Source organism: Vicugna pacos, chromosome 18 (genome assembly GCF_048564905.1).
Source record: "Vicugna pacos chromosome 18, VicPac4, whole genome shotgun sequence".
Classification (NCBI taxonomy): domain Eukaryota; kingdom Metazoa; phylum Chordata; class Mammalia; order Artiodactyla; family Camelidae; genus Vicugna; species Vicugna pacos.
In genome coordinates this window covers 38,857,744-38,967,629 of record NC_133004.1, presented here as the reverse complement: position 1 = coordinate 38,967,629, position 109,886 = coordinate 38,857,744, and the positions used below count along the sequence as shown (strand labels likewise).

Genomic DNA, 109,886 nt, shown 5'->3' with positions numbered 1-109,886 from the left:
CCTCAGAGGGAGCACCAGAGTCTACAGGAGAGGAAACAGACCTAAATATCTACAGAGGGACAGCCACAAAACCTAGTCTAGAAGAATCCCAGACTCCCCCCAGCCCCCGCCCAGCGATATCCCTTCCCACCCAGGGCTATCTTCCAAACTTCCAAACAAATGAGGGCTGGAGGCAAATGCTAACCTCCCTTGGCTTTACAGAGGGTGTGGCCTACGTTTGGTCACAGGAGAGGAAGGGGAGCAGGTGGTCAGCTGGGGGCTAGAAGCTTGGAATTGGTCCCCACATGTACTTTCTTTCAGCCCATGGTAGGGTCACATAGCTCCCACAACCAAATGGCAGTGCCTGGAGGGTGCTGAAATGATGATCCAGGCTGGTCACAAGCCAGCCCTTCCACCCACCACGTCCCTTGGACAGGTTCCCTCTGTCCCTGCCAAAGAGTCACCTCACGTTCCCAGGAGCCCCAGCTGCCCTCCTCCACTTACTCCCTGCTGCTCTCTGCAGGGGGTACATTCTCCCTGCCCATCTCTACCAAATTCTGGAGGTCCCACCTCAGCCTGCCCCTTCTGGAGAGAGAGCCATCCCTAAGTGGCCCTTCTGGTAATTTTGGCACAGTGAATTGTCCCTTATGTGCTTGTCTGACTTCTCCCCTGGCCTGTGGGTTCTGAGGCAGCACTGTGTCCTAGTCTCTGAACCCCCACACTGGGCACCCAGGGACTTGGGGAATGCACTGTGGGGGGCAGGGATGGGAAGCAGAGCATCCTCTCCCTTGGGGCCTCCTAGCTTCAGGGGCCCTGGCTTAAGTAGACACCTGAATTGATCCTTGCTCTGCCACCAATTCAGTGGATGACCCTGGGCAAATCTCTGTCTTACTGGGGATCTGTCTCTCTACCTATAAAATGGAGAAGTTGAATTCAGTGATTTCTCAGCATCCTGGAACTTTAACCACCCTTGATTCCAAGTCCCTGCCATGAGCACTCCAGCTCACCCTTCCATGCTCCTCTGGCCTCCTTTCCCTAGGAGAAAACCTGAGAGTTTTCTTCTGTGATTCAAGAGGCTACTCCTTGAGGGCTGTTCTCTCCCTCACTCTGTGCCCCTAGCTTTCCCCAGCCATCAGTGGCCCTCCACAAGCAGCTGCATCCCAGTTCTGCCCTCCTCGGGGCCTAATAATACCTTTGGAGGCCTGAGCACTCAAAAGATAACTCCTCCACATGCAATTCAAAACAAAACAGCACAACATTGTACAATAAATAAAAGGAAGTCCACAAATTCTGATTTCTTTCACGATGACACCTTCAATTTAAAAAATATGTATATCAATTAGTAAATTTAAAATGTTTTAATGCCCCACCTTGTTGAGGCCTTGAATGCATGCTTCATCTGCCTGTCCGTCTTCCCTCAACCTATCTGTGAGGCCATTTAAGGGACCGGGCATTCCTCATGCCACATACTGTGTCCAACACTTTTGAACCATCATCTCTAACCCTACTGAAGTAAGTGGTATTACTTCCATTTTATGGTTGAAGAATCCAGCTCAGAGAAGGAAGTATTGCTCAAGGTCCTGAGCTAAGAAAAGGCAGCACCAGGTCTGACTCAGAAGTACAGGCTCCTTCCTCCATGAGGCTGCCGCCCTTAGAGACCGAGGGCATAGCCAGCTCAGGGTGCCCTTGCTTAGATAACATTGCCGACTGTGTAAGCTAGCCCAGCTCACCCCTTTGCTCCTTTCCCATTCAGCCTCTATCACCTGGTGTTTATAACCTTTTGCTAGAGACAGGTCTTGTTCATGGCTGTGAGGTGCTAGATGAGGTCCTAATGGGTGTGACGACGTGGCTGTCCTAGGGGTCCTGCCTGACACCAAACCCTCTCTGTCTCCCAGCCTTCATTCTCAGGATTCCTCCCCCAGGCTGCCTTTCAACGTCAGGAAAGCTCACCCATCCGAGAAGTGCCACCTCCACCTCCAACATCTTCCCCGAGTTCCCACAACCCTTGTTCAGAGACAACTCTATAATTTCATTTGGCACTGCGTTCCCATGCACAAGCCTCTCTTTTCCACTAGATGGCAAATTCCCCAAAATTAAGAATCACATCTTCTCTCCTTACACCATTTTCCTCTCAAGTGCAAATGTGCAGTTGAGTATTTGTTGTATGAACGAGTTAACATTGTATTTGTCTACTAAGTGTGCTCTAACAATCCATCTATCAGCCTATCTACCCTTCCATCCACATCACACACATAGATAACATTTACTAAGTGCGTTTTATGAGTCTGTCCCAGTGCTAGGTATTTCACTTTTGCAAAAGCTAAAAAATAAAGAAAAGCAAAGATTTGACACTTTTAATATCCATAGAGATGGAAAGTAGATTAGCAGATGCCAGGGGCTGGAAACAGCTGGGTGTGTGGGAATGGAGAAAGACTACAGAGGGTACAAGGTTTCTTTTTGCAGAGATGAGAATGTTCTAGAATTAGTGGTGATGTACAACTTTGTGAATGTACTAAAAGCCACTGAAAAAGGGTAAATCTGATAATAAATATGTTATATCTCAGTAAAAAAAAAAGTAGGCACTTTTATATATTATTTCACTAACTGGTAATCCTCTCCACTGTGTGTGTTTGTGGGTGTGTTCATATTTTTATTGCCATTTTACAGAAGGGGAAACTGAGGCTCTGGGAGGGGAAGTAATTCAGAGGGTTGTTGTGAGAATTAACTATAAATAGCTAATGTTTATGGAGCCTAACCTACTCGGTCTATGGAATCTTCCTAACAGCCCTATGACTTTCAATCCATTTTGTAGACAAGGAAACAGGCTTTGCTGATGGTCACAAGGTAAAAAGAGAATGAAATTCAAACCCAGGCAATCTGATGCAAGCCTGCCCCACAAGTACCTACCTTCTCAAACCAAAAGGACTAGCAAGTGTTTGTGAGGATGTGGCGTGAACAGAACTTCACCTACTGCCACCAGTGCTGTGTGACTTGGCACAATCATTTGGGAAAACAATTTGTCAGTATCTTCCAGAGCTGAACATCCACGTACCTTATGACCCAGCAGTTCCACAGAAACATGTGCCTCTGTGTGCTGAAAGACATGTACATGTACATGGATTGAGGGCAGCATTATTCTTATTAGTTCAATATTGGAAACCACTCAAATGTTTATCGACAGGCAAACAGATTAATACATCACAGCACAGAAACACTACGGAATATTAACACAGCGATAAGACAAACACCCTACAACCAAGGCAACCATATGGACGACACTCACTGACAATATGTTCAGCAAAAGTATCTTGACACAGAAGTGTGTATGCTGTAAGGTTTCATTTATATGAAGTTCCAAAATGGCTAATATCTGGTGTTAGGAGTCAGGGCTGTGTTTAGCCTGGGGGTGACTAGAAGGGATCAAGAAGGAGCTGCTAGCATTTTGTCTTTTTATCTGGGTTCGGATCACGTGGGTGTGTTCACTGTGAATATTCACTGAGCTGGATATTTGGGATGTGTACACCTTTTCTATGTATGTTAGATTTTAAAGTTTTTTTTTAAAGCAAGACTAAGTTTGAACGTGCACATGCAAGCCTCGCTGAAGCCTGCGTTGGCTGGGGGTGGATTGGGCATCGAGGGGGAGGGGGGAGGGAGATGGTGCATCAGGCCCAGAGGAGGATTTGGCAACGGGGAGAGATGGTTGAGTGAGTTGAGGAAATAGGGGCTAGTGAGAAAGAGGAGTCTTAGCTGTGTCTCTAACTGGTGGCAAGTTAGGAAGTCATTTCCCCTATCTGGGTCTCAGTTTCTACATCTGTAAAATGGGTGAACAAACCATGAAGGAAAAATTGATAAATATGACTACATTAAAGTGAGGAAGTTGGACCAGATGACTTTTCATATCAGAAGCACCCAATAGTTCTATCAAAAAATATGGGTCTCATCCTATGAGGAATGAAAAAAAATCATTCCCCTTTGCAAGAAGCACACCTCCTGCTTATAGACTTTCTGCTTCTATATTTATGTTTGCTGATACTACATGTAAAAGCTATATTGTTTGTACATGTTTAAATTGTGAAAATACCAAGTCAAACAAAATCCCACGTAGACTTCCTCTGATTTGGATTGAGAACCACTTGTCTTTGTGCTCTGAGATTCTCTGTGTGTGAGAGTGGAGGAGAAGGGAAAGGAGGAGGAGAGGCAGAGGAGGAAGCACAACAGAGTAAAAATCAAGTGCTTACCCAGATATCTGCCCACCCGTCCATTCATCTACCCGTGCTTGTATCTGTGCACCTAGTCATTTATCTAATTGTCCAGCCATCCCCTAAGTCAGACTGTCCACCTACCAATCCACTCATATGTCTGTCTATCCATTCATAATCTGTCAGTCTGTCCATCCATCCATCCATCCATCCATCCATTCATCCATCCAGCTCCTACCAGTCAATCTGTCTATAGCTGTCCATTTGTTCTTCCATCTATACATCTACTGAAGCTTCCATCTCTTTATCCACCCTCCTACCCAAATACCTACTCATCTGCACATCCAGCAGACATATTAACTGCCTGATGGTATCAGGCCCTCTGCTAAGCCAGGGGTGGGTGAATGGGGGTGATTCTCAGATACTTATAACCTGCCTCCTGCCTCCAAGCAGCTCAGCATGGGAGAATGAGGCACGCCCATCAGCCACTCAGAGATGGGCAGAAACAGTGCCCAGGGCCACAGAAGTTCAGTGGAGGGAGGGCTGACTCGAAGCCTAGTGGTCAGGGAAGGCTCTCTAGAAGAGGAGGTGCTTGAGGTGGGTCACAAAGGACAAAGCAAGAATCAGACATGCCGAGAAGGGAGGAGGAGTTGTGGGAGGGAACAGCAGGGGCAAAGGCAGAGGCTGGGGAACCAGAGTGGCAAGTCATTCAGCTAAGTGAGAGCACGAGCCAGCAGCCCACACAGAACTGTGCTCCCGGCAGCCACCTCCTGGCCTTGCCCCTGATCTGACTCCAGTGGGCACTGAGGCATCTACACCAGTGCCACTCAAAGCGTGCCCCATGGGCCTCTGCCAGGTCCTGGATCTCCTTACTAGTCTGTGATAAGAGAAATACATAAATTGTGACTATTTAGAAACATTTATATCAATTTAATAGAGTAATCTGGTATCTGTTGAATGTAATAATAGAAAGCTAGGTTTTTAATTTGTCTGTTTTTTTCAATTTAATTTTTCTAGTAATTTGTTTTTTATTGTATTTTGCATGCTTATACATCCATGGCAGATTGAAAATAAAAATGGGCCCTTTGCCCACTTAAATGGGCTGCAGGTGGTTAGAGAGCACTGATAGACAGCACAACTTACACTCATGTACATTTGCCAGAGTGGCCTCAAGTTCATTATCTCATTTTCCTGAGAGCAGGGCAAGGCAAGGACTAATGTCCCTGTCTTATAGCATGATTGGCTCGGATGCTTACAGATGGTAGGTGGCAGGGCTGAGATTTGAACCCAGGGCTGACACCACATCAGACAGCCTCCCATGAGCTCCTGCTCCCGGTAGGCTGAGCTGGGGTGCTGCCCAAGAGAGGAAGAAGGAGGACCTGGAGGAAGAAGCAGACAGGTGAGAGCAGACAGGTTGCAGGGTGTCAGTGGGTGCTCAGGGCACTGAGGGTGGACAGGAAGACTTCCAAGGAGAGCAGCTCGAGGGTCAGCCTGGGCTTCCCCATGTGGTCCCAGAAAAACCAGGCCAGGCCCTGGGATCTCTGGGAGTATGTGGAGGGGCTAGTTCCAGGCCCAGCAACTTCAGTGCCTCTCCATCTCCTTCCCTCCTCTTCTCCCTCTGTACCCACCCTCCCCATCAGCCAGCCTGTGAGCTCCTCGAGGCCAGGGCCTCGGCTCGCCCCTCTGTGTGCCCAAAGCCCAAAGTTTAGCCAACAAAATTGGTCTCTGCCTGGCCCTCAGCAGGAACCGGAGCACTTTCATAGAACAACAGGGATTATGATTATCACCTATAAAGGAACAGGCTCAGAGAAGTTACTTGCTTAAGATCACAAGGCTCTAATTCCTGACCCTGTACTTCTTGACAAGTATGGTTAAATAGTAGAGAGGAGAGGGAAGCCATTCCCATGGGGCTTGCAGTCCATGGTGGAGCAGGGAGCAGTGGGTGGTGAGCAGGGCCAGCCGGGGCCGGGGTGGGGGAACAGTGGCATGTGGCATGACCCAGCAGGGTTATCTGCCCAGAAACTTTTCCAGCACTGAGACTTCTTCCTGGGTATCCTGAGAACCACATCACAGACCAGGAAGAGGCAGGAATGACACGGACCAGGTCACAGGCCATTTTCCTATTCTGTTGGTGGACAAGTAACATGGACTATTATTTTTGCAGGATCATTTGGCAAATTCTATTACAAATAATTTGGCAAAATGTTGGTACTATTTAATCTACCATGTTCAGTTGCGGGAATTTGTCCTATAAAAATATTTCTATAAGTGTGCAAAGATGTACAAGGATGTTCCTTGCAGCGCTGTTATAATAAACAGGAAAATGGTTGAATAAATTTTGATAAATCCCTACAGTGGAATACGGTGGAGCTGTTAACAGCTTCATCTGTAAAATGGGGATAGTAATAGGACTCTGTCTCTCACAGTTTTTATGAAGATTAAGTGAATTAATACCTGCAAGGCACTTCCATAGTAAATGCTAGCGGTCATTATCATTATAGGTGTAGAAACAGAGAAAAATAACTAAGATGCAATACTGATTAAAAAAGAAAGTTATAAAACAATATGTGAAGTGTGATGCCATTTGAATATATTAGTAATAGTAAACATTCAAATATGAAAAATGAAGAAAAGTCTGGACATATAGGAACCAAACCGTAACACTGATGGTCTTTGCCGGAGTGGATAACAGAGACATTTGTTTTGTAAATTTCTATAAATTTTAAAGTTGGGTAATACCTGTATATTGCTTTTGAAACCAGGGGAAAAATCCTCCAAAAAGTAAAGAAAATAATAGGAGACAGTGGGGTAGATGTTGGCGCAGGAACCTCCTCCTCTCTTCTTGAAAACCCCAAAGTCCAGAGATCAGAGCTGCCCAAACAACAGGAAAGGCTCTTTGTTTGGCCAACCAGACACTGGGTGAGGTGGAGGTATAGCCTCCCACTCCGGCTCATCTGACACTCATTCCCATTCTGCAGGGCCCAAGGACCCCATGGGGACACCTTCTCTTGAGGGCACAAGGCCCAGGAGGCTGGCTCATCAGGGACCCACGGATCAACTCAGGCAAGTCATTTGCCCTTCCTGGGTCTCAGCTGCCATCCCTGTAACACAGGCAGAAGCAGCCCAGCCTCTTGGTATGTCATGGACTGTCAGGGGAGCAGAACGTGCTACTGTCATCACAGCAGAGCAAGAGATAGGGGTCAGCCTGGAACTGGTGTTTCACCAAGATGAGCCACTATGCCAAGAGTCTGTCCATCTGTAAAAATGCCAATGGCCACTATTAACCAGGGAACAGTTTTTACTCACAACACTTCTAACACCAAATGTATAATGTCTACACCAACACCAGCTGGATGTGCTCCAATTCAATCCAGTTCTGACACTGACTCCCTGGAGTTAGCAACAGATCCCACAAGCTAAGGGCTCAGTCCCACAGGACTGCCCCCACTTCAGACCCCAATCCGTCACAATTACAGGTTGCCACCTGTACTTCTGAGAGACTGGTTATAAATCGGGGGATCCCGTGACCCTTTGCTTAGGTTCCATAATTTGTGAGAAAGGCTCACAGAACTCAGAAATCTCTTGACTTACATTTTCCAGTTTATCATAAAGCAGACAGTTCAGACCAGAAATTGACACAACATTGTAAACTGACTATACTGCAATAAAAATATATATATATACAAAAAAGAAAAAAAGATTTTTAAGGCCATTCAACTCTCCCTGGGTGAGAGGCCCAACTGTTTCTTTCCCAAGGCCCAAAACTTCAGAGTTTATTTCTTCCCACAAACAGTCAGAGACCAAGCCAGATGAGCAGGAGGGACCCTTTGCAGAGACTCCACTTTTTCCCAAGGAAGAGCCACAAACCAGGGTGGGAGAGTTACGTGCCATTTGGTTTGGAAAGGGAGGCAGAGCCACAAGGCTGTTCCTGTGCTCTGGCTAAATTGGCTACATTTCTTTCAAATCTGGGGATCCATGAAATGAGACTTTTTCATAAATGAAGGAGACAACTCAGGAAAGCCAAGTGGAAGAGGTACACAGGGAAAGGTATGGGGCCGGGAGTGCACGGAGCTCTGTGCCCTCTGCTGATACGCCACTCTCCCAGCACCTGGATGTGTTCACCAATCCAGAAGCTCTCCCAACCCCTTCATTTGGGTTTTTTTGGGGGGGGTGTTAATTACATTTATTTATTGTTAGAGGAGGTACTGGGGATTGAACCCAGGACCTCATGCATGCTAAGCATGTACTCTACCACTGAGCTATACCCTCCCCCCTCATTTAGGGGTTTTTATGGAGGTTTCATTACATACGTACGTACGGACTGATTAAGTCTTTAGCCCTTGGTGATTGAACTCAGTCTCCAGCCCCTTCCCCCTTCCCAGAGATGAGGATGAGGCTGAGAGTTCCAACCTTCCAATCAAGCCTTGATCTTCCTAGTGATCTGCTCAAAACTGCCTAGGGGCCACCAGTCATCTCATTAGCATACAAAGACACTTATCACCCTGGAAATTCCATGGGCTTCAGGAGCTGTGTGCTAGGAACTGGAGACAAAAACTAAATATTTCCCATTGTATCACAACCAGGCATCCCAGTGGCCTGCCAGGACCTGAACATTGGTTGTCCTGTCTAATCAGTCCACTCAATTACCTGTCACACAGGGCTGATGGTCCCCAGATTACAGAGCACACCTAGCTCAGAGAGTTGTGTGTGTTTGTGTCTCACACACAGTAAACATATTAGAGAGAGTAGGACGGTCATTCTGGGTCACACAGTTAATGAGTAGTGTAGCCTGGATTTGAACTCAGCTGTGTCCGATGGTAGAGCCCAAGAGTGTCCTTTCACCACCAGGCTGCTCGGAGGAACTGAAGGCTGACCTGACCTCCGTCAAATGTCGTGTGTCAGGTGAGCCCACCCGAGACCGAGCTGCAGCGCAGGCACTAGAGTGGAAGGGGTGACCGGCACATAGTAGGTGTTTTGTGAACACTTGGCTGAGTCAACAAAGGACCGGTAAATCCATCTTCCTACACTCTCCAGGATGGGATGTGAGGATTAGGGTCTTGCCAATTGCTCAAAACTCGTATCCACTACCTAGAAGTGTGTAAGTCAGCAATGGCAACAGGCCTCGTGCTTCTCAGAGGGAAGCTGGGGCCTGGTGTGCCTCAGGGGCTGCCTCCGACCACGGACCACTGGCTCATCATGTCAGCGACCAAGGCAGGTCTCCTGCCTCTCAGCTCTGGGCCGGAGAGGCAGAACAAGGAGCACTGTGTAAGTCTATCCATTCTACAGAGGAGGAATCAGAGGGCTAGAAAGCAAGTACGCCCGGCAGTGCAGCCTCCTTTGTGCCTAGATGGCCTTCTGGCCACTCACTGGATCAAGGCGGGGTCTGGGCGTGGCTGCCCAGAGTCAGTCCCAGGAGAGTAGAATGGGGGGTGCCTTGGAAGGGTGGATTGATTGTTAAGACCAAGGTCCCCAGGTCCCTCAGACCCCTGCCTCCCTGGGGAATGCCAGGGTCAGAAAATGTCCAGGCCTTCAAGGGCTCCCTGGCAAAGAGGCTTGAAATTTGGTACTCAAACCTGGCCCTGTTTTGTGACTTTGGGCTCCCCTCTGAGTGTGACCCCCAAACAAGGAGGGAATGGTATAATAGGCTTTGAGCATTGGTCTTCTCATCTTTACAATGGGCATGGTGACATGAGGGCGTTCTATTTACCCTACAAGGTTGTTGTGAGGATTCAGTGAAATACGTGGCTGACAGCCAGGGATCTGCACATGACAAAGGTGGGTTTCCTTCTTCCTCCCCCTCTGCCTCTCCCACCTTTGCCCTTTCTCCCTTCCTTCCTTCCTAGCCAACACCTCTGGGTCTTGCATTAGAGAAAGAACCAGGTACTGCAGGACACAGGTATGAGGGGACAACTGCCACCAGGGACTTGGGGATGAAAAAAGCCTTCTCAAAGCAGCTGTGGGCAGGTCACAGTCAGCTCTGTCCGGGGAGCTCTGGGAGTCAAATCAGCTGTGGTCCCACACCCCATCAGGGCATCAGGCTCCTGGATTGACATGGAAAGAGGGTCCCAGGGAGGCACATTTTTCTTGCTCAGAGTCAAAAGGCTAGTGGGAGTCCCCAAGACTGGGGAGGCCCAGGGATTCAGGGCAGAACTGCTATCTGTCCACCCACCCACCAGCTGACCTCCATATCTCCAGGCTAGCCAGGTGGGTGTCACCTAATTTACCAGTGCCAGACCCTGCCCTGGGAATGTTCTGTTCCTTCCTGCCCTTGTCAGGGTCCCCTACACAAGGTCAGCTTAGCCCATCTCAAAAAAGAAAGACAAACGTGAGCTGTCTTGCCCCTGTATCTCAGGAGCAGGAAAGACAGGTGGCGAAGTAGATGAGGTGAGCACAGGCCAAGAGGACAGCCATGAGCACCATGAATACTCTCCTCTTGTGCTGCTCCCCGGATGCAGGGCACACACTCGCTCACAGCTGCTGCCCGAGTCCGGGAGAGCCTGCTTAGACCCGAGTTACAGATGAGCAGAGTGAGGCCGGAAGAGGACAGGTCACTTGGGGGCGAGTCAGAGGCAGCAGTGGGAAGAGAAACCAGAGCTTTGGAATCAGGCTGCCTGGGTTTGAATCACAGCCCTGCTATTTTCAGGCTGGGTGACCTTGAGCCAGTGCCTTGACTTTTCTGGGCCTCTCTTTCCTCATCTGTAAAGGAGAGAGACTATCCTTTCCATCTCAGGTTATCAGGAAGAAGGAAACAGTGACAGAAAAGTGCCTGGCACACAGTAGGTGCACAGCAAATTTCAGCTCCTCCTCACACTCCCAACTCCCCTGAGCCTGAGGGAGCCCCTCTCTCCTCCCTACTCTGCTTCACATTCGAGTCCAAACCCCTTCTTCAGTCCTGACCAGGGAGCGAGAATTGGGCTAATGAGGGCCTCTCCCAGCCCGACAGCTCCAACACAGGTCTCAGCCTACCTTTGCCCACCACAGGGTCAAGGGCAGCCTCAGAGGGAGGCCCCTGGGAGGGGAGTATAAGTGTCAGGTGGGTGAGGTTGTGGGAGCCTCCAAAGCTTGGCCCCTCCCGCTTCCGCTCCACTCAGTAGTTTGTCAAAGCTCATTATCATCCACCTCAATTTACAAATGTCACCTGCACCAGTACCAGATGACTTCATTCATAGGATTCCAAGACCTCAGGTGGGGCCCTGACCCCAGCTCTCTGCAGCCGTCTCAGCCGGGCCCAGATTGAGTCCTGATCCCAGCCTGAGCCCCAGACAGGATTCCAAACAGAGCCTAGGCCTGAGGTAGATTGTGTAAGGGAGCTGGAGGGGCACAGTCAGAAGGATCTTCCTCTCTAGAGAGGGAAAATTCTGCTTGCCACAGCTCACAGCTCCTTGGCTGGAATCTCTCTCCTCCTCCTCCTGAGGCTGATAAGCTGAGCCTCCCTGGGGTGGTGCTCAGGTTCCCAGGCCTGAAGTTCCCAGGCCCCTCTTCTGAGCCTTCCCCTGGATCTGGGGGCCTGGGCAGAAGCTGGCCAGATACTGAGAGAACTTGGGCAAGATGGAGGCAGAGGCCACATCCCTGGCCTCACCTGCCATCTGTTTCAGCTGACCCTGGAACATCATCCCCTTTGTGAAGGACCAGAGGGACCTAGTTTAGAGGGGCCACTCTGTCCTCCAAAGCATCCTGGTGTCCCAGTTTATTCTGTCCCTGTCTCCATACCAGTGACCCAGGTAGAAACCTCCCCATGTCACAAAGGGAGAGCTAAGCCCAGAGAAAGGAAGTAATGTGCTCAAGGTCACATAGCCAGACACAGACAAGAGTCCAAAGCTCCTAATCCCAGCCCAGGCCTGATTCTGGCTTCCTGGCCCCCCAGGGTGGACCCAGGAGAGCCAAGGTGGGGGCAGGCTGGCTTGGAGCCAGCAGGGATCCCTGGCCTCCCTGAGCCGGACCAGTGCAAGTGCCCTTCACCACTTCTCTAGCGCCTGCCTGTTGGCTAGAAGCCTGGTGGCTGGAGTCCACATCTGGCTTCTCCTTGCCCAGCCAAGAGGAGCCTGGGTCCTTGCCCCGATCCCATGGCCCACCTGGAACCAGCCTCTCTCCTGGGACCCACACATGTCGCGGGGAGTGGAAGACAATAGGGAGGAAGGTCCTCCCTTTTGGCTCCCTGGGCCTACAGTCAGCCCCATGGAGAGGCCCCTGGACCAAGATTCCATCCTAGCCCAGCCCGTGGGACCCAGGAGGCAGTGGGAACCTGTGGGCCTCGCGCCTCCTGGAAGGGCAGGCAAGATGAGCTCTTCTTGGATTCTTGATCCTGAGCCCTTTCTGGGATATGCGCTTGCCTTCTCCCCACCCCTTATCCACCCCGCAGCTGAGCCTGAGGGATAGGAGCGGGTACACAGGAGTATTAATCCCTTCAGCCCAGCAGAGCCATGGAAGAACCCCTCCCCATTTGACAGGTGGAGAGACTGAGGTCCAGCGTGGAGAGGCTCTGACTCCCCTCGGGCTAAGCACCTGCCCCCACCTGATCCGCTCCACGTCCCTTACCTGGATTCCGCGCGATCTGCGATCTGCTGGTGGGGTGGCGCCCAGCCAGGGCCACGGGGTCTCCCCGGGCGGCGTTCGGGGACGCACGCGGGATGCTCCCAAGCCGCGGCGGCTCTCGGCGTCTTCTCTCCTCCGGCGGCAGAGGGCTCTGTGCGCTGCGCTGGCCGCCCGGCTTTTAGCAGCGGGTGCGGACGGCCACGGGCACTGCCCCGCCCCCGCCCTCTCGCCCGCTCGGGGTGTCCTTTGCCCCTTGATCCGGTGCCTCATTCTCTCCTTAGCACGTGGGTGGCAGCCGCTCACCCAGCTGGCGGCCTGTGGGGCAGCCATGGTCCGGGCCATGTCTGCCAATCCCTGTCTGGGACCCGCTCGTGCCCGCTCACCTTTAACCCCCCTCTCCGCAGAGGCTTGGTGCCCGGCTCCCAAATCTCGGGCTGGGTTGGAGAAGGGAGGAGCCATAGGTGTGGGGCCAGGCTCAGGTGGGCAGAGAAGCAGAGCCTGGGACGGCCTCGGTTACTCCCTGAGCCCTCGCCCCTCTTCGAACCTCATCCTCGCCCGAGTTACCTCTCTCTTGAGTTCCCATCCGGCTAACCGAACCCCATTCATTCCCTGGGCGCCAGCTCCATTGGGTGCCCAGCCCTGAGTCCCCTGCTGCCTCTGAGCCTCGCTCCCTGATTTCCTATCGCCCTCACTGACCCCCTCCCTGAGCATTCTCCCCTGCTCACACCCTCTACCTCTTACTGAGCCCTCCTCATTCACAGACTCTACCCTCCCTGAGCTCTGGTTTCCTCCTGGAACCTCCTTCAGACCTCCTTTCTCTCCCCTGAGCCTCCTCCCTCTCCCAGAACCACTCCCCAAATCTGCACTCTCATCCTTGAGCCTCTGTCCCTGTCCCTGAACCCCACCACTTTCCTGAAACCCCCTTCCACACCCCTTATGCCCCCTAGAGCCCACTGACCTCCCCTCATGTGATCTCCATTCTGGGGCCTCGTGGTCCTCCCGACTCTTACATTCATTCCACAAACACCCAGAGCACCCGCAGGGTAGCAGCAGGGAGAGGACAGGGATAGGCCAGCGATGGCCCTGGGGTGGGCATCTTGAGGAGGGGAGCAGATGAGGACACTTCTGCTCCTGCCAAACCCCTCGTACTCTGGGAGTGTCCTGGTGGGTCAGCTTGGCCTTGCTTGGCCCACTCTTCTCTCTATTCCATGGCCTTCATGTCCCATGGTCTCTCACTGTTGGGCCACAGTCCTGCTACCTTGGACAGACACCCATTCATGGTCAGAACCAGGATCCACGGAATGAGATCAGAGACAGTGTGTCTGCATGTGTGCACATGTATGTGGGTATGTGTGAGTGTTTGTAAGGGGAGTGGGGCTTGAGCCAGAGCAGGGGCGGTCACTGACTGACTCTGCAACCAGACAAGGTACTTACTCCATCTCCCAGGGTACTCACTCCATCTCAGTTTTTTTTATACATAGGATTGCCAGAGTTAGCAAATAAAAATTCAGAAGGCCCAGTTAAATTTGAATTTTAGATAAACAATGAATATTTTGTAAGCATAAGTATGTCTCATGCAATATTTGGGGCATACTTATACTAAAGGATTATTCATAATGTTTATCTAAAATTCAGATTTAACCGAGTATCCTGGATTTACCCTACCCATATGTAAAACATGGTTAGGCAGGGAAGTTTGGACAAGATCTTGTCTCTCCAGGGCCCCTCTTAGCTGTAGTTACACCTGTGACAAACCTCAGGTTGACCTGGAAGTGGCCTGGAGGTGGTTACATCCCTTGAAGAATCAAGGAAGAGCAAGGTGAAGATGAGAAGCAGGGTGAAGGAGATGGCTGTGGTCATAGTTTCTTCACATCAGAGAAAGGCAGAGGCAAGAAATTCCTTGAGGCAATCCAATCCTGGAAGGCTTCCTGAAGGAGGAAGATATTTCATCGTTACTTTGATGCTGAGAAAGAAGAGAGGTGACCTAGATGGCCTCTGGTGGATGGCTCCTCCTTCCTTAATGGAAACTGGGGAGGCATGGGGGTCTCCTCATTTACAGGAGTATCCTGAAGATCAGTAGAAAGTACCTTCCCCATTACATGAAGATTCTTGAGAGTGAAGACAGGGTCCCATTTCAACAACAAATCACTACCACTTCTAGCTAACAGTTGCCAAGCACTGACCTCTTGCCAGGGTCCTACCTTCACTTCATAAAGCCCTTTATATGGGTTAATTTATTGAATTCCTTTAACAATCAAATGGGGTGGGTGTTTTCGCCTCATTTTATGAATGAGGAAACAGAGGCACAGAGAGGTTGAATAATTTGTCTGAGGTTCGTACAGGTGGACTTTGAGCCCAGGTGTCTTAGCCCTGCACCTACAATTTAATAGATCTTGCACTGGGGTCTGGGACTGGAAAAATGACATAAATGCTATCCCTGCTCCGAGGGGATCTCTAGTCTAGCAAAGGGGAGCTGAGTGAGTCTTTAAGGACTCTGGTACAGATCAGACTGGGATCAGGGCTAGGGCAGAGTGTGTCACGAAGGAAGGACTGATTCTGCCTGTGGAAGGTAAGAAGGATGGGACAGTTGTTCAACAGCTTTAGGATAAGGCATTGCAAGGAAGTGCATTCTGGGTAGAGGGACATCTTAGGCAGAAGCAGGAGAGGTGTAGAGATGCAGCATGAGTTGGGGGATTAGTCTGGCTTGACTGGACGGGGATCTATAAGTCGAGTATGAGATGGGGAAAAGGAAAAAGGGAGAGAATCATGGAGGAAACCAGACATTAGAAAGAAACGTAGACTCCCTGTGGGAGATGACAGGGAGCCATAAAAGAGTGAAAACTGTGAAAAATGCAACAGCCTGGATGAATATTAAAAGAATTATTCTGAGTGAAAGAAGCCAAACAAACAAAACAATAGTATACACTGTATGATTCCATTTATATGAAATTCTAGAAAATGCAGTGTAACCTGTAGTGACAGAGAGCAGATCAAGGTTATCTGGGGAAGGGGTTGAGGGGTGTGGAAGGGATTACGAAAGAACATAAAGGAGCTTTGGGGGTGATGGCTATGTTCATTTGCCGTGATTTTGGTGATGTTTTGAGAGGCATATACCTATGTCAGAGTTCATCAAACTGTAAACTTTAAACACGTGCAGTGTATTGTGCATCAATTATACCTCAATAAAGTTATTTTTTAAAAAGCAAGAGAGTGATAATCCCTAAATTCAGGGGTGTGGTTACCTTGGGTGTGGGCAGGTAAGGTAGGAACACTCAGATGTAAGGTATCAGTGAGGTTCCAGTTCTGGGATTGGGTGGTAGATTCACTGGTGCTCATTATAAATTAATAAATCCACAAATAACTGAAATAAAAGCATGTTACATATGTACCAAGGATGAGAGTATATCTGAGAAAATAAGAACTCAGATTAATCTATTCTGTTTACCTGAGGTCCAGATATTAAAAGGAGGGTGTATGTGTGTGCTAGGCAACTGGATATCTACATGCAAAAGTACAAAGTTGGATCCCTACCTCACATCATAACAAAAATCAACTCAAAATGGATCAATGACCTAAATGGAAGAGTTAAAACTATAAAACCCTTAGAAGAAAACATAAAGGTAAATCTTCATAATCTTGAGTTTAAAATGGTTTCTTAACTATGATGCTGAAGCAAAAGCAACAAAAGAAAAAATAAATTGGACTTGATCAAACTTTTCATAAAACTTCCGTGCATCGAAGGACTCTGTCAAGAAAGTGAAAAGACAACCTGCAGACTGGGAGACAATGTATCTGATAAAGCACTAGTTTTCAGAGTGTATAAAGAACTCTTACAACTCAATGATAAAGAAGCAAATACTCAGTCAAAGGCTTTGAGTAGACACATCCCCAAAGTCGATATAAAAATAACCAATAACACATGAAAAGATGGTCAACATCATTAGTCGCCAGAGAAATGCAAATCAAAATCGTGAGATACCACTTCATGTCCATTAGGAGAGTTATAATAAAAAAGCTAGACAATAACAAGTGTTGGTGAAGAAACTGGAACCTTCATACATTGCTAGTATGAGTGTTAAGATGGGGCCGCTGCTTTGGAAAACAGTCTGGCCTTTCCTCAAAAAGATTAAATATGAAATTATGACATATACCCATTCAACAGTATATAACCAAGAGAAAAAACCACATCACATAAAGATTTGCATATGAATGTTCATTGCATTATTCATAATAGTCAAAAAAGAAAAAATAAACAATCCTGATGTTCACCAACTGATAAATGGATCAACAAATTGTGGTATATACAGACAATGGACTGTTATTTGGCTATACGAAGATTCAATAGATATACAGTGGAAAATTATTCCACCTTAAAAAGGAAGGAAATTCTGACACATGCTACAACATGGATGAACCTTGGACATTATGCTCAGTGAAATGAACAAGTCACAAAAGGACACGTATTGTATGATTCTACCTATGAGTTACCTAGAGTAGTCAAATTCATAGACACAGAAAGCAGGATGATGGGTGCCAGGAGCTGGGGTGAGGGGGGAATGGAGAGTTATTGACAGAAAGTAGATTAGTGGCCTGGGGCTGAGGGTTGGGGTGGGATATGGGGAAATGAGGAGTCACTGCTACTAGGTACAGAGTTTTTGGGGGGGTAATAAAAATGTTCTAAAAATTGTGCCAATAGATGCACAACCCGGTGAATATACCCCAAACCACTGAATTGTACAATTTAAATCGCTGAATTATATGGCATGTGAATTATATCTCAATAATGCTGTCTTTTTAAGAGGTTGGCAATTGAATCTTTAGGGAATAATGAATTTAAAGACTGAAGCAGAGAGCAGAACCATGAAGATGAAGTGTTGCCTTTGCCCAATCAGCGCCTGGAAGTTGCTGGCATAGTAGGTGCTCTGTAAATTAAAACCAAGGGATTGTTTCTAGAAAGAGGAACCTCCCCCGAAAAAAGAAAGAGGAACCCATTGCAGCTGCTGTTTTTCGAGCACCAACTAAGTGCCAGGGATTGTGCTAGACACATATTAAGCCACCTAATCCTTCAACTACCCATTTTACAGATGATATAATTGAGACCCAGGGAATAAAGGAATTTGCTCTTGGTTATGTAGGAAGTGGCAGAGAATGTGACCCAGGTCTGTCTGACTTCAAGCTAGGGTCTAAAAATAGACTCTAAAATTATTAATTTTTTATAAAAGTTTTCAGACTTACTCAAAAGTATGAAGAATAATGCAGTGTACCTTCATTTAGCTTAGAAACTGAACTATCCCTTGGTGACACTGACAGTTAGTGACCCTCTGTCTCCCTCCTGATTCCACCTGCCTTCTGCCAGACATCCATGCTGCTGAGTTTGGTGTTTACTGTTTCCATACTTCTACTTTGTACATATCTCCAAGCAATATGAAGTAGAGTACTGCATGTTTCTAAACTTTACATAGTCATATATTGAATGCACCCTTCTGAGGCTGCCTTTTTGCACTGTGTTGTTTGTGAAATTCATCCAAATTGACACGTGTAGCTGTAATTTGCTGATTTCTATTGCTGTATAGTATGAAGGGTTCCACTGTATGAAGGTTCACCAGTTCCTTTACCATTCTCCTGGGGTTGGACACTTGGGTTGTCTCCAGTTTTTTTGTTATTATAAGAAGAGCTACTGTGAACATTCCCATTCTTGTCTCCTAGTCCATGAGATCAAACATTCCTAGGTATTTGTATTGGTTTCCTATTGCTTCTGTAACAAATTACAAAATTAGGGCCTTAAAACACCACCAATTTATTATCATACAATTCTGGATGTCAGGAGTCTGAAATGGGTTTCACTTGGCTGAAATCAAGATACTGGCAGGGTCATGCTCCCTCCAGAGTCTCTAGGGGAGACTCCATTTCCTTGCCTTTTCTGGCTGCTAGAGGCTGTCTGCATTCTTTGGCTCATGGCTTCTTCCTCTACCTTCAAAGCCAGCAACAAGGTGTCTTCAAATTTCTTTCTGACTCTGACCCTCTAATCCCTTTGTCACCACTCCTTCTCTGATTCTGACCCTCCTGCCTCCCCCTTATAAGGATCATTGTGATTACATTGGGCCTGCCTGGATGATCCAGAATAATCTCTCCATCTTGAGACCGTTGACTTAATCACACCTGCAAAGTTCCTTTCACCATGGAAGGTAATATATTCACAGGTTCCAGGGGTTAGGATGTGGTGCAGAGAATATCCAAAGAGATGGGGCAGAAAGTGGCATAAGCTTCTCCATGTAATGGCAGTGGAGTCACCTACTGAGGGGGCAGAAGTGGGTCTGGGGGTCCAAGGAGTGTGGAGAAGTTTCATCGGACTGTTACGGGGCATTCCACATAGGACATCCTGGACTGAACAAAGGTGGATTGGTGATGAAGAGGGGACAAGCTGAGGCAGGAGCTTCTACCAGATCTCCCCAGCGCTTCTTAGAGTGAAGAAGGCCTGTTGCCCAGAGGGGCCAAAGGAGGGTCAGACAGGGGGAGTGTCTAGGAGACCCCTGGAAACTTAGTGTCCAGAGGATGCAGAGCAGAACCAGGGAGGTCATAGCCAGGAAACTGGGAAGTGTGGAAGGGATCTTGATAATACTCAGGACCATGATGGAGGGACAGCAGGGACTCTGGGGCACACAGTGCAGCCTGGGGATGAAGAAAGGGCATCCTGGAGGTGGTGATGTTCCAGCTGAATCTTGAAAGGGAAAATTAAATTTCAGTAACCATAAAAATGTGGAAGAAGCATTGCCTTCACAGTCTGTCACCAAGCCTGACTGACTCCATCGGTTTTGTCTTTCTCTCAGACATCTTCACCATGCCTCCTGTGCTCTGGTTGGATGGAGGGGGGCCTTGTTGGGCTCTTTCAGCCCCTACGCCTTGGCTTATGGACTTCTCTTTGGTTTCTCTATTTTCTCCTTCAACTTTAGAACTCCTATTCATCCCTCAAAACCCAGCTCCAATATCACCTCCTCTGGTGAGCCTTTCTGATTGCCCTGGTGTCACCTCTGTGCTTTCTTAGTAGTGTGGTGAAGTGGAAAAAGCTTATTCACTACTGTTTGATTTTAGACAAGTGACAATCTCTGCGTGTCTGTTTCCTGACAATGGCACTGGCCAACCCTAGTTGTGAAAATAAAGTACATGACATTCTCAGGCATCACATGGGACTCACAAAGGAAGACATCGAGCAGTGATACCCACCATTCTGTTTTGTACTAAAGTAAGCTGAGAGAGAATGTGACTCTGCCTTCATCCATGAGCTCCCCAAGAGCAGAGACAATGCTCCCACAGGGCCCAGTCCAGTGCCCAGCAGGGAGGCATCATGTGCTCCATGGATATAGGAAGAACTGAGACTGTCTGTCGTTTACCTGTAATGTGACTTTGGGGAGGTGACATCATCTCTGTGAAATCTTTCCTCATCTCTAAAATAACTCATATTGGGTATCCACTTAACTACAGGTAAGGGACATTCACTATCAGTATTCCTCACATTGTGTATCATCACCCCATTTTATAGAGGGGAAAACCGAGGCCGGGGGGAAGAGAATGATTTGTCCAAGTTAGCAGCTGGGCAGGAGCTCTTGGCTCACGGCCAAATTCAGAAAATTGTGTTAATTCAAGGGGTAAATGTGAAACAGCCTTGCAAACTGTAGACGCCTGCGGTGGGAGAGTCAACGCCTGGGGGCGTGGTGAATGAATGATGGCCGGGAGAGAGGGAGCGGAGAAAGGCGGCTGTCCAAATCCCGACGGTAGAAGGATGGGTTTGCCAGGCGACCGCGGGTGCGGGAGGCGCGGCGCCACGCGGCTCTTCCAAGGAGAGAAGGGGTGCGGCCCGCCCCCTCCCCGCCCCACCCCCAGCCTCCGCGCCGCGGCCCCTTTAAGAGGGGGCGGGGCGCCCCCTGGCGGCGGAGCGGCGCGCGCGGCCGGAGTCGGAGCCCGAGCCGGATCCCGGAGCCGGAGCGGAGCGGAGCGGAGCCGGGGAGGAGCGGGCCGAGCGGGCCGAGCCAGCAGCCGAGCTGGGGGCGCGGGCGGGCGGCATGTACCGGGCCCGGGCGGCGCGGGCGGGGCCGGAGCCCGGCAGCCCAGGGCGCTTTGGGATCCTCAGCACCGGGCAGCTCCGGGACCTGCTTCAGGATGAGCCCAAGCTGGACCGGATCGTGCGGCTCAGCAGGAAGGTAGCGCGGGGGGCGCAGGCGGGGGGCGCGGGGGACGGGCCGCGGCCTGCCGGACCTGCCGACCGACTGACGGGCCTCACCGGCCGAGCCTCGGGGCCGCCGGAGCCTGGCACGTACGAGTGGGCCCAGCGGAGCCGCCCCCGGGGGAGGGGGCGCCCGGAGCCGGCCTGGGGCGGGTGGGGCGCCGGAGACCCAGGGAGGCGCCTGTGCACCCCCGGGATGGCCGCGAGGCGTGTCCTACAGCGGATGCTCCAGGGAGGTGTGTTCGGGAGGCAGGGGCCGGCTGTGTTGTGGGGGGCCCTGGCTCGCACACCCACGTTCTGTAGGGCCAGAAAGGGGAGGCGCCTTCCACAGGAAAACTAGGGGCCTGTTTGACACCTGGGGGGACCGTTGGGAGGGTGTCCGTATTCTCTGGGTGCAAGAGGGGTCTTTGTGTCTTCCGTTGGGTAGGGGTACTGAAAGCTGAGGTGTGTATTCCATAGGCCACCATAAGAGAAAGTTGTATATTTCACAGGAGATAGGCCCGGGCTGGCTGTCTGTACAGGGGCAGAAAGGGAAAGTGTACATTGGAGGGAGGCAGACAGGAGGGGCATGTGCATCCTATAGGGGACAGATGGAGGGTAGTGCGTTCTCCAGGGGCAGAGAGGGAAGGCTTGGCCCTCCTAGTAACAGAAGGAAAGAGCATTCTCCAGGGCCAGGAAAGAAAGGGGTCTGCTTTCTGCAAGAGAAGGAAAGCTGGTAGCAGGTGCTAGGGGATCGGGGAGGAAAAGGGGGTGTGTATTCCTTGGGGTGTGGGGATTCCACTGGAGAGCAGAGGAGGGTGTGTGAGGGAGGAGAGGGGGCTGGAGGGGGTGCTATGCAGGGACAGGGTGAAGACATCACTCCGGAGAGTAAGAGCGGAGGGTGGGAGTGTTTTCAGCACAAACACCTGAGGAGGAAGCAGACAAAGGCCTGGAATGAGAGGGAAGCTGCCCATGCATGGAAAATGGGACAGAGGAGGGAGGGGGACTCCTTGGGGACCTGAGCAGACATATTAATTGAAAAATTAAAAATTAACTAACATTTGTAGAGGCCTTCATAGTTTTCCGCACTTAAGTCTCACAACCAGTCTGTAAGATAGACGTTTTTTAGCTCACTTTGTGGAAGAGGAAACTGAGGCAAAGCACAGTCCGGGCTCAGTCCCTCCACCTGTTGGCTCTCTATCTTGAGATTGGGGTGCCTTCAGCTTGGCCCATGGGCCCAGGGTGGCAGTAGGTGGCCATGGTCAGACTCCCTGAATGGGCCTCTTGGCTCTTCCCTGCCGGCAGTTCCAGGGCCTGCAGCTGGAGCGCGAGGCGTGCCTGGCCTCCAACTACGCGCTAGCCAAGGAGAACCTGGCATTGCGGCCCCGCCTGGAGATGGGCCGTGCTGCACTGGCCATCAAGTACCAGGAGCTTCGGGAGGTGGCCGAGAGCTGTGCGGACAAGCTGCAGCGACTGGGTGAGGGGACAGCAGGACAACTGCCTGGGGTGGGGGGCAGTTGGCCATCTGGCTGGTTGGCCTTGGGAAGTGCCCTGCTCTGAAGGGTGGGACTTGGACAGATCAATTTCCCGGGCAAGTTTGAGGGGTGCTACTCTGGGAGAACTCCAGAGGTGGGGAAGTGAGCAGTCAGTAAGTAGAGCTGGGTTAGAGAGGCCAGAGGGGGACCCTGGGAGAAGGGGTCCAATTCCCAGGGGCCTGTGGTGCTCTAGGAGTCACAGCCCCTGCTTCCTCTTTTGCACGAGGACTGGGGGGAGGCGCACAAACTGATCCTGTGGGCCATTGTTCAGGTGAGGAAACTGAGGCTGAAGGGAATTGTAGAATCACACAGAGGGTCATTGAAAGAGTCAGGATGGGGCCCTAGGGCTCTCGCCTGTCTGTCCTGGGCAACAGGCCCTGAGTGCAGGGGCTATTCACACTGTCCCTCTGTGGCCCTCAGAGGAGAGCATGCACCGCTGGAGCCCCCACTGTGCGCTGGGTTGGCTGCAGGCTGAGCTGGAAGAAGCTGAGCAGGAGGCTGAGGTGAGAGGAGGGGCAGCTGGGCCTGGGGACAGGGAGGGCCCTGTCCTCTCATCCCCCACCCCTTAATTCTTAACACTGCAGGCTTGAGAGTCCCTCTCTTCCAGGAAGCCTGCCCTGAGTGCCTGGCCCCCAGAAGGGCCCGCTGCATTGCTATCTGCCCTGGACACAGGGCTCGCCATCCTCACCTGTGACTTTTTCCCCGGCTCCCTGTGAACGTCTCAGGGCAGCTTAGGCGAGGTCTACGGAGGAGCTGGGACAGACGTTTCAGTGCTGGGTTGGGACCACAGTGCTCAGTGAGTTGGAGGAGGTGGAGCAGGAGGGGCCCAGGCCTCGATGAGAAACACCTAAATCTACATCAAGTGTGTACCCATCTCTGATCTCGCCTCTTCTCTGACCTAGCAGGTCTGGTGACAGTAAGGAAATCAAGGCTTGAGAGTAGAGGACATTTGTCTACAAGTCAGAGGCAGACCCAGGCAGGAACTCTGGTGCCAGTCCCCAAGCTGTGGGGTGGTTGGCATTGGAAGGGATTCAGGGTGGGAATTCAGGGTAGGAGGGAGAGAGGACCAGATCTCAGCCTTTGGTCATGTCCCTCCCAAACTGTCCCTTCTCTCCTGTCCCAGGAGCAGATGGAGCAGCTGCTGCTGGGGGAACAGAGCCTGGAGGCTTTTCTGCCTGCCTTCCAACGAGGCCGTGCCCTGGCCCACCTGAGGCGGACCCAGGCCGAGAAGCTGCAGGAGCTGCTGCGACGTCGGGAGCGGTCTGGTCAGCCAGCCCCCACTGCTGCTGCGGATCCCCCCAAATCCTTCCCCGCTGCAGCTGTCCTGCCCACCGGGGCCGCCCGGGGGCCACCAGCAGTGCCCCGGAGCCTGCCCCCCTTGGACTCCCGCCCAGTGCCCCCACTGAAGGGCTCCCCCGGGTGCCCCCTAGGCCCAGCCCCTCTGCTGAGCCCTAGGCCCTCGCAGCCAGAGCCCCCTCACCGGTAGGATCCAGGGTATGGCCCCCCAATGGGGGGCCCAGACAAACTTGATGCGTGGCTCCTCCTCCTCCTCCCCCACTGCCTGGGTGGGGGGAGGGGCAGGCCCCTCTCCCTGGCCCTAGGCAGGCCCTGGCCCTGGAGGCTGAGCTGGGGAGGAGGGTCACCTGGAAGATGCCCAGAGAGAGGGCCCCAGGTGGGGTGGGCAGAGTATTATGCCTCTGGTGCTGAGGAAACTCTGCCTATTTTTCTCCCCGGCTGGGGCCTCCTGGGTGATGGGCCAGCCCCAGTGAAAGAACTGTACTCACGGGGGCCTGAGAAGATGCCCGCTTCCTTCAAGGGGCCCTGCCTAGGGGCGCTGTGGCCCCCTGCCACTCCACTGGGCTCACACAATGCCAAGGCCGACAGGAGTGTTTTCCATCATGTCCTGAGCCTACCTTTCACCCAGTTCTGGGGTCCACCACCTAGGAGCCAGGTGGTCAGACTCCAAGTGCGGGGACAGGAGCACCATGGCCCTGGGGCTACTACCTGCCCCACTCATGCTCCGGACTCTGGGGCAAGGTAGGCCCAGAACTTCTGACCTGCACAGGTGAGAGTGGGCCATCCCCCGGAAAGACCATTCTGTATTTTTCTGTCCCCGTCTCCTTAGAATGGAACCTTTTTGAGGGCAGGTCCTTGTCTTTGTATGTTCTGTCCCCAGCCCCGCCTCCCAGGGGCCGTCAATAAATGTGATGATGAAGATGATGATGCTGCTCGCCTCCTCTCTGCTCCCTCCACCAGCTACTCTGCTGTTGCAGCCTCCGCATCTCAGCTCTGGCACTTCCTGCTCTTGAGATGCCCTCCCTTCCTCTCTGCCCATCCAAAGCCCAGCTGTCCTTCAGGTCCAGCACTGCTCCTGCCTCTTCCATGAAGTCTTCTCTGATTACCAACCCGTGGGAGTCTTTCCTAACTCTTAACTTCCCAGTACTTCTGGCCAGAAGCTCACTCTGTTCCCCTGTAGTTCTCCAATTGCCTCACCTGTATGCACCTTCTTTTCCAGGGTCGCCCGTAATCCCAGTCAGGATAATACCTGCTCCTTCTCTGGCCTGCCAAATGACCACCCCCACTGAGTGATGGAGGGGGTTCTGTAGGGCTGAAGGTTATCTGTCTTCAGCTCGGGTAAACACTAGGTGGCCAGCTTGGCTGATGATTGTGGGCCAAGAAGATGGGAGAGCAGGAACGTGTCTTGGATCAGCTTAGGTCAAGTCTAATGAGACGAAGTTTGGCAGGAAGGCACGGAAGGTCCTGCAAATAAGAGGAGACAGTCAGAGTCACAGAGAAGCTAATGTGATCTTGGTCCATGTTAATAGGGATATAATCATCTAGAAAGAGGCAAGTTCTGGGTTGGCTCTACTTTTTACTGAAGTTTTAAACTCTAAGAGGGACCCCAAAACAGCACCTTGAATAATGATGAGAACGAGGATTGGGACTAAGTCCCGTGAGGAACAATTGAGGGATCTATTTGGGATATGTGTGCGTCATGTTTAGCCTTCAGTCCTAAAGGACTGTTTCACGTAGAGCCAGAGGTCAATCAAGACCAATGGGTGGAAACCATAGGTTTTGGCTCAGTATGAGGCTCTTGAGTCATGGCTGCTACTGGAGGTAGATGGTCTCCATTTCTAAAGATGTGTGACCAATACCTGAGTGACTGCTTAATGGGATCTTCAGAAATTTAGGCAATAGTTAGACTGGCACATTTGAGCTTTTGACAGCCCCACAAGCCCAGTCAGATTCACCCCTAGCAGGGGCAAAGCACTGATCAAGCCCACTTGGGGACCTCCATCCCTCATTGGCCTTGGTTTTCCTACTCCTCACTGCTAGCACTTGAGCTGCTGGAGCTGAGGGGCGCTGGAGATGACACAAGATGCCTGCCTGAGATGACAGAAGACTGAAAAGCTCAGGAAGACCTGCATTCTCAGCACAGCCTCGGGCAAGCCGGGCCCCTCTTGCCCTGGCCTCCCCTTCCTGGTCCATACCTCAAGGGAGTCTTTCATTTGTAACAAAAAGGAGGAAAGGGGCTAAGGGTGGGCATGTCTGAGCTCCCTCCACTATTGTGAATTGGGGCACAGCCTCTAGAAGGCAGAGGCTAATGTCCACGGTCTGGTTCAGCCTCCCCTTCCCAGGGCAGGTAAGAAGAGAAGGAATGACCCACACAAGGGAGGAGCTGGGAAGAGAGGAGAATGTTACCATGGGAACCAGATAGGGTCCATCAAAAGGCCTTCCACACCCCTCACCTTCCTCTAGGAGCTCAGGCTCAGTTTTAGAGGAGACAGGGAGTACAGCCCCCCTAGTATTCAGCTCCAGCGTGAAAAAGACCAAAGACCTGAGGCAGGTGGGTATAGGTACCACCAGAGTGAAATGGGCCTTTCTCTGGGCCATGGGAAAGACTTAGGGTTGGATGGTTAATAAACTTTATTAACCCCTCTGCTTGAAGTTACATGGAATGTTCTGGAAAGTTCCAGGCAGCCTGGGCTCTCTCTTCTGCCTGGACACTTCTGGAACTTTCTATTTCCAAGTTCTGGGGCCCTAGGGAATGTTCTGGGTGGTAATCCTCTGTGAGAGAGGATAAACTTGAGGGTCTATGCCACAGGTTCCATGAGAAAGATACTATTATAGACCACCAGTGCTTTTACAAACCAAAAGCAAAATATTCCCCAAATAAAATTCCCACTCCTTTTTGATAATAACAAGGAGTTCTTGCCCTTCAAGAGTCTGTGATGTGGACCTCCTTATTTGGAAATCACTAGCTTCTGTGTATTTTCCTAAGCTTCCCACCTTGTTTTCCAAATATGAAACATAATAACAATAAATGTACCTTTTTTTTTTTTTTTTGGCTAATCAAGGCTTACTGAGTTAAGCAGGCCTGCACCAGAGTGAGCTCAAACCTTTTATCACTGAATCGTGTGGTCAGTGCAAAGCCATGGCTAAGAAGCTGCCTCTGACCCCCAAGACTAAAGAGAATTTAATGGTTTATAAGAGACCAAGTCTGACTAGCTGCAGGTTTATCCCAATTTATACAAGGATTTTACACAAGAGATTGATTGCAGGGATTGGTGTTACTGTACTGAAGGACCTCCGACTGTCTGGGAACTTGCCACCACTGTAGACCTCTCAAAAGATCCTTCTTGTCCCACAATGAAAATAAGATCAACACTGCCTCCCTGTGTAAAGTGTGAGCTCTTATAATAACATAGGTGGTAACCTAGGGATGTGCAAACTCAAAGGCGTGTAGAGGCCAGGAAGGTCAGGGTGCAAAGAAATCCACCCTCCCACATCTTCCTGGAAATGCAAGGTCCCCTTTCTTTTTTTCCCTCTTGCTAGACATAGGATAGAGAGAGAGATTTCTCTAAGAGCAAACCAGTACAACTGTGTGCATCAAGGCCTCTGACACGGCCCCTCTGCTGCTGGGAGTGCAGCAGGCTGGGGTGCAAGGTTCTACCTAAAGGCAGACCTTACACCTCCTGGCAGTCACGCAGGTAGGGGAGAAAGCTGAACGGTGGCACATTTTCCCGTTTTTTGAGAAGTCAGAAATCTAGATTTCCAGGCAAAGTCTCCCAAGTTTTGAAAGTTGGCTGAAGTGATTTTAAGACATTGTGCCCTCCACAGCCACACACTGCGAGCAGGTTGGCTGTGGCCTTGAACCGGGAGTCTCGGTCTGTTCTTGGTCCTCCTGTAACAGGCCTCCTTTTGTCTAGCGGCAGTCCCCTCCCAGGGTGGAGGGTGTGACCGTTGATGGGGCCGAGGCCGGCTGGGAGGGCCAACCCACCTCAAGACTAACGCCAGGGCCCCAGGCTTGAACAGCCTTAGGAGATAGTGGGGACATGGCTAGGTCCACAGTGCCACTATGACCTCATGACAGATGGTGAAGGTGAGCTCTCTGCACTGGCTTCTTGGGGTTGGGAGCACTGAGCATTCCCAGCACATGCAAGTTCACGAGGTCCAGACTCAGGTCTCTCATCCTAAAATACTAACAGAGATAGAGCCTCCACAGCTTTGCCTTGGCCACCAGGGCTCCCAGCCTGGCCTGAGAGCCAAGCCGCTGAGGGTAGGTGGGCGGGCCTTCTGCAATCCTGCTCAGTGTGTGACCTTATCACAGGGCTGAGGAACGAGAGGGCAAAGGCCAGGAGTGAGCCTACTTTTCTAGTGCGCTGAATTCCAGCGAGTGGACTGAAGCAGCACTGCCACTTACCAGCTGTCCCTTCTCTCAGCCTCTCTGCATGGGATCTGGTGACCTTCCAGCAAACCCAAAGGACAGAGACAAGGACCCCCCATAGACACCACCCACCATTTCCTCAAAAGTGGGTGTGGTGGCCACTCAGGCTCCACCCTTGGTGTCTCAGCTTCAGGTGGCTATAAGGGATGGAGATAAATATTCTGTCCATATTGACCAACGGACAGCTCACTGGTCTAAGGTAGGCTATTCTTACTCAGCGTGGCTCATGCTGAGACCATTACAGAGGGCAAGTTGCACCCAGTGAACGAAACACCAGAACCTCGGAAGGAACCAAGGGATCTTACTCCCTCAGCACTAGGATGTGTAAAGAATGTTTTTACCCAGCAAAAAATAAAGGATAATGGAGGGAAAAGCAGTTTGGCTCAGGAGGAATAAGTCCTGATCAAGCAAAGACAGTATCACAATAGCCTAGACATGTATATCTTTGAGTCCTGCTGTCCTGTCTCCCCATTTAGGATCTGTGCACACTGCTCACTCAGCCTCGTACTGTACCTGCACCCCCATACCCACCTCAGTGAGCACGGCCTGGGCAAGCTGGGCCCCTCTGGTCCGTCTCCTTTCCTAGGTCCAAACTTCTAGTTTTGTATTTGTTTGTGACCAAAGGTGAAAAGGGACTGAAGCTGACCATGTCTCAACCTTCCTTCACTGTCAGGAACTGGAGAGAGCCCCTAAAAGGCAGGGGCTCACGTCCAAGGCCTGGTTCAGCCTCTCCTCCCCAGGAAAGGTAAGAAGTTGAGAAAAGAATGAGTTAGGACAATCACAGGGGGGTCAGGAGGGGAGAAATGATGTAGGAGCTAGTTGTGTGTTTATGTCAGGGGTAGGGGGTGGTGTCCTTCAAAAAGCCTCCCATATATCTCCTTTTCCACGCAAAGCCCAGACTCAAGTTTCAGGGATGGTAGGGAGTGGATTCTCTTAAGAGTTCAGCTCTGGGCTAAAAAAACCAGAGGCAGGCAGGATGGCACTAAAAAGAGAGTGGGCCTAGTTCTAGGCCCAAGGAAAGGCTTAGAGTTGGATGGTTAATATTTTATTGACTACCCTGTTTGGAGTTGCATGGAATGTTCCAGAGGTTTCACAGAGTCTGGACCCCACCGCCCCAAACATTCAGGAGCTTTCCATCTACCTCTACGTTCTGGGGCCCCAGGGAATGTTCTTGGCTGTGATCTTCACCAGGAGGAAACAAAACGAGAGGTCTACGGCAAGGAGCCTGTGAGAAAGGCCCCAGATATCACAGACCATTAGTGCTTTTACAAAACCCAAAAGAACTCCAACCCCATTTGACAGAAACTCAGATAGAATCTTGCCCCAAGGACACTCTGTTATGCCCCAACTCCTTGGCTGAGAATCACTAGCCTCTGTACATTTTACTAAGTTTCACTTCCTGTAGTTTGTGTTTTGTAAAGAACAGACTTTCCCACTTGTTTTCCAAATATGAAACATAATAACATTAATGTTCTTTTTAAAAGTACATGTGCCCTTCCCCCCAAACCAAGGCTCATGGAGCCCAGCAGGTCTGAACCAGAGTGGGCTTAAATCTTTACTACTGAGTCATATGGTCACTGCAAAGTCATGACCAAGAGCTTGCTCCCAACTTTCAAGGCTAGAGAAAACTGAAGGCTTTCCAAGAGACCAAGTTGAACTAGCTGTGGGTTTATCCCGATTTATACAAGGATTTCACACACAAGATTGAGTGCAGGAATTAGTATTAATATAGCAAAGCACCTCTGTCTTTGTTTAGAACCTAGACTTAGGCCCTCACCCCTGTGGTAGATCTCCAGCAAAGGTTTCCTGATCCCAGCTTTACACTCAACCCCAGGGCATAAACACTCGAGTACCTACACAGCTAACCCACACCCCACATGCTGAGATTTGGGGTTAAGACAGCTGGATTACCACAGCTCTAGCCAACTGATGACCGACTGCTTAGCAGCAATTTGGAATAGAGGGAAGGAAAAAAACCTCAGCCAGCTCTGAATAAGTAAGTTTCCGCCATGTGCCTCCTGTCCCTCAGTAGTCCTGTCTCCTCCAAAGTCCCCCAATTCCCACAGCCTCAAGCAGCCACGTTTCAAGGACTTGGCTTGTAAGGCCTGTGATAAGCACTGCAAGCAAAACAGGAGGACAGGCCACATTTAGGCAACTCAAACTGCCAGTTTGTTGCTCTATTTCTGGGATGGGATGAGCTGCAGTTAGTGATGGGTTCAGCTGCTCAACAGATGACCAAGTGACAGGCACACTGTCCCAAGGATAAACCTGACTCTACTGGCATTGTGTTTTAATCTCCAAGCCCATTAGAACACATGTAATTAAGTGTGACAGGCCTCAAGAAAGCAAATGATTTGCTCCTCTGCCGAAATGCCCAGAGTAACTTCTCCAAGGTCATACAGTAGATAAGCATGGGCACAGGAATGCTGATTCCTGTGCCCCATGACCTTACTTTCCCACTCTCATCAACAGAAGGGGGAGTGGGATCTGGGGCTGACCACCACAGAAGGGCAAGGTTTCCACAGATCACATCCTTACACTACATCAGATCTCACCTGTGGCTTGGGGAACTCACAGAAAGACAGTTTCATACAACCCCAGAATCTTTCTTTTGGCAGCCAACAATTGGTCACATTGCACATTTCAAGGTTAGAGAGGAGCCCCACGCTACAAACGTGGGGCAGGCAGAAGCAGGTAAGTCTTGCTCAGGGGCTTACAAGAAAGCCAGAGCAAGTGTCCTGGAAGTTAATAACCTCTGGAAGCACGCACCCCCAGGGCTCCAGGAAACCCTTTCCTCTCGGGCTTTCGGGACTCTTCACTGGGGGCCTCTTTCTCGGGCATCAAGTCTCCTTTTCCGGGCCAGAGGGGTACGGATGTGCAGGTCAACGGCTAAGCTGGCCAGGTGGGGAAGAGGACGGGGAGAGCAGGTCTTTCGGACCCCAGCAGAGGTAGACAACGGAAGGCAAAGTGTTCAAGATGACAGGAAAGGCCATTTTCTTGGGGGGCTGGCTGGGGGCTGCTCCCCTGCCCTCTACTCTCCGATTAAAAACGAAAGCCCATGATGACGAAGATTATGAGCAGAACGAAGATGAAAGACGTGTCTCGGGTCTCGTCCCAATGTAAGCCCTTCTTGGCCCGATCCTCCTGCTGCTTGCGAAGGGCCTCTCGTCGGGCCCTCAGGCGCCGTTCGCGCTCCAGCTGCTCGCCGTAATGAGCCTGGTAGAAGGCGTCAAAGTCGAACATGGGGCGGTTGCCACCCGGCGAGGCCTGACCGCGGCCCTGGGTCCGAGAGGCGGGCGGCGGGGTGCGGGGAGAGTCGGGGTCGGCGGCGGGTGTCTTGGAAGGTCGGACGCCAGGGCCGCGCAGGTCCTCGTCGCTGAGCAAGCCGCGGTCATACTTGCGACGCAGAGTGGCACTGCCCAGCACCACGTAGGCCTGGGAGATGCGCGTGAAGCGCTCGGCAGCCTCGGCGCTCCCCGAGTTGCGGTCCGGGTGGTAGAGGAAGCTCTGCCGGTAGTATGCCGCCTTGATTTGCGCCTGGGTGGCCGTAGAGGGGACGCCAAGCAGCTCATAGAGCGCCGTGCGAGAGTACGGCCCGTCGCTCCGGGAATAAGAACTTGCTTCCAGGCCCAGACCCAATCCTAGGTTTTGAGGAAATCTCCGGGCCTGCCACAACCTCCACAGAAACAGCCGCGGCCACCTCAGATCGCTCCGGGCCGCCATCTTGAATGAAGCCGGCAGGCGGTGCAAGATGAACTGGCCAATGGGAGGCGTGCGTTGTTCGCAGCCCGTCGGCCCTGTAGCCAATTGAGTAAAAGAGAAGGCGGGGAGAGTGGGTGGAGCATGCGTATTACGAGGCGGGCGCCCGGCCGATGACATAAAAGGCGGGCTCGAGGAGCCGCTCGCGGCGTTTGTGCTGCTGCGGCGTGGGTATGGCGTCTCGTGGGCGGAGACCGGAGCACAGCGGGCCCCCGGAGCTGGTGAGGCCTGTGGTCCACGGGCACCCGTCTCTTCTCTCCTAGGGTCTCCGCATCTTGATTCCTCCTCCGACTCTCCTTGTTTTTTTCTCGTTTCTACAGTTTTACGACAAGAATGAAGCCCGGAAATACGTGCGCAAGTAAGGGGATACTGGATATTGCGGGGCGTCTGGGGGTTGGGAACCGGCAAGTTGCTCTGACTGAGGGGGCCTTGCTTGGAAGGCACGCAGAATTTGAGAGTGGGGAAAGGAAGAGACCTGCGTTGTTCCCATTTTTTAATACTGGCAGAATCAACTTTAAACTTCCGAATTCTCTTGGTCTCTAACCTTAGCATCAGAATGGGAGTGAGCATATCTACTTTCTCTAATGTGACAGTTTAAGCGTGCGTTAAAATAGGTAGGAGGCAGTGGATACGTGTAAGGGGTCAGTGCTGTTGACGAGAAGGAAATAATATTCATAGAATGCTTACTGTGTGCCCCGTTTACATTATCTCAGTAAATCCTCAGAACAGCTGTTGATATAGTATCTGGTTTTCACAGAATAATTTGTATGATTACAAAGTCATTTACCAGGTAAGGGCTGGAGCAGGGGCTTCCAAACCTATTGTTTCCAATACAGTGCTTTGTAGAAAGTTCTTCAGGTAACTTTTCTCCTTTTTTGTTCAAATTAGAGTCTAGGACAGAGAGAGTCAGCAGAAATCTCTGGCCAGTTACCATTATGTACAAATAAAAGCTTTTTTCCTCCAGCTGCAGAGCCCTGTGTTGGGCATTTTTGAGAACTATTAGGTGCGGTTCTTTTCCTTGTTCTTGGGAAAGCCAAATATACTCTAGACTACTTCTTTTCAATGTGGTAACCAATGGCTATTAGCCATCTATTGAAAACATGTTTAGTCTGAATTACTTAGTATGAAGAAAATGTACAATATTTTATTGACCGTTTTTTGTGTTGATTTTGTTTTGAAATTATATTTGGAGCATACTGTGTTAAATAAAATTTAATATTGACTACATTGGGTTTAGTTAACTTTACGTATTAATTTCTTTTTAACTGTGGCCTCTAGAATGTCCTCTGTAGCTTGCATTATGTTTCTTGTGGACAACAGTCCTATAGATTTTTCTTGTGCCTTGTTGACCCTTCTATAAGAGAGTTAACTATGGTGGATAATGCTCTAGAAAACATGTTCTACAACATCGAAGCCTGATCGTGTTGAAAATACCCAATAATTGGTCGTTAGATAAATGATTGTGCTCTTTTTACTTTAGCTTTGCAGCTGGTACAGTTTTACAACAACAAAAAGTGTTTTATTACATGGACTTTTGGGATCAGTTATAAATAGCTGTAGGTGAGTTTGTTGGCTGGTAGAGTACCTTGAGATGATTGTTCCTTTTTCTCTTTTTTTTTTTTTTTGGCCTGGGTGAGGTTTCAGCCCAGAATTCCTTTTACCACTTGCTTGTGTTTCTGTCTCCCTAGCTCACGGATGATTGATGTTCAAACCAAAATGGCTGGGCGAGCATTGGAGCTCCTTTATCTGCCTGTGGATCAGCCTTGTTACCTGTTGGATATTGGGTGAGATCTGGGGGCCCATAGTCCAGGTGGTGGGATGTTTTTGTTTCTCACACTATTAGAGCCCCTGTTTGAATGTGTCTTTCAGCTGCGGTTCTGGGCTGAGTGGAGATTACCTCTCGGATGAGGGGCACTACTGGGTGGGCATTGATATCAGCCCTGCCATGCTGGGTAAGTTTATCCTGTTAAGCACTGGGGTGCACTAACCTCCATGAATATGGGGCAATGATGCAAATCATGGTTCCCTTACCTCCTCTTCTCTGATGTAGATGCTGCCTTGGACAGAGAAACGGAAGGAGACTTGCTTCTGGGGGACATGGGTCAGGGCATCCCCTTCAAACCAGGCTCCTTTGATGGTTGTATCAGGTAAGAGTCTTCATGCCCTGCTTTTAGTCCTACAGGCCAGTGCTTCCCAGATCTGGCTATGCAGCAGTGTCACAAAGGATACTGAAAAACACACATCTCCCAAGATTTTCAGATTTATAAGGTCAGAGCAATGCCCCCAAATATGCATTTTTAAATGTATTTCAAAGCTACTCCTGTAATTGTCTTGCACTGCCAGGTTTAGGCACCATGGTATAGATTTCTCTCTGTGTGTGTGTGTGTGTGTGTGTGTGTGTGTGTGTGTTTGGGGTGGGGGAGGGGTGGTCTTCTGAACTCTAGGAGCCATTTTATGGGTCCTAGCAGACATTTTGTGGGTCCCAGGAACCATTTTATGGGTCCCAGGAGACATTTTGTGGGTCCCAGGAGCCATCTTGTTGACTTTTCTTCAAAGAACTTTGTAGTGGAGAGTGGCCCTGACTGCTCCAGTCTCTTCAGTGACTTAGGAGTCCTTTCTGAGGTGTCAGGGTCAAGTTTTGAATGTGTACGTAGTACTTTGATAATGGATTTTAGAACATTGAAATTATCATTGGAAACATGAAATTCTTTGTCTTCTGTTCTAAATTCTGTTCAGTGTTTGGTTTAGTGTTTTGTTGACTGGGTGGAGGTAGGTAGGGACTAGGGAGGAAGTCACAGTTTAATCGTTACCTGAGGAGAGACCTCCTGTGATCATAGAGCTGTAGGGTTACATAGTAGGGATCTGGGTGAGGAGTACAAATTTGGATTTGAGGATTTTCTCCTAGGGTAAGGGATTAGCTTACATCTGGGAACAAGATTAGGGAGAAAAAAAAACATTTAAAAGATAGTCATTGCTCTTCAATAATGATCAGGTGGGATGTTCTAAGCTGCAGAAAATCAAAGGCCAGGAATATGGCTTTGTATGTTTAGGTAGTAGGTAGTCATTGTTAGTTAGCTTTTAAGGAGAGGTGGTATGGCAAGCCTTTTTTATTGAACATTTGTTACATGCAAGAATAGCCGCTTGAGGTTTTAATTTAAATCTAGGGATCGTGGAGACACTTAGCAGGTACAATTGAAGGAAGTGATCTGGGAAGAGTGAATGACTTTAAGTCCTGTGAAGCGTATTTCTCTTGGTTAGAGGAAGGGAGTGAAGGGATAGATGGCAGAGACCTTGACCTGCTGAGCAGTTCTAAACGTGAGATGTGTGTAGAAACAAGATTAAGGAAGTGTTTCTTTGAACTGACTGCGAGGAAGTTCACACTCACCTTCTGTAGACCCTGTTTGTGCAGTGTTACAAAACAGTGACCTGGGGTAGAGGATGGCTCCATGCTATAATGCTTAGCATGCCAAAGGTCCTGGCTTCAATCCCCAGTACTTGTATTAAAATATATATGATGAATGTAATCACCCCTCCCCCCAAAAGAAAAAAATATAATCAAAATAGTGACCTAGAGTGGAGTTGCACATGCCAGCAGTGTGGACGGGAAGGTTCCACCTGGAGATGGAGGCTGTGTGGTGGTAGTGTGAGGAGGCAGGGAGGAGCCATGTGTATCACTCCCCTTCCTGACTTAGGTGCCTTCCTTTTTCAGCATTTCGGCTGTACAGTGGCTCTGTAATGCTAACAAGAAGTCTGACATTCCTGCCAAGCGGCTGTACTGCTTTTTTTCTTCTCTTTATTCTGTTCTGGTGAGTATGAGATATCCTCCACCCTGGGTCTGGCTACTTGTCCCTCCCTTGCCCTGGAGGTATCATGATGAAGGAGAGGCGTCCCATGGGAATGTCGTTCAGATGGGACCACAGAGGATGGCAGGACCTTACTGTGGTTACTTCTGTCTGTCCCAGCCCCTCAGCCTATAAGTAGAAAGCTCAGTGGGTTGACACTCTCTAATGAAACACAAGACACTGATGTCAGAATCTGAGACTGATCACAACTCCTATGTCCACTGTGCTGAATTTTAATCAGAAGCTGGTTTGAGGGCTTGGACTCCACAGAGTGAGGACAGGGACATGTCTAGGCCACACAGGGGACACCTTCCAGAGTGTTCACATCCTCTGGCTCCCACTTTGCCCTCCCCTCACTGCTGATTCTCAGGTGGGAGCAGTGTGTTTTATTTACCACTGTGAGAGCTTTCATTGATCTTGTCTTTATAACTGATGGTCTTGATTTGTTGTTTACTCACATTAGTTGATAGTTTGAGATTCTAAGCTCTAAAAATGAGTTCCTTGACTCTTTCGTTTTTTTTGGAGGTCCAGGTGTTTCTTGGTCTCCTTAGTCTCCTCACCTGACCCCTGGCTTTCTTAGGGTGGGTTGTCCCTGCAGATGGCTGGCTGGTCTTGTGCATTAGGTGGTTTCTCTCCTCCTCAGCCCCTGTGGTTAACCTGAAGTTTTGAGGGGTTTCTCTCTGCTGATATGCTCTTTCCCCAGACATTTAATAGCAGCTCCGTACTACATTCAGGTCTCTGCTCAAGCATCCTTCAGAGAGAGGCCTTCTTTGAACCAAAAGTAAATTTGATAGTTTCTGACATGCACCATCCTTCGTCCTAACTTGTTTTTCTGTTTGGCACTTAATCACCACTGTTGATATAGCTGTCTCCCCTCACTTTGGTTAACTCTTTGTTGATGGTTGTATCCCTGGCCCTGACCTTGCACATGCTGAGAACTCCATAAGCATTTCATGACTAAGGAAAGGAGGAGTGTCTGGGTCCGGACCCCGTGGGATACCTGTAAGACAGTGGTGCTTCTGTTGCAGGTCCGGGGAGCCAGAGCTGTCCTGCAGCTGTACCCTGAGAACTCAGAGCAGGTGAGCCCTTTGGCCTGCTGCGGGGGCGGGGGAGCAGGACAGGTCACCTGTTCCGCTCCTCTCTCCCCGGCCCCCCTGCTGTTGGGAAGTGACAGAACAAGGAATCTTACGCTGATTGGTGGGAAAGGAGGGAGTGGGCTCCTGAGGTTGGTCACTGTGGGCCCCGCTGGCATGTTTTATGACCCGATGTCCTAAGGAAGAGGGATACCGGGCCCAGGGAGAGGATGTTTGTCTTCTCTTGACAGATAAACTATGTACTATTAATTTCCATAAGCAAAGAAGGAAATGGGGATGGGGGAGAGTTCTGTGGAGTGTGGTGCATGAGGAATGAGAGGGTAGGAGGTTCCGACTCTGAAAGTCAGCTGACGAGCTGTCCCTGACTAATAACATGAATGAGTCTGCCTCCCAGTTGGTGGCCATCCATTTCCTGAGATTTGAGTGGGGTGGTGCGTCCCTGACTAGAAAGTAAGAATTAAGGGAATTGCTTGTTCTGTGGTCCCCAGGGGAGGTGTCTGCCATGGCTGATTCTGCACCTTGTCTGCATGGCTTTTGGGGACTCAGAATTAGGAACAGTCTGATAGGGAAGACCTTCAGTTCTCCCAGGGGAGGTCCATCCTGGGGCCAGACTGGCTTCTTAAGGGGAGTGGAGGGGAACCTGCTGCTCCCCCAGCCACCCTGCCTGACTCCCTGGCCTTCTTTCCCCAGTTGGAGCTGATCACAACCCAGGCCACCAAGGCTGGCTTCACTGGTGGTGTGGTGGTGGACTACCCCAACAGCGCCAAAGCCAAGAAGTGAGTGCTGGGGGCCAGGGCACTGCCTGCGCTGCAGGAGAGAGGGTGGCGGCGTGGACCTCACAGGCCACTAATGAGTGGACCAGAGCAGTGCTGACTGGGGTCACCAGGGCCCTGGCAGGCAAGAGGCCTCGCTGTGTCTGTGCCTGTTTATGAGTGGGAGGGTGAGAACTGATCTCGTCCTGTGAGGCTGTCTGAGCCCAGCGCTCACTCTGCTTTCTTGTTTCAGGTTCTACCTCTGTTTGTTTTCTGGACCTACGACCTTTATACCAAAGGTGAGGGGCCCTAAGCTTGTAGGCCATGTCTTTTGGGTTCTCTTCTTGTGGGGTTTGGCCAAGTACCTGTTGGAAGGGCTCAGGCCTGGGTACCTAAGCCTCCTGGGGTGGGTGGGTGGGTTGAGAGATCTCCAAGGTGATCTAAGAGCACTTTGGCTCCTACAGGGCCTGGATGAAGATGAGGAAGAGGAGGCCAGGGAGTCCACGTTCACGACTGAGAGGTAATGCTGTTCAGCCCTGCTTAAGGTGCAGGCGGTCCCTAAGGTGGTCCCTAAGGTGGCCAGACTCCTCCATTTCTCTGCTTTCACCGTGTCTCAGGGTCTGACATGGCAGTGACACCAAGGTGGAAGTAGAGCTGGAGAACCCTTTGGGACTGTGCCTGTACCTGCCTGCGGCTGAGTGACTGTGGGCAGCCTTCCTCTCTGCCCTCTTGCCATGTTTAGCAGGCTGTCTCCTCCTCCCAAAGGCTGCTTCCTCCACCCCCATCCTGGACCCCATCCCTTCGTGGCTCGTGTGGCTCCCTTTTCTCTCCTGCATCCTCATCTCTACTGTCCTGAGTCACTCCCATCAGCACACAAACGTGCTGCACAATTTTTCCTGTCTTCAAAAAGATCTTCCTTAGCCCCATAATAGCTTCTGACTGCCGCCCTGTTTACCAGCCTCTCTTCATAACAGATCTCCTGGAACTCGCCTCCCCTGCCGTTCTCCCTGTCCCTTCTCTGGCTCATGCTTCTGTCTAATCAGAAATTGCTCTTGTCAAGGCCACCACCAACCTGTCTTGCCAAATCCACGGTCACTTCTCCTTCAGTCTCCTCTGACCTCACTGTAACTTGGTAGTAGATGACGCAGCCCATCACTCCCTTAACTCTTTCCTCCCCTCAGCCTCCTTCCCCCGGCCTGGTTTCCTGTTAACCTCACCGGCTGTTCTTTCTCGGTCCACCCTTTGGCCCAGCCTGGACCCCTTCTCTCTCTGTGCTGCCTTAAACACCACGTTTAGACGAACTCCCAGGCTTGCATCCTTGGTCTCAGCCCCACCTCTGATTTCCAAACCACCTCGGCCCCTAAACGTCTGTGCCTGAACTACTCACTGGTTTTTGAAACAAGACAGAGCTCTTGGTTTTCACCCCTGAACTTCCTTCTTTATGTCTTACGTTCTCAGCCCTTCCCTCCTCCTCATGTCTCACATCCAGACAGTCCATCCCTTTTCCCCACTCCCACCTGCTCTGCTCACCACCGCCCTTGCCTGGATTACTGAAAGCTGCCTCACTTTGTCTCCCTACTTCTGTCTGCCTTTTTGAATCCATTTTCTGTGCAGCAAGGCTGTGCCTTTTTCTTTTTCTTTTACTTTTAAAAAAGTAGATCGTATCTTGTTACCATTTCTCTGTTCAGTATCTTCAGTTGAGTTCTTACCTTTATTTTCCCTAACACCTTTCACTGCTCTAAATCATAAATACTTGTTTACTTGGGTATTATTTCTATCCCCAACTAGAATTAAAACTTGGTGGGAACTTGTATTATATCCCTGACACCAGAAGAGTGTCTTGTAAGCAAAAGGTATTCAGTGTTTGTTGAAGAACAATTGATTATACAGTAGCGAAGGAGGTTATTTCTTAGTTCTGATTGATAGGAGCGAAATGTTTTCAGACTTCTAGGACATTTAAGAGGCAAGAGGGGCAGACGATGGATGAATTTGGAAATCCCACGAATGGTGAAAATCATGAGTGTGGCCCTTCTGTCCACCACGGGTTGGTGCCCTCTGGCCCTCTGGGGTCCTCTCCCTTACCTTCCCCAGCCCATTCCCCACAGGGACTTGGGGGCCTCTCCCAGATGTTTCTGCTCTAAGGTGCCCATCACTTGCTCACAGGGAGTGGTCCCACCTGCTGCTCCATGGGGAAGGTACAAGTGACTCCCTCCGTCCATCTTAGGCTCCCTCTTGTCCTCATACTGGTGCCTACAGATGACATGTCCTAACTGTAAACTTAGGTAAGTCATGGGACCTGAGCATCCATTTCTCATCTGTTTAAAGGTGGAGGGACATGCCACCCGCCTGGGCAGTGCTAGGGCAGGTTTGTACGGGACTCAGCACAGTGCCGTCCAGGCTCCTCCTGTGGAAGTCCTCCGAGTTGAGCGGGGAGGAGGCTGGTGTCTGTTGTTGGGCTTATCAGGGGCTTCTCCCGGTATTGTCACATTCAGGCCGCTTCTTATAAATGCATAGGTAAATAAGAAAACATTGTTGAAACCTTTATCTAATTTATTTCTTGCTCTTTTTTTTTTTTTTTTGCACCAACTTCGCTTAATCTATGTATTCCTTAATCCTTGCCACTTGGCCTCGTCCCCTCTGGCACTTGTGTGGACACTTCCCTCTTGGCACCTGTGGTCTGGCCACCCTCCATCCTCACTGCTCTCTGTCTCCGCTGATGCCTCTTTTCCCATCGTCCCTTTTGCAGCTCACATCTTGCCCCGTTCAACCTCACTACCTCGCTGCTTGTCCTTCCTTAGAGACTCCTGGGGATGATTCCTGCATCTCCAGCTGCTGCCTCCTGCTTTGCACCTGGCACATCAGGCTCCTGCTCCCTAATTATGGGCCTTCAACTTTCTTTCATGAACTGCTGTCTCCGTACACCCTAAAGTCTAGATCACGTTGTGTCATTCCTTGGGTATAAAGCATCACTGCGTCCCTACTGCTCACTGGAGGGAGAACACATTCCTTGCTGGTGGTTGCACTTCCATGAACTGGCCTAGCCAAGTGAGATTCTGAGATTTCTTTTTTTAAATCTGACTTTCATTACTATGTTAGAACGGATGAGAAGTAGCAGCAAAGAGGGTCTGTCATGCAGTCCAGCTTTCACTAGTCCTCAGGCAAGGAGGAAAGTGTGCAGGAGAATTACTCCATCATCAGCAGACCCTCGGAGTCTCACTTGGACCCACCGCCTCCTTAGATCTATGAATCCAAGCATCAGACTCCTCTGCTGACCTTCCCCTTCAGTCCTTCCCAGTGCCTCATTTTCATATACTGCTTCTGGTCTGGAATGCTGCCCTACCTTCTACATTAAGAAATACCAGCTTATCTCCGTGGCCCTCTTGTTTTTCCCAGAATCTGCTTTTCCTGTTTCTGTCACTCCTTTAGCAGCTGCTGGCCTCTCTGCACTCACTTTGCCTAGTGCAGGTGGTCTCTGCCACAGCCCAGCCACGGGCTCTTGAAGGGCGGGGCTGATTCATACCCCCATAGAACGTCCACGGGCCGTGTGTGCAGGTGCCTGGGAAATGGTTACTCACATGACAAGCAGCCTCCATGGTGTGTTATGCTGGAAACAGTTTGATTCCAACTGTCAGGTGGGGATGTGGTCTGAGGGCCCAGACTCCCCCTGCTCTCAGGGCCTCTCTCCCGTGGAGCTGTGGGGGTCTCTTTTCTCCTCAGTCAGGACCGGAGGCCAAGATCAGCCCTTGAGGATCATCGTCAGGGCTGCCACGAGCCAGGCAGCCTTGTTTTCCTACCTCAGACATTTGTACTTGCTGGGAGCCCCAGCCTGTTTGTACCAGGCTCACTGACCCCACAACCAGGCTAGGTTCTTAAGTGGCAACAGTGGGCCTGGGGCCTCTGGCTTTCCTTGGATGCTGCCAGGCTCTTGTGAGCTGATCCTGGCCTGAGTGGCCCCCAAAGTAGCTCCGCCCCTGCCTGCACCACTGGCAAATGTGCACTTCAGTGGTCGCCTACCGCAAGGCTGCCTGCTGTCGAGGGGGCCCTCCACGTCCTGCCTCCTTCTACACAACTGCTCTGGCCCCTGTGATCCCACCAGAAAGGGGTGTCCAGAATGGGGGCTTCTGTTGTGGAAGGGGCATCTGAGAGAAGCTCACCATGTTTCCCTGCCTGGGTTAACCTGAGTGTCAGCCAGGCCACTCCGTCCCCCAGTTCATAGCCGTGTCTCCTGCGCAGGGTCCCATGTAGGATGCTGAGACGGGGGCTGGTGAGGAAGAGCCGAGGGTGGGTGCTGGAGAAGAAGGCGCGGCGCCGGCGGCAGGGCAAGTGAGTATGGGCTCGGGGGCGGGCTGCGGGCTGGGGGGCAGCCACCCAGTGGTCCCGTGGGTTCTTCGTTCTTTTTCCTGAAACAGCCCTGTTCTTTCTGCCCTGTTAATTCTTTGCACAGGGAGGTCCGACCCGACACTCAGTACACCGGCCGCAGGCGCAGGCCCCGCTTCTGAGCAGGCAGCTGTGCCCAAGGGGACAGTGCAGGGACTGCACAGTCATGAGCTGTGCCACCCAGCGCAGGCACTGGCCTTGGAAGAGTTTTCTGTATTGACGTGCCTACTTTATCTGCTGACAAAAATAGTGTTTTAGAAAAGTTCTACAAAGTTTTAAAGTTCAAATATTTTCTTCACTAAAAGTTCTGAGAGCGTCTTATTTTGTTCTAAAAGCAGTAAGCCACTTTCTGTGGAACTCTGGCATTTTCTAGCTCTGTGATCCTCAATAAATTTCTGAAGTTCCTCTATTCGTGGGGGCTTGATTCCTATGTACAAATAAGGTTTAAAGAATTTAAATGTATGAAAACATTCTTTTAACCTGCAGGGAACACAAGTAGATTAAGTTAGGGCTGCTGATATGATACTACATGTAACTTGGGTGTAACTGTTACACAACACTAGGCGAACTTGGGAAGGATGAGCAGGATGAAATTATCGATGGTACCCATTGGCCTGTGGCCTCTGCCCAGTCTCTGGTTTCCTTTTGGTTGGAAGGCACCCAGCCCCTGGGCTGGGCTGACCCCTGGCCCTGAGCTGTATCATCAGCTGCTGCCCAGCCCAGCACTTGGTTGCCTCTGGAGCCTTTCTTTTGTCCAGTCCCTGGTGGTTAGAAGGGCAGGTCCTGCACTGCGATGTATCTAGCAGGCTGATGGGGGGATCCAGTGGTGACTTGTGACTTCTGGGAAAAGTGGGAAGAGAGGGTAGATCTGGGCCCACGGTACAGAACAGGCATTGGATGTTAAGCGGGGGCCGAGAGACATTCAGGCTAGGGTGGCGGGGCCGGAGCATCTAAAGTTGAAGGCTGAGGGAGGAGGCTGGGATCCTTGGCCTCAGAGCCCCTTAATGCCATACACATTCACCTCCAGTTCTAAGGCTGTGACACTGACAGTAAGAAACGTAGAGCAGAAGCATGGTACAGATACAAATGTTTATTCTACATAAAAATTTCACAAAATGGGCAGCTGGTTGTACCAAGACCTTTGGTGAAGGGGGGGAAGAGTCGTGGTTCAAGAAGGCAACACGGACAGTGGTGACAGTCACTGGGCAGGAGCAAAGCCGAAGGAAGGTGGGGCACAGACCTGGCCCCGTCCCCTACTGCATGCGCTCGCAGGCACACTCATTGCCTGTCAACGAGGAAGAGGAGGGGTCTTGGGTAGGGGCGCGTTTCAGACTTGAGAAGTCCCGAGGTGGTGAGGAGGAGGGAGGCGCCCCTCCCTGGCTGGCTGCTGAATACTGCATCCAAGACACCTGACACCCACGTGGCATATCAACGGGGGACAGCAAGGGCAGGACGCGATTGCAGGCCTGAAGTGACACTGACTTCTCGGAGCACAAGAGAGCAGGGACCACTGTCCCAAACATGCAACACACAATGGCTTGAGGACCCAACTAAGGCCTGCTGGGGAGAGCGGCCTGGGTTGAGGGCTTCGCCAGCACAGAAGCCTGGCTGGGCTGCTCTGCCTCCCTAGCTCCAAGGGTGGCTGGAGACCAGGCACCAGCCAGCCTCTTCCAGAATGTTACCTGGGGTCAGGCATAGCCCAAAGGGATTGCTCCTGGGGCTGCAGGAATGTGGGAAGGGAGGCTGAGGTAGCCGAAGACCGCTGGACTCTGCCCCAAGGTAGGGGAAAAAGCCTGGTCTTGACATGGCCAGTAACTACCTGGCCAGGGCACCCTGAGCCTCCCTGGCAGTGATCAGCTGTTAGAAGCTTAGAGCTGGGCTGTCTCTCAGGGCCACCCCTCCCCTAACCTGAAAAGCAGCACCATGTGGCTAGCTGGTCCCCACCCCTCGGGGCTGGGCTTATGGGGACAGCTGGAGAGGATAGAGGACAGGGCGGATGGGCTGGTGAGCAGGAGGTAAGGTTGGGGTCCAGAGAGCCTTGATCCCAGCAGAGGGCAGACCCCAGGCTAGAATGGAATTACTGAAGGCAGGGGAAAGGGGGCATGGCTAACTACCCCAGGCAGCCCTGCCTATAAAGGGGAGGTGGCCTGGGCCAGGGCCTGAGTCTGTCCCTTGCTGGCCCATCCCTACCCAGTGGGCTGTTTCCCAGCCTGGCTCCCCTCTGCCTCTTCTGTACAGACGCACACTGTCACAAAGATCATGCACATGACGGCTCAGGGCAGGGTGGGAACAGGGGGCCCTGTGGCAGAGAAGGGAACAGTCTAAGGTGGGGAGGAGGGGGCTCTGAGCCAGAAGGTGGCAGCAGCCAGGGGACCTCCTTGGGGTGGACCATCCAGGGTGGAGTGGTTTCTATCCGAAGATGCCCCCAAAGGTGGAGGCGATGACAATGCCCAGGACCACACAGCAGATGATGATCATGATCTTCTTCTGCACAAGGAGGCAAAGAGAGGCCTCAGAGGGGTGGGGGAGAAGCCAGGACAGAGGCTGAGCCTCTGCACAGAGCTTTGAGGGGTGTGGAGCCACTGGGGAGGGGGCTGTGATGAGGGTGGAAGGCTGGAGTCTTAGGGATTGAATGAGGGAGGAAGTGATGGCCTGGAAACGTGTCTGGGTGGGGTTTTAACAGCACTGAAGGCCTGGGAGAGTTGGGTGAAGGCAGAATGGGGAGGGATTTGTGAGGGTCCAGGAGGCTCTGGGTTGGCAGGGATGTGGGTTCAAGCTGAGTTGGGGTTACTGACCCGGCGAGCCTTGCTCTGGTACTTGACGGCCTTCTTGGTGTCAGACACGGCCCTCTCGACGTAGTCCACTGAATGTTCCACGTTGTATTCAATCCTGTCAATCATCTCCCCCTGCAGGGCCGGGGGCACCTGAGCTCCAGAGGGCCCCCCTAAGGGCTTGGACGGGGCTCGGGGCAGGATTTCGGGAAAGCATCCTGAGGTTAGAGAAGAGGGGGTGTGAGGAGGATGGGGTATAGCTTCTCACCTGTGCCCTTCATGCCAGACACCCCAGCAGCTCCCTGAAATGCAGCCATCCTGGGGTGGGAACAGCATGCAGTCTCAGCCAAGGGGGCAGGGACCATGCAGAGGATGCTCAGCTGGGGCCCTGACCCAGGTGTCCGGTGTCGGACAGAGGACAGTGCGAGGCAGAGGCAGGCAGGGCAGGAGTGGCTGGGCTGGAGTCTGGCCCCAGTGATGATGGTGAGCCCCCCCACTCCATCCTCCCCAGGCATAAAGGTTCCATCCAGCTCCCACAGACTTTGGTCTTCAACCTTTGAGACCCCTGTCCCCGCCCAGTCCCACAGTCCTCGTGGGTCCTACGACCTGGTCCCACGCAGCCCCCAGAAGCCACTCAACCGTGACGCTGCCCAGGACTCCCAGCGTTGATAGCGGACCACCCTCTCCAAGCCCACTGCTCACACTGGCGTCCGTATTACTGTGTTCTCTCGCCTCGATGGAAGCAGTAGCCTTCTCACAGCCTCCCCGCGTCCAAATTCTTGTCATGCCACTCCCACACTTAAGACCTTCCAATTCAGAAGAGACTCCGGACACCAGCACCGCCTATCGAGACCCCCATCTCCCACTGTGCTCCAGCCGCCCACACCTCCTCTCCTTTCTTCCAATAAGTCAGGCTCTTGCTGGTCCCAGGACCGTGATGCTGCTGGTCCCTCTGCCTGGGCCAGCTCTTCACTTTTCCTGGGTAGTCTTTGGAGCTCAAATGCCACCTCCTCATAGAGGCCTTCCTGACCACCCCATCCAAAGTGGCCACTGCAGTGACTGTGTTATTCCAAGTGTGGCCGTGGACTAGTAGCACTGACGTCACCCTGCAGGTTGTAAGACATGCAAATTCACAAGCCTCCACCCTGACCTACGAATCTCTGGGTATGGGGACTAGAAGAGGGGAACTTAGACAAGTCCTCCAACTGGCTCTTAGGCACTTTCAAGTGTGAGAACCACTGCTCTGTCACACTGCCTCCTCCTAACATCTGAGCACCTGGCACAGCTGGAGAATATTCCATTCATCATTTACTGATGCTGCCCTTTTGCCCAACAGACATTAGTTAGCTCTAGGAAGCAGGGCCTCAGCTGTCCTGGTTACAGCTGTACCTCCAGCTCCTAGAAAAGTGCCAGTCCACATGACACACAGCTGGTGAACAAGACAGGACAAGGCTGGGTGAAGGTGGGTGGGGCCATGCGGGGCCTGGGGTCCTGGAGGGCCAAGCAGAGCCATGCAGAAAGAATCCTTCAGGTGGACAGGACCCTGGAGGCAGTTTCAGCAGTGCGTGGTTAGTTACCTGAAGACTCAGTCCCTCCCGGGCAGGGCAGCATGGCGGGCAGAAAGGGGAGGGGTTAGTGCAGCCTTGGGTGCTGCTGGGGGCTGAGGGGAGGGCAGCGGGGCCCTGGGCACTCACCTGGCTCTCTACAAGCATGGCCATGTCCATGAACATGTCGTGCAGCTCCCGGATGCTGTTCTCCAGCTTGATGATCTCACTGTGGCGCGTCTCAATCTCGCTCAGGGCCTGCTTCGAGATGCTGGAGTCCATGATGATCTAGGGGGTGGGAGTGATGGGCTGGGACCCAGAGACCTGCTGAAGGGGGCAGGGGTGGGGCCCAGAACCAGGACAGCAAGAAGCCAAGGGTGGAGGCAGCTGGGATGGGCAGTGGCCTGAGCAGAATGCTCCTTCCTTAGCTGCAGCCTTTCCCTCACTTTCTGATCAGCTCTTATCAGCTTTACCAAACTTCTCTGAGACCCAATTTCCTACCTGTAACACGGGGCTGATAACACTCCCCACTGTGCTTATGCAAAGTAACTGTGGAGTGGCAGTTATCACCAGTGACTTAGGAGCCCAAGATGACTGCCCTGAGGACCCAGTCCTTGAAAGACCTTTCTGCCCCTCCCCTCTCTCCTCCTGAAACCACATCCCCAAGCCGCCTCCCCCACCTGCATGCCACCTCCTTCAGGAAGCCCCCTTGCCCGGCAGAGTATGGAGCTTCAGTTGAATGTACAGACAGCCAAGGGCACCGTGTCCTCCAGGAGGGGTAAAAGGTCCTGAGGATGGTGGAAGGAGCCCCTTGCTGGTGGCAAATGAGCAGGAGTAGCGAGGAAGCAGGAGATGGGTCTTAATTCCACCTTTGCCACCAACATGTGACCTCTCCCTGGTCCCTTCTCCTCTCTGGGTCTCGGCCTTCTCTTTAAAACCTGCCTCAGCCAGGAGGGTGTAGTTCAGGAGTAGAGTAACCTGCTTAGCATGCACAAGGTCCTGGGTTCAATCCCCAGTACCTCCATTAAAAATGAATCAATCAATCAATAAACCTAATTACCTCCCCCCAAATAAATAAATAAGACAATAAAACATTAGAAAAAAATTTAAAATAAATAAAACCTGCCTTACAGGTGTCTGTGTCCAAATACTGCCCAGATCCAACCTTTTGCACACACACCAGGGTCCCCGGTGGGAGCTGTCACGGAGGGAGGGGTCCACACTCACCCCAGAGGCAAAGATGGCTGGGTTCCCACTCTCCAGCATGTCTTCCAGCTCCTCACTGGTCGTTGTCCGGCCGGCTGCGAGCAGGGGTCACACTGAGCGAGGCCCTCCAATGGGTGGTCGGCAGAGGCCCGGCCCCGCCCCTCACCATTGGCCCCGCCCCTCACCCCAGCCCCACCCCCTCAGCTTACTGATCTCCAGCTGCCTCTGGATACGGCCCTTGCAGCGCTCTCGGTAGTCCGACTGCGTGGCGTTGTACTCGGACATCACCTCCACAAACTTCCGGGACAGGGTGGAGTGCTGGGGCCCGAGATGGGGGTGCAGGTGTGAGGCCCAGCCCACCACGTGCCCGGCTACCTGCCCCAGAGCCCCGCCCACACCTGTGTCTTTCGGATCCTCAGGTCGGCGGATGATCGGTTCAGGCCTTCCTCCTGCTCAATGCTCTGCTCGATGCCTGGGGGAACAGTCAGCTGCTAACTACCTGTCTCCATGCACTGCTGCCCCACCACTCACCCAGGATCTGGTTCAGGACCTCCCCTGGGGGCCTGTGTTGTCTGTTGAGTGGGGTCACACAGGAAGCAGCAGAGGAAGAGGGAGCGCCAGGCACCGATGGAGGAGCCAGCGAGGGAGGTGTGTGCACATACGCACACCCGCACCCACCACGCTGTGTGTGTGTGTGTGTGTGAGAACACCTACTAGGCCTGGTGGCTCAGGTCCACTCTGTCTCTGTCCTGCTCAGAGGCTGTGCACCTAACAAGGGGCCGTGCCCAGGAAGGGCAGGGCCAGGTGGCCACAACCACGGGGCACGGGACCCCTAGACCTGTGCATTCCAGGGAAGGCATGACTGTGTTTCCACAGTGCATGGGGGCTCACACATGGGACCAGGCAGTGCTGGTCACTCCTTTAACCCTCTATAGCTGAAGTGGGGGACAGTGCCCAGAGTGGAACACTCCCTGGACAAAGCCTCAGGCATCTGTCCTGAGGTCCAGTCCAGAGCTGGCACACCCAGGCCTTGCCAGGTAGCTGCTGAGTGAGTGGCACATGATGGCACCTCAAAAAGGAAAGCGAGACCCAGTGTACCCCTCAGTCAGTGAAACCCTATGGGCTGTGTGGGGGAGGCGGGCCTGGGGTGCCCCCCCAACCCCTGACAAGGCCTGGAGCCCAGACTCACTCTTCAACTTGGAGCGAACTTTGTTTGCTGTCTTCTTTATGTCAGACATGAGTTCCTCCAGCTCCTCCTTTGTCTCTGCGGAGGTAGAAGGGGTTCGGGGTACACCCTGGGTCTCCCTTCTTCCCTTGACTAAGGCTCTGCCTGCCCCGCTGCAATCCTGGGCTGGGGCCACACCAGCTGCAGCCTCACCCCGTCTTGTGCTGCCTTCCAAGGAGCCTCCCTTCCTCCTTCGCTGGCTCCCCCCACCCCCTGCAGATAACAGATGGGTCTAAATTTAAGGCAGAAATAATTGTGGAGCAGCTGGCGATGCTGGAGCTGGCACTGGGGGACATTTACTTGTCTGAGTCCAAGGTGGGGGTGTGGGCTCACCTAGCACTACCTGGTGGCTCAGGAAGGTAAGCATCCAGCCCATGGGCGGACGGGGCCAGGGGCAAAAGAGGCAGAAGCCAGCTCCCCCATCAAGCACCCTGGGCAGGGCAGACCTTGTTCTACTCACAAAGCCCCCCCCCCAGGTGCTGAGCTCAGTGAAGGCCAACTGCTGAGTGTCCAGCAGGTGGATGGGGACTGGAGACACCTGGCCTGGGTAAGAGCTTCAAAGAGGTGGGCCCCTGGGGTGCAGTCGGCTCTGGAGGGCATAGGCAGCTGAGCCCATGAGAGGGTGAAGTTGGGGGAGGGCTATCTCTATAGCTGGCAGAGGCATTGGGGGTGCCCAGCTTGCCCCACTCCCTGCAAGGGGTGGCTGGCAAAGTGGGACAAGGTGGTCACTTCCCTCTGGGGTGCTGGGTGGAGCCCAGCCTCAGGTACCCCCCAGGACTCCACCCCCTGGAAAAACCAGGACTGAGCTCCTGGCTGCAGCCCTTCTTGTCTACCCTTTGCTTGTTTCTGGGTCTAGGGCTTCTCCCACAGGGGAATCGGAGGGGCATTTACAGTGTCTAACAGGCGGGGGCCACATTCCAAGTGAAACAAGAGTTTGGTGGAACAGGGGGCTTCCAGGAGCGGGGGAGGCGCCTCATTTGCAGGAACAAAGGAAAACTCGGTTACCAGCTGCTCTGACGTCTCAGCCTCTTTTGCTCAGGCCCAAAATAGCCCAGCCTGGATGGCAGCCCCCAGAGGAGGCAGAGCAACCCTTGGCCCAGGAAAGCCCCCCACTCACTGCCAAGTTCCTTCGTGATGCCTTGTCAACTCTGCTCGGCCTCTGCCCTAGAAATCTTAATGGGGAGCCCCTTCTCCTTGGGGATGCCTGTTACTTAGCCCACATCAACGACCATCAGCTGGGGCCTGACTGCTCAGCTCACAGGTGGCGATTCCAATCTGGTCACTAGTGATGTATGATGAAGGTGGCACAAGGGAGCCAAGGCTTGGGGGACCTGGGCAGCTCTGTTGCTCCCCGCCTGCCCCACCTTCCAGCAGGTGACAGGCCAGCTCCCAGCTCTTTACAGTCCTGCCCCACAGTCAGCCCCCTTCTGAGCCTCACCAGGAGTGACCTGCCAGGGACACAGGCTGACCCAGATACACATGGGCACACAGACAAACCACGTCAGACAAACCTCTAGGAAGAGGGGCAAAGGGTGGTGACATGGTGACTACACTGGGCCTGCGCCCTACTCTGGGTGGGCCCTCTCTCCTTCCCACCTCTTCCTGGGACAGTCTCTCCAGCTCCCAGCTGACCCATTTTGCCTTCCAAGGGCCTAGCACTGGGCTTGGTTGGTGTGACACTGGCCTCAGGTTCAAGTACACTTTGGGGCCGTGGAGAGATTTATTCTGGGCACTCGTGGATGCCAGTGGGCAGGGGGCTGAGGGGCCATAGATAGGGAGGCAGTGCTGAAGCTGAGAATGAAATCAAGCCCTGGGTGCCTGGGTGGTGGGCTGTGGGCCTCCGGCCCTCTCCCATGAACACCTGGGCAGCAGCCAGGCCTCCCCCATGCTTTGACACCTTCCAAAGGAGCTGGAGAAGGGAGAGAAGAGAGCACACAGCGAGAATGGGCAGGCAGTGCACACACCCAATCTATTGAGTCCAGGCGGCTGGTCTGGGCCTCGTCCCATCAGTGCCTCCCTGGGGTTGAGGGTGAGCCCCCTATAGAGAAGGGGATCACGGGCCTGCACACTGTCAGCCTGGCCTGTGTGAGCGTAGTAATCAACACCTCCACAGGCACTGTGACAGCCAGGTCAGAGGCACCCGTCTGGGGACAGAGTGAAACACAGACATACACAGGCTCCCTGTGCAGAGGGGGAGGTGACTTCCTGGAGCCCTGAGAATGCCCAGCTCTGGGGTACCAGTGGCCAAGTGCCAGGGCTGCCAGCTTTTTCCGGAAACTCTGCCTGCATGGCCGGCTTGCCCTCCCACAGCGCTGATGCCTCAGAGCTGCCATCTGCTCCCCTGGGAGGTGAGGGAAGGGAGGGGCCGGGCTGAGAGGCCTCCTATTGATCACAGGCAGCTCCCTCCTTCCTCCCCTCCCTCCCAGAATCCCAGGGATGCAGCCAGCCCCATTGCCAGCTGACCAGGGGAGGGTGGGGCTGGCTGCCTGACCCGACCCCTCCCACCAGGCATCCAGCGGGTGATACTAGGCACTGACCACCCCACACCACTGGCCGGGTGAGGCCTGGGTCAGCTGTGTTTCCTGAGGCTTCCCGTGGAGTCCTTCCCAATCCGGCTAGGCCCAGGTGCCCCTCCCCACATCAGTGCCTTCCCAGAGGCCAGTGGGGCCCCTCACACCTACACACTCACTCTCGTCAGGATTGGGGGAGGCCAGGATGGCGCTGTGCTTCCGCTTCACCTCCTCCACGTTATCTGAGATCTTGTCAATGAAGCCACGGATCTCCTCCACCTGTGGATCAAGGCCAGGTGGTCAGCAGGTGGAAATCCTGCAGGGATGGGGCTTCTCGGGCCCAGGGCTTGCCCAGAGTAGGGCTGGAGGTCAGGGCTGAAGACCAGGCTGGGCCAGGCTTCAGGGGATAGGTGTGAGGTGGGGGGTGGAGGGGGTGGGCATTGCTCCAAGGATCCTTCTAGACTGGCATAGGGGTGGGGAGGAGTGGGCAGTCCCAAACTTTGCTCCCCTCTGAGCCTCTGTCTATTTACCCTCAAAATGGGCTCATTAATTGGTACCTCTGAGCTGCTGAGGCAGGCGCAGGTGTGTAAGAGCCCTGGGCTTGGCTCAGAGGTGACACGTGGCCACCCCAGGTCTGCTGGTGTTTGGGGAGAGGCAGGTGTGCTGTTCCCACCTGTTCAAAGAACTCATCCATGAAGCGGTCTCGGTCCACGGTGACAGTGACATCATCATCATCATCGCTGTCCTTAGCCTACACAGAGATGTGCACTCATGAGTGGACCTGTGGTGGGACCACTGGATCCCACTGCAGCTAGGACCCCACACTGCCCGGCATCCAGCAGGCTCATGGGCTGTAGCTCCAGGGCCCGACCATCCTCCTCCATTCCCTTGGCAGCTCCCAGCCACAGTGAGACCCGGAGGATCGCTGGGGACCTGGCATGATTATGGAGAGAGGCCTTGACTGTCAAGTTGGTTATAGGGCCAAGTGTCCACTTCCACGTCAGGGGCTCCTTCCCCTGCTCAGCTGCCTCCCATCCCCCACAAGACTGGGGTCCTCCCAGCATACCCCTCACCCTAGGGTGCTGCTGGGGAGGCCCTGCCACGGGCTAGGCATGCAAACCTCAGGAATTGGTTCCCCAGCCACTGGCCCCAACTCATAGACCTTGCCTGAGACAGGCTGCCTGGAGTTCCCAAGCTCCCTTTCTGAGGAGGGGCATGTAGGGGGAGGCCTGGGGTCTGTCCCGGACCTGCGCACCACCAGCACCTCCCTGCCAAAAAGGTAGGATGGCTCAGACATGAGTCATCCCCACAGCACCCAGGCAGGCCTGAGAGCAGCTGCTTGTGGGGGTCCTGGGATCTCCCGGCCTTGCTCCCTCAGACCACTTGGGGACTTCTCTCTCCTTGTCAGTCTTGACACTGACCTTGATTCTCTTTCCTTCCAGGCTCAGAGTTGGGTCTGGAAGGCATAAGAGGCCAGTCGTGTTGCCACTTGGCTCAGGGCCTGCCTTAGGCCTCAGACACAGGTGTAGGCCCGCCCTGGGGCCTCAGGAGCAGCCATACAAAAGCTAGTCCACCACGGGGTGAGGGTAATTATACCTCTGACTTCCCAGCATGTCGGCAGTGCTCATTACTATCCGCCCCACACCTGGAGTTGGCCAGGGTTGGCCAACTCAGCTGGCAAGACCAAGGTCCCTCTCCCCAGTCAAGGCCAGGATACTTGAGACAGGACGGTCACCCCTCAGACTGAGGTTCTCTGGCTCCGTCATTACTCCTCACTTCTCAGCGCCCCACAGGGCGGAGCCACTGGTCCTCAACTCGATGCTCTCTCACAGGGATGGAGGTGGCGGAGATTGAGGGGATGGGGAGGCTGAAGCACCAGGCAGACTGGCCCCCAGCCCCGGGTTCTGGGCCCAGCACAGACACCAATGGGCTGAGGGACTTCCCCTCTGGGTCTGTTGGCTCCTCTCTGAAATGGGGACAGTGATGCCTTGCTGCGGGGTGGGGAGGTGCTGAGAACCCAGCATGTTCTGTAAAGGGCTGTGGCCCTGGGGCTCCCAGGGTCCCATTACCCCACCAAAGTGGGACCAAGAGAGGGGGATGGTGGGGAGCTTTCTGGAGGCGGCCCCTCTCATCAAGAGATCACACCTCCTCCCCCAGCAGCTAAAATAAATCCTCGCTCCCACAAGTGCCTGTGGCAGCCGCCAGGTGGTCCCCCTCCCCCCCAACCAAGCCCACCCAGAGCCACAGAGAATCTAGGAGCCATTTCTACCCTTTCAGACCAGGCCAGGCCCAGGAGCCGAGCCAGAGGAGCACTCCCTGGGGGAAGTGAGGCAAGGTGCAGCCAGGTGGAGCCCAGGTCCCATTCCCCAACAGCCTGCCAGGTTCGGAAGTGGCTCTCCCTGCAACACCTCCTCACCCCAGCATTCAGCATCCTGGCTTCTCTGTTCTGGTGAAGGATCGGGGTGGATGGGAAGAGGCAGGAGAATTTTCCAGCTTCCTTCCCAGAAAGAGTAATGACCAGCTAGAGCCAAAGACAAAGTCACCAGAGACGAGAGTCACAGCCAGAGACCCCAGGGCTCCTGCCTGCCTCGGGGCCTCAGCCTGCACATCTGGGAAACGGACTTATCTTCTCCAAGTGTCCAGCTAGCTCTGACCTGCTGCCTGTGCAGCATCCCCAGAGGACTGATGGCTGGACTCAGGTAGTTTCTGCAAAAGAATGGTGGCAGGAGAGATGCCATACTCCCCTCCATGCTCTCTGTCTAGGAGGGTAGAGGTGGAGAAAAAGGAGACTTGGCGTCAGGGTCAGACTGGGGCACCTAGGTTGGGGTCCACCTGGGAGGTGGCATTCGTATTGGTCCCAAGGCCAACTGTAGGGTTTAGAGCCTGACCTCACAGCCTTGCACAAGCCAGCTGTGGCTGCAAGCAAAACCTGGAGGGGATGCTCTAAGGGGACCCTTCCTTTCCAAGTCCTACTACTTCTTCCTCCTCAGGACTTTTCACCCTCATCCCTCCTCTTCATCTAACTGCCCCAGCCTGAAATCGCTTCCCATTACAGCCCACCTTTAACCATCTCTCTGCCCCTACAAGCTACCCACTATCCTCCTTGCTGTCCCCTCTGCCTGCAGGGCTGATTCCATGAAACTGACATTCCCCTCATCCTTAGATGCCACCTCCTTTGGAAGCCTTCCTCTGTTCCCCTGGGTTGGTATCTCACTCCTCTTGTTCCCCATACCCTATTCACATCCCTACTTAGGAGCCACAGCCATAGACCCTCAAGTCATAAGGCCACACTGGCCACAGCTTCTAGCCTCAGCTTTCACACCTCCCATGATGGAGAGCTCACTAGCTTCCCCAGCAACTCTGCCTATCTGGGACAGTCCCAATTGTTAGGAAGTCCTTCCCTTTCCAGTGGTTTTGCCCCAAGCCATAAATAACCTGTTGATGCCCTCTCGCGGGGCTGGCCCTGCCGGAGATCTGAAGGTAGCATCCACATCCTCCCTGGGTTTTTATTCTCAAGTTGACCACTCCCTCCCTTTCAGATTCTTCCCAGGGGCCCTAAAGTGCAGCCCCCGCACCAGACTTGTCCTATGCGGCCTCTTTCCCCAGCAGTACAGGATGCTGCTGACTGTGGTCTGAGCAGTGCCAAAGAACTGATCTATCACCTCCCTCTTTCTATATGTTAATGCAGCCAGAAATCACAGAAATGATCATATAGCACTTCTTGCCAAAGAAAGGCCCAAGCCTCCCTTTCCCCATGCTGTCCACTTAGCTGGATTTTGGGCTCAAGTGAAGGATCCTTTTCCTGTTTCATTTCTTCATTTGTTCTTATCCTTGTTCTAGTTTGTGAGAGTCTGATGCCCCATGCAACCTCATTTACATCTAGGCCAGAGCCCTGAATGATTAGGGCCCCAGTGCTTGGGAATCCAGCAATCCTCTCTAAGTGGCAACCACAGCTCTGGAAAAGAGAGCTAGATGACAGATGGTGACTTGGGAGGCTTCAGCATGGAGGTGGCCGCTAGAGTCATGGGGCAGTTGCAAGCTCAAAGGCTCAAATGTCTTCTGGACAAACCCACCCATACAACGGGCACCCTGCCTGCCCCCTGGCCAAAACTAAGTTCCATCTCTCTCTCCTGAGCCCCCTCCTCTGAACCCCCCCCCCCGCTCAGAACCCCCATTCTTATGAGTCTGCCCAGGGGGCAGCCATACTCCTCCTTCTCCTTTCACATCCAACCAACATCCAATTTGTCCTGTTTTTAATTCATCCTTTAGTTGCTCTCAACCCTGGTCCAGCACCAGAGTCCCTTGGGGGATTAAAAAAACAAAAACATAAACAAAACACAGCTTTCAGAACAAATGAGAATCTATGGCGGTGGGGTTGGTGAGGTTAAATTTTTTCAAGGACCCCCAGGATTGAGAATCATTGGTCTGGTCTGCCTCCTCCCTGGCCACTGGCTGTCTCGGCTATGGCCTCATCACCTCCAGCCTGAGATATCAGGGAAGAGAATCTAGCGGGGCGGGAGTGAGTGTTGCCCCCACCACAGAGACCTGTTGAAACAGGGGAGAAAAGATCCCACTAGCACTGCCGGGCGTGCAGCCTTGGTGGTCTCTCCAAGCAGAGGCTCCAAGATTCCAGGATACCTGCCTGGAAACCAGAGTGATTCCTCCCAGAGGAAGCCTCCAGGCCCATCCCCGGGGGATGGCAGCAGGCCAGCCGGCAGGGTTGATTCATTCCTGCTGGAGCAGGAGTTGCTGTTGTCTGCCTTGAAGGCTATTTTTTCTCCCCTTCTTCTTTTCAATGACTAATCAAAGCCAATACACTAGAGCAGAGAGGCCCAGAGCTGAGTCAGGGATGTGTGAGAGGCCAAGCTGGGTCTCCAGGAAGAGAGGGCTCTCCAGTCTGCTCCTTCCCTCGTTTCTGCTCCTTCCCTCGTTCCTGCTCCTGCACACTTCCCCCTCCAACAGATCCCTGCGCTCAGCCGGTCCATCCCTTAGCAGGGCCCCAGAGCAGCTCAGGGAAGCAGCTTCAGGGCGTGAGAAGAGGCTGGGGCCCTGCCTCCCTCCAGGCACTGTCTGACCTTGGATAAATTCCTGGCCCTTTTTGGATCTCAGTTTTCTACTTTGTAAAATTGGAGGTTGGACTAAATAGTCCCTGAATGCCATCTGTACCTCAGATGATCGTGTGCCCAAATCCACTGTTTCCTTTGGGAAATCCCAAGGAGGTGTTGGGAAGGAAGGAGGGGGTCCCTACCCTGGGTCTATCCTTACATCCCCATTTCTTCTGCTCTGCAGGGCGAAGCTGGCTGGCACCACTGTACAGATGAAAAGAGCATGGAGAGGGTATGGCATGAACCTGCCTGCTGTTGCCCCAGGCCTGCCAATCTCTCCCCAGCAGTGAGTGAGAAGACTGGAACTGGTCGGCAGAGTGGGGCACTGGACAGCCCCACCCAGGCCTGCCCTGGGGCGCTGGGCCCCGCTGTAGAACAGGTGTCAGGCCCGCCCGCCATTCTCTCTCGGTTGGGCATCCCAATCCCTCTGCCTTTACTCACACTGGTCCCTCCTTTTGGGCCACTCCCCCTCCTCCCATTCAAACCCACTCCTCCTCCTGGGCCACCCCAAGTCCTTTTCTTCCAGGAAGGCTCATTCCTGGGTCTGGCTGCCCCACTCTCCCTCCTCTCTCTGCCCTCTGCCGCAGGCCCCATGTGTCCCACATGGCCCAGCATGTAGATAAACTCCGTTCTGGGCTCATGGAGGGGTGGGTCAGCTCTGAGAAAACCAGAGAGGCCTCTGAATTGAAGGAAGGAGGCAGATGCAGGCCAGGCAGGGCTGCCTGTCACCGTCCCCAAAGTCTCCCCAGTTGTGTGACTCTGGTCACAGAAGTCTTTACCCCTCTTAGGCCTCCAGGTGCCTTTCCGATCTCTAAGAGCTTTCAAGAGCATTGAGGGCTCCACACTGGCCCCCAATGACCCCTTCATTCTCCCTCTGCACAGAAGGATCCGTCCCATGAGAGACCAGGGCTGGAGAAGGATGGAGAGCTGGGTTAGGCCTGCAGCGCTGAGGAAACGCGCCAGCTCCTTCCCCAAGTGTGACTTTTATAAATAAGCTCTCTTCGCCTTCCTTCCAAATGTGGTGGCGTTAGTTGGGTGGGAAAGGAGGAGGAGGCAGGAGGAAGGAGAGAGGGAGGGAGGGAAGAAGGGTTGGGAGTGGTGCAAATCCCTGTCCCAAGCACCACCCTCAGTCCAGCCCAGCTAGAACTGGCCTCAGTTCCTGGGGATTCTGGCTCCTGGGGTTTAAGGTCTCCCCCAAATTTGGAGACAGAGTCAGGAGACCTGTGACTGCCCCTCTTGCCCTGAGAAGCTGGGTTCTAGGTTCTCCTACCTCCACTTCATAGATGGGAATCTATGCAGCCCAGAGGGAGACTCGTGGGAATGGCAGCCCCCAAGACTAACCATTCCACCCCACTCGATGAGGGATCCTGCCAGCCGACCAAGGCTGCTAGAAACCTGCGATGGGCAGGGCCACTCAGCAATGAGTACAGTAGCCTTGCATGGGTGCCGGATGCCTGGCGTCAGGGATGGGTGTCTGGAGAGGAAGCCTCAGTTTATTTTCAGAGAACCCAGGCCTCACCCTCCAAGGATTGCTCTGGCTACTGTGTGCGTGTGTGCGCATGTGTGTGTGTCAGTGTTAGGCGGGGGATCACGGAGACACACACCAGAGCAAAAGACCTGGATTCAAACTCCCTACAGCCCAAGCTCTCTTAGGCCCTACATCTCAGCCAGGTCTGACTCTTTTGAGGACTAGGCAAAGCCCCTTTCTACCATCGTATTTGGTCTACAAGGCCAGCCACCTCTCTCTCGTGCCTGCTTCCTCTTCAGCAGAGGGGATGAAGTTGATGAACCAAAGGCCCTGTCAGATATAAAGGACCGTGTTCCCCCGACCACCTGGTTCCCACATACACACTCATCTGATCCACCAAGCACCCAAACACCGGCAAATACACCACACAGCCATTCATCGCCAAGATAACAACACTCTTTCTGACTCAACCAAGCACAGGAAACTTGAGGGCAACCACAAGGGCTGGGGGGGGAAGTGTTTAGACACCATATACAACATGAGGGACCATCTTCTTCCTTTGAAACCTTGTGGGATTTACCCGGGGGGGCTGGGCACTCAGCCAGGAATAAAACAGGTCTGACGGGAGAGCAAGGGCTGGTAGCCAGAGCAAGGGGGAGATGGAGACAAGAGAGCACAGGTCCCAGCCCCACGCTGCCCAGGAGACAAGACTGGTATAACTGGGGAGACTCAGGCACAAATGCAGGGAGCCTATGGACAGAGAAGACAAACCATTAGATCAAAAGCCCAAAGGACACTTGAAATTTTCCATATAAGGGGACCTAGGTCTCTGGCTCCAAGCTGGGCAGCAAGGGGAGGGTTCTGGGGAAACACTGAGCTACAGCCTCCCCAGAGATCAGCAAACGGGGCCTGCCAGCAGGGTGGTCAGCCAGGGGATCAGAGGAGGCTCAACCTAAGTCTAGAGTCCTGATGCCCCTTGCCCACAGGCAGACTTCACTTTCTTCACTGCCCCCCACAGCCCTCCAGGACTGTCACCCCTAAGAGCAGAGGTGTCAACATCCTGGTAAATGGCAGAGGCCAGGGGACGGGGACCTTTTTGATGAGGAGCAGGCGGCAGGGGTCTTTGTCATGACTGGGAGAGGGTGGGCTCTGACTCAAAACCTTTGCGCATCCTTCTTCTCCCCCAACTCAAACCCCGCCCCACAAGCCACACCCCAGGGGTTTCAGAAACATAGGTGGAAAAATAGGTTCAGGTCCGAGTCAGGCTAGGGAACCCAGGAACGGCTTGGAAACGCCGGCCCGGGCTGCCCGGAAGCCAGGAAGGTGGACTGGGATCAGGTCTAACCCCTCCTGGACCAGGGCGGGCAGCAGATGCCCATCGCCACCACCAGCTGGGGAGCCACAGGTGATGGGAGCCACAGGTGACAGGAGGTGATGGGGACGGCACAGCGCCCGCTGGAGAAGCCGGCCCCACCCGACCGCCCAGTTTCCGCAGCGCGCCCCGCAGCGGGGCTCTGGGCAGGGGACCGCCCCCGGCCCCTTCCCCCGGGTCCCGCCGTCTGTCTGTACTACAGAGGGAGCAGGACGGTCAGTGAGAAGGCACAGAGAGGGGAATGAGACTGGACCCGCTTCGCGGGGCGGGAGAGACGCCAGGTTTCTGTCCCGCCACCGAAATCCAATAATACTCCGACCCCCCAAAACAAGGGGGCGCCGAAAAGTTTGTCCAGGACCCCAGGCTCCAGCCGCCAGCCCGCGGGCCATCGAAGCCGAGCTCAGGCGAGCCCGTGACCCCGAGTAGATCCGAGGGGCGGGACCTGGAGGGGGGTCGCGGTTCCCGGCTCGGCACCGCTCCCTCCCACCCTGGCCGGGGACGCAGAGACTGCCGCCCGGGTGGCCCCGGGAGCCGGGCGGGGAGCGGCCGGTATGCTGGGCACAGGCGGCGAGCGGCGGCGGGCAGAGGCCGGACTCACCGTGCGGAGCTCCTGGGTTCGGTCCTTCATGCTCCCGGGAGTGGCAGCGGCGCCGGCTGCAGCCCTGTGAGCCCCGCATGCGCGGCGGCCGCCCCGCGGCTGCGCAGCGCCAGCTCGGCCCCGCCCCGGCCCCCGGGACCCCGGCCCAGCCCCCAGTCCGGCCCCGCCCCGCCCTGGCAGGTCCCGGCCTAGAGTCCTGAGTCTGGGACTCCCGCTCCCCGCTCCCACCTCAATCAGGTTCTCTGGAAGGGTCTCAGCCCTGGAACCTCGTCCCCTTCTGTTCTCGATGCCGCATGATCCCTGCCTCGGGTCGAGCCCCAGAGCCCCTTCCCTGTTCCAACTCTCCCTTGACTCAGCTCTCAGTATCCTTCCTTCCGGACCCTGGATCTTCACCCAGGGCCCCTCACACCCCCAGGGATTTGCTAGAGGTTAGACCCTCCGTCCTTGACTTTATTGCCTTGGAACCTCCAGCATCCCCCTCCAAAAAACTGCCTCTTGCCAAAAAACTCCAGAGTTTCAGCCTCTGAACCTCTACCCTTCCTGCCTTCCCCCGACATCTCATCCAGACCTAGGCTCTGGCCCTCTTTGCCCAGGATTTCTCAGTTCACAGTCTGATGCTGGGTGGCCACCCCCCCCCACCTTTTTCTCAGTTTCCACTCTCAACAGGATGCAGGAACCCCTCTATCTTTGGAGAAGGAGATCTAAGTTATAGCCCATCTCCTTCCCCTTTCCCTGCATTTCCAACCCTATGTCCCAGCCCCAGGCCTGAGATTCTATTTCCTATCTAGAAGCTGGGGGCAGCTAAGCCCGGCCCAGCTCCTCTAACACTAGTGGAAGACCTTCGCACTTCTGTAGTGAGGTGGTGGGTGGAGGCTAGTCAGTAGCAGATGCTCCTTTTCTGGTTCCTGCCAGCATCTTGTTGAGCAGTAGCCACAAACACCGCCCAGCTGTCCCCTCTGTGCCCTGATCCAGACGCTCTTGACCTCAGCCAAGCACTCCCCCTTCCCTTTCCCAGGGCTTCCAAGGTGTTGCTCTGGAGCTGGGCCAGCTCCCTGCTGCCCAGTGTGTCCGGGCCTGGCACTGCTCCCAGACTGTGGGTAGAGGTTAGCTGGCTAGCAGACAGGCTGGAGATGCTGTTCCAGCCATACCTCCTTCCCTGGAAAGTCTGGCCCAAGACTGGCTGGGATGTAGCCTGGCATGAGAGACAGCCACATCCCTTCCACTTGTCCAGACCTCAACCCTGAGCGTCCCAGACAGCAAGCGTTGGTGGTGCCCCATTTGACAGATGCGAAACCAGGACTCATCTGCTAGAGACTTGCCCAGAGTTACAGGGAACAGGTGACAGGGAAGGTGCTGTCTGACTCCCAGTCCAGAGTACTTCAACATGTGCAGGGTGACTCAGTGGGGTGAGTCATGGGTGCAGCCCCAGAGCCCAGTGTCTGGCCCTGTGAGGAGAGTGCAGGAAGGGGAGACACCCGCTCCTGCCCTCACAGAGTCCTCGAGTTATGTTAAGCATCACTTATTGAGATGTATATTAAATGGTAGCGTGAAAAATGAATAAAGAATGAATGTGTGTCCTTCACCTTAAACTCTACCCTTCTGATTCAGGTCTTACTCTCATTCATTCATCAAACATTACCTAGGAATGCATGTTCTAGGGCCACTGTTCTGCACTTAAAGTGCTCCTGGTGTGGTGGGAGAGGCAGATATGATTTTAATGTGGGAGGCATCCACTGGGGTCGGGGTGGGGAGCATCTGGAGACCCTTAGGAGCCTGCTGTGGTGCTCAGGTGTGGGGGAGAGCATGGGTGAGAGATGAGGCCAGTGAGGGAGGCCTTGAATGTTAAACTTTATTGTGCAGACAAGGGGGAGGCAATCGAGGGTCCCTTAATCAAAAAGTATTAACTGCTTATCTACTACGTGCTGACAGTTCTAGATATTGGAGATGTGGCAGAAAACCAGACAGACAAAAGTCCTCGCCCTCCTGGAGTCCACGTTCTAGTAAAGGAAAGAGACGATAGCCAGCCAGACAGACATATGTAACTGATAATATGTCATGGAGAAGAGAAAATCAGGTACAAGGGCTAGAGGGACGGGTTTGAAGCAGGATTCCAGTTTTAAATCATATGGTCAAGGAGGGTCTTGGTGAGAAGGTAGCATTTGAGTAAATATCTGTAGGAAGTGAGGGAGTGAGCCATGTATGTCTCTGGCGGAAGAGCATTCTGGGCAGAGGAAACTTCAAGTGCAATGACCATAAGCAGAGAGTGCACCTAGCGTATCAGAGAGATGGCAAGGAGGTGAGGATGCCTGGAGCATGCTCGGTGGGGATGAGCTCCAAGTAGGTGATGTCAAAGGAGTTGATGGAGGGGCCTTGTAAGTAACTCTGTGTCCCTTGGCTTTGACTCTGATGGGGATGGGAGCCCCTAGAGTGTTTTGAGCAGAGGAGGGACATGATCCATCTTGGACTTTAGCAGGACTGCTTTGATTGCTGGATGGAGGACAGACTGAAGGGGACACAGGAGGAAGCAGGGACATATTTAGGAAGTGATTGTGATCACACAGGTGGCTGGGACAAAGGTGATGGCAGTGGTGGTGATGAGAAGTGGTCATATCCTGGATACATTTTAAAGGTAGAGCCAACTTAGAGAAAGAGATGTCAAGGACACCTGGAGTCAAGTTTTTTTGCCCTGAACACTAGCAAAGATAGTGGTGCCTTTTGCAAAAGTTGAGAAGAGGGAGTGGGGGTATAGCTCAGTGGCAGAGCATGTGCTTAGCATGCTCAAGGTCCTAGGTTCAAACCCCAGTCCCTCCGTTGAAAAAAAAAAAGTGGAGGAAGAACAGGAGGAGGAGAGCAGGTGGACCTCTTAAGTTTGGGTTGCCCATTGGACATCCCACTGGGGAGGGCAAGTAGTCCATTGCCTGTATGAATCTGGAATTCATAGGAGAGGTCCAGGCTGGAAGCTGCCACATAGATGGCTTTAAAAACAAGGAAAGAGCCCCATCTGTAGCAGCATGGAGGGTAGCTGGGAGGCTGCTGTGGTGTCCAGGAGAGAGACTGGAACTGTGTGAACATGAGCAGGACCCATCTGACTGGAGAGGAAGGTTAAGGGCATTCAAGGGATTTAGTTAACATGACTACACTTTATTTCAATTGTGAAAAGAATATGTTTGTTGTAAAACATTAAACTAGAAGCTACAGGCCCTGGACTGACCATGTGCAGATAAGAGCAGAAGTGGCCCCTAGAGGAGGAGCAGATAGGAGTGCAGGGGAGGGATTTGACCAGGGTGGGTAGCATTTAAGGTGTCTTCCCCCACTGACATCCAGGGGAGACATGAAAATGGTCAATGAGGAGTTAATGTAGCACAGGGGCTGGAGACTTGGGAGACAGGAGGAATCTGGCCTGGGGTGGAGATGGAAGTTGTGGGCCACAGTCCAGGGAGCGTGTGCATCTGTGTGTGAGTGTCTATGTGTTTATGTCCATGTCTATGGAAGAAAAAACAAGAGCTGAAGGTGAAACTGACAGGTGAGGGATGGTCAGAGATGGAGGAGCCAGAACCATGGCAGAAACTAAAATAGAAACTGCTGTACAGGATGCCATGGGTACCCAAGCTGCCAACTTCCTGGGATCAGTGAGCACTTCACAGAGGTGGGCATTTGAATTGGGGTTTAAAGGATGAGTAGGAGGTGGCCAGGTGGAGAATGGGGAAAGAACATTCTGGGCCAAGGGTGTGAACAAGGACATGGACAGTGAGAGAGAGGGACGTATTCCCTGTGGGAACCAGGCAGTCCCCACAACACCCGTCACTCAGACCTCATTCTTTAACGTGGATAATTGATGGAGATTCAGTCCAGACCTATGCTTTGTAAAGCCCTGTCCCTACTGTCATCAAATGGGCATCTCTGTGCCTCAGTAGTGGTATTCTCCCATTCTCCTCACCAATTGTTCAGGGCTGTCAGGTTTCCCTGTTTCCTTTGGGAGGGAGGAATCCTGATACCCAAAAGTGGCTTTCCATGTCCTTTGTGATCTGGCCCTGCCTCGCTTCTTGGAGGCCACCTTCCTTCCCACCTTGTGAGCAGTCATAATGCCTGCTTATACCCTCTTCTCAGGCCTGTGCACTTGCCTCGAGCCCGCTCCTCTCTGTTTTCTTCCTCCTTCCCATGCACCTGACCAATAACTTCTAGTCCTTCCCTCCCAGACATCACATCCTCCAAGAATTTGTCCCTGACCACCCAAGAACGATCTCTGTGTGGTCCCGCAAACACCTGTATTTATCCCCATTGTAGCACTTAGTGGATGCAGTCTGTGTTAGTTGTCTGTTCCCTCATTAGATGGGGACACCCAAAGGGAAGGAAAAAGATCATGTTCTTGTTGACTCCCCAAGTCTGGCACAGAGTGTTTGTGGAGTGAGCGATAAAAACTTGCAGCTTGAATGAGCTGGGTTCCTATAAAGGAGCACTGAGGGTCAGGCTGGACGTCTGGGAGCTCCCTAGGCCGGGTTTGGAGTTTCCATCCCACAGGCTGGGAGGGTGAGCTGGGGCCTTTGGAGCCCTGATATTGGAATCTGCTGCCACCTACTGGGCAAGGCCGGTGTTGCTGCACCCATGCCACGCTGCTGAGCACGGGTGTGACCAGGTTGGAACGGTGGCAGTCACCACTTGTCCTCCAGAAGCTCTCGGGCTGGTGGGAGAGACACCTTGACAGTGTGAAGGCAGTGATGGGGAAGTACAGGGGCTGTAGGGGTCTGAAGGAGGAAGAGGAGGCAGCTGGTGTAGGATTCAAGGACAGAATTGTCCCTCGGGCAGAGGTGAGGGGGGTGCAGAGCAGGAGGGGGCACCTGACCCAGGCTCCACAGCTGGGGAGTGTGTGTGTGTGTGTGTGTGTGTGTGTGTTATCGATGTCCCCTCGTTGTTGTTTTTTCTGTTGCTTTCTGGCAGGCTTACTCCCAGTTTCTCCTTTCCTGGGAAGTCTGGCCCTGGCACATTATTGTATAAAGCGCAGGCCGTGACCCTGTTAGGAAGGCTCTCCAGTAGTTCCATTTCACAAATGACGACGAAGAGGCTCAGAGAGGGAAACATAAACAAGGTATTGAGGTTGCGTGACATGATTTGTGAGCCATCCAGCCCTGCAAATCCAAGCTGTTTTGAACACAGGGCCCAGCCCTGCCCTTCCAGCAGCTCTCCCTCCCCCTTCCAGCCTTCCCAGCCCACCATCAACCTGTAACCATCTTTCAGCTCAATCCTCCAGGATGGGCTCAGCCATCCTGGAGGCAGCAGGAGAGGAGGGAGATACAGGCAGTAGGCAGCTGGGGAAAGAGCCTCACTGCTCACAGTGTGATATCTGAAGTAGGACTTTGTGATGGAATTGACTATATGCCTGAATATATTGCCCTCCTTTTCCCAATGAGGATTTAAAAAAGAAATCTGGCCCAATATTCTAATTTAAACATTTAGGGATGCAGATGAAATAAGCGACTCTCTAGTTATTATATTTAGTTAAAACATTTAAAATTTAAATCGCATATTTTTAAGAGTAACTTTATTTCAAAACAATTCTTTTCCACTCTCATAGTATGTGAAGGTTTATTCAAACACTTCACTTGCATTTCTGCCTCTCATGGTCATATGTCAGGTGTCATCCCTAGCATCTCCTTTGAGTTCCCTAAAACAGTTTTCTTGAATATGTCATCTTCACCTGTGCTTGGAAATACAGAGCTTTTTGAATCCATGAATGATGCTGTTGCTGGCAATATTATTCCAAGTCATGAGAATGCAAGATTAATATTTGTGATCTCCCTAGGGTAGCACAGAATCATATAAAATAGCAATTTCCTAGTCTTTTCTTATTCTCTTCCCCTGCTTTCTTTTTCTTCGCAGCACTTCCTACCATCTGGTATACACATTTGCTTATTGTCTATCTGCCTTCCCTAGAATGTGATCTTCGGAGGTCAGGGAACTTTGTCTGTCTTCCTGTTTATGTCCATCACCTGGAAACATGCCCAGAGCATAGTAGGTGCTCAGTAAGTACCAGTGGAATGAATGAGTGAATGAATGAATGAATGAATATAAAGCTGTTAGAAATATTTGATAGCCCAGTGGCAGCCAGGGCCATGCATGCAGATGGCATTGGAGTCAAGGTGGGAAGGCAGTCCTGCAGGACCTGAGCCCATGTAAGGAGGGTATCTAAGTCAGGAGGGAGCCCATTGTTTTGGGGGATCAGCCACACACAGGGAGACTGAACAAATTATGAAATATATTGAAGGCAATTGGGGACAAGAAGGTAAAAACTTTGCAAACGGGGAAACTAGGATGAACTCTGTGCCACTGGACTTGAACTTAAGGTCTGAATGGAAACTATTTTTCAATATATGGAAATTGTATTAGGGTTTTCCAGAGAACCAGAACCAATAGGATAAATATAGAGAAAGAGACGTATTATGAGGAATTGACTCATGTAATTATGGAGGCTGAGAAGTCTCACAATCTGCTGTCTGCAAGCTGGAGGCTTGGAAAGCAGGGTGGTAGAGTCCCAGACTGAGACAGAAGGCCTGAGAACCAGGGAGCGCTGATGGTGCAGGCACCAGTTCAAGGGCAAAAGAAGACCAAGATCCCAGCTCAGCAGTCAGGAGGAGAAAATTCAATTTTTCCTCTGCCTTTTTGTTCAATTCGGGCCCTCAGTGGATTGGTTGATGCCTCCCCTCATATCGGGGAGGGCCACCGGCTTTATTCAGTACAGAGTCCGGTGCTAATCTCTTCTGGAAACACCCTCCCAGACATACCAGAAGTCACGTTTAACCAGGTATCTGGGCATTCCCTGACCCAGCCAAGTTGACATATAAAATTAACCAGCACACAGATAAAGGAATAAACATAGGTATAGATGTGTAAGTTTATGTGTGTGTATAAATGTGTGTCCACTGAGTGGGCCTGGGCATAGAGGCTACCCTAATTGCATTGAGCACAGCTAACACCCAGATCGTGGTTCCCAAATACTACTCTCCACCAGAAAGAAACAGGCATTCTTGCTGAAATGGCTACTTCCAGGACTGGGGCAGGGAATAACATGACGAACTTGGACTATCTGGTTGAACTAGAGAGAACGGAGGTGTCCAAAGAATGATAGAACACATCAAAATGACAAGAGATCAGCAAGGGGCATGCACTGACCAAATCTGGGACAATGTGAGCATCAAAATAAATGACAGGAATGAGTTACAATCTATTAAACAAAACAGGAAATCACAAGTCCACTGGATGTAAATAAGTAAATCAATAAATAAATGGGATGAAAAAAAACCCTCTTCCTTACAGTAGGCCAGTTAATAAGTGTAGAAGAAACGATGAAATTAGAAAATCACCATTTGCAAGCCATTGTATTAATAATTAATTCAGGCAAGAAACATCAATGGATGCTGACTGTGGGTGAGAGTGGGATGAAGATGTTCCATAGTCTTACAGTACTTCCCTCCCCCAATACTTATTAATCACGATCAACTGGTAACATTAAAACCACCAGTCATTGTTCCGAACGATATTGGATACAAGAACACAGCATCGCCCTCTCTTCTCTTCTCCGCCATCCTATGTGCGCTTGAGTTTGGTCCTCGCCATGTCTTCTCACAAGACTTTCAATACCAAGCGATTCCTGGCCAAGAAACAAAAGCAGAATCGTCCCATTCCCCAGTGGATTCAAATGAAAACTGGTAATAAAATCAGGTACAACTCCAAGAGGAGACACTGGAGAAGAACCAAGCTGGGGCTATAAGGAGCTGCACATGAGGTGGCACACATATTTACGCTTTCTCAAGGTCATCTGCATCATACCAGATTACTCTGAAGACAGTGCTGTTGCCTGAACAGCTGGATACGTTTGGGAATATGGAGCTTATCTGCATGGCATTGTCTGTGCTCTGTTGCTTTTGCTCAGTAATAAATACGTGAGACCTTTTGTTGAAAAAAAGAAAAAAGAACATAGCATCGTTTTTGTGATATTTCTGCCCAAAATGTATAACAGTGGTCTAATCGTGAGGAAGGAAGAGACAAAGCCAAATTGAAGGATGGCCTACAAAATAACTTCCCTACAACCTTCAAAAATGTCGAGGTCAATATTCAAAGAAAGGCTGCAAATTGTTCTATTTTTTAATTTTTAAAAAAATTTTGGGAGGGAGGTAATTAAGTTTACTTATTTATTTCAATGGCAGTACTGGGGATTGAACCCACGACCTTTTTGCATGCTAAGCAGGGGCTCTACCACTGACCTATACTCTCTCCCAAATTGTTCTAGACTGAGGGAGACCAGAGAGATGTGACAACCGGGTACAATGTTTGATACCATACTAAATTTTTTTTTTTACCCTAAAAGCTAATTTTTTCTGGACATTGAAGAGCAGTTTGAAATTGTTTCAAAGTAAAAAGTTAAAAGAAATGCCCAGCAGGAGTGTTAGCCCTTCTGGCTGACTCCTCCTGGCCCGCGGTACAAGCTCCTGTGGATCCCCGTGACCAGGTGTGATGGGCCTCCTTTGCGCTCCCACTGCCCTGGACTCCCTGGCACCCTTTTCTGATTTTCTCTCTGCTTCATGCTAGCCGCGGGAGCCCTGAGGGCAGGGGTCCTGTCTGGATCACTGCACAGAGCAGCTTCCCAAAACACTCTGAATGAATCTCTTCAACTTGGTGCCTGGGTTACGGCTCAACCCCACCTCTTCACCTGGGGTTCAACTGAAGAAATTGTGTCGTCTGGCTATTGGAGGTACATGTGGCTGAGTGGGACACTTGGCCAATCAGGAGTCATGTCTACAGGGAGCTTCCTGGGGGGTCTTGGAGGAAGTATGTACTGTTTAGAGTGGGGTTGAGGGCCTAATCCCCAATATGTAACCTTGCTGAAAAGGCCCCTCAACAGGGAGGGGCCACGTCTGATGTCACTGGTGTGTGCTGATCACACTGAGGGAGGTGTGGGATGAAATTCCGAGACCACACCCCCTGCCCCAACCCCTCAGCACAGCAGACCCACCCATGCTCAAGGATCAGAATGTTGGGAATTTTGAAGGAGTAATGAGCAATGTTGTGGAATATTGGAGGACACTGCTAGGGAAGATGGACATTTAAGAGGTTACAAGGAATTTGCCAGGAACGGTTAAACTTTTTTCCTTCCGATTTCTGCTGAGCTAAGGTCACAGTTATGGCGGATGATGACATTAAAGTTTCCAAGGTGCCAACTCTTCAGGATGGAGGATGGGGGACTTCTGTCTCTCAGCATTGAAGCCTTCCTGGCTGTCACTCCTTTCTTATCTCCTGATGTGAGTAGAACGCCCCCTTGGGGTGAGAGACATGCATGACTGGGCAAGGATGGGGCTGAGGAAGCTCTGGGTTCCAGGTTGCAGGAGGGAGGCAGAGGCAGGGTCAGGCTGCCCAGGGTGGGGCCTAACAGGGAGTGCCTTGCCAGGAAGGGAGGGCAAAGGGCCATGTCCTCTGACTGCCCCACCCACTAACAAGAGTCCGTCAGCAGGCTACCCTCTCAGTCTGGGGCCCTCGAGAGGTAAGTATCCTGCTGAACCGACCTCATCTCTTTCCTTGGGATTGGGCGAGTCATCTTTCCTCCTTGGGGTCCGAACATCCTGCCCCTCTGCTTATCCCTAGGCGGGAAGAGACCTACTCTCCCCTGCTTTACCTTAAGAGGCTGACACTGGGGCACTGGGGAGGCAGGTAAGAACATCTCAGAACCTTCCCCTCCTGACATCAGCCAGGGTGAAAGGGCCAAGCAGGGCACTTCATCCAGGCAAACCCCAAATCACCACTCCCTCCTTGGTCTCACTACAACAGAGCCCAGAATCCTAAGTGGCTGGAGCACTGGGGGACACCCAGACAGAACTCTCCCTGGACCAAGTCCTCCGAGAGCGGGATGAAGCCATTGCCAAGTGAGAGGCAGCTGCTTGTGGGGGCTGGGAGGGCAGTGGGTGACTCACTCCCAAGGCTCTGTCCTGCCAGGAGGGGAAGGGGGCACACCAGTCATTCCTGGAAGGAAAGCCACAAAACACCCACCTGGTCACAAGGCGGGGACTGTGGACACACTTGTCCACCCCCAGTGCCCAGAGCCGATCTGTAGGGCCTGAGCCTCATGCTGCTCTCTCTGCCCCCTCAGGAAACAGGCCGTGGAGGCTGAGCTGGATACATGCAAAGCCAAGCTGCGAGCTGTGGAGGCCCAGCTGCTGGAAGTCCTGGAGGAGAAACTGAGACTGAGGCAGGAAGTGGAGGCCTGGGAGGTAGGGTGGGAATGCCAGCCGGGCCCAGGGGGGCAGGGGCAGACGGGCACAGGCCTGGCTCCTGAACCTGCTCTCCTGCCCCCAGGAGGACATGCAGCAGCTGGTGAGGCAGCGAGTTGAGATTCAGCTGCAGAGAGAGTCCAGGGGTGCTCTGGGAGCCCCTGTGGACCCCAGAACTGCCAGGACCCCCTGGGTCCAATTCTCCCTGGGTCGGTGGGGACGTTGGCGGTGAGAAAGCTTGACTCAAGACCTTGGAAGGAGTGTTTTATTCATTAAAGCTTGAGGTCTCACCACTTCTGCATCCTTGTGCTCTCTCAGTGCTGGCTTCAGACCTTCTGTGCAGAAACAAGGAGTGGGCCGCAGGGCCTTGAAGCCTGGAGTTTAGTGTCCCTTCTGGTCAGCAACCCTTAGGCCAGGAAGCCTCGGACTGCAGCGACGAAGTCCTGCGGGCGGTCACTGTGCACCCAGTGGCTGGCGTTAGGCACAGTCTGCATCTGGGCCCGAGGGAAGAGCCGCCTAATCTCAGGGTGGTGGCTGGGACTGTCCACCGAAGAGGCCGCAGAGAAGGGGTGAAAGTAGGAAGACGGGGAGAGGAGGAGAGAAATAGAGGCAGAGCAGGGAGAGATGGAGAGCCTTGTGAGTCCACATGCCCAGCGATGCTTCTGGGTTCCCAGGCACCCCCTGCCCACACCCAGGCCCTCCCTGAGGCAGACTTCCCAGGCTGGGGGCTGGATAAGTCAGGCATGCCCCTCCCACCACCCAGCCTGGCTTACAGCACGAATTTAGAGTTTCCACCAAGGAGGAAGAGGGCTGGTCCCGAGTAAGATTCTTGTCGTGCTGGGAAGTCCATGATCTTGTCTATGTGCTGGGCCAAGGCATCCAGGTTCACCCTCCACACGAAGCGCCCGTCCACCTCCACCAGGTTGGTGAGCAGTAACTGCCGTATGCTTACGCTCTGTGGGGGTCCAGCAGGTGGGGGCTCCCTGTGAGGCCTGGGGCTGCCACTCCTCCTTTGACAGGTCCCAGCCCATAACACCATACAGGGGATTGCGCTTGGGTGCGTTACCTGGATAACAGAGCTGAGCTTCTCATCGGCCAGTTTTCGGGCCCTGGAGAGGGATGCCTCATCTGGGATGTCCATGGCTCTCAAGGCTGCTATGTAGTTTGGAAAGTTCGAGCTAGATGTGCTCTCCAATGGGCTGATGTCTACAACAATCAGGCGATCCACCAACTCCGGCTGTGGGAGAGAATCAGACTGGGGACCTTAGGATAGGCACAGTGGGTCTTGGGCATAGGACCCTGAACTTGGCCATCCAAGGCTCGTTGGGAGTCCCAGGTTGCCTACTGGGCACTCAAGGTCTACAAGGGATGGGAGGAAGCCCTGGATAGGGATGGCTCACCCTCTGTAGTGCCAGCAGCATGGCTGTCCTGCCTCCCATGCTATGGCCAACGAGGACACAGGACCCTAGGCCGAGCTGGGGTAGGAGGTCCTGCATATCCTGGCTCATGGCCTCGTAGCTCATGTCTGGGCTGTGGGGGCTGTCACCATGGTTCCGAGCATCCACTATCAGCACCTGAGGAGTGGGTGAGAGGGGATCAGTGCTGGCATTCACATTCTGGGCATAGCCAAAAGTCTAGCAGACCTGCAGGCTGAGGGAGGTGGAAAGCCTGTGGGGAGATCCAAAAGGGGAAAAAAGGGCCCAGATGGTGAGATGGACTAGTTCTCAGACCTCGGAGGCCCCTATGAAGAACCTGGAGCCAATTCTGCCAGAAGGCCCAAGGAGTGTGACCACATCTCTGAAGGTCTGGCCTAGCTGGATGACAACCAGAGAGAAGGTAGATGCCAAGAACTTCCAACAGCTGGAGCACAGAAGGATGGGCTGCTGTAAGAGGTGGTAAGCTTCCATCACCCCTGGTGAACAAGCAGGGTGTGGCTCTCTTAGAGGGGAGGGTGTTGACACTTAGGCATTGGACAGCAAAGCCTAGCTCAGGATGGAGCAGGCAAAGATCTGTAACACGAATGAAGGGCTGGATGGGTGAAAGCAGGAGGGAATGAATGGGTTCCATCTAGGGCCCGGGTCTGCCCTGTGGCCTGCATCCTCAGAAGGTCAACCTCTTCTTTCATTTCTGCTCAGCGAGACCTGCCGCTCCCAGAGGACAGAGAAGCTGACCCCGCCCTGGCCTCCTCCAGGGCCCTGCCCACCCAGGCTCCACCGCCCTCGGGGCCCCGCCTCTCCTGCAAGCTCACCTTCCGGCTAGTCTGCTGGGCCAAGGAATTTGCAACGGAGTTGAAGTTGTTTTTGCTGCCGAAGAGCCCATGCAGTAAGACAAGAGGTGGTCTGGCTGCCTCCCCGTCCAGAAGCTTGTAGGAAAGTCGCACCGGTCTGGCGGAAGGAGCAAGGATAGGGGAACGGTTTGAGGCCACCTGGGGAAGTGGTTTGCAGAACAACCTGCGAGGGGGCGGGCCCAAGCGAAGGAAGTGGAGCCAACAGGGCCAGAGTGAAGGGGGAGGAGGGAAGGACGGCCTCCTACCGAGCGCCCTTGACTGACCTCGGTTCAGCGCTGCTTTGGCTGCTGCTGGGTGCGACTGGCACACTGGAGAAGCTGGGAGTGGAGGGGCCAAGCCGCCTACGGAGGAGCCTCCAGGCGCGGGTCCAGCAGAGCATGTCTGGAATCTGCTACCCGACACACACCTCTTGCTTCCACGACTCGTGTCTCCGCTCAGAGCCCCGCCCAGTTCCGACTTGAGCTCCGCCCTCTCCTCGCCCCCAATCGCGAACGCCCCTCCTTCGCTCACTTTTCCTTACGTAATCCCAGAGAACCGTCTGTGCCCCGCCCAGCTCCGCCCCTTGCGCAAGTACGTATTCCCTGCAGGCACCGCGCCCACAGGCGAAAGCACCACCCCTGGCCACGCCCCGAGCGGAGCCACCCAATAGCATTGCTAAACTTCGCCTGGCCCCTTTCCGCTCAGTATCTTTGTAGGGAGTCTGAGCCTGGGATTTGAGAATCCGGTTCCAGGCACTGGTGACGCCCTGGGTTTGGGGCGTGAACCCTGGGCGGCCGTGGGGAAGATCCTTCGCAAGCCGAGGACGCCTTGCCTGGGCCTGCTCCTCCGCCCTTAGGCGCCGCCTTGGTTGGGTGCCGTACTTTGCCCCCTGGCGGGCGCGGGCGAGACACACCAGGAGTGGCTCCTGCTTGGCGCCCGCTTTGAGGCGCCGCACTCCACAGCCTGGGCTCAGGCAGGACGGACAGAGCACTTACCAATCCTGAAGTGGACTTAAAAGAGCTAGGAGGGACTCTAGAGGTCATCTCCAAGCCCCCCGCCACCCCCCCCCCCGCTCTTTACAGATGGGGAAACTGAGGCAAATTACTTTCACAAAATCAGAACAGGAACCTCTGGTCTGCGAGTCAAGGTGGGAGGACAAGTGTTTGTGCTAGAGGGGGGCATTTGCTGCACTGAGCTAGAATGTTTCAGGTCTGCTCACCCTCGCCCCCCACCCCACCATTTACCAGCAGAGAAATAAACAATCCTCCCACCCCCTCAGTGCATCCTACAGGGAAGTCACCTCCGTTTGGAACCCTGACCGGCTACCATCTCCTCTCCCCAGCCTTGGGTAGTAGTGGCAGTGGCAACATTGGAGTCTCAGCTGGGTTCACTGCAGTCCAGCCTTCAGCAGTTACAGGAGTAGCTGCTTTTTCTACAGCATTCTTCTGCTCAAAAACCTTCAGGGACTTACTATCCTTAAAGTTGAGAGTTAAAACTTTGCAGCGTTCACTGAAAAAAATGCACAACCTAAAAGTTGAGAGTTATGTTTTACCCAGCAGACTTTCCAAGGACTTCAAGCCTGGGAGACAGCCTCTCAGATGGCAATAGCGACTGCTCTGAAGAGGTAGGGGAGGAGCTGGGATATATAGAAGTTTTTGCAACAAAGACCAGGTAGTCAGAACATCAAAAGATTACTGTTAATTAAAGAAAATCGGGGGGAGGGTATAGCCGAGTGATAAAGCATGTGCCTAGCATGCACAAGGTCCTGGGTTCAGTCCACAGTACCTCCATCAAAATAAATAAATACCTAATTACCTCTTCCCAAAACAAAAAAATTTTTTTTTAATTATAGAAAAGCAGATATCTCAAGTTAAGGAACTTAGTGCTTTTCTATGTATGGAAAGATGCAAAAGTCTGGCCTCACTGAAATCGTTCCTTTGATACGCACCTTAGCCGTCTAGGGCCAGTAACCTGTGCTTCCCATCCTGAGTTTCCTCAGGGTGGCTGCAACGGCTGATGGGGGAAACAGCCTTTGTTTACTGGTATGGCAGGTGGCATTCTTAGTCCACAACAGCATCGCAAGCTTCTCCCAGTCTGATCCCTCAGAAGAGCAGGCCTTTCCACACATGCTTCTCATTCTCTCACTACCAGGCACCCTGAGGCCTACACTGCACACCTCCCTTTAGGTCTTTACCCCCATCACTTCCTGCTGGGATGCTGTGTCCATCACATCTTGACGTCTTGGGCAGCCAGTTGCCCCAGTCCTTCACATCTTTTAAGGTCCAGGATAACTACTACCTCTTCCTCAAGCCTTCCCAGATTTCCTCAGTTGAAACTAATATCTTCCACCGGTGTTCTCAAAGCATTTGTCAGACTCTACTGTACAAGTATTACGGAATTGGCCTTCTATGTGTCCACCATAGGCTGGGAGCTCCTGAGGGGCCTCCCGAGGTCATGTTTTGTTTGTCTAGTGCAAAGTATAACAGTAATTTTACTGAATTACTCATGGAGAGATTCAGGCACTGGGTGTAGGTTCAGTTGGTGGCTGGGTCAGTGTCCCCTCCAGGAGGTGACACCTGGGCTAGCCAGGGTTACACTGGTTTCTCCCCCACCTCCTTAGGACAGGCCTGATGGAGTCAGTAGAGTAGAATGCATCCTAACTCCGTGGCCTAACAAATGCCTTGCTTGATGAAATAACCCCCATCTTGAGTCAGCCTAGTAATGAGTGGGTATTTTGTTCTAACCTGAGGAGGGCTTTGAGGTCACTGGGGACTCTAAACACACCAGGTGGTGTGATCATTTGTTGCCAGCATAGTCATTATGCGAGTGATGAGAGCATCTGAGCCCTGGATGGGGGCTGGTCCAAGGCCGGAGAGGGGTTCTTGGAGAAAATCCTGCAGGATGTTTTTCTAGAATTGGTGGATGAAGGGGAAAGGTCTGACGTCATGTTGGTGATTCAGAAGAGTAGCATTTCAAGGATGGTTTCAAATGGACCCCTACCCCCACCCCAGCCTACCGTCTAACTGGGTAACCTGAGCCTGCCCACAACTCTTGATCATCTGCCCCCCAGCCAGAGCTCTGGGTCTAGGAGCAGAAGCAACCTGGAGACATTCCTGTGTCTTAGGCCCCAGCCATGTCGCGTGGTTGGTTAGGGCCTGGCTGGCTGGCAAGCAGAAAAACCAGTCGTCTTGAGGTTTTCATTTCAACACTCCAGAAAAATCGGTGGGGCCAGGAGAGGGATTGTTGCTACCTCGGAAGGACTCTGGTGATTTGTGCTGGGGAGGGGTCAACCTGGCGGCCCGACCAGCCCTTCCAGCTTGTTAGGAACAGGCCAGTGGACTCCCTGTTTGTTGGTGAGGGTCTCCCATCCTCCCACCAGGGAGGTGTCAAGCTCCTGATATGCTGAGGTTGACGTAGGGGGAGAAATAGGGTGCAGAATGAGAACGCTCTACCTCGGCAATCTCCACTTCCGCATCCCTGTTCCCAGCAGTCCGACCTCCCGGTGAAGTGGGAGGGTCTTAGTATTCTCATTTTATTGCTGAGAAAATGGAGACGCGGGAGGGGAAGGAACCCAGCTCCAACCATGCAGTGAGCGAATGGCCCAGCCTGAAGTCCTCCCCGGGCTGTGTGACTCCTAGTGCAGTGCTCCGAGTATTTCGTCACCGCCTCTTTGGCAGGGGACGGAGAGCCGAAGGGGTGCGGCCTGCGCGGCAGCTACACTGCACCCTGGTGGCGGCGGTGTTGAATGGGTTAAGGCAGGGAGGCGGCGGGGGTGGGGGTGGGGGTGTTCCTTAACCGCACCTGGCCCAGTATCGGTCACGTGGCTGGGGTTTCACCTGCCCCGCTGAGCAGGGACAATCAAGCTGCTTGTTCCGCGATTGGTCACCATAGTGACGGGAGTGCGCCTGCGGAGGTCACCGGGGCAAATTCCTACCCGCCGGCCGGGTGGGGCAGGGATGCCAGTCAGGCTGGGGTCGCCAGGGCTCCAGGAAGACCTCTTGAGGTTTCCCTTGGGGTTGTCCCCAAGGGGCCCCATGTGACAGCCATCCAGCCTCCTCTCCCTCTGCCCCCGACCCAACCCAGCTTCTCTTTTCCCAGATTTTGAACCTGAGTTTATTCAACTGCCAAGACTTTCTTATGCATTATCTTGTTTAATCCGCACAGCAGTCTGTTTCGCGCTGGAGTAGTAGTAATCCCCTGTGCCTCTCCCAGACTCAGGGAGCACTTTGAGAAATTTTGCTCCTTCCTTCCTTCATTCAGCAATCAACATTCTTGCAGCCTCATGCCTTTCTAGACACAGGCCCCTTTCTAGAGATAGCTAGTGAACAAAACAACAAATGAACCGCACAACAGTGAATTCTGTGGAGTATTTATTTTCTTCAGAGCAGGCTGGAGAGGCTCCCGGGGACCACGTGTAGAAGACAGACTACATGTGATCATGCTATAGCTCTGATGTCAAGAACATCTCTGGGGACCTGTCTGCCACCTCCAGGCCTTACACATACCACCACCCTCCAAGCTTCCCACCAGGTCCACAGATCCTCCATATCCTGCTTTCATCCACTCACTTCTCTGCTCCAGAACCCCCAGGCCCTGCTAACTCTTGTCAACATTTTTTCTACCTCCAGACTCATTTGCATAGTCCCTGTACCCCCAGTAACAGCCTCATCACACGCACAGACTCTTAAAGTAGGTGGGGTGAGGACACCTCCTCTTTTGGGGTGGAGGGAGTTTGTGTATTTTGAAACCCAGTGACCTCCACTCCTCTTGAGAAATAGCAGCTGGCAGGATACACACCAGCCTCCTCTGCCTGCATTTCAGAGCCTTCGTGTACAGAGCACCTACTATGTGCTAGGCACTAGGAATGTAAGGGTGAACCACAGACCTGACAGTGTGGTGGGGAAGATACGATGGATGGATGATCACACACCCAGTAAATTTGCTAAAGAAAGCGAAAGCATAAAGCAGAGGAATCTGACTGGCCCTGGGGTCAGGTAAGGCGGCTCTGCAGAAGTGATGCTTGAATGGAGATCTGAATGATGAGTAGGAGTCAGCCAGGTGAAGGAGTTACATTGGAAGGTGATGTTCCAGAAGCGGGGACACTGCGCAATGGCGAAGCCATCCCATTTCTCAAGGCAGGATCAGGAGTCATTCCTAACGCCTCCTTCCCTACCTCCTCCACCCCAATCCAGTCCCTCACCTAGTTCTCTTGATTTTTATCTCCCACATGGTGCTGATACTCAGCTACCTCTGCCCATCTCTACAGCCCCATCACTCCCTCCATCACCACCTCACTGGACTTTCATTTCCCTGCATCATAGTCAGCATGATCTTTTCCAAACATACATTTTTCTGTTCATCTAGTTTGTTCCTTTCTACATTTTCCTATTTTTCTGCTCTGGTTCTGTGCTCAGTGCTCTGGTGGATGCACGTGGCAGACCAAAGAGTAGAAAAGCAGGTTTATGTGTTTGAAAAGCTGAAGCCCAGAGGGAAAGAGGTTGCCTCAGGAGAGATAAGTGTCTTGGCTGAGAATGGGAAGGGGATCTGCCACTACTTCTTGGCAAGTTCTCCTGAAAGGAATGGCCCATGAATTTACTAGGCAGGCAGGACCACTGGCAGTTTGCAAAATCATCCCCAGCTCTGAGCCCAAAGCAGTCACGATGCAAACCACAGGACCAAATGGGCCAAGGAGACAGGATGGTGGTGTCTCCGCAGTGATCACTGTTGCCTGAGGGCTGGATACTGTCCAGCCTCACCCTCCTCCTAGCCTCTTCCCTCATCTTCACCCCTCCCCCTGACCTCCAGCAAATTTGGCCCTACTGAATATCCTGGAATTGTGGTTCAACCTCAGGAGGACTTAAGTTCAACCTATTTCCAATTGCCTCAGCAGAATGGAACATCAAGGAAATAATGTTATTGTATGGCTCATTTTATGGATTGACTTTCATAATTGCCACAGTGCCATATACAGCAGAGTTTCTTTATAAATCAATAATCCAGTAATTCATTCGGCAAACATTTATTAAATACCTGCTGATGCCAAGTATGAATTTTAGAGCCAGGGATATGGCAATGAGATGGCCTTCTTCCTCAAGGAATACCAAAAGCCCAAACTGAAAAACTCCCCACTACTCTCAAGTCGGGAAGACAAGTCATAAACAAATAAACAAATAAATATATAAGTACAAATTGTGATAAGTTCAGTGAGAAGGGTGATATGTTCGATAACTGAGGTGGAAGATTTTGAGTAGAGTGGTAAAGAAAGGTCCCAGGTATGGTGAAATCTGAAGGATAAGAAGAAGGTAATCATATAAACACCAGGGGGAAAAGTGTTTTAGGTAGAAAGAATAGCATGTACAAAGGTCCTGAGGTGCACAAGACCATCCTTTGTAAGAGGAACAGAGGGGAAGGCAGAGGAAGCTGGAGCAGAGAAAGCAAGGGGAGGAAGGCATATAGGAAGTGGGCTGAGGCTGGTCCATGCAGGGATGTGGTAAGGGATTTATTTGGTCTTTATCAAAGAGAAATGAGATCTAGTAAGAATTTAAGCGAGGAGAGACATGATTTACACTTTAAAAGGACTATTTGGCTGCACAGAAGGTGGAGAGGGACAGATTAGCGGGGAAGTGGAGAAGAGGAAAGAAAGTCAGCTAGGAAGGTATTGTAATTGTCCAGTTGAGGCAAAATGGTAACTTTTGACGGGGAGGTGGCTGTGGAGGTAGGGAGAAGTAGATAGATTTAAGAAATATTTTGAGTTAGAATCAATAGGATTTGATGAAGAATTAGATGGGTAGAGAGTAAGATGGTGGTGAGGAAAAGGAAGAAATCAAGGGCAACTCCCAGGTTTCTGGATTGATCACATGGGTGGGTTGTGCCATTTCCAGAGATAAGGAAGGCTGGAGAGGAACTCTCTCCCCACACCCCCTTACAGGTACAAGTGGTGGGGAGAATCTAGACTTCCACTTGGCATGTTAAGTTTGAGATGCCCATGAGCTCTCATGATAGTTAACATTTAGTGAGTGCTTGACATTAACTCATTTACTCATAAAGACTATGAGAGGGTACATACATTATTGAATTCCTCCTTTAGTGGCTGAGCAAACTGAGCCACAGAGAGGCTAACTAATTGCCCACGATCACAAAGCTTGGAAGCTGCAGGGCCAGGATCCAATCCCAAGTGGTTGGACTCCAGGGGCCATGCTATTAGCCACTGCCCCCCACTGTCTTTGTGGCATCCAAGGTGGCAGCTGGGTGCATGAGTGCGGAGCTCGGAGGAGAGGTCCGGAGTTGAGGATGTTAAAGTCCTGGGAATAGGAGAGACACTCAAAAGCGACAACAGCACATTGGAGGAAGAGAAGAGGGCCCAAGACAGAGGACCCTTGGAGTCAAGTAGAAGAGGGTGGCTGGAAGGGAGCTGGAGGAAGTATGTAAAGAGGGAGGAGGAAGGCAGGTGAGGGTGGTATCACAAAGAGCAGGACAAGTGAGAGTTCTGAGGAGGAGAGAGCAATCACCTCTGTAGATAAAGTTGCTGAGAGCATGAGTAAGTTCCAGATGAAAATGACCGTTGGCCATGGCAACCTGGAGGCCACCTTGCCGGGAGTAGCTTGGAGTGGAGAAGGAGTTGGGGCAGGAACAGATGGGAGAGGCTGATTGACACATGGGCAGGGAGGAAGCAAAATCAGATGTGAGAGAACTCTTGAGGTAAGCAGAGAATTGGGGTGGCATCTGTTTGGAGATATGAAGTCAAGGAAACTTTTTTTTTTTAATGGAAGGTATTCAAATATGCTTATATGTTGATGTGAAGGCTATAGTAGAGTGGGTGGCGTTTGATAATGCAAGATAAAGAAGGTATTTCAGGGGGAGATTTTTCTATGTCAATACAGATCTACTTTAAAAAAAGCTTTTTATTATGAAAAATGTTAAACATTTATGAAGGGAAATAGAATCACCATCACCCATTACCCAGCTTCAACAATTATTAACTCAAGGCCAATCTTATTTCATCTATACTCCATGTATCTCTTCTCTCACCTCTGCATTATTTTGAAGTAAATCTCAGGCATCATACCATTTCACCTGTAAATATTTCAATATGTTTCTCTAAAAGCTAAGGGCTTTTTTTTTTTTTTAACACAAACCACCATATCATTTACAAAGTTTAAAAAGTAATAATTCCTTAATATTATCAACTCTCCACTCAGTGTTCACTTTTCTAATTGTCTCACAAATGTTATAAACTTTAATAGTTTGAAAAGGAACCAATTAAGGCCCACAACTGTTATTGGTGATATGTTTCTTCTTTTTTGATCTATAGGTCTCTACATCTCTTTTTTTTTTTTCCTGAATTTCTGTTGTTGTTGTCAAAGAACTCATTTATTGTCCTATAGAGTTCTCCACATCTGAATTTTGCTGACTGTATTCTGTGCATATGTGTTCCTCTCTCCTTTGTGTGTCCTGTAAATTGAGATTGGATCTAGAAGACTGATCAGTTTCAGATTTTATTTATTTATTATTTTAATTTTTGCTCTTCTGCAAATCTATGTCACAAAAGACATTGTACTTGATCCCTCTTTTACGGCAGCCAAGTTGTACTGATGAGGACACCCTCTGGCTGGAAACCCCAAGTCAAATCGGCTTGACCAATGCAAAAAGCTGTATCTCCCACGACCAGAGATCTAGAGGAACTCGAGAGTCCCAGGGAGAAGACAGTTACTGGATAGAAAATGTTTCCACGGCTCCAGGTTCCTCCTCTCCAGATTGATGGCCTCATAATTGGCTGCATCCTCAGGCTCATTGTCTTTGGGGTTCAGGTTGGCAATAGAATTCCAGTTGTCACTACCTGACAGGACAACATCCAGGGGAAGACAGGGTGCTCTCTTAGGAATGTGAAGCCTAGCTCTGCTGCCCAGCAACAGACCTTCCCTCCTGTCTCATTGGCTGGAACTGTCACATGCTCACTCTGGACCAATCACCACGGAGAGAAAGAGACCAACCATGTATGATTGACTTCGTCTAATCAGGAGTTACCACTGGAGCAGGGGTGGGGTCTATTCCAGTGATTTATAGCTGCATAAAACGAATCTCTCATATCCTTGCACACTGAGTATTTCTGAACAATGCTACCTAGGAGTGAAATTGCTGGGTCTCAGACTATTTTATATTTATAAGGGACTTTGTTTTTTAATAGAACTGGTCAAGTTGCTCTCTAAAAATTGGTTGTTTTATAAATATATACTTCCCCAATAGGGGAGAAGGAAAACAAGAGGTGGAGGAATGCAATGGTTAACAGCTGGGTTCTAGCAGACCAGACTGCCTGGGTTCAAAGCCTAGCGCCTCTATGTAATATCCATGATAGCTTTGGGCAAATAGTATAACACATCTGTACCTCGGTTTTCCTATCTATAAAGTGGGGATGATGATGATGATGATGCCACTATTTAGTCAAGATTTGCACTTAAAAAGTGTTAGCTATTATATTCTCTCATATGGGGTATCATCGAAATGCTGGTTATTGTCCCCAAATCCATTCTCTGCTCTTCTCTGTGCCTCAGGGAGGCTCACTTTTGCAGACTGCATTAGCCTTCCTTCTGACTTCTGAGGGTGAGAAAAGACAGTTGCTGGGTCATTTATTTCTCCTGCTGATCCCTGGTTTGCTGTGGCTATGGCTACTATCGGGTAATCCTTTTTCCTATGGTTCTATCTTTCAACCCGGCTCCTGTAACTCAGTTTCCTCCCATTGCTTCTTCAGGCTCTGGCGTGGTAATGGCCCCGCATTGTTAGTTTCTTGATACCTCAGTATCCTTTACTGAATCCCCTAACTCTACCCATACCTCTCTGTACATAGTTCCTCCAATTGATTAAGTCTGTCCTATTTTTTTGGCTTAAAAATTTTTTTTTAAGATTTGTAAACTTAGTCAAGCCCCACATCTCTGCAGTTGTTGTTTTTGTAATTTTTTTTTTAAAGGGACTGAGATGATCCTTTTTTTTTATTTTACTTTTTCGGGGGGAGGCAGTTTCTGGGGGCTTTATTTATTTAATTATATGGAAGTACTGGGAATTGAACCCAGGACCTCTTGCATGCTAAGCATGCACTCTACCACTACTATACCCTTCCCTTCCCACCCCCCCAATAAAGTCTCTTTAAAATCCAGCATGCTGTCTGCTTCCTGCCAGGCCCTTGGTGATATACTCATTCTTAAAGTTTGCTACTCTGAAAGGGAAACAAATTTTGTTTCATCTAGAGAATTTAAAGAAATATCGCTTAGTAGGGAAGTTATGCATCCTTTCATATGTTTGTTAGCATAAACAGTTCTTTTATAATTGTTTCTTCTCCTTTGCTAATTATTCTGTTGGATTGCTATGCTTTCTCTTGTTGATTTGCAAGAACTCTTTTTATATTAGGTATATTAGCCATTTTTCTGTTACATATGATGCAAACGTTTTCTCCCTGTTTCTTGCTTGTCTTTGACATTTATTTTTTCCCCCTTCTATACAAAATTTTTTTTATTGTGGTAAAAACACATAAAATTTACCATCTTAATCATGGAGTATGGTTCAGTAATTTTAAATATATTCACGTTGTTTTGAAACACATATCCAGAACTTTTTCATCTTGCAATCTGAACCTTAAACCTATTAAACAACAACTTCCTTTTTCCTCCTCTCCACGCCCCTGGTAGCTATCATTCTACTTTCTGTCTCTATGAATTTGACTACTTTATGTACCTCATATAAGTGGAATAATACTGTATTTGCCTTTTTGTGGCTGAATTATTTCAATTAGTATATATCCTCAAGGCTCAACCATACTGTAGCATGTGTCGGAATTTTCTTCCTTTTTAAACCTGAATACTACTTCATTTTATATATGTATATGTATATATGCCACATTTTGCTTATTCATTCATGTCGCTGAGAATTTGCTTTGCTTCCACCTCTTGGCTATTGTGAATAGTACTATGAACATGGATGTGCAAATATCTCTTTGAGACCCTGCCTTCAGTTGTTTTGGATATATATATATACCCCGAGTTGAATTGTTGGATCATATGGTAGCTCTGTTTTTATTTTTATCCCCATAATGTTTTCTGTAGCAGCTCTACCATTCTACATTCCCACTAACAGTCCACAAAGGTTCTAGTTTCTCCATATCTTTGTCAACAGTTATTATTTTTCTGTTTGTTTTGCTTGATAGTTGCCATCCATCCTACTGAGTGTGAAGTGGTATATCATTGTGGTTTTGATTTGCATTTCCCTGATGATGAGTGATGTTGAGCATCTTTTCATGTGTTTATTGGCTATTCATGTATCTTTTTTGGAGAAACATCTATTCAAGACCTTTACCCATGTTTGAATCAGATTTCTGTTTGTTTGTTTTTGAGTTTTAGGATTCTCCATATATTCTGGGTATTAATCATTTATCAGATCTATGATCTACAAACATATTCCAAAACCATTCCATGGGTTGCCATTTCCTTCTGTCTATGGTGTTCTCTGATGTACAAAATTTAAAATTTTCATCAAGTCCAATTTGTCTATATTTTCCTTCTGTTGCTTATGCCTTTGATGTCATATCCAAGAGACTGTTGCCAAATCCAGTCTTGTGAAGATTTTGCCTTACTTTCTTCTAAGAGTTTTGTTGTTTTGCCTCTTATGTTGAGGCCTTTGATCCAGGTTGAGTCAGTTCTTGTATATAGTGTTAGGCAAAGGTCCAGCTTCGTTCTTTTGCGTTTGGATATGCAGTTGAAAAGAGTGTTGTTTCCTCATTGAGTGTTCTTGGCATCCTTGTTGAAAATCATTTGACCATTTTTGTGAGCATTTATTTCTGTTCTTTATTTTATTCCATTGGTCTGTTGTCCGTCTTTATGCTAGTACCACATTGTTTTGATTACTGTAGCTTTGTAATATTTTGAAATCCTAAAGTGTGGATCCTCCAACTCTATTCTTTTTAGCTATTCAGTTTCCTTGAGATTCGATATGAAGTTCAGGATGAATTTTTCTTTTCTTTTAAAACATTTTTTGAAATTATTATTTTATTTTATTATTTTTTAAAGGAGGTACTAGGGATTGAACCCAGGACCTCGTGCATACTAAGTTTACGTGCTACCACTAATGTACCCTCCCCACAGGATGAATTTTTCTATTTCTTGGGAAAAAAAAGACATTGGGATTTTTAACAAGGATTGCAATAAACGTGCAGATCACTTTGGGACATCTGAGCAATTTTAAGTCTTGCAATCCATCAACATGGGATGTCTTTCCATCAATTTGTGTTTAATTTCTTTCAGTACTGTTGTAACTTTCAGTGTATAAGTCATTCACTTCCGTGTTTAGGCTTTATTTCTAAGAATTTTATTCAGTTTGATGCTGTTGTAAATGGAACTGTTCTCTTAATTTCCTTTTCAGATTGTTCATTTACCCTGTATTTCTCATACACTCAAATCTGATCATCTTTTCTTTTATTTCTTTTGGGGTTGGTGTCTTGTTTAGGGAGGTTTTCCTCATTTTGATCTTATAAAAATACTGCCTGCATTGTATTCTATTTCTTTCACAGTTTTTGTTTTGTTTTGTTGTGTTGCGTTGTGTTGCGTTGCGTTAGACCTTTAATCCATCTGGATTCCCAATGAATTGCCAATTCCCTAGTGATGATTAGGACGTGGACAGAAGGCAAGGGACAGAGTAGGCTGAGGGTATGAAGAGGGAGCCTTGAGGCTGATAGAAAGATGGTGGTAGCCTGGTTTGAGTCAGGGCAGTGCAAGTGGAGAAGAAGAGAGGCATAGAGAAATAATGACAAGGTTGACAGGTAACTGACAGGCTGGTATTTGACAGGAGGTGGTGGGGCCTGGAGCCGAGCCTCATCAGTTTGTGAGCCTTGGTGGCCTCACTGTGTTTTGTCTACCCTGCAGGGTTCAAGGACATCAAACAGAGCGGGACAACATTGCCTTTCTTACAGAGGAGAGCAAGAGATGGCCAGCGACTCACCCAAGGTCCCTCTGTGAGCACCAGAGTCAATGCTGTCTCTCTCTTTACCTGCCTGCAGGGCATACTTGTCTTGGCAAGGGTGACCTTTAATGGAGCCTGGCAGGAAGGGAGGAGGAAGGTACTGTCTGTTCTTCCAGGCCTGCCACAGACCTTGAGGGAGCCATAATAAATGCTGTATTTGTTTGATAAAGCACTTGGCTTTTGGTCTCTGTAGGAGGAAGAGCCAGAACAGGTGTGGCAAGACCCAGGTGGCCTGCAGTACGACAGTGGGAGGTGGGGTGGGACAGAGCCCCAGGGACTGGCAGGGGGCTCCGGGGGCTGTGGATTTTGAAGAACTCCAAGGACTTCCTCACAACCCAGCCATCTCGCTTATGTTCCCAGATTCCTGCCTGACTGCATATACCAAAATGTTAACAATACCAACTCATGCTAATTGAGGTCCTACTGTGTGTCTAGCCTTGTACCAAGTGCTTTTCGTGCATGCAGACATGCCTTCATTCCACAAATGGGTGCTGGCCTTCACTGGGTGCTGCAGTAAGAGAGAAGCTCGGGACAGTGCCCCGACCTTGGGAGATGACCTTCTGCAGGGGACGTCTTTCAAGAAACAGAACAACAACACAGTGTATTATGTGCAGTGATGAGATGGAACTAGACTGCATGTGAATCCAGAGGATGACTGAGCTAATCTTCAGCATAGCCCAGTGTTATTATTATCCCCATTATGTGGATGAGGAAACTGAGGCTCAGAGAGTGAACTGCCCTGCTTACCTGGTCAGTTTGTTTCCGACTAACTTTCTTCTTCAGGGAATGAGAAGGATTAAAATGAGGATGGAAAAGACAAGTTAGAGGGGGCCTTGTGGATTATCTGGTCCAACCCCCATGTTGAAATGATGGGAAAACTGAAATCCAGAAGGGGAAGGGCATTGCTCAGAGTCACACAGGAAACAGAGTAAATCTAGAAACCAGCTGATTCCTAGTTCAGTCACACCAAATGTCTTTCTTTTCTCTGATAATTTACCAGGACTCCTCACATAGGACCCTCTTCAGCTTGTATTCTGTATGCTGCAAACTCTACCCACTCTGTTTAGACTCTAGACTCCAGAAAGAATAAGAGGTTGAGTTAGGACAGCTCCTGAAGCCAGGCAAGGACGTGTGTGTGTGTGTGTGTGTGTGTGTGTGTGTGTGTGTTTGTGTGTGTCAGGGTGGGGGGTACAGGATGGGGTAGGACACCTCACTACCCACCAGGGGAACCCAGGAGAGCCCCCTGCTTGGGGAAAGACCCGGGAATCAAGGGAGGGTCTGAGGCCCATGAGCCCTTTCCACCCCACTTGAGGATCTGATCGGATCTGTGTGCCTTCTCTGCCGCCTCCCTCTGCTTGGGGATGCTGGGATGGGCTACAGCGGGCCCTGGCTCTCTGCATCTCTGCCGCAGTGTGGCTGGAGGCACTGTGTCCAGGCTGCCCTCATGAAGCCAGGGGTCAGTGAATAACCTTGCTCCTGCTTGCAGGGCTCTCTTGGACAAAGAAGCCACCCGGTGCCGTCAGTTCTGGCTTGGCCCAACCTGGGTCCCTGGGTCTTCTGGAGAGACTGTGGGGGTGGGTGAAGGCAATTGCAACCCCTTGTTCCTCTTCCTACACTCCCACATCCCATCCCAGACAGGTCTAGAGGATATTTCTCCTCAGTTCCCTCCCTCTCTACTGCTAAGCCCTCTCTGAGCCTTCCCCTCAGTGAGCCCCCTCCCCTACACTGATCCCATTCTGTGAGTCCCCTCCCCTCATTGGTGCTTCCCACTAAGCTCCCTTCCTCTGATCACCCCCTCCCAGAGCCCCTTCCCTTTTTCTGAGCCCCACCCCTCTCTGAGCCCACATCCTTTCCCTACAGCTCTCCCTGAGATCCATCTCCATCAGCCTCCCTTACCTTCATATTCTGGTCCTGCTCCCTGTTTCCCCCAGGCTAGAAGGCTGGTTCCCAAAGGGGACTGGGTTGGAGAGAAACAGCAACCCCAAGTCCTTTCCTGGAATCCCGCAGAGAATGAATGACCTAAAGCCAGGGTGCGCTTACTGTTCCTAGTAACCTACTATCTCTTCCTCCGATCATCAAGGGGCACAACAGGTCCATTGTTCCTTAACTAGAGGAGAATTTGCGGGGAGCATCCTACTGAAATCTTGCTGCCCTTGGGGCTTTTTGCTTGAGCTTTGTTGCAGGCCAAGAAGTTTCGGGTACAATAACTTCAAATAATTTCAAGCCTCCACAACCCCAAATACTTGTCCTGTGACCCTTCTCCTGCAAGTTGCTCACCTGGCCTGGGTTCCCTTCATGAGCAAAGCCCTTGGACAAATGGTCTCCATGTCTTGCTTCTGCTTATCTCCCACGCACTTTTCCGTCCACAGCATCTGCCCCTACGCCTCTTGCTCAGGCCACCAGTGACCACCTTGCTGCTTTCAATCCTCAGGCCTCTTCTTGCCTGACCACTTCTGCAACTTCAGATGCCATGGCCAATGCCTGCCTTCTTGAAACTCTTTTTTCTTTTGGTTTCTAGACTGACCTCATCCACTTCCCTGGTTTCGGTTACCATCTGTATGCTAACAACAGTCAGGTTTACTCCTCCTGAGTTCCAGATTTCTACGCCCTGTCACTTCCTGGATGTCTCTGCCTGGAGGTCCCACAGGCTTGCCAAACTCCATGCACTCACCACCCAACCCATCATCTTTCCCCAGCCACTTGGTCCTATTTTGGTAAATGGCACCACCATCCAATCAGTGACCTAGGGTGGAAAATTGGGGTGATCCCACTTCTCTCTGCTCCTTCACTCTGCATATCTAAATGGTTCTCAAGCCCTGCTCATCTTGTCTGCTTTACAGCCTCCGCCAGTCCCTGCCCCCCTGCCCCACTGTCCTTGCCTCATTTCTGGTCTGCATCATATCCTCTAAGATGGTCTCCCACCTTCACCCCCCTCCTTGAATCTCAGCTCTGCGGGGGCTGCTGGAGAGGTTATTTTAGAGTGTAGATCTGACCAGGTACATCCCTTCCATGACTCCCACAACATCAGAGTAAGGCCCAAAGTCCCTAATTCTGCACAGAAGTCTCTTCTTGTGTGAGGACTTGTCCTCCTCTGGGCACAGGGCCCCATTGCCTCCTCCCTCACCTTGCTATCCATCCAGCCAGGTGGATCCCTCTTTCCCACTGCCTGAACCTCCTGTCTCTTCTCCAAGACACAGGTGCTTCCAAAACCTTGTTTGCCTTAGGCATTAGTGTCACCAGAGAGTTCTGAGTCACCCCCCCTCCCTCCCTGGAGGGTTTCAGAAAGAAAATGAGGCCCCTCTCTCATCTCTCCTCCTGGTGGGAAGATTCCACCCAGCTTCCTTTTGGTGGTATGTTTTACCGAAACAATAGATCTTTTTGTTCTCCTTTCCCAAATATGAATTCATAGCACTGAATGTGCTCTTTCACACGCCACAGGGGAGATTCAGGTGTACAGGAGCACTGTGGAGGCCCCTTGCTCCAGGAACAAAGTGAACCGGCACAGCCTTGAGAAGAGGGTCCTTGACACTCTCGTCCCACCTCCCCCCATGCCCGGAAGTGCTCATGCCCACCCTGCTAGCCTGGGCCTTCACCGTCTCAATCCCCAGTGAACAGGCCAAACGACCATCTAGCTAGTGAGCACCAAGCTCAGTTTACAAACCCGCTTTCTGGGATACAGAACCTCTGTCCCTCTCTAATCTTATCCCCCGCAGCAGGAGAGCAGAATCCAGCCAAGGTCAACTCTGCGAGGGGCGCTCTGCAGGGAGGTGTAGGCCTGTCGGCACGCAGGACAAGGAGGCGCCGCAACTGCAAAACGAAAGGCTTTTATTGAAAAATATCAAGTGGCCCTTTTCAAGACAGCAGGTCCCTGCCCAGCACGGGCTTTGAGGCCGCAGCCCGTTGGGGCGGGCAAGTAGCGGCAGTCACCCCAGCCCCGCGCTCCAGAGGGGTGAGGTTTCATTGTCTCTACAGTCCCGCTCCCCAGCCCGAGGAGGGGTGGCAGCTGGGGAAGGAGGCACTGGGCAGGCCCTCCCAGTCCAGCGAGAGAGCTGCCTGATGTCTGGTATCCGCTGCAAGGCTGCACGCAGGACTGGTGGGCGCGCCAGTTCGTGGGGGTGGTGGGAGTGCCCCCTCAGACGTAGTCCTTGCGGTCGTAGGCCGTGCCGGTGCCGGTGACCGTGCCCAGCCCGGTGGAGCGCGGCGCGGAGTAGAGGACCTTGGCCGGCGCGTACTTATTCTCGCGCGGCGGGCACGAACAGCAGAGCAGCGCGCCCCCCAGCAGCTGCAGCGCCGCGGCTGCCCAGCCCACGTACAGGCCCGAGCCCATCTCCCGCTTCTGCGCCTCCGGCACCAAGGGGTTGTAGAAGTCCCGGATGATGGTGTTGGCGGACCAGGACACTGGCACCAGGGTGAGCAAGGCGGCCAAGAGGAAGAGCACGCCGGCCACGATGGTGATCTTGGCCTTGGCTGTATCGTCCTGCACACAGTTAGTGCACTGGGCGCCCACGAGCGCCACAAGGAGCCCGAAGGCGGCCAGCAGGATGGCGACGACGATGAGAGCGCGGGCCGCCTGAAGGTCCTGTGGCAGCGCCAGCAGCGAATCGTACACCTTGCACTGCATCTGGCCCGTGCTCTGCACCACACAGTTCATCCACAGGCCCTCCCAGGTGATCTGTGCCGTGATGATGCTGCTACCGATGAAGGCTGTCACGCGCCACATGGGCAGCGCGCAGCACACGATGGTGCTCAGCCAGCCCATGACGGCCAGCGAGGTGCCCGCGATCTCCAGGCCCATGGACATGGCTGCCGCGCCAAAGCCGGCTCTGCCGGACGGCTCCGAGTGCGGGACGACGTCGGGCCGCTGGGGCCTGGGCCGGAGATGCGGAGCGCCAACGGATGGACGCCCCGATGGACGGACGGATGGATACACAGACGGCGCGCGCGCTAGCGGCTCCGCTCTGCGCGCTTGCTCAGCGGCTGCGCCTGCACCTGCCTGTGGCTTTGTGGGCGGGCGGCGGCGACTGGGCTGGCCCTGGGTTGGGGCCGGTTAGTCTTCGATCCAGGCTCTGCGCTCCGGCAGGGGCGGGAGGGGCGGAGCCGCGCTCTCCCTGGCCTAGGGACAGTGACGTGGCCCCTTTTCCCACCTTCACGGAGCGCCCTGGGAGGACGGACTTGGCCTGGAGTGGCGCACGGCGCAGGGGTAGGGGGTGCCAAGTAGGGCGTGGCTGGGCCCTGCGCCCCCGCCCCTCGCTCTTGGTTCCCCACTGCTCGGGAACGAATTCTCCGGGGGGGGGGGATGGGGTGAAAAGCGCAACCTGCTTGACACGCCCCTACCCTACACCCGGCATTTTCAGAGCCGTTTGCGTGGGGAAGGGGGCGCTGCCAGCTGCCTGGGGTTCACGGGGAATGGAAGGGCCCAGTGTGGGTGTGGCTGTGGCTGTGGCTGTTTTCCGGAGTGGGAGGCTACCCCAGGAGCTGCACACCTGCTCTGCCGTCCCTCCGGCCTCTGAGGCAGCGCTCCCCGCGCACGATCCCGGCCTGATCTGGGCCCATGAGGTTGCCATTCCCGGACTTACGGGCTCAGAAGCCAGGGACCAGCCGCAAAAGCTCCCAGGAGACACCCCTGAGCTAGTGCTGAACTCAGACCTTGGATCCGTTTAGCTGAGCTGCTCTCCTTTCCCAGAACCCCACTTCAGTTGAGTCCCCTTTCTTCACGGAGCCCTGGTCCTCCCTCCCGCTGAGCCAGGAGGAGTCGATGCTGGGATCCATCTTAATGAACTGGTGGTGAAAGATTTGATCCAGGCAAAAGTGGGAAGTCAGAGACATTACCTGCAATGGCCTTGTTCCCACACCTGGGCTATCCCTCACCCTGCTTAGAGCCCTTCAGAGTTGGCCTTGGAGGTTCTGTCCCCCACCCGTCTTGCTTTCCCTGTCTCCACCGCTTGGATCCTCCAGTGTGCTCCCACCTCAGGGCCCCTGTGCTTGTGGTATCCTCTGCGTGGGACATTTTAGATACCAAATGGCTCACTCCTTCCACCACATTTCAGGTTTTTGCTCCCAGCCAGGCTTTCCTTGACCATATTATTTAAAGTCGCAGCTACTCATGCACAATGCCCTGTCATCTTTTCATATTTTACGTTCTTTTCAGCATTTAACAATGCTGAAAACAACAACTCTATATTTTTCTTTCTTACTTCTTATTCTCTCTCTGCTCTAGTATGTCAGCTCTATTGGGACATCCAGAATGTCCCCAAACAGGCAAGGATTTCTGCCAATCTTGTTCACTGTGGGATCTCCAGTGCTTAGAACCATGCTGGGTCTTCAAGAGAAAGTTGGTCTAGTGACTTAAATGGAGGAAAGACATCACTTTCTTGCATTCCTGCAGCCTTGCCTGCCTGCAGCCTTCCTGCTGGCATAAATGACTGATAGTGGGACAGGTTACCTGAATCAGAGGGCTTTGGAATCTAGTAAGAACCTAGGGCACTTCCAGGTGAGATGAGAAACCTCATCAGGCCGAGCCTCGGGGGTTTTCTGGTTTGTCCCACATCTCTCAAATCACAAGAATGTAGCCTGTGTCTTCCTGTGTCCAAGCCCTGGGGTGAGGTAAACTGGGCCAGAGGCCCATAGAAACCAGGATCCTACTTCTTGCAGGGGCAAAGGTCTTGGGCTGGGCTTGCTGGGGCTGGGCTGGGCAGGGCTGGGAGTGCCCGGCCAGAGAGCCCAGCTGGCTCTGGGTGGGGGCTTCCCTGGAGGAAGTTCTTGAAGCCCAGGTCCATTCAGTGGACCTCTGGTTGTGGTTTCCTGTTTAGTGGGGTGGCTTTGGGTCAGAAGAGAGGCAGAACACCCTGGCGGTGTGGCTGAGATTAGGGTGGGGGCCTGAGGTTTTTGGCCAGAGAGTGGGCTTCCCGCTCGTTGTGCTGTGAGCTGTGTCTCTTGCTACGTGCAAGGCTGAGGAAAGTCACATCCCCTCTCTGAACCTCAGCTTCCTCCTCTACGAAGTGAGGAAACTGATGTCCACATGACCCACCTTATAGGGCTGTGATGAGAATGGAGGCAATGTAGGTGTCTGGCAGACCAAAAAGCAACCAGGGCCAGATAAACCAGTGGGCAGAGAAATTGCGTGGAGAGGTGTGGGCTTTAGTGGGACCAACCTGAATTTGAGTCTAGCTCTACTCTCACCAATCAGGGGACCTTGAGCAAGTCCTTCCCCACCTGGAGCCTCAATTTCCTCATCCATGAGGAGGGGTTTGTTCTGAGTTGCTTGGGTTAGGAAGGCAGGTAAGAAGAGTTGCCTTGTTCCTGATCTGAGCAAGGCAGACCTGCTGGGCAGGGCTGTGAGGAGATGAGGCCAGCAGGACAGAAAGCTTCATGCCCAGAGGCCAAACTTCAGGGACGCAGAAGTAAGACTTTGGCTCCGGGCAGATAGCTTCAATCAGCTTTTTGCTTAGTATCTACCATGGTTCTTACGACTCAATAATAAAAAGACAAATAACCCAATTAAAAAATGGTCAAAGGCTCTAAACAGACCTTCAGAATAGACAAGGAAGATATACAAATGGCCAAGGTGCACATGAATATAAATATCCAACACCATTACTCATTAAGGAAATGCAAGTCAAAACCATAAAGAGATACCACCTCACACCTACAAGGATGGCTAGAATCAAAAAGACAATAAAAAGTGTTGCTGAGGATATGGAGCTATTGGAACCCTCCCGCAGTGCTTTACAATGCATTATAAAAAGTTGCAGCTGCTTTTCAAAACAGTCTGGCAGTTCTTCAAAATGTAGAGTTACCATATGGCCGAGCAATTCGGTATTTACCTAAGAGAAATGAAAACATATGTTCACACACGAAACTTGGAGGAGGTGGTGGGTATAGCTCAGTGGCAGAGCACACGCTTGGCATGCACGAGGTCCTGGGTTCAGTCCCTAGTGCCTCCATCCAGGGGGAACAATTTGTACACAAATATTCATAGCAATATTATTCCTAATAGCCCCAAAGTGGAAACATCTTAAATGTGAGTTGATGAATGAATAAACAAGAAGGAGTGTATCTATACAATGGAATATTATTCAGCTGTAGAAAGGAATAATGTTCTGATATGTGCTACAACGTGGATGAACCTTGAAGACATTATGATAAGTGAGAGATACCAGTTTTAAAGGATGACATAGTTCATGATTTCATTCATAGAAACTATCCAGAGTAGGAAAATCTGTAGAGATAGAAAGTAGATCAGTGGTTGCCATAGGCTGGAGTGGGGGTGTTGGGAGGAAATGGGGACTGACTGCTAATAGGTACAAGGTTTCTTTTGAGGGTGATGAAAATGTTCTACAATTGATTGTGCTGATGGTTGCAAAGCTCTGTGAATATACTACAAAACCACTGAATAATGCAGTTTAAATGAGTGAGTTGTACGGTATGTAAATTATATCAATAAAGCTGTTAAAATAAAAACCACTACGGTGGTCAGGGCCTGCAGTGTGTGTCTATGTGATGTGTGTGCGCCCCAGAGGGTGGGAATGAGACTGGGATGAAAATGTCTTTGAATGGGGAGTGCAGTGGGGGGAGTAGAAGGAGGGTGAGGCTCAGGGGCTCTAGGCACAATGCCTGTTATCTCCCCCCCAACCCATTTCTGAGCCTCTGGTCCAGAAACAGCAGCATGACCCAAGGTGGGACTGATGCTCTAGGAGTGGACCCCTCCAGTGAGTACTGACTGACCACAGGAAGAGGCGTTCTGAAGCTGTCTTGGTCTCAGAGAGAGCTTCCTGTTGGTGGAGGTTGGGCAGGAGCGGGTGGAGTAGAATTTGGCTGGTGGAGTGATTATGTATGTTTAAGGTGAATTGTGTGTATGTGTGTGACTCCAAGGAGCAAAAGGCTAGAAAAAGAGGAACTGGGAACTGGGAACTGGGAGAAGAGTTCCTATAGCTAGGAGATTATTCTGTTCCCCATCTCCCACCCAGTGTCCAACCCCTAAGAAGTAGCCACCAGGACCCCAGGGCCTGCTTCTCTGCTACTGCTGCCATGGCATCCTCCTTTCTCCCAATCCAGCATATTCTGCCCATCCCTCCCCTCTCCCCAGTTGGCAGTCTCTACTATAATCTTGCAATCTCAGGATCAGACGTGAAAGTTGCATGCAGAAGTGAAGAGGGGAAGAGTCCAAACCTGAGACGTTTTGGGGCCGCAGATGCTCTGGCTGGGGACAAACCCTATGGAGCCCATCTATGCATAATGTGGTTGCAGATTCCTCGGGGGAAGTGTTACCCTTTAACCAGCTGCTGTATCTGGGTGTCAGTGTAGTGGAAAGTGTGTCTGAGGGTGTGCAGTATTTGTGTGTGATGTGTCCAGATGTGTGAGGATGAAAAATAAACAGTAATGACTATGCATATCACTAAATGTCTGTTGTAAATGTTGTCAATTTCATTCGATCACAGAGCTAAACTAAATTCCCAGGGCTTGGCTAAGGATTGCACACTGCAGCCTGGGGACAGATTTCAGCCTGCAGAGGTTTGTTTGACATGAACAAAGTTTTTCTAAAAACTGAATTAGGATGCGTCTAGGTGGGGAATGTATATTCCACACCTATCATCTTTTTTTGTTTATTTTAATGAAAATTTTTATTTTGAGATCATTGTAAATTCACATATAATTGTAAAAAACAATACTGAGAGATTCACATACAAGTGGAAACAGCAACACAGAGACATCCTGAACCCTCTATCTGGTTTTCCCAATAGGAACATCTTGCAAGATTATAATACAATATCACAACAAGGATATTAAGGTGGGTGGGATACAGAGCATTTCCATCATCACAAGGATTCCTCATGTTGCTCTTTAACAGCTGCTTCTCTCCTAACCCAACCCCTCCTTGTCCCTGGCAACCACTAATCTGTTGTCTATTTCTATAATTTTGTCATTTCAAGAATGTTATAGAAATGGAATTGTACATTATACAACGTTTTGGCATTGATTTGGCTCACTTAGCATGATTCTCTGGAGATTTATCCAGGATTGTTATGTGTATCAATAGCTTGTTTCTTCTTATTGTTGAGTGATATTCTGCTGATATGGGTATAAACATTTTGTTGAGGGACATCTGGATTGTTTCCGATTTATTACAAATAAAGCTGCTGTAAACAATATACAGGTTTTTGTGAGAACATGTCTTCATTTCTGTGGGATAAATGCCTAGGGGTTCAATTTCTGGGTTGTATGGTAATTGTATGTTTAGCTTTTTAAGAAATTGCCAAATTGTTTTCTGGAGTTGCTGTACTAGTTCCATTCCCACAAGCAATGCATGAGTGATCCAGTCACTCTGCATCTTCACCAGGATGTGGTATTGTCACACTATTTCACTTTAGTCGTTCTGATAGGTGAGTAGAGGAATCTCATTACGGTTTTGAGATGCATTTCATTAATGACTAATGATGTTAAACATCTTTGCATCTGCTTATTTGCCATCTGTATATCTTTGCTAAAATGTCTCTTCATGTTTTCTCCCAAGTTCTAACTGGATTGCTTGCTTTTTCTTTAGTTTTACTATTGAGTTTTGAGAGCTCTTTATCCTAGATAGTAATCCTTTGTTGAATGTGTGGTTTGTAAATATTTCTCCCACTCTATAGCTTGTCTTTTCATCCTCTTCATAGGGTCTTTCACAGAGCAAAAGTTTTATTTTTATATGTTTTACTTATTTATCTTGTACGCTGTAACCTTGCTAAACTCACTTACTCTAGGAGTGTTTTTTGTAGATTTCTTTGAATTTTCTACAAGTCAGTTATGTCATCTACCAAGAGAGACAGATATATTCTTTTCTTTCTGATCTGTATACTTTCTTTTACCTTTTTCTTTTTCTTCCCTTATTGCACTGGCTAGAACTTCTAGCACTAGTTGAGTAATAATGGTGAGAGCAGCCATCCTTGCTTTGTTGCCAATCTTAGGGTGGAAGCATTCAGTCTTTTAACCACTGAGTAAAATGTTAGCTGTACGTTTTTTGAAGATGTTGTTAATCAAGTTGAGGAAGTTCCCCTCCATTTCCACTTTTTCTGAGAATTAAAAAAAAAATCATGAATGGCTGTTGAATTTTCTCAATTGCTTTTCCTGCATCAGTTGAAATGATTATGCGATTTTCTTCTTTAACTTGTTCATGTGGTGGGTTATGTTGATTGAATTTTGAATATTGAGCTAGTCTTGCATGCCTGGAATAAACACCAGTTGTCATGATGTAGAATTCTTTTTATATATTGCTGAATTCTATTTGCTAATATTTTGTGAAAGATTTCTGAGTGTATATTCATGAGAGATGTTGGTCTGAAGTTTTCTATTTTTGTACTGTTTTTGTCTGTTTTAGTATCAGGGTGATACTAAAGAGAATCAGTTGGGAAATGCTCCCTTCTCTTCTGTTTTCTGGAAAAGATTGTGTAGAAATCATATTAATTCTTATTCTAAATTTTTAAAATTTATTCAAAACTTAGTAGATGTGATGGTTAATTTTATGTGTCAACTTGACTGGGCTAAGGGATGGCCAGATAGCGGTAAAAAAATATTCCTGGATGGGTCTATGAGGGTGTTTGTGGAAGCGATTAGCATTTGATTCAGAAGACTGAGTAAAGAGATCCCTCACCAATGTGGGCGGGCAATATCCAATCCTTTGGATGCCTGAATGGAACAAAAATGCGAAGGAAGGGCAAATTCCCTCTCTCTCTCCTTGAGCTGGGATGTCTATCTTTTCCTGCCCTTGGACATTGGCACTCTTGGGTCTCAGACTTTGGACTTGTACTGGATTATACCATTAGCTTTCCTGGTTCTCCAGCTTGCAGATAGCAAGTTGTGGGACTTAGCCCCTATAACTGCATGAGCCAATTCCTTTAATAAATCCCCTCTTATGTATATCTATATATATTCTATTAGTTCTGTTTCTCTTGAGAACCTGGACTAATGTGGTAGAATTCCCCAGTGAAAACTGAGCCTGGGATTACTTTCCGGGATTTTTAAAATGATAAATACTCAGTACTTATGGGGCTATTTAAATTATGTTTCATTTTGGATGAACTGTTGTAGTTGTGTTTTTTTTGAGAAAACTAGAACATTTCATCTAAGTTGTTGAATTTATGTGTGTAGTTATTTATAATATTCATTATTAACCCTTTGATATCTGTAGAGTCTGTATGATAGCTCCTGTTTCATTTTATTGGTAGTTGTGTCTTCTGTCTCTTTTTTTCTTGTTTTGGGTCAGTCTTTGTCATTTTGACCAGTTTTTCTCCCCCCAAAGAACAAGCCCTTCGTTTCATTGATCTTCTCAATTTTCAGTTTCATTGATTTCTTCTCTTCTGTATTATTTCCTTCGTTCTACTTGCTTTGGATTTATTTTCTCCCGTTTTTCTAAATTCTTGATGTGGGGGCTTAGATGATTGATTTGGGACTTTTCATAATGTATGAATTTAGTGCTATAAATTTCTCTCTCCTTACTGTTTTATCTATGTCCTACAATTTTGATATATTTTCATTTTTACCTAGTTCAATGCATTTAAAAAATTTCCCTTGACCTATGGCTTCCTTTTGAGCTATTGGAACAAGAAGTGTGTTGTTTAGTTTCCAAGTGTTTGGAGATTTTCCCTGTTGTCATTCTGTTATTTTTTTTAATTTAAATTTAAATTTTTTATTGAAGTATAGTCAGTTTACAATGTTGTGTCAATTTCTGGTGTACAGCATAAAGTTTCAGTAATACATATACATATTTCCTTTCTATATTCTTTTTCATTATAGGTGTCTACAAGATATTGAATATAGTTGCTTGTGCTATACAGTCTAAAATTGTTGTTTATCTGTTTTACATACAGTAGTTAGTGTCTGCAAATCTCAAACTCCCATTTTATCCCTTCCCACCCCAAAATATAGAACGTTTCACGAATTTGCGGGTCATCCTGTGCAGAGGTCATGCTAATCTTCTCTGTATCGTTCCAATTTTAGTAATATGTGCTGCCGAAGCCAGCATTGTTACTGATTTCTAACTTGATTCCATGTGGTCAGAGAGTGCACCATAAGCTTTCAGTTTTTAAAACTCGGTTGAGGTGTTTTTGGTCCAGGATGTGGTCTACCTAGGCTCTTGAAAAGAACATGTGTTCTGCTATTTTTGAGTGGAATAGTCTATGAATGTTGATTAGATCCTGTTGGTTGATGGTGTCGTTGAGTTCTATACCTTTACTATATTCTGTCCGGTTGTTCCAATAATTATTGAAAGAGGACAGTTGAAGGTTGAAGTCTCCAACTATAATTGTGGTTTTGTCCATTTGTCCTTTCATTTATATTGGCTTTTGCTTCACAATTTGCACCTCTGTTGTTTGATGATGCATACACATTTAGGACCACGATAGTCTTCTTGGTAGATTGACCCTTTTATCATCACATAATGTCCCTCTCTGTCTCCAGTAGTTTTCTTTGCTCTGAAGTCTAGTTTATCTCATATTAATACAGTCACTTCTACTTTCCTTTGATTAATGTTTTCATGCTATGTCTTTTCCCATTTACCCTGCCTATATCATTTTACTTGAAATGAGTTTCTGGTAGACAGCATAGAGTTGGGTCATGTTCTTAAGCCCATTGTGATACTTTATTTTAATTGGTGTATAGGCATGCCTTATTTTATTGCACTTCACAGATACTGTGTTTTTTTTAAGTCGAAGGTTTTTGGTAACCTTGCAGGGAGCAAATCTATTGGTGCCATTTTTCCAACAGCATATGTTCAGTTGGTGTCTCTGTGTTACATTCTGGTAATTCTTGAAATATTTCAAACTTTTCATTATTATTGTGCTTGTTATGGCGATCTGTGATCAGTGATCTTTGAAGTTACTATTGCAAAAAGATTATGACTCATGAGGCTCATGATGGTTAGCCATTTTTAGCACTGAAGTTTCTGTGTGTGTGTGTATATATATATATTTTATTGACGTATAGTCAGTTTACAATGTTGTGTCAGTTTCTGGTGTACAGCACACTGCCCTGAAGTATTTTTAAATAAGGTATATACATTGGTTTTTACACATAATGCTATTGTACAATCAGTTGACTAAGATATGGTGTAAACATAACTTTCATATGCACAGGGAAACCAAAAAATATGTGTGACTCACTTTATTGTGATATTCATTTTATTAGGGGGACCTGGAACTGAAACTGCAGTATCGCTGAGGTGTGCCATGTGTAGACTATTTACACTTACATTCAATGTAATTATCAATATGTTAAGGCTTAGTCTGATATTTTATTTTTTGTTTGATGTTGGTTCTCTCTGTTTTTTTTGTTTTCCTGTTTTCTTTTTTCTGCCATCCTGTGGATTACTTGAATAGTTTTGAAATCTATTTTGGTTTACCTATAGTATTTTTGAGTGTATCATTTTGCATAGCATTTTTTAGTGATTGTTCTGGATATTGAATTATATATATATATATAACTTATCACAGTCTATTATGTGTCATTTTACCTGTTCAAGAGAAGTATAGAAACCTTATCTCTCCTTATGTCCCTTTACCCTCTTCCACTTATAATATAATTGTCTTAAACATTTCCCCTCTATATGTTTTGAACCATATCAGACAGTGCTGTAAGTTTTGCTTCAACTGTCAAACACAATGTGTGAGTTTAGAAAAGTCAAGAAGAGAGGAAAACTTTTTGTATTATGTTTATATAAATAAGTAAATAAATAAAGGCATATATATGTATTTTTTATTTAGTTTGGCTATTATTTAGTAAAGTATGAAATCAGTGTCTATTTATATAGGAAAGTCAAAATGGAAAAGCACATTAGAAAAATTATAATCCCCCCCCATTCAAAGATACCAATAATGACACCTGGTTGTACAATTTTCCAGACCATTTTCTCGTCACGTCTGTTCAAAAGTGGTATCCAGGAGAATGCAAACTTACGACTGTAGGGACTTTGTCTTTATTTTTAGCAGTAGCATGGTGCTTAGCAGAGAGCAAGCACTCAGTAGATACTTGTCAAGTGAATAAATGAGTGAGTCCTGTTGTACTAGTGTGTTATAACATATAGTAATTAAAATTTTCTTAATTAAAAAAGTTTTTGTATTTTTATCCTGGTAAAATACATATAACATAAAATTTACCATCTCAACTATTTTCAAGTGTACAGTTCAGTGGTATTAAGTACATTCATATTGTTGTGCAACCATCATTACCATCCTTCCCCAGAGCTATTTTCATCTCATAAAACTGAAATTCTGCCTCCATTAAACACTAACCCCTCACTTCTCTTTTCCTCCAGCCCCTGGCAACCGCTCATCTACTTTCTGCCTCTAGGATTGTGATGACTCTAAGCACTTCATATAAGTAGAATTATAGAGTATTTGTCTTTTTCTATTTGCTCTTTTATTGCCTATGCTTTTGGTGTCATATCTAAGAAATCATTGCTAAATCCAATGTTGTGAAGCATTTTCCCTGTGTTTTCTTCTAAGAGTTCTATACATTTAAGCCTTGTGTTTAGGCCCTTGATCCATTTTGAGTTAATCTTTTTGTATGGCATTCAGGTAAGAGTCCAACTTCATTCTTTTGCATGTGGATATCCAGTTTCCTCAACACCATTTGTTGAAAAGAATGCCCTTTCTCCACTGAGTGTTCTTGGCACCATGTTGAAAATAATATTAACATACAGGTGAGAGTTTATCTCTAGGCTCAATTCTGTTCCATTGGTCTATTCGTCCATCTTTTATTTTTTATATTTATTTAAGTAGAGTCAGTTTACAATGTTGTGTTAATTTCTGGTGTACAGCATAGTGATTCAGTTACACATATAAGTTTATGTATACATACATATATTCCTTTCTGTATTTGTCCATCTTTATACCACAGTGTTTTGATTACTGTAGCTTTGTTATGAATTTTGAAATCAAGAAGTTTGAGTCCTCAAATTGTTCTTTTTTTCAAAACTATGTTGCCTATTTGTGAATAAACCATACTTTTGCTTACCATATTTTTCTTTTCTGATGTTCTGTTTCCTTTTTAAAAAAACTATCTCCTTCCTGTTTAGAGAACTTCTTTTTGTCACCCTTTTAGGGTAGGTCTGCTTGTGACAAATTCTCTTAATTTTCCTTCACCTGAGAATGTCTTGATTTTTTTCCTTCATTCCTGAAGTATATTTTCACTGAGTATGGGATTCTGGGTTCTTCCTTCTGGCCTCCATGGTTTCTGATGAGAACTTTGCTGCCATTCTAATTGTTTTCTCTTACAGGTAAAGTATTGTTTTCCTTTTGCTGCTTTTAAGATTTTTTCCCCTTCAGTCTTGTGTTTTCTGAAGTTTAATTATATTTCTTGGGGTGCATCTCTTTGAGTTAATCCTGTTTGAGATTTGCTTAAATCCTTATATCTGTAGATTTATGTCTGTCTCCAAAATCAGGAAAATTTCAGCCATTATTTCTTCAGGTACTTTTCCAGTTCTGCCTTCTTTCTCTTCTCCTTCTGGGATTCTGATGACACAGATGTTAGATCCTTTGTTACAGCCCCTCAGATACCAGAAGCTGTGCGTGCGTGCGTGCGTGTGTGTGTGGTGTGTTTCCAGTCTGCTTTCTCTCTGTTGTTTAGGTTGGGTAATTTATTTTACCTTCCAGTTCACTGATTCTTTCTTCTGTCCCTTTTCTTTTGCTCTTGAGCCCATCCACTAAGCTTTTTATTTCAGTTATTGTATTTTTTCAGTTCTAAGCTTTCCATTTGGTTTTTTTATCTTCTATTTCTTTGCAGAAGTTTTCTATTTTCACCTATTTCAAGAGCATTCATAATTGCACAAATCATGTTTATCACGGCTGGTTTAAATTGACCTTTGTCAGGGAATTCTGACATCTTCAGCATCTTGGTGTTAACATCTATTGATTGTCTTTTTTTCATTCAGGTGAGATCTTTCTCCTTCTTAGTATGATGAATGACTTTCAGCTGAATCTTGGGCATTTTTGGATTATGTTTCTGGAGCCTGGATTGTATTTAAACCTTCTGTTTTTGCTGTTTTATTCTGATGTTGCAGGAGAAGGAGGAGGAGTTTCTTATATAGCCAGGTAGAAGGAGAAGCACAGGGTGTGTATATGTCCATGAATGACTGAAAAATTGTGCTGAACACTGGAATTTGACACAACATTGTAAAATGATTATAAATCAATAAAATAAAAAAAAGAAAAAAAAAAGAAGGAGAAGCACAGGTTCCCCACTTGGCCTTGATTGACTCTTAGGGCAAGGGAGGAAGGTGGCTCTTGGCTACTGCTGGAGAGGGTTGGGGGCTCTGGCTCCCCACAGAGTGTCCACTGACAGCACAGTAGAGGTAACCTCCTTGGACACAACCCAGTGGGAAGTGGGTGTGGTGTCTTTTTACTCTCTGGTGGACATAGATGGCTAGATGTAGAAGGCCCCCACTGACACTGCAGGGGGTGCAGGCTGTGATAGCACCTCGTGGGGGGGCGGTATTGGGGTGCTTCATTACACCCTCTGGAAGGTGGAAGGCCAGGTTCCCCACTGGCCTTTGTGGTGTGGAAATGGGGAGGGGGGCACAGTTTTTTCTCTGGTGTTTGTCTGTGTAAAGTGGTTATTGTCCATAAAGTTTTGCCTTTCTGGGCGGCCCCTTTCCTAGTCCTTTGACTAGAGAAAGCAGGCTTCTGGGGGGTTTTTTTGGTCTTTGCCCAGTGGTGTCTCCCAGTTGCTTACTTCATCAGTTCCACGTCTGGGACACATGAGAGAAAAAGGAAACCCAGGGCACTGGCACAAAAACAGATGCCTAGATCAATGGAACAGAATGGAGAGCGCAGACGTGAACCCGCACTTACGTGGGCAATTAATCTAGGACAAATGAGGCAAGAACATACAATGTGGAAAAGACAGCCTCCTTCAATAAATGGTGCTGGGAAGACTGGACAGCTACATACAAAAGAATCAAACTGGACTACTCTCTCACACCACGCACAAAAAGAAATTCAAAATCGATTAAAGACTTAAATGTAAGACCTGAAACCATGAGCCTTCTAGAAGAAAACAGAGGCAGTAAACTCTTTGACATAGATCTCAATAATTTTTTTGATATGTTTCCTCAGGCAAGGGGAACAAAAGCAAAAGTAAACAAATGGGACTACATCAAACTAAAAAGCTTTTGCACATAGAGGGTAACTCCACAAAATGAAAGGGCTGCCAGTGAAAGGCTGCCAAGGAATATTTGCAAACAGTCTATCTATAAAGGGTTAACGTCCAAAATATACAAAGAACTCTTACAACCCAACATCAAAAAAACAAAACCAAAAACAAGTGAATCGAAAAATGGGCAGAGGATCTGAACACACATTTTTCTAAAGAAGACATGCAGATGGCCAACAGGCATATGAAAAGATGTTCAACATCACTAATCATCAGGGAAATGCAACTCAAAACTACAATGCGTTTCATCTCACATCTGTCAGAATGGCTATTATTAAAAGACAGCAAGTAACAAGTGTTGGTGAAGATGTGGAGAAAAGGGAACCCTCATGCACTGGTAGCTGGAATGTAAATCGGTTCAGCCGCTATGGAAAACAGTATGGCGTTTCCTCAAAAAATTCAAAATAGAGCCATTATATGATCCAGCAATTCCACTACTGGGTATTTATCCGTGGAAAACAAAAACACTAATTAGAAAAGGTACATGCACCCTTATGTTCATTGTAGCCTTATTTACAATAGCAAAGATGGGGAAGGAACCTAAATGCCCATCCATAGACGAATGGATAAAGAAGATATGGTATTAGCTATTAAAAAGAAATCTTGCCATTTGCGTCAGCATGGATGGACCTAGAGGGTATTATGCTAAGTGAAGTAAGTCAGACAGAGAAAAACAAATAGTGTATGATCTCACATATATGTGGAATCTAAAAAACAAACCAAATGAACAAACAACAGAACAGAAACCGAGTTATAAATACAGAGAACAACAGAAGGTTGCCAGACGGGAAGGGGGGGGAGAAAAGAAATAGGTGAGGGAGATTATGGGTACAAACTTCTAGTTGCAAAATAAATGAGTCATGGGTATGAAATGTACAGTGTGGGGAATATAGTCAATAACTATGTAATATCTTTGTAGGGTGACATATCGTAACTAGGCTTCTTATGGTGATCATTTTGAAATGTGTAGTGCTATTGAATCGCTATGTCGTGTAACAGGAACTAACACAGTGTTGTAGGTCAATTATATTTCAAAAACAAACAAACTCACAGAAAAAGAGATCAGATTGGTTGTTACTGGAGGCAGGGGGTGGGGCAGGGGGAACTGGAGGAAGGCAGTTAAAAGGTACAAACTTCCAGTTATGAGATGCATAAGTACTAGGGATGTAATGTACAACATGATAAATACAATTAACACAGCTTATGTTATATACGAAAGTTAAGAGAGTAAATCCTAAGAGTTCTTATCACAAGGAAAAATTTTCTGTTTCTTTAATTTTGTATCTGTGTGAGATGATGGATGCTCACTAAACTTACTGTTGATAATCATTTCATGATGTGTGTAGGTGAAATCATTATGCTGTACACCTTAAACTTATACAGTGCACTTACCAGTAATATCTCAATAAAACTGGAAGGAGCCTAGAGGCAGCCAGCAGGACGGTTAACAATGGTGAGGGCATCGTACGTCCTTGAGTCCAGAGGTCCCTAACTAGTCTGCCTTCCCTCCACCTTCCCATCTTCTCATGCTTGCTTACCTGTAAAGTCCAGGGTTTTAGTTGTACTTGGCAGAAGGAAAAGGGACATGTATGGCGACTTCATCTTCCCGGAAGTGGAAGGGCTCACCTGTTGACTTCCACCCGGCTCTGTGTACACAGTTTCATTACCTGCTTGGCTCCTGTAACCACTTGAGTTGGAGACCCCCTGGCTTAGACTTTATAGTTCAGTGTTTTGGCCCTGGGTCCCCTACTGGCAACCAAAGAGAGAAAAAGAAAAAGGAAAAGAAAAAAACCCAAGGGGAGCTCAAGTGGGATAGGCTGGGGTGGAGGGCACTGAAGGAGAGAGAGGGATGTGAGCCCTCGGCCTCCAGCCCCTGCATGGTCCTGTGTCCTCGCCTCACTGCCTCCCCTCCAGGGAACGGAGGGTAATGGACTCTGTTAACTACTAAGTTTATTTAAACCTTGGGGACCTTATCATATCTTCATTCAAACAGCACAGAGTTAAACAAAGCAGCTTTTGAGGCCCAAGGAAAGAGTAGTTGATCTAAGATAGAGCTGTATCAGAGGTTACTCAACCCTTACTGCCTCCCGCCTTATCACTGACAGAGGCCACATTCCCTGGCCAGGGCAGTCCTGTGGCACTCTGTGCCCTGACTCTGAGCTCCAACCCAAAGGAAAGTCTTGCTGCTGAAGGAGGAGGAAGGCCACGCAGGGCTTTCTCTCACCAAGACCAACTCTGGTGCCCACTGGCCACAAAAGAGCACCAATCCTGAATCCAATATGGCACCGTCCTTCCTTAGGGGCCAACCAACCTGATGTGACCCCCATCACTACAGATTTCTTCTGTTGTGAAGACATCACCAATTTGTCCACACGTCGATAGATGCTTATTTGGGATTTGGATTTGTTTTTAAATACCTATCAGGCTTCTGCCAGTACCACCATCCAGGAACTTACTCGTGCCTCATACACTGTTCTGGTGAATATTAAAATATTGCATCTGATCTAGAAGCTGCCTTACAGCAAAAGAGGTAGGGGGTGATGTCCTGGGAGTTCTGCTCTTATCGTGAACCCACCATTTAGAAGCATCTGGCCTTGCAGAGGGGTGAAACAACCCTTTGAAGACAGCTGTGGCTCCACCTGGAGACAACAGCATGGGAGCCTGGGCTGCCATCTTGCAAATGCTCTTACACCGTGTGCTGTTTCTCCTGTAGGCAGAACACATGTTCATTTAGACTTCCTCCTCCCCTGCTCTGCTAAAGAGGATTCAAGAATTGCACCAGGTTCTCCCCAACCCTGCCTCCCATCTTACTGATCAGAAGGAGGAAGAGCTGCTTGCTGGGGGAAAGGCAATGTAGAGACACATATTAAGTGTTGAGGTGGGCAGGGGAGGAACAGAGCTCTTCAGACTGGAAGCGGAAGAGAGGTTTTGGGGGCAGCTTCTGGAAGGTCTGCTTAGGACCAGTTGTGGGGTGTAAAGAAAGGAGAGTAAAGGTTCCCACAGGTGTTGTGTAGACCACATATTTCAGTAACTTTGATATCTTTCAAAGGCAAGGGTTGGGTAGGGGGTTCCTATGTACTTCTAGATCATACTTTGTGAATATGATGCCCAACCTCGGCTGCATTAGGCCTCCAGGGTCTCTGTTATTTGAGAATCCAGGAGCTAAAGGGCAAAAATGGGGGTGTCATCACCCTGAGATATACCCAATGCCCCACTCTCAAGAATTTTGTATCCTGAACTCTGCCAGAGGAGAAGCGCTCTCCTGGGGGCCTTGTATGATAACAGGCCCACTGTGCTGGAGGGGGGGGGGCCTCCTGGCCAGTTTGGGTGCCTTATGCTCCTATGAGAACAGGTAAAAGGGGATCCTACAATGGTTGAGATGATTGACTCTGATCACGGAGGGTAAACCAAGTCACTGTTACCAGAGGGGAAAACAGGCTATTTGCGTATAGCTCAGACCCTCCTGGGTACCTGCACTCTGCCATCACAGTGATAAATACTCACAGAAGACCGCTGCCACCCCCAGGCAGGGCCACCAAGGGCTGGTCGTCTCTGTGGGAGAAGAGCACTAGCCCAGCTGAGAGGCCACCAAAGCCGAACTATGTGCATTGAAGGAAGGGAAGGCACAACCTGGATCAGTGGCAGAAACAGAATGGCAGCCCATCCTTTTGCCGCTAGATTGTAAAATTGCCCTCTTGCCTCTGAACATCTTTTTAAAATTATGAACTATTTGAAACACACAGGAAAGTATAAAGAATAATAAGAAGAAACACCCATGGGAACCTACCACTGAGATTTCGCAAGTCAATACGTTCTGCTGACGGCCCTTTAAGATCCTTCCCCAGCCCACTCCCTTCTCTTCTTCCTCGCAGTGACACTATCCTGAAATTGACACACCGTTTCCTATTCACGGTTGTAGTTTTGCTATTTAGCTATACGTCCATTCACAACACACGGAACTATCTTGTACATTCAACATTCTTCCATGGATGGTCTTCTACTGTACATCTCATTCTGCACTTGGCTTCGGCCAGTGATGTTATGTTTTCAGAAGGTGTCCATGTTTATACAAGAAGCTCTAGTTCATTCACCGTAACTGCTGTGCAGTATTCCATCCTGTGAGTATGCCGCAGTTGATACCCAGTCTCCTCTTGATGAGCATTGGGTTACTTCCAGCTGTTTTGCTATTACAAGAAGATGTGACTTACATCCTTGTAAATGACTCCAGATGCAAATGAGTGAGAGTTTCTCTAGAAGTGGCATTGCTGCCTCATAGGGTATATGTATCTCTCACCCTAACCAGGTATTGCCAAACAATTCTCTGAAACTGTACTAGTAAACACTCCCTCCAGCAGGCTAGAGAGTTCCTATTGCTACACATCTCTGCCAATACTTGGTAGCATCAGACTTTTTGTCTTTTGTCTTTCTGTGGGTGTCAAGTGGCATCTCATTATTGTTTTAATTTGCATTTCTCTGATTATTAGTGACACTGAGCATCTTTCCACCTGTTCATTGTTAATCTCGATGTTCTCTCCTATGAGCTACTTACTGGTAGTGTTTGCCTGGTTTTCTGTCGGGATGTTTGTCCTTCTCTTACTGATTCATAGAATTTCTTTACATGTCCTCAGTACCAATCATTTGTTGGTTATATGGGTTGCCAATATTTTTTCCCAGACTACAGCTTATCTTTTACCATTTTTAGGTCTTTTGCCGTGAAGTGTCTTTTTGAGGCATAAAATACATTCACTGAGTTCCTTAAAATGGACAAATCTTAAAGGTATAGCTTGACGAAATTTTTACATTTGTACACATAATGTAACTGCCACCCAAATCAAGATATAAAGCATTTATATAATCCCAGAAGCTTTTCTGGTGTCCCGTCCCTGTCCCTCTCCCCAGAGGTGGCCACTTTCTAACTTCTGTCACCATTGATTACTTTTGCTTGTTTTTGACCTTTATGTAAGTGGCATTACAGTGTGTACTCATCTGTATATGATTTAACTCAATACAATGTGTGTGACATCCATTCATGTTGTTATGTGTGTCAGTAGTTGATTCTTACTCAGTATTCAATTGCGTCACAATTCATATCCCTTCTTCTCTTGATGAGCATTTGAATTGTTTCTTTTTTTGGTTTGTTTTGCTTCTTCTTTTTTTTTTTACATTTTTTATTGATTCATAATCATTTTACAGTGTTGTGTCAAATTCCAGTGTTCAGCACAATTTTTCAGTCATTCATGGACATATACACACTCATTGTCACATTTTTTTCTCTGTGATTTATCATAACATTTTGTGTATATTTCCCTGTGCTATACAGTGTAATCTTGTTTATCTATTCTACAATTTTGAAATCCCAGTCTATCCCTTCCCACCCTCTACCCCGCCCCGCCCCCCCACCCCGGTAACCACAAGTCTGTATTCTCTGTCCATGAGTCTATTTCTGTCCTGTATTTATGCTTTGTTTTTGTTTGTTTGTTTGTTTTTGTTTTTTAGATTCCACATATGAGCGATCTCATATGGTATTTTTCTTTCTCTTTCTGGCTTACTTCACTTAGAATGACATTTTCTAGGAGCATCCATGTTGCTGCAAATGGCATTATGTTGTCGGTTTTTATGGCTGAGTAGTATTCCATTGTATAAATATACCACATCTTCTTTATCCAGTCACCTGTTGATGGACATTTAGGTTGTTTCCATGTTTTGGCTATTGTAAATAGTGCTGCTATGAACATTGGGGTGCAGGTGTCATCCTGAAGTAGATTTCCTTCTGGGTACAAGCCCAGGAGTGGGATTCCTGGGTCATATGGTAAGTCTATTCCTAGTCTTTTGAGGAATCTCCACACTGTTTTCCATAGTGGCTGCACCAAACTGCATTCCCACCAGCAGTGTAGGAGGGTTCCCCTTTCTCCACAGCCTCTCCAGCATTTGTCATTTTTGGATTTTTGAATGACGGCCATTCTGGTGTGAGGTGATACCTCATTGTAGTTTTGATTTGCATTTCTCTGATAATTAGTGATATTGAACATTTTTTTCATGTGTTTTTTGATCATTTGTATGTCTTCTTTGGAGAATTGCTTGTTTAGGTCTTCTGCCCATTTTTGGATTGGGTTGTTTATTTTTTCCTTATTGAGTCGTATGAGCTGCTTATATATTTTGGAGATCAAGCCTTTGTCGGTTTCACTTGCAAAAATTTTCTCCCATTCCGTAGGTTTTCTTCTTGTTTTATTTCTGGTTTCCTTTGCTCTGCAGAAGCTTGTAAGTTTCATTAGGTCCCATTTGTTTATTCTTGCTTTTATTTCTTCTAGGAGAAAATTTTTGAAATGTATGTCAGATAATGTTTTGCCTATGTTTTCCTCTAGGAGGTTTATTGTATCTTGTCTTATGTTTAAGTC

At 50.0% G+C, this 109,886-nt stretch overlaps 7 protein-coding genes, 1 long non-coding RNA gene and 2 other non-coding genes across 16 annotated transcripts; 5 read left to right on the top strand and 5 right to left on the bottom strand.

The window, feature by feature from the left end:
• The first annotated feature begins 20,637 nt into the window (after positions 1–20,637).
• On the top strand, positions 20,638–24,662 carry VPS37D (VPS37D subunit of ESCRT-I). Of its 2 annotated transcripts, XM_072943113.1 has the most exons (4): positions 20,638–20,905; positions 22,213–22,384; positions 22,863–22,945; positions 23,566–24,662. In XM_072943113.1, the coding sequence occupies exons 1-4, from the start codon at positions 20,768–20,770 to the stop codon at positions 23,926–23,928; spliced, it is 756 nt and encodes a 251-aa protein (XP_072799214.1). In that variant the 5' UTR covers positions 20,638–20,767; the 3' UTR covers positions 23,929–24,662. The 2 variants fall into 2 exon arrangements, with proteins under 2 accessions (XP_072799214.1, XP_072799215.1); XM_072943114.1 differs by lacking the exon at positions 22,863–22,945 and having other exon boundaries at positions 20,679–20,905.
• Positions 24,663–29,199: 4,537 nt separating this feature from the next.
• Positions 29,200–31,934, bottom strand: DNAJC30 (DnaJ heat shock protein family (Hsp40) member C30). The gene has a single exon (XM_006201458.4). The coding sequence runs from the start codon at positions 31,891–31,893 to the stop codon at positions 31,213–31,215; it is 681 nt and encodes a 226-aa protein (XP_006201520.1). The 5' UTR covers positions 31,894–31,934; the 3' UTR covers positions 29,200–31,212.
• A 94-nt stretch (positions 31,935–32,028) lies between these two features.
• On the top strand, positions 32,029–42,403 carry BUD23 (BUD23 rRNA methyltransferase and ribosome maturation factor). The gene is made up of 12 exons (XM_006201374.4): positions 32,029–32,150; positions 32,250–32,287; positions 33,618–33,713; positions 33,799–33,881; positions 33,980–34,076; positions 35,639–35,735; positions 36,800–36,850; positions 37,556–37,641; positions 37,871–37,916; positions 38,082–38,137; positions 41,851–41,940; positions 42,062–42,403. Exons 1-12 carry the CDS (start codon positions 32,103–32,105, stop codon positions 42,114–42,116), a joined length of 843 nt encoding a protein of 280 aa, XP_006201436.1. The 5' UTR covers positions 32,029–32,102; the 3' UTR covers positions 42,117–42,403.
• On the top strand, positions 41,292–41,422 carry LOC116284268 (small Cajal body-specific RNA 20). The gene has a single exon (XR_004194033.1).
• A 661-nt stretch (positions 42,404–43,064) lies between the features above and the next one.
• Positions 43,065–59,910, bottom strand: STX1A (syntaxin 1A). Of its 5 annotated transcripts, none has more exons than XM_072943109.1 (10): positions 59,794–59,910; positions 51,924–52,001; positions 51,430–51,529; positions 48,705–48,779; positions 47,914–47,987; positions 47,725–47,833; positions 47,537–47,610; positions 46,460–46,597; positions 44,790–44,900; positions 43,065–44,481 (listed from the first exon to the last, which is right to left on the bottom strand). In XM_072943109.1, the coding sequence occupies exons 1-10, from the start codon at positions 59,821–59,823 to the stop codon at positions 44,404–44,406; spliced, it is 867 nt and encodes a 288-aa protein (XP_072799210.1). In that variant the 5' UTR covers positions 59,824–59,910; the 3' UTR covers positions 43,065–44,403. The 5 variants fall into 5 exon arrangements, 4 of the variants coding, with proteins under 4 accessions (XP_072799210.1, XP_072799211.1, XP_072799212.1 ...); XR_012061258.1 differs by lacking the exons at positions 43,065–44,481; positions 44,790–44,900 and adding exons at positions 44,942–44,983; positions 45,468–45,871; XM_072943110.1 differs by lacking the exon at positions 43,065–44,481 and having other exon boundaries at positions 44,806–44,983.
• A 7,489-nt stretch (positions 59,911–67,399) lies between these two features.
• On the top strand, positions 67,400–69,996 carry LOC107033286 (large ribosomal subunit protein eL39-like). The gene is made up of 2 exons (XM_072943107.1): positions 67,400–69,701; positions 69,926–69,996. Exon 1 carries the CDS (start codon positions 67,400–67,402, stop codon positions 67,553–67,555), a length of 156 nt encoding a protein of 51 aa, XP_072799208.1. The 3' UTR covers positions 67,556–69,701; positions 69,926–69,996.
• On the bottom strand, positions 69,879–72,813 carry ABHD11 (abhydrolase domain containing 11). 2 transcript variants are annotated; one of them, XR_012061257.1, is made up of 7 exons: positions 72,597–72,813; positions 72,295–72,430; positions 71,447–71,620; positions 71,113–71,283; positions 70,820–71,001; positions 70,338–70,586; positions 69,879–70,001 (listed from the first exon to the last, which is right to left on the bottom strand). XR_012061257.1 is itself a non-coding variant. In XM_006201372.4 (6 exons), exons 1-6 carry the CDS (start codon positions 72,710–72,712, stop codon positions 70,454–70,456), a joined length of 912 nt encoding a protein of 303 aa, XP_006201434.1. In that variant the 5' UTR covers positions 72,713–72,813; the 3' UTR covers positions 70,298–70,453. The 2 variants fall into 2 exon arrangements, 1 of the variants encoding a protein (XP_006201434.1); XM_006201372.4 differs by lacking the exon at positions 69,879–70,001 and having other exon boundaries at positions 70,298–70,586.
• A 3,467-nt stretch (positions 72,814–76,280) lies between these two features.
• On the top strand, positions 76,281–80,965 carry LOC140686969 (uncharacterized). The gene is made up of 3 exons (XR_012060979.1): positions 76,281–77,001; positions 77,134–77,306; positions 80,891–80,965. It is a non-coding gene; the product is annotated as an uncharacterized lncRNA (long non-coding RNA).
• Positions 80,966–89,125: 8,160 nt separating this feature from the next.
• On the bottom strand, positions 89,126–90,339 carry CLDN3 (claudin 3). Its single transcript, XM_006201371.3, has one exon. It carries the CDS (start codon positions 90,110–90,112, stop codon positions 89,444–89,446), a length of 669 nt encoding a protein of 222 aa, XP_006201433.1. The 5' UTR covers positions 90,113–90,339; the 3' UTR covers positions 89,126–89,443.
• Positions 90,340–98,201: 7,862 nt separating this feature from the next.
• On the bottom strand, positions 98,202–98,307 carry LOC116284249 (U6 spliceosomal RNA). Its single transcript, XR_004194015.1, has one exon. It is a non-coding gene; the product is annotated as a U6 spliceosomal RNA (small nuclear RNA).
• Positions 98,308–109,886: the final 11,579 nt, after the last annotated feature.

Coding starts and splice junctions, on each gene's coding strand:
- CLDN3 (XM_006201371.3), bottom strand. CDS start 90,112: ATGTCCATGGGCCTGGAGATCGCGGGCACCTCGCTGGCCGTCATGGGC.
- STX1A (XM_072943108.1), bottom strand. CDS start 59,823: ATGAAGGACCGAACCCAGGAGCTCCGCACG. Junction 48,780..51,429: donor CTCCCCCAATCCTGACGAGA/GTGAGTGTGTAG, acceptor CTACCTCCGCAG/AGACAAAGGAGGAGCTGGAG. Junction 47,988..48,704: donor AGTTCGCTCCAAGTTGAAGA/GTGAGTCTGGGC, acceptor CTGTTCCCCCAG/GCATCGAGCAGAGCATTGAG.
- ABHD11 (XM_006201372.4), bottom strand. CDS start 72,712: ATGCTCTGCTGGACCCGCGCCTGGAGGCTCCTCCGTAGGCGGCTTGGC. Junction 71,621..72,294: donor CCCAGCAGACTAGCCGGAAG/GTGAGCTTGCAG, acceptor CCCACTCCTCAG/GTGCTGATAGTGGATGCTCG. Junction 71,002..71,112: donor AGCTCAGCTCTGTTATCCAG/GTAACGCACCCA, acceptor GGACCCCCACAG/AGCGTAAGCATACGGCAGTT.
- DNAJC30 (XM_006201458.4), bottom strand. CDS start 31,893: ATGGCGGCCCGGAGCGATCTGAGGTGGCCGCGGCTGTTTCTGTGGAGG.
- LOC107033286 (XM_072943107.1), top strand. CDS start 67,400: ATGTCTTCTCACAAGACTTTCAATACCAAGCGATTCCTGGCCAAGAAA.
- BUD23 (XM_006201374.4), top strand. CDS start 32,103: ATGGCGTCTCGTGGGCGGAGACCGGAGCACAGCGGGCCCCCGGAGCTG. Junction 38,138..41,850: donor TCCACGTTCACGACTGAGAG/GTAATGCTGTTC, acceptor TCTCCTGCGCAG/GGTCCCATGTAGGATGCTGA. Junction 41,941..42,061: donor CGGCGCCGGCGGCAGGGCAA/GTGAGTATGGGC, acceptor TTCTTTGCACAG/GGAGGTCCGACCCGACACTC.
- VPS37D (XM_072943113.1), top strand. CDS start 20,768: ATGTACCGGGCCCGGGCGGCGCGGGCGGGGCCGGAGCCCGGCAGCCCA. Junction 22,385..22,862: donor GGACAAGCTGCAGCGACTGG/GTGAGGGGACAG, acceptor TGTGGCCCTCAG/AGGAGAGCATGCACCGCTGG. Junction 22,946..23,565: donor AAGCTGAGCAGGAGGCTGAG/GTGAGAGGAGGG, acceptor CTCCTGTCCCAG/GAGCAGATGGAGCAGCTGCT.